Source organism: Staurois parvus, unplaced genomic scaffold, assembly GCF_062004578.1.
Source record: "Staurois parvus isolate SC_StPar_1 unplaced genomic scaffold, SC_StPar_1.0 ptg000047l, whole genome shotgun sequence".
NCBI lineage: Eukaryota > Metazoa > Chordata > Amphibia > Anura > Ranidae > Staurois > Staurois parvus.
In genome coordinates, this window is record NW_028317843.1 from 4,851,826 (window position 1) to 4,996,004 (window position 144,179).

The 144,179-nt window shown below is 41.2% G+C and overlaps 1 protein-coding gene across 4 annotated transcripts; it reads left to right on the forward strand.

Moving 5' to 3' along the window:
* The first annotated feature begins 14,883 nt into the window (after positions 1 to 14,883).
* On the forward strand, positions 14,884 to 109,280 carry TMEM74 (transmembrane protein 74). 4 transcript variants are annotated; one of them, XM_089664451.1, is made up of 3 exons: positions 14,907 to 15,003; positions 22,343 to 22,399; positions 104,136 to 109,280. In XM_089664451.1, the coding sequence occupies exon 3, from the start codon at positions 104,191 to 104,193 to the stop codon at positions 104,998 to 105,000; it is 810 nt and encodes a 269-aa protein (XP_089520577.1). In that variant the 5' UTR covers positions 14,907 to 15,003; positions 22,343 to 22,399; positions 104,136 to 104,190; the 3' UTR covers positions 105,001 to 109,280. The 4 variants fall into 4 exon arrangements, with proteins under 4 accessions (XP_089520576.1, XP_089520577.1, XP_089520579.1 ...); XM_089664450.1 differs by lacking the exon at positions 22,343 to 22,399 and having other exon boundaries at positions 14,884 to 15,003; XM_089664453.1 differs by lacking the exons at positions 14,907 to 15,003; positions 22,343 to 22,399 and adding an exon at positions 15,026 to 15,159.
* The last annotated feature ends 34,899 nt before the right edge of the window (positions 109,281 to 144,179 follow it).

The following is a 144,179-nucleotide window of genomic DNA, read 5'->3' on the forward strand; positions in this document are numbered from 1 at the left end:
TCGGTGCTACTACAGTCATCTTCTGGGCCCCGCCTATATTCTCTACCAGTGGCTTTTCCTCTGCACACTGACTGCTGGGTGTTGCTTACCTGGCACAGACAATGAATACAAGGCATTCTCTGGTGGGACAAGCTAGAAAGGAAGGGTAGTAATGTCACAATCTTCAGCTCTTTAAATCAGGGAAAACTTATTAATTAAAAAAAAAAAATACAAAGGGGTGGGCTTACTAAAGGCAAATAGACTGTGCACTTTGCAAGTGCAGTTGAGCTCATCTTCCCCACAGCTTAGTAAATGTAGTAAAGTTCTGCTGATTGCCATCATCCAATCATGTGCAAGCAAAAATTCTGTTTTTATTTTTCATGCATCTGATCAGGTATTCTTTACAAAGTGAAGCTTTACTACATTTTCTAAGGTGGGTGGGGAGGGGTCTGGGGGAGAAATGAGTGCAACTGCACTTGCAAAGTGCACATTCTGTGTTCCCCAAGGTGTTCCATGAATGGCAGCAGTGCCAAGTGAGTGACCCCTGTGGTCACTATGTAGAAGCAAAGCTACTCAGCACAGGTCCCGGAAGATTGCAGTGATCACTGTAGTAATGATTTTCATCTTCCTCAACCGTCCCTCAGGTATGACATATGCATACTTACACTGTATCAAGCTTCACTAAAGTATATGTAGTACCCCCTAGATAGGTGCTAGGATTAGATAATTAGCATTAGTTTGGATTTTGATAGGTAAATTTAGTTATCATACTGTAGTCAGTATGGTTGCAATTTGTTGTTAGGTAAAAGAGTAACTGGCACACTGCATCAGTGGTGCCTTGTTCTGCTAGTTAGGTCTGCTCAGTGTGCTCAGCTGCTGCCAGGCTGGTAGTTCCCTCTGCATCTAGAAAACTTGGGAAGTTTCTGGATAATAGGTGCGGAGCTATGCAGATGGCAGCATGAATTTTGATACAGCCCTGGCCTGTCCCAGAGAGAGAGGATTTGATGGCATGCTCGGTAACTGTATACTTTCAGTGAGCACACTGAGCTCTGAGTCTTTGCCTGTATAGGATTGCTCCAGCCTGGAGGGGGCATACGACTCTCCCAGGCTATCCTCCTGCATCTGCTCTCATAGGCCTGAATGATGAGATCCAGCTTCTGCTAAAGCTGACTGAGGGGCTACTGAAGATCTGGTCTGGTATCACAGAGGAAGGCATCCAGCTGCTCTTGGGCCTTTTGAGTACGGACAGCCCTACAGGATCTTAGGGACTGTGTGCTGTTTAACCTCCTCTGGTGCTAGGAAGTCAACTGTGGGTCTAGCAAAGGGAACAAAAAGCTTTGTCCATCTGACCTACTTCTTAAAGGGGCTCTGCAGCTCTAAAGAAGTTACTGCTACTACTACTTCTACTACAACTACTACTACTACTACGGCCTTAAGCTAAAGTCCACTGTTTGATCCAAGCAAGGACTCCAACATAGCTTATCCTGAAGATTAGATAAAGTCTTCAATGTATATAGTTCCTGTTTTAGGAGTATCCCATTCATCTCCCTCATCCCTATCCAAGCTCTCCAAAAAAATAAAAACAACAAATACACCCCTAGACTAGTTATTGGAGAAATGTGTGAATGAGCCTATATGCCTGGCTGTGGGGTGAAAGTACTTGAGGAGGACCTAGACAGTATTTCTGCAGTTCCTACAGGAGTAGCGCTACATATGCAAAGATTATACACTATATTGCCAAAAGTATTGGGACGCCTGCTTTTACACACACATGGACTTTAATGGCATCCCAGTCTTAGTCCGTAGGGTTCAATATTGAGTTGGCCCACCCTTTGCAGCTACAACAGCTTCAACTCTTCTGGAAAGGCCGTCCACAAGGTTTAGGAATGTGTCTATGGGAATGTTTGACCATTCTTCCAGATGCGCATTTGTGAGGTCAGGCACTGATGTCGGACAAGAAGGTTTGCAATCTCTTAGGCTGGCATTCTCCGCTCTAATTCTTCCCAAAGGTGTTCTATCAGGTTGAGGTCAGGACTCTGTGCAGGCCATTCAGGTTCCTCCACCCCAAACTCACTCATCTACCATATTTTTCACTCCATAAGACGCACCTGACCATAAGACACGCCTAGGTTTTAGAGGAGAAAAACAAGAAAAAAAATATTCTGAACCAATGGACTGCAGACATAGTACAGGGGATGACCAGAGACTGCGGACACAGTGCAGGAGATGACCAGAGACTGTGGACACCATACGGGGGATGACCAGAGACTGCAGACATAGTACAGGAGATGACCAGAGACTGCGGATACAGTACAGGAGATGACCAGAGACTGCGGACACAGTACAGGAGATGACCAGAGACTGCAAACACAGTACAGGAGATGACGAGAGACTGCGGACACAGTACAGGAGATGACCAGAGACTGCGGACACAGTACAGGAATGACCAGAGACTGCGGACACAGTACAGGGAATGACCAGAGACTGCGGACACAGTACAGGAGTTGACCAGAGACTGCGGACACAGTACAGGAGATGGCCAGAGACTGCGGACACAGTGCAGGGGATGACCAGAGACTGCGGACACAGTACAGGGAATGACCAGAGACTGCGGACACAGTACAGGGAATGACCAGAGACTGCGGACACAGTACAGGAGATGACCAGAGACTGCGGACACAGTACCGGAGATGACCAGAGACTGCGGACACAGTACCGGAGATGACCAGAGACTGCGGACACAGTACAGGAGATGACCAGAGACTGCGGACACAGTACAGGAGATGACCAGAGACTGCGGACACAGTACAGGAGATGACCATTGACTGCGGACACAGTACAGGAGATGACCAGAGACTGCGGACACAGTACAGGAGATGACCAGAGACTGCGGACACAGTACAGGAGATGACCAGAGACTGCGGATACAGTACAGGTGATGACCAGAGACTGTGGACACAGTACAGGAGATGACCAGAGACTGTGGACATAGTACAAATGACCAGAGACTGCAGACAGTAAAGGAGATTACCAGAGACTGCGGACCTTTGGGGAGGGAGGGGGAACGGGTACCTGAATTTGACAGGTACCCGCTCTCACTTCCACGGAGTTGTTCTTCCTTCTTCTTCCCGCGGCGTCTTCTGTGACAGCTGGGTGCCCACTGCGCTTTGTGAATGGCCCGCAGCCTTCTGGGACCTGTCATGTGTCCCAGAAGACACTGGACCATTCACAAAGCGCAGCGCTTCCCACGCATGCGCAGTGGGCACCCGGCTGTCACAGAAGCTGCCCCGGGAAGACTGCAGCGCTGGAGCGAGGAACAGGTAAGGTCCTGCAGGAGAGAAGACTTGAGCGGCCGGCCCGATATTCTGACATGGTGGCGGCAGAAATACCGGACCGGACGCTTGATTTTATACACCTGTGACCATGGAGGTGATTGGAACACCTGAATCCAATGATTTGGTGGGGTGTCTCAATACTTTTACAATATAATTTAATTGGAGGACAGTTTTAAAGGCTAACTCCACCTTTTGCACCAAGTTACATGTGTATCCAAATCTAAACATTTAGACCAAATACGTTGTTGCACATGTTTCTTAAGGCTTGGTTCACACTGCTGTGACCCAAAAGTCGCATATCAAAAAGCTGAAACCTTTTTTGTTGTCCTGCTTTCAGTTAATCACACCAATTGGACTTCAAGCACTCATCACAAAACACAGTGCACTGGCACATTGATGTAGTCACTGTCATGTTCAGCTGCTGCTGGAGCATGCAAACATCCACATGAAGTTTATACAAAGAGTCTACAGGGCATGCCAATGCATAGAAAAAAAAGTAACAGAAGTGTATTTTTTAGTTTTGTATAGAATAGGTCAGGTTTGTCCTGTTCTCTATGTACCCATTCAGGAGATTCACTAATATATCTGTACTGGTGACCATTGTAAAGAACGCTAGGGAGGAACGGAATCCTAAATTTTAGGTCACTACCAGAAGAACAGGTAAGGGGAAATCTTCCTATGGGGACGTCCAGTGCAGGGACAAGCACAAAGGAAGTATGTCAACATGCCTCTGCATCCTCATTCCCAGCTAAGATGGACAGAGCTGCCTCATTAGAACATAGAGTGATGAGGCATGTGCAGGATACAGAAATTACACTTTTTCCAGTCTGACCAGTGATATTTATAACAACTATAGCTTCAGATATAAATGTGCTAATTTTATTCTGCAAATAGTCAAAGTTATGTATACACTAAAATAATATTTCTAGTACAAAGCATGGCAAAGTTATTTCCAAGAAAATTAAAGACTATTTTTTACATGTTTCCAGGGCTGTGGATAAGGGGGCAGGGCCGCTGAAAGGGGGTACTCCTGGCCCTTCTGTTGGGGGCCTGGCCCCATCAGCTGCAGAGGGGGGCCCGGACATCAGACATGTCCATCTGCAGCTGCTAAATTCCATTGTTGGCCTCCTGTCAATCTATCACACAGAGGCTCAGTGCTCTGAATGCTAGTTGCGCTCCTGCTCTGCTCACAAGTTGGACCCTTTCAAGTTTCCTTGTTTACCTTATTTTCCTTGACCTCCACTGTAATCACTTGTTCCCTCTGCAAACCTATATATCACTCAGGGGCGGACTGACCATTCGAGCAGTCGGGCACAGCCCGAGGGCCCGGGGTCAGTAGGGGGCCCCATGAAATGCCCCTGGCACCTTTTTTATAGGCTTTGTGGGTGTGCTTTGAGTGTGCTTTGAGTGTGGGCAAGGACACAGGGGCCCCATGATCCCCTATTGCCCGGGGGCCCCATGAGTTGTCAGTCTGCCCCTGATATCACTGCTCAACTCTTTATTTAACTATTTATTTACTGATCTCGTTAATGTGTTTCATTTCCTATCACCTACAGCTCAAATCTAGCATTATTATAAGATTCCTGATTGTATCTCACCACTAGTCTGATTGAATTCACAATTCCTGGTCAGTCCCATTCCCTTACCTATAAAAACCTTTAGAGCCAGTTCACACTACATATGCTTCAGTTGCTTTTTTTCTGCATCCAAAATGCACAGAAAGTAGGTTATATGGTTGTCAATGTCATAGTTCACATCAGTGCTTACAGTTCCAGTGTGTTTTGGTTGCAGAAAAAAGTAGAATATGCTGCATTTTTTATGCAGAGAACTGTACTGGAATGTGGTAAAACGCATCAAAAACACATCGGAACGCACTAAAAATGGACTGGAACGCACATGTCGCTAATCAAATTGATGAAAAAGAGAGGGAAAAAATGAACTGGAATGCGTCAAAAACGCATCAGAAAGCGCTAAAAACACGTCAACAACGTGCATACAAAAACTCATCCGGAACACATCTAGACTGCGTTTCTATAGTGTGAACCGGCCCTTAGGACTTAAATAATAAATATGCAGAAATAAATCTTGCTCTGTGCCAATAATTAAATACCATATAAGGGGATATTCTGTGCTCAAAACTTATTGCTTTAAATACAACACAGTAACGCACACTTCCTCATATTCCTCATAATACCATGCGTTATCTGAATTCTATCCACTGTGCGTTTATCTAATAACAGTGTCCCAATATAAATCTTGGTGAACCATCCCTTTAAGACTCAGTGCTCCAAGTGCTAATGTGCAATTTCTCCTCTGCATATATTCATCCAGTGATATCATGTGACCCCCAGTGTTAGTTCCACCTCCGACACACTTATGCACTCACCTTGTGGTTTGACCCGAACCGTCAGGTCAAACTGCGCCTTTCCCTTTAACCCGGGCGGGTATACTGGTGTATCAATCTCCAACTCCTCCTGCACCTCCAAACTCCAAAATGCACCACTTGGACATTGACCCGAACTGCCAGGTCAAACCGCGCCTTTCCCTTTAACCCGGGCGGGTATACTGGTGTATCAATCTCCAACTCCTCCTGCACCTACAAACTCCAAAATGCACCACTTGGACATTGACCCGAACTGCCAGGTCAAAAGCATGCCTTTTCCCTTTAACCCAGGTGGGTTTGCTGGTATATATATCCAACTCCTCCTGCTCCTTCAAACTCCAAAACACACCACAGAAAATGGGAAAAAATGCTCCAGATGGTGAAGTATATTAAATCATTGTAAACTTTGTTAAAACTCTTAAAATCTCCCACTCACATTTATTTGTGTTCTTCTGGGACACTTCAGGATCAATATCTCTTTGTTTAGTAATTTTGTGAATGAAACTGCATTGGATCCCCTATCCAAGATGGCGGTACGTACACTTCCGGTTATGGCTTGACGTCATCGCTGTGCCCTACGCGTTACGTCACGACATGTGACTTCATCAGGTGCAATATGTTTCCCCCCTTCTGCCCTGGCCCCCCATGTGCCCCCACCCCCGCAGTGCTGCCAGCTTCTCTCCTCTCCTTCCTACCTGCAGCTGCCATCACACAATAGGATCCTTCAGGATGGAAAGTGGGGAGGGTTCCAATAAATATATCACATTTACCAGCCCCTTCCTTTCCTGAATAAATACAAAGGGGTTGACTTACTAAAGGCAAATAGACTGTGCAGTTTGCAAAGCGCAGTTGCACTCTGCAAGAGTAGTTGCTCCAGAACTTAGTAAATGAGCAGAAGTTCTGCTGACATCCATCATCCAATCAAATGCAAGCAAAAATGCAATTTTTGCTATTTTCCCCTAAACGGTAATCTTTGCAAAGAGAAGCTGTTGCAGCATTTACGAAGCTCTAGAGCAACTGCACTTGCAGAGGTTTGTTTGCCATTAGTAAATCAATAGTGATCGGTACCAATCAATAACTGGGTTCATTCATAACTGAAGCATAGTAAACTGTGCTTTTGTTTGGGAAGGGGGGGCCTGTCATGTTGGAAGTATGGGGCCCCATGGTTTTTAACAACAGCCCTGCATATTTCTGTATAGATTTTTAAACACACAAAAAACTGACAAATAAAATGTAAATGTAAAAAGTAGTAAAAGTAAAAGTTTAAGCAAAAAGCTAAAAAAAAACTAAGGAGAGCAGGAAGAAGAAATATTTAAAGTGGGAGGTAGGTCAAAACCTAACAAAGCTTAAATCTACTTCCACCCCTATTCTAAGCCTGTTGGATCTGCCCTGTAAAAGGAAATTTGTCTATATTTACCTATTCTGAATTCACTCCAGTCCGGTCAAATGATCAGGTTCCAGCATTGGTTTCAGTGTACAGGGGGGACAGCCAACAAAGGATGCCCCTTAGTAAGTCTATGGGTGATGTCATCGCTCAGGCTCTGCAGCCGTTGTTGGCAATCTCTCCTCTACTCTGAAGAAAACACTTGAAGCCGGTCATGTGACCAGTCAGAGCGACTTTAAAATAGGAAAGTACAGATATCTTTACTTTTACAGGGTAGTTAGCATAGGACTTAGAATGGGTGTGGATGTAGATTTCAAGCTTAGTTATTTTTACCGTCCACTTTAATTAGGGCCAATAATGTGTAACAAGTGGTTAATGAAGGGCTAAATAGCAAAGACTTATTGAAAGGCAAAACTAAACTGCAATTGGAAACATTAGTATCATTGTTTGTTTACTACCACTTTAAAGTAATAAAAAGTGTATCAAAGTCCTGAACAGGGGCGGACTGACAACTCATGGGGCCCCCGGGTAATAGGTGATCACAGGGTCCCTGTGTCCTTGCCCAAACTCAAAAAAGCCTATGAAAAAGGTACCAGGGGCATCTCATGGGGCCCCTTACTGACCCCAGGCCCTCGGGCAGTGCCCGAGTTTCCAAATGATCAGCCAACCTTCACCCCCTGCTTGGGATAATTTTGTGCTAATGTGCCAGTGCTGGGATCAGTATTGGAAGTGGTTTACCAGTGTGTTGAAGGTAATTTCCCCTGGAAACACAGTCTAAAGTTAGTGCTAAGAAGACAGGGGTTTATTTACTAAAGCTGGAGAGTGCTTCCAATCAACTTCCAGGTCTTATTGCCAAAGCTTAATTGAACAAGCTGAAGTTAGAAGCTGATTGGCTACCATGCACAGCTGCACCAGATTCTGAGTGAACCAGCTTTAGTAAATCTCCCCCACAGAGTAGCCACAGTGGTCCTCCAAATGTTCTACAAAATTACCCCCCAAAGCTTGCAGGGGGGATTGCAGCCAAGTGCAATATTCAGTTAGCTTTCAGAGGGATAGCATGCTGTTATCCTTCACTCTTGCTTCTCAGTTAAAGCCAGGTGCCCTGGCATTTTCTACTAAGGGGACATAGAGCTCCTGTATACAGCTGGCACTTTGTTATTTTCTACTAAGGGGGCAAAGATCTCCTAAAAGCAGAAAGGACATTTGCTACTGATCCATTAAGAACTGACAATATTACGGTGGGAGTAGTCTAGGATCTAATTTTGCTGCAAGTTGTACATGGAGACGTCGTCCTCAATATTATTGTTGAACTTAATTTGGGCATCCCATAACCCCTTATCCCTTTATCCAAGTTATATTCCCCCAATAAAACATAAAAACAAGCCCAGGGACTGGTTTTCTGACTACATGTGCCTGCTGAAAATGCATGTTGACTGGCTGTGGGCTAAAAGATCCCCCTGTCTTCATTGATATTTATCCATGGATATGCAGAGCTGCACACACCATGCATTTTTGAGCTGGGGGGGAGATCCACTCTAAAACAATTTGTCTGAAATCTCTTGTAAATGATGGATGGTAGTATTTCTATACAGATATCAGCATAAGTTTCAAGGGATTACTCAAGGAAGACATGGTAGATTTTGCTAAGTTGCTTATAAATGCTACTGTGAACAAGGGGCATATGAAATGGCCACCGAGTGGCTGAGCAGATGCACACTAATTATTACCTTTAGACCTGTTATCAGCAAGGTGCCTGCAAAAGAGAGTTAGAATAATAGTTTGATGGAAGGTTAAGAGACATTTATTGAGAATAGTGACAAGCAGGGGCGGACTGACAACTCATGGGGCCCCCGAGCAATAGGAGATCATGGGGCCCCTGTGTCCTTGCCCAAACTCAAAAAAGCCTATGAAAAAGGTACCAGGGGCATCTCATGGGGCCCCCTACTGACCCCGGGCCCTCAGGCAGTGCCCGAGTTTCCAAATGGTCAGTCCGCCCCTGGTGACAAGTACATCAAGTCATCAAGTTTCGGCTTGATGTACTTGTTGCTATTTTCAATAAATGCCTCTTAATCTTCCATCAAACTTGCATTTTTTTGGCGCTCCTTCTTTCCTATTATTTTAAGTCTACATGTGCAAACGACCTTAAGGCCGCACCAGAAAGGCAGCAGCCCAAACCCTAAGAGGATTTACTGACAGTATCCACCATTGGGTGCAACCGACTGGAGGGACATCTCCCTACCCACCCCTGCAACCACCCACCTATGACCAGTGACTGATCCAGTCAGTCCAGCATGGTCTTCAGCACAAACAAGATGCAAAAGAGAGTCAGGAAATCTTTCTCCGTTACCTGTTCTGGTGTATCTTAATGCAGACTTTTAAGCTCACACATAGAGCGCTAACTCTTTATATATTTTGTATATACTGTATGTGTGTGGTGACACATGTCTAAATCTACCCTAAAGGAAAAACTTTGTTGCTGTCTCTGCCTCCGTTAGGGAGAGTCACTCTCTAGTTGTCATGTTTACCAATATCACAAAAAGTGAAAGTAAATCCTACATTTTTGGTTGTCCCCAGAACAGTAATATAAGGGAAATCTTCCAAAGGGGACACTAGTTCTGGTGACCCTGGTGAAAACCAGAGATTCCATTTGTTTTTTCCTTTCACTTCCTGTTATGTCAATAGGACAGAAAGTGAAGGAAAGTCTACCCAATGGGATACAGATGGCACTAAAATCCTGACAGGGCTTTTGCATATGTCATCCCTGAGGGACCGTTGGGGAAGATGATAATCACTACAGTAGTTGCTGCTACTACAGTGATCACTTCAATCTTCAGGGACCTGTGCTGAGCAGCTTCTCTTCTGCATAGTGACCACTGGGGTCACCCACTCGGCACTGCCACCATTCATAGAACACCTTGGGGCACACAGACTGTACACTTATACTTACCTGAGACTGATCTTGATCCAGTGCTGTGCATGAGAGCAGAAGCTCTCTCTGCTCTCTTCCTCCTCATTGGCTCAGAGGTGGCAATGGTAGCCATTGGTTTTGGATTCAGAGGTGAGTGGGGGGAGGGAATGCTAAGACGCATCTACCCTGTGTGAGTTTGGGGATGGACCATCAGCAATGGGGGTTAGTAGAAGATCCATGTGGAGGTGGTGTCCAAGTTCATCTGTAGTGGGGGGCTTGTAGTAGTATGGACTTGTTAGAGGAGATAACCAGCATTAAGATCTTGTAGATACTCCTAATGTAGGTAGAGAAGAGAAACAGCAGCGCCACTCTAAGTGTAGATGGTTAAAACCAGGCAGATTTCATGGTAAAATTGCACTCACATAGGTAGGTAACAGGTAGGCATGTCAAGTGATGGAGGTCCAGTGGGAGCATCAGGTCCTTTGGCCGTGATCTGTGTGTTTTCCTGCCACTCCAGTGATGCCCAGGGCTCAGGGAGTAGCAGAGGGGTGCAGGGAGGCTCGCAGGGATGATGTCACTGCATGGACTGGGTTTCCAAGATGGCGCATATTTGGAGCATGCTCACTCCTTCATCGACCCTGCTCTCTCTCATCCCTGTGCCTTTGTTGTCCCTTGTGAACAGAGCATATGAGACACTTGGGTGCACGCTCCCCTACCCAGAAGTTTGGGGAAGTGGTGTTCAATTATCTGTAGTGGAGTAGTGGCGGTGATTTATTCAACAATGTAGGTTTTGTGCACAGAAATAATCAGGGGTATGTCAACTGGTGGTAAAAAAAAAAAAAAAGCATTTAATACTACTTTAAAGTGGCAATAAACTCTGGTTTAAAAAGAAAACAATTGTCTTCAAGTATATATTCTTAACTTTAAAAAGACCCTTCTATTGTTTCCAGCCTAATTCAAATCTCCAAATCCCTTTGTTTTTGCTGCTGTGATCTGACCTCCTGTTAGAGGGTGGCTTCGTTCATTCTCCATCGTCCCACTGTATGTAGGACTGTAGTTACCATCTCTTGCACATTCCTGAGATAGACTAGGGACTATGGACTATTGGATTTTTTGTGTACATGTCCAGAACTAACCTGTACTGCTTGCTCCACACAAAAAGTGAGAGGGGAAAGGAGAGGTTCAGGAGCTCATGGAGGACATTACAAGGGGGCAGGAAAACACAGTAATAAATTATTTTATAAATCTATAAAAACTCAATATAACTCCAATATGTTAAATAAATATCCCTCAAATTGTGAAACAAATTCTCATATAATGAAAACCTAAAAAATTAAATACATGTAATAAATAAACCCCAAAAATTATTTAAATATCCAAAAATAAATTAAAAATAAAATATTATGATAATAAAATTAAAAGTCACTCGTGTCCATAATTAAAGTCACTCCAATCCTTGATTCCAATAATGCAAATTTTCAGATCGTTTAATATCGAGCCCTCCTATTGGCTCCCAAAGGAAAATATGTACCTCAAAAAAAAAAAGGAAAACTCATATAGTGCATTAACTTTATAAAAAATCAATTGCATACCCATATACCATATGCACTGTGCAACTTAAAAAACGTGATATTTAAAGTGAAAAAATGAACACAGTGTAATAACCATGATGGTGCGGCGTCACTCTGTGAATCAAATAATCCAAGTGACCATTCAGTGTACACTTCTCTAGTGTAAGGCATAAATACCCTTACCAAAAAAACAACCAAAAACACCTTATCAATACTGCGGAAATAAGTATCACGCTCCCACAAATTTCTTCCAAGCTCAGAATAATACTCCTTACGATGTCATCAACCAACTTCTCCTAGATGTCATCATGGTTTTAAGGAAGTAGTCCATAGTACTTTTAGTACCCATGCTCCATGAGAGTAATATATAAACAGGATATAGTGTAATTCCATTATGGGATTAATAAACATACACTTTATTTACTGTTTACATTGTTAAAATCATAAAACGCTTATTCCCATGCCCTCAAACCGAGCAGCCTCCAAGATTGTTTTACATGTGAAATTCCAATATCCAAAATGGCCGACATGCCACTTCTGGTTCCTCTCCTGTGATTCCGACGTCACTTCCCTTAACGCGTTTCATCACATCCGGGACTTAGTCATAAGCCATGATGACATCTAGGAGAAGGTGGTTGATGACATCGTAAGGAGTATTATTCTGATCACTATGAACAGTGGTAACTGTTTTCCTTATCAATATTTTATTACAAGATAGACAATCTTAAAGTGGTTCTAAAGTCAAATAGTTTTTTTACCTTAATGCATTCTATGTAAAACCCTTTCAGTAGCTACCCCCCCCCCCACCCCCACTCCTCTAAATACTTTCCTGAGATCTGTAACTATCCAGCGTTGCGCCCTTCTGCAGGTCTTCTCCTTCCTCTCCCCTCTTTCACAGGCTTGGCTTTGAGCAGTGGGAGCCATTGGCTTCTGCTGCTGTCACTCAAATCCTGTGAGGAGGGAGCGGGGGGTGGGGACAAGCCACGCTGTGTGTGTCACTGGATGCATACAGTCTGGCTCAGTAGCGAGCCCACATGTCTGCCACCCATAAGAAGTGGCTTCCTATGGTGGAACACAAAGAGAGTGAGCTGAGATTAGTGAAGGAGCTTTGGGGTTGCTCTGTGCAATACCGTTATAGGTAATTATAACATCTTTTTTTATTTTTATTATAAAAGCAATTTTTAACTTTACAGCCACTTTAATATTGCTGCTATCATTGTGATATTACTGTAATTTGCATTAAACTCTATAATTTATAACACAAAAGCAAACTGGAAAAATTAAAGTGAATATGAATAATACATGTTATTATTCTGTTGCTAATGGCAGTTATATACTTGTATTTACATAAAGTGTTAGTTCACCTTTGAAGAAAAACATGTAAAGGTGAACACTGTACAACCTCCCCACATTCCCCTCCCCCAGTCCCTTCTGTACTTACCTCCAGTAGTGCTAAGCTAGCAGTGCCCATGTAGCTGGTCTAGTGGGCCAGGGTTTTGAATTTTCTGCTTTTTCTCCCTTTTCTTCATGCAGTGATTCTGGGACGGACCAGATGATTCACTATGATGATGAGCCTTTAAATTATATCTACATTAAATAAAAATTATATTTAAATTGCATTGCATCTAAATGTACATTTTTGAAATATTAAATAGTTAAAAATGTTTGCTTAACTGCTTTCTGTCCACCCTACAGCAGAAATACTATATACGTGATTTTGCATTTCAGGGTAGGGGGCATCCTACCTGCGCCGCCATTCGCGGCCGTGGCTGTCAATCACCAGGTTCTGGACGCTGATTACTTGCCGACGCTCAGTGATTTACGATGATCTCCGATGGGGAGGAGAACTGTTTTGTTTACTAGCAGCTCTCCTCCCTGTCAGCTCGGGCACACTGCCGTGGATGCTGTGCACAGCCATCCAAAGCAGAGTGATTACAGTGAAGCACCCACACACCGCCACAGACACTCTAGTTAAACACTCCCTGCACACAGTTAATCCTTTGATCGCCCCTCATGTTAACCCCTTCCTTCCCAGTGTCATTAGTACAGTGTCAGTGCTTTTTTTTTTTAGCACTGATCACAGTATTGGTGTCACTGGGGATGTCAGTGACACCAAGTCAGTTCCCCCCAGTATCAGAATGCCCGCCACAGTCCCGCTATAAGTAGCTGATCACTGCCATTACTAGTAAAAATAAGAAAAAAAATTCCTGTATATGTACCGCCATTTGTAAATGCTGTAACTTTCACATAAACCAATTAATTTACATGTATTGGGATTTGTTTTTAGCAAAGACATGCCGCAGAATACATTTTGGCCTAAATTTACAATGAAATTTGATTTTTTTTATTTTTTTTACTGGACATGTTTAATAGCAAAAAGTCAAAAATATTATTTATTTCTCAAAATTGTCGGGCTTTTTTTTTATAGTGCATAAAATAAAAAATTCACAGGTGATCAAAAACAACCGAAAGAAAGCTCAATTCGTGGGAAAAAAAGGGCGTAAATTTGACTTGGGTGCAGCATTGCATGACCGCGCAATTGTCAGTTAAAGTAATGCAGTGCCATAATGCAAAAAATGGCCTGGTCAGGAAGTGGGGTAAATCCTCAGAAGGGAAAGTGGTTAAATTATATTTATATTTAAATTAAATCAAAATTATATTTACATAATTTGCATGACATCTAAATAAATTTTTTTTTAAATATTACATTGTTTAAAATATTCACTTAAATTATATTTCAATTTAAATTAAATTGAAACTATATTTACTTAGTTATAGACATCTATATATATATATATATATATATATATATATTTTTTTTTTTTTTTTTTTACATTGCTTAAAATATTTATATAAATTATATTTATATTTAAACTCATATTTTTATTTAAATTGAATTGAAATTATATTCACTTAAATTGCATTGTATCTAAAAATATATTTGTATTTTTTAGATGTTACATGTTTAAAATATTTACAGAAATTATATTTCTACTTAAATTCAATCAAAATTATGTTCACCTAAATTGCATTGCATCTAAATCTATTTATTTCATTTTTGAAAACATTAAATTGTTTAACGTGTTTACTTTAGTTATATTTATATTTGAATTAAATAGAAATCATATTTACTTAAATTTGTTGCATCTAAATAAACGTGCACTTCATTTTTTGTTTACATTATACTAAATTAAAAGATGCAATTCTTCTAATTAGAACCCCTATCATCCTGGCCATTCCTGTGAACACACAGGACCAGAGCATCCTTCTTCTCAAACTACAACACCCAGCAGGCTTTGCACACAACCACTCCCCAGCTAAGAACATCCTTGCTGGAAGCTGAAGATGAGCAGAACACACTGAGCTGGGGCTACAAAGTGCTGCTGCTCTCCCAGCACCTCCTGCTGCAGACCGGACAGGGGAGCAACCACACACTCCCATCAGTAAGTACCGGGACCCCTGGAACAATAAGCCAGCCGGATTCTATTTCTGGCAACTGGCTGCATTTAGTGCATTGTGACAGTTCATGCATGCTGCTTTCTGTCTTTCTTAGGAAAAGGCAGGCATTGCCTGACATCTCCATGCATATGTCAGTCCATGTAAGATCTTCTCTTTTATCTTTAATTAAAGTCGTGCACTTTTAAGAGGTTTCGCATAAATTATTTCAGTTCTTTTATTATTTTTCTTGCTATTTGCACTTTCACTGGGTTTGCTGGAAAATATGATTCTTATTTTATTATCTCGCATGATTCTTACATATATGTTATTAATATTATTATTTAAGTACATGAAATATTAAATTTATAATGCTTTTTGATAAATAATACTTTTAAAATGTGTATACATAGATGTATTTTTATTGTGTTACTGTTTAACCACACTTTATTTATAGATTGTAAGACTGTTGAGCTCTGTTTTTTTTTTTAATTATAGACCAAGAGTAAAATTATAATGCATGATAATTAATAATACTTTTTAGTGTATAATAATATAAAATTAGAATTTGTGGATTCATTTAGAAAGTAAATCTTGTTGGATTTTTTTGGATGCAGATTTAATTAGAGACGGATCTTAAGCTCGTCTTTATTTTGCTGCTGTAGCATGGTCATGCCTCCTAGGAATATCAAATTTCCTTAGAGAATCCTCAGCATCTCTGGGTTACAATAACCTGCTCTATAGAGTCTGTTTATCGTCTGGTCACAACCTGCTTTAATCTGGGTAATGCACATCTTCCTCATTACCCTTAGGGAGTGTGGAGAGTTTGCTCTGACTCCATCGATCAGTCGCTATGGGTTTTTTATATATAATATATGGACATTTTTTCTCAGTGGTGGCTATAAACAGCTGCCATCGATGTGATTTATGAAGGTTAAATGGATCCTGACTTTGTGTTTCAGCTTTTTCCTGTCCTTATGTAGTTTCCATCTAGATTATGGATTTGGATGCCTTGTAGGATGAGTTAGTGTTCTCTGTCTCTGTCCAAGTGGAAAAAGGCACAGCTTACATTAGGGAAGGATGGCAGGCAGGCTGTTATTAAAGTAACCACTGTCCATTTACGGGCAGATGTCTCCCCGAGAATAATTGGCAATCTGCCTGTTTTATCAGGACATGCACGAGATTTCCCATGGATTTACCGACCTTTGTGGCTCATGCATCAAGGCACTTTGATCTTTTTATGTTGAAGTTGACCTATATTTAAAACACAACAATCTTCTTACTGAGCATCCTTGAATTACCTATGCTGGAGAAAATGCTTCCTTGGGTTCCTACAGTTGCTGGCCATATGGCCAAATGCTTTGGCATTTAGCCACGTGATTTCAGCTAAAGTTGAATGTAGATGGATTTTCAGGAAGCACAAGCCAATGAGTGATCCTCCCCTTTAGCTGAAATGATGTAAACAAATGACTAGTTATATGTCAAACATGACCGCTGTTCTATAGCTTTTTCCGCATATTATATTCTCACGTTGAGACACAGGTGATTAGGATACGTTAAGAGGATTCGTTTTAATCCATCTCCCTACTGTAAAAATTGAACAATTAAAGTTCAATCAGAAGGCATATTGTGCTTTCTTAGATCAGTGATCCAGGAGCAGACTGACAACTCATGGGGCCCCCGGGCAATAGGGGATCATGGGGCCCCTGTGTCCTTGCCCACACTCAAAGCACACCCAAAAAAGCCTATAAAAATGTAACAGGGGTATTTCATGGGGCCCCCTACTGACCCCGGGCACTCGGCCGTGCCCGAGTGCTCGAATGGTTAGTCCGCCCCTGCAGTGATCTAAGTCTGGGTTACCCCCGGGATCCCATGAGCACAGGACCTATTAGTCTCCACAGCACCATACCAACCAAAGACCTTTTCCAACATTAGACAAAACATCATTCTGATCTATAGCAGGAGGCATGCTGAGTTGTCCCTAGGATTCAGGAGAAGATGAAAGTCCACCTCTTCCAGAAATCCTCCACCTCCTGTACTCTGCCACACTGCTGGAGCCAAAATGTAGAGCTCTGATAAAAGGGGGGACTCTGATGTATAGGGGTGGCTCTGATGTGATGGGTGGCTTCATGTATAGGGGGGGATCTGAGCTAGTTACATAGTTAGTCTGGCTGAAAAAAGACAAGTCCATCCAGTTCAATCATTAAAAAATAAAAAGATATAATCCTACACCCACAGTTGATCCAGAGGAAGGCAAAAAAAACCAGCAAAGCATGATCAAATTTGCTCCTGCAGGGAAAACAATTCCTTCCTGATTCCCAGAGAGGCAATCGGATATTCCCTGGATCAACTTTACCTATAAATGTTAGTATCTAGTTATATTCTGTGTATCTAAGAAAGAATCCAGGCCTTTTTTAAAGCAATCCACAGAGCTGCAACAACAAAAAATAGAAAAAAGCGCCAATCTATATATGTCAAAGAAAAATATATAAAACTTGTGTATAAAGCAGCAACACCCCACCAAAATTATAAGTAATAAATTTGGCAAATTTAAACAATATATCATATAGGCATGCGCTAAAAATATACAACACCAAATAATTAAATAATTATTCAACACCAAATAATTAAGTGTCCATATTAAAACTGTGAAAGTCCAAAAAAATCTATTTGAAATTCCATTGTGAACTGTGAGTGATCCACCACCAAATGAATTAAATAAACTCACCAGAGCTAAATGCTGATCAGATTATAGACCAGCACCAGCGCTTGTGCTCTGGGAGCGATGAATGCAACGATTTCCAAATATAAGATGAAATAAGTAATCAAATCCTGATGATCAATAATGGCAGTCGGCATAAGGAACAGCATATCTCTATCAGACGCAATACTCTGCAGCCAAAGGTCTTATATTATATCTCTCCTTTCAAATCCATCTCTCCATAATGTATAAGGTGTACTCAGGGACAAAAAAAAAGAAATATAATGGTGCAATACTTTTTTATAAAAAGTATATATTTAATAAAATCTCCAATACACTCACAAGAAGGGTGTCCAGACAGACACCAGCTTAAACAGCGATACACAGCAACTGAGAAACGAGGATCCCCGCTCACCGCTTATCACCTCCGACACACAATAGGAACAGAACGTCCAGACGTCAGCATCGAGTAGGCCACGCCCAACATGTTTTGTCACCTTGATGACGTCGTGGTGACGAAACGCATTGGGCGTGTCCTACTCGATGCTGATGTCAGGACGTTCTGTTCCTATTGTGTGTCGGAGGTGATCCGCGGACACTTAATTATTTGGTGTTGAATAATTATTTAAATATTTGGTGTTGTATATTTTTAGCGCATGCCTATATGATATATTGTTTAAATCCACAGAGCTGGCCAGAACTAACTCTTGAGGGAGTCTATTCCACATTTTTACAGCTCTCACTGTGAAGAAACCTTTCCATTTTTGGAGATTAAATTTATTTTCCTCCAGACGTAAAGTGATGACCTCAGGGTCAATAGTTCTACACCGAGTTCACTATACGAACCACTGATGTATTTATACATGTTGATCATATCCCCCCTTAATCCCCTCTTCTCATGATGGAGATACTCTGACATGAATGGGGAAAACCAATATGATGGGGCGACCTTTGACATGATGGAGAACTCTTATGTGATAGGGGGGTTTCTGATGTGAAGTTCGATTCATCAAGGTGGTTGTGTGCATTGTCTCAGGCACAGGTTTCCCATTGATAAATAACATTTACATTTTACTCTGGAGTGCCTAGAGATTTTGCATACTTTTAAAGGGTACTGCAACTGAAAAAAAGGTTGAGACCCTGTCTTTGCTCACACAGGGGTTACTCACAATGCAGTATCTTTGTTGCAAGTGATACCTGAATCATTTGTAGAAGATTAGGGACCTTTTGTTTCCAGTCTGTTAGTTAACCCTAAATTGCTGCCAGCTTTGCTTGAATCTGTGCCATTACAAGTAAAAATCTGGCCTCCCTGCCAGGGCAAAACGACTGGTTTTCTTGAAAGTGACAGCCCCACCAAAAATGCCTTGAGCAAGATGCCTTGCTTTGTTTATGGGAGCATGGCTTCCATGTATGGAGGAGCATGTGGCCTTCACCATATAACAAAAGTTGAGCTTAAGTGGTCAAACAGACCCAAACACTGTCATGTGGTTCAGTAGGCAGTAACATAATCCACTTAGGTAAGCTCTCACAATGTCTAACACCAGAGCTTACTTAGGTTAAGTTCACATATATATATAAAAAATAAATATAAACCAACACTTGCGTAAACATTTTAAACAACAAAATATAAATAAGTGCAGCTTGCACATATAAAGGCAATATTATTATGTAAATGTATAAATGCAGCGCTAGTTATAAAATGATCTTATGTCACTTTAAATACAATAAAGTCCATGTGTGTTCCCAAATGTCCATTCAGGTGCATAAAGGGACAAGTTCAATCCAAAAAGCTGTCACCTTACACCCAAAGAAGATTGGCCTCTTACCAGACAATTTGACCGCACAAAGGTCGGTCAACATACGCAGTGATATAACATCAATATGGCAATCGATCCTCAATAGAGATCCCCTCCAGAATGAAAAGTAGCTTCTACACATTCAATAATCTCCTAATGGCAAAAACTCACATCTGATGGCCAGGGAATGAATAAAGAGGGAAAGCAACTCATAGTGTAGTATTTAAAATTTAATTCAATAAATTTATTAAGGTTCCACGTACATCAGTATATAAGCCAACCAGCATTTGTAAAACAAATGTTTCGAACCGACAAGATGGCCACCATCCCTCCAGAGCACAATGACGTCACACAGCAAGGCTTCAACTTATGCGTTTCATCATCAAAAAGAAATCGTCAGGGGCGTGGTTCACATATATGTAGCTGTGTGAACAGTGGTTTGTGCGGGTACGTTAGCATATTCATTTTAATGGGCTACCGTGCTTCATGAAATGTAGGGAAAAGGTCTCTGCACTAATTTGAAAATTGCAACCCGTACAGGAACCGCAAGTACAGTGTGGTTCCCAGTTCAGGTGTGATTTCTAGTGCAGGCAGAGAGTCATTAGGATTAATGGCACCCACCCAGATCTCCTTCATTTCACTGTGGGGGTGGTTGCGGTTGCGGGAATAGCCGCAACCACCCGCACAGGTGTGAGCCTAGCCTTAGGTTGGACTCCTACAGCATGGAGACAGCAAGGGAGTGAGGATGGGTGAGTATACCTTGCTGAGGGAGTGGACTATCCAGAGGCAAGAGGCAGGTGACAGTGTCTCTTTAAGTATATCCTTTCCAATTGATATCTATAGTTAAGACGTAAAGATATCTATATCATCTGGATGGAGGGGATGAAGGGGATTCTGATGTTTGGATCTCTGCTATGGAAAGTGAAGACAGAACTCCTGATCTGTATATACAGTATGTTCTATGGCAGGGAATCAGGAGGTATTGAAACCAAAGAATCAAGCAATAGTGCAAGACCTGCATTGACTCCTCAATAAAGGATGCATGACATGAAGGGTTTTTTTCAGGGACTTACATGTAGCACACTCATCCAACCAGGTGGTTACCCAACACCCAGCCAGCTGTCCAGGGTATCATTGGGCATAAAGAAAGCAGGCACAGGTAAGTCTTTCCAGGTATATCCTTCTAGCACTCCTGGTATAGGGAGGGGCATCAGTGGGCATCTGTGAATGTCCTCATTGGCATGGCTTTCTATTGATGGGCACCTTGATCTATAATGAAGTTGCCCAACTGATTTTTCTATCTTACAAATGTAACTTTCTTACCTCTGTTTTCTCATTGCCTTGTCCTTAATGTGATGCCATACTCTTAGTTTTTTTACTTTCTCTGGTTTTAAGATTGTTGATGCCCCCTGGCTACCTCCATTTTGGTTCATCTTTGACACCCTTTATGCCCAGGTGGCTTTGATCCCTACTAGTTCACTGCCTACTCTCTGTATGCCTCTGTGCCAGTTAATCTGTCCCACCCAGTCTTTGGATTTCTGGTTTCTGTTCCAACTAGTGAAGTCTCTATGATCCAATGTATAGGATCTTGGGAAAACCAATGCATGCATATGAAGCATCTTTACAGTGTGGCTGCTTTAGGTGAAGAGGGGTGCAGGAGAGGTTGTTGCCCATACATTACAGAATAATTCTATTTACGACCAGTGCATGTTTATGATCAAATCAATGTCATGCCAAGCAGATCAATGTTGGCAATATGAACAGAATTTGTTTTCCACTATAATGGTGAGCTTTTAATGGGGTATTAGGCTGGTTTGCTATGTCCTGTAGCTTTAACATGCTGCCTTATTAAAGTGTTACTAAACCCACAACAGTCAAATCAGTCTGTATATGCAGTAAAGCATGCTTGTTATACTCACTGTGGAACCTAAGGGGTTAATCCTCTGCATTTTGTAAAAATACTGTTTTATCCTGTCTTCTCTGCCCCTCCTCTTGTTCAAATGTCCAGTCGTATCTCCTAATAAGACAGACTGAACCCCTAGTCACATGCACATGCTCAGTTTAGTGTGTATTGCTAGAGGGTTTTTTTTTTCTTGGGAGAGTGCATGTGATCAGCACAGGGCCAATCAGCACTCTCCATACAGAGGTCAGGGGTCCTGCATCTTCCTAGAGCAGAAAGAAAACTCCTACCCCATATGGAAGAAAAATATATTTGAAGTATATTTTAAAAATATTCTTCCCATATATATTGACATCTATTTGAAAAAAATATATATATATTTGAAAAAATAAATAAATAAATAAATATATATATATATATATATATATATATATATATATATACACAGCATGTTGAAATGTGTTTTTTATAATCTCCTAGATTGTAAGCTCCAAGGAGCAGGGCCCTCGAACCCCTCGTGTATCGCATTGTATTGTTATTGTACTGTCGCATGTATTGTCTCCCATTGTAATGTATAGTGCTGAGCAAACTGTTGGCGCTTTATAAATACTGTATAATAATAATATATATTACAAAATATATGAAATTTTTTTTTAAAAATATATATTTTTCAGATTTTTTTTAACATATAAAAAGTAATTTTAACACATATGTTTACATATATTTGTAAATGCATTCCAAAAATGTAGATTTGTACTTTTAAAGACATACAGTATATTTGAAATGTATTATTTTTCATATATATTATATATATTTATTTATTTATTGAAATTTATTTTGAAATATATTTAATATAGTCAAAATTGTAGCATTTTAAATATATATCAATATATTTGGGAAGAATATTTTAAAAATATATTTGAAATATATTTTTCTTCCATGTGGGACAGGCTTTAACCAGTGCTCTGCTGAAGTCACAAGACTGCCCTAATTAATGATGAGAAAAGGTATTTAGCAGTTTATATTTACTAAACTAATTGCATTTCCATGTTGCGTGTACTGTGGGAGACCAGATATAGTGAATGCAGGGTCCTGGGGATAGTAACACTTTAAATACTAGTGTACAAAGTACTGTAAACCAGAGAAACCTGTAAGATTTACATTTACTACAATACTTTTGCATCATTGATAGACAAATTTGTATGAGCTGTGGAGGTTGCTGCACTTTTATTGTTTGCTTTATGTAATGTCTAGTTGCCTCTTAAATAACTGCCATTTTTTTTATTGCTTCACAAAAAAAAAGCCCTTCAGCTTTCGATGGAGCTTGCAATATAAACATCATTATGTTACCAGTATAAAAAGAAGAATTCCGATTGTTGATGAAAATCTTTTCTTTCTATCATAGCAGTAAGATAATGGTACTGCATTACTGTTCTTTCCAGTAGGATTCCACAGCAACCTCTCTCCATCCAAAACAAATATTCCCGGCAGAATGATCACTACCGCTTTGTTGATGCTCTCTCAGCTTAATGACATTGCCCTCTCTCACCCAGCCTGCCATGTCATAGCTTTGCTGTAGGTGCTCAGCCGTGGTTTCATCCTCCAGAAACTAATTAATACCACGGCACTGCATTTGGGACACCAATCTCCATGCAAAATGGCAGCACCCTAAGGTCAAATAATCGAGTCTCAGGGGATGCATTAGACAAACAATTCTGCCAAGAACCAAGACAGGTGAGCTTAGAGTAGCTGAGTCGTGTGACCTGTTCCAGCAGTTTTAATAAAGGAGCGAAAGTTTAGTATTAAATCATCACGGTTTTTTAACCACTTCCCCTCCAGAGGATTTACCCCCCTTCCTGACCAGGCCATTTTTTGCGTTACGGCGCTGCGTTATTTTAACTGACAATTGCACGGTCATGCAACGCCGCACCCAAATGAAATTTACATGCTTTTTTTCCCACAAATAGAGCTTTCTTTCGGTGGTATGTGATCGCCTGTGTGGTTTTTATTTTTTGCGCTATAAAATAAAAGACTGACAATTTTGAGAAAAAACAATATTTTGGACTTTTTGCTATTAAACATATCCAGTAAAAAAATTTAAAAATTCAAATTTCGTCATAAATTTTGCCCAAAATGTATTCTACTACATGTCTTCTAAAAAAAAAAATCCCAATACGTGTAATTTACTTGGTTTACGTGAAAGTTATAGTGTTTACAAATGGCGGTATATATACTGGAATTTTATTTTTACTAGTAATAGCGGCGATCAGTGACTTATAGCGTGACTGCGAGGGACATTCTGATACTGGTGGCAACTGACTTGGTGTCACTGACATCCCCAGTGACACCAATACAGTGATCAGTGCTAATAAAAAGCACTGACACTGTACTAATGGCACTGGGCAGGAAGGGGTTAACATGTGGGGCGATCAGCCTGTCCTGAGGTGAACTCACTACCTCACTCTCAGACTGACTCATCCCAGGCTGCTACTAAACCTCTATCTAACAAAAGAAAAACAACAAACCAATCTAGCTAACCTAGAGGACGGTAAAGCACATAAGAGTTAACAGGTTCACAGTTATTAGGTTAAATAGTGTCAGGAAAGGCTTTCTCATAGTACAAAGTTTCACGGCGCATACAAATGCTCATGCGCAGACTGGCGACTAGCAGGGCAGATGTGCACAAGAATGAGCACGCATGCAAAATGAATGGGCTCAAATCGCACTGCAAAGAATCACATGTGATTTGAACAGGAATGCAGTGCGATTCCTGTCTGAATCCCAAGCGCTTTACCTGCGGCTACGGTGTGATTGTAGCCATCCAAAAGGACCAGTTCAAATCGCACTGACAATCGCACTGCACCTGCAGGGAAAACGCATTTCTTTTCATGTAGCATACGATTCTTTGCAGTGTGCTTTGAGCCCATTCATTTTGTATGGGCTCAAATCGCACTGAAAAGGTATCAGTACTCGGTATAGGCGCCTACTTGACCGAAAGTATCAGTACTCAAACTCATCGGTAAAAAAACAGTATTGAGGCAAACCTATTATATAAAATGCACATGCATGTCCCACAAGCGTGTAATGGTATATGCATGTTAGGTAATCTCAACTTTACACCTACAATATTTAAAATGACACTAAACTCTGGTTTAAAAAATTATTTTCAAGCATGTATTCCTAACTGAAAATGTCCCTTCTATTGCTCTCAGCTCTTCAAATCTCCAAATTCATTTTTTTTTGCTGTGATCTGACATCTTGTTAGAAAGTGTTCGTTCTCCATTGCCTCACTGTACAAAGGGACATAGCCACCCTCTCTTGCTTGCTCCTGACATGGACTATGGGGTTTGTAGTGGACATAGAGTAGTGGATATGACAATGGATTGTTTTCACAGAGAATAGGTGCAGGTACTCCCCCCTACCCTGAGTCACCCCTTGTCTCCGCCCCTGACCTACCTTGGAGCACTGACCCTTGTCTCTGCTCTCTATCCACCTCCTAGTACTACTCCTTTTAGAGCATACAGACCCAAGTATCACTCTCTGGTGTTAAGTAATGTGTATGGAACTGGTTAATGATAATTGACACGCAAGCAAAAATAGATGCTTTCCAACAACAATAGACCCTCCCCCAAGGAACAAAATACACCTCCAGCAACAATAGATCTGCCCGAGCAATAATACACACCTGCTGGCAACAATAGCTCCCCCCAGCAGCCAGCATTAATAGAACCCCCCTCAACATTAGAACCATAGAGCAACAATAGATCTTTCCCAGCTACAATAGATCCCCAGCAATTATCATCAATAGACCCTCCAGCACACCCCAGTCTCCTTTGTCCGCACATACATTCTGTGCTATAGGTCCTGGAACTGCATTCCCCCATGTTCCCACTGAAAAAAAAGCGCTGAATATGACTACATCTAACATGCACTGCCCGTTCCAAACTGCAGGAAATGAGAGGGAAAAGGAGAGGTTCAGGAGATCCAGGGAGGCAGAAAAATGCAGTAAGAAGCAATTTCACGAAAAATAGATTACAGGGCCCTTAAGTAGTGGACGTGTATTGATTATTTTTAACCGCTTCCCCGTTGCCCTATAGTAGAACTATGCTACAGGGTGGCAGGGCTGCGCAATATGACGTGTATATATATATATGTGATTTGCATTTCCGGATAGGGAGCCATTGTTGGCTAGGCATGTCAATCACTGGGTCCAGGCCGGAGATTCACCGCCGACACCCAACAATCATCATGCAAAGTTGACAGGGGTCCCTCTCCTGTCAGCAAGGACATGCTGCTTTGTATTTCTCTGCACAGCATGTCTCCCTAGTAAAACATACACAGTTAACCCTTTGATCGCCCAAAAGTTAACCACTTCCTGCCCAGTGTCATTAGTACAGTATCAGTGCTTTTTTATTAGCACCGATCACTGTATTGGTGTCACTGGGGATGTCAGTGGCAGTTAGTCAGTTCCCATTCATTGTCAGAATGCCCGCTGCAGTTATTATTATTACTATTAGTAGTAGTCCCGCAGGCCCACAGTCCCACTATAAGTCGCTGATTAGTAGTATAATTTTTTTTAATTTCAGTATATATACCACCATTTGTAAACACTATAACTTTCACGTAAACCAATTAATTTACACGTATTGGGATTTTTTTTTTAGCAAAGACATGTAGCAAAATACATTTTGGACGCAATTTATAAAGACATTTGATTTTTTAAATGTTTTATTGGATATGTTTTACAGCAAAAAGTCAAAAATATTGTTGTTTATTCAAAATTATCAGTCTTTTTGGTTTATAGCGCAAAAAATAAAAAACGCACAGGTGATCAAACACCACCGAAAGAAAGCTCTATTTGTGGGAAAAAAGGACATAAATCTGTGTACAGCGTTGCATGACCGCGCAATTGTCAGTTAAAATAAAACAGTGCCATATCGCAAAAATGGCCTGGTCAGGAGGGGGACAGATCTTCTGGAGGGCAAGTGGTTAAGGAAAACAATACATTGCAGAAAATGTCTAACTGGGCACTTTTACCTCAATGGAGGTCTCCTGGGAATGTTTGCTGAGGATTCTGTACTTTATAGACATCCTGGTTAGCATCCAGATGCTGAAATCATCGCTATCAGGTCACCTACAGGGTGTCTTTACCTTACCAGTGAACCTCGAAAACATTGTAAGCAGATTCTACAAGCCTGCATGCAGCGCCGTGTCAGCATCTGTTCAAGGATATCTATACCTGCCTTAGAGACATTTGCTGGCAAAAAATAAAAGAATGGCGTATTGATATCAGCATTAGATAAATATAGTTTTGTAAATCCCCAGGAAAGAAATACTCTGAAATTTATAAGTTCCAGGTGATAGAAGATAAAACGTTTAATTCTAATGTTTCTGAGGTTTCAGGTTAAAGAACAAGGAAGATACTGTATATAATACTTGCTTTAGGTTTAGAATCTTCCTTCAATAGTGTTTCAATCGCTTTTAATCCAGTTTTAATGTATTGAAATATACTGAGATGCCAGAATAACAACATGACCTCTGGAAAGTTTTACCCCCATCATGACCAGGCCATTTTTTTGCTATTCAGCACTGTGCTACTTTAATTGGCAACTGGTCGGTCATGCAACACTGTACCCAAATAAAATTTACGTAATTTTTTCACAACTGTTTTTTTTGTTTAGTTTTTATTATATAAACGAAAAAGGTTGAAAATTGTGAAAGAAATTATCTTCTGTTATAAAACATATACAATAAAATCAAATTTAGAAAAATATTTAGGTCAAAATGTATTCTGCTAAATGTCTTTGGTAAAAAAAAAAAGAAATCCCAATAAGTGCATATTGATTGGTCTGTATGAAAGTTATAGTGTCTACAAACTATGGTATACCTGTAGATACTGGAATTTACTCAACTATAGATGCTATACTACTAATGGAGGTGATCAGCAACTTATAGTGTGACTGCCATAGTGTGGCATCCAATCTGGCACTAACAGACACTGGCTGGGAGGGACACTAACTGATTAACTGACAATGACGTCACTAGTAACACTAATACTGTGATCATTGATAATATTGCACACTGTACTAATGACACTGGCAGGATGACAGCAATGATCAGGAGAGCAATCAAGGGCTTAACTGTGTGCCTAACAAGTATAATGTGTGCTGCTTTTACTCAAAGGTCTGGCTGATTTTTTCTCCCTACTTTTCATGGAGAAGAAACAGTCAGATCGTTGTTCTGTGTACACAGAGTTCTGTGTGTTTGTATACACAGAGCTCTGTGCTGTGATTGGCCGCAACCGATCAGTGGGTATACAGCCAAAATCATTGGCTGAAAGCTGTTTACAAACTCGCGCTGTGTCCAATCACTGCACAGGTCAGCAGGGGGCGCACGCACGTGCCTGAAACCTGGAATTAAGCTGCGACTTACGGGTACGACGCTTAGCTTGGAGCTGCTGCCCTCCCACAGTAAATATACTGTGGGCGGGCGCCAATGGTTAAAATTCAACAGAAGGCTTGCATGGGCAGTGCTTGAAAAACAAAAAGTACAAAAGTGCCTCTAAGTATAGACTGTATACAATATATATTTCAGAAACGGTATACATTAGCAACTCACGTCTGAGCAGAAAGACAGGCACATAATAAATGGTGTCTGGTGAGGTTATGGGAGTCTGAAACGCTGGCTGTGTCCTCTGATGTGCAGTATGCCACTAGTCTCACTCCAAAAGCCAGCTTGAGTGTGGAGGACGATCAGGAAGGCGCGGTGACGTCACCAGACGTTACGTTACACGTGTTTCTAAGCATGCGCACTGCTATTGCATGTCAGGCGCGCTCCTTTGTCAAGCTCCAGAGACCATCTATTATGTGCCTGCCTTTCTCCTCAAACATATGAGTTGCTGCTGTATACCTTTTCTGGAATAAATATCGTATACAGTCTACACTTAGAGGCGCATTTGTACTTCTTTTTGTTTTTCATGCACTGTTTGAAGACCACTTTTACTCCAAGCAGAGGCTTGCCCTAAAAGCTGCAGACACCCCCCATGCTCCGGTGACCTTTCTCTACCTCCGGATGGACTTTATTTTTTAACGACTTGCCTACTGGGCACTTTTACCCCCTTCTTGCCCAGGCCGATTTTCAGCTTTCAGCACTGTTGCACTTTGAATGACAATTGGCGATCATGCAAGACTGTACCCAAACTAAATTTTTATCATTTTTTTGAGACAGGTAGAGCTTTCTTTAGGTGGTATTTAATTACCACTGGCGTTTTTAAATTTTTTTTGCTAAACAAGCTAAAAAAGACTGAAAATTTAAAAAAAAAAAATTTTCTTAGTTTCTGTTATAAAATTTTGTAAATAAGTAATTTTTCTCCTTCACTGATGTGCGCCAATGAGGCTACAGTGATGGGCACTGATAGGCTGCACTGACTGGCACTGATAGGCAGCACTGACTAGCGGCACTGATTGGCGACACTGATGGGCACTGATAGGCAGCACTAACTGGCACTGATAGCACTGAAAGGCAGCTCTGATGGGCACTGATATGTGGCATTGATGTGCACTGATATGTGGCATTGATGTGCCCTGATGGGCACTGGTATGTGGCATTGATGGGCACTGACAGGTGGCAATTATGGACACTGACGGGTGGCACTGATGGGGCTACACTGATCATCAAGGCACTGATGATCAGTGCCCTGATGATCAATGTGGATGTCCCTTCTGAGGATTGCCGATTACTGGCTCTCCTCTCCTGACGTGCTGTCAGCATGAGGAGAGGACTGCCGATAACCGGCATTTCCTATTTATATATGATCAGCTGTGATTGGACATGGCTGAACACATGATACAGCCTATGTCATTGGCTCTTTACTGCGATTGGTGATCAGCTGTGTCCCAGGAACACCGCGCACCACCAATGGGCGTGCATGCACAGCTAGAGTGGGAGGATGTCATATGACGTCTTCCCAGAAAGAGAGAACCACCGCCCTTCCATCATTTCCTTATATGGTGGTGGGAGGAGGTTAAATATATGGACTTTTTGATTTAAGAATCATATTTACTGCGCCTTTACTTTCATCTTTCTCATGGGCAATGCTTGACCTGTGATGGGGCAGAGCCGGGGGTTACATTGGTGAGCTTACAGTTTGGAGAACATCACCTGCATATGTTTATTAATCATCCAAAGACAGACAGAAATGGTGGTGGCATGGAACCTGCAGAAACGTGTTTGGAGGAAAAAGAAGGATGAGTTGCTTCCCAAGAACACCATCCCTACTGTGAAGCATGGGGGTGGTAACGCCATGCTTTGGGGGTGCTTTTCTGCAAAGGGGACAGGACGACTGCACTGTATTAAGGATAGTATGAATGGGGCCATTTATTGTGAGATTTTGAGCAACAACCTCCTTCCCTCAGTCAGAGCATGGAAGATGGGTCGTGGCTGGGTCTTCCAGCATGACAACAACCCGAAGAACACAGCCAGGATAACCAAGGAGTGGCTCCGTAAGAAGCATATCAAGGTTCTGGAGTGGCCTAGTCAGTCTCCAGACCTAAATCCAATAGAACATCTTTGGAGGGAGCTGAAACTCCGTGTTGCTCAGCGACAGCCCCAAAATCTGACAGATCTAGAGGAGATCTGTGCGGAGGAGTGGGCCAAAATCCCTGTTGCAGTGTGTGCAAACCTGGTCAAGGACTACAGGAAACGTTTGACCTCTGTAATTGCAAACAAAGGCTTCTGTACCAAATATTTACACTTTGCAAACTGCAGTTGCACTCTGCAAGTGCAGTTGCTCCAGAGCTTAGTAAATGAGCAGACTTCCATCATCCAATCATGTGCAAAAAAAATGCTGTTTTTTTATTTTCCTTGTACGTGATTGGGTATTCTTGGCAAAGGGAAGCATTACCTCATTTACTAAGCTCGAGAGCAACTGCACTTGCAGAGTGCAATTGCACTTTGCAAAGTGCGCAGTCTAATTTCCTTTAGTAAATCAACCCCATACAGTATACTATAGATGCAGTTACAGACATATAAACACTGCCATCTACTAGTTGAAGAATATATCTCTACTGAATACTGATGTAGTTGTTGCACAAAAAACATGAACACTGTATTCCAGCAGGTTCAGATATGCTCTAAGGTGTAAATGAGCCGTAAAATGTCAGATTCTAATGTGTCTATCAGCCATGGTCAGATATAGCTTTAGTAGTTTTATACTCACAGCGTCCAAACCAGCTATGGAGGCATATTTAGTACCATCTGCTTATGGAAGCTATTTCCAATTTTCTTTTCTTTTTGACATTATCTAGATTTGAATGCCATTTTTAGATGACTCATCCCCGCTTCTGAACCCGAACAAGTATTGGCTTTTCCATGAAGCTCAGCTTTCACTCTGAAAGGCTTTGTAGCTGAATAAAGGTAACGCTGATCCTGCGGAGTATTTTTAGTCCCTTTAACTTCTCACTCTATAGTCGTATTTATCCCAAGACCTTTCCATCACAGGGAGTGTCAGTACCGCATTTTCTTCCCCTAGTACTCCTATTAGTCACCTATGTATGGTACTTTCATCGCCTCGTCTTTCTGTTCTACACCTATAGTTTTTTTTTTAATGTTTCATTCATGAAGTTGCCATGGTTACATGACCCTGCACTTTACATAGGAAAAAAACAAAGAACTGACCGCCCAGGCACCCAGTATATCAATTAATATTACAGCACATAAACAGCAACACTGTGTACTGCCTAAAGTACAATGAAATTCATTTTTTTTTAAGAATCTACTTCCTTCAAGGAGTGAGACATTCTGTAGTATGTTATTTTTTGCCCAACACAAGGATTCATTTATTTTAAAAAAATGTTGGATGGATGGGTAGAGACATTGCCCATCCAATGCACATTTTTCTTAAATGGTTAGTTCGCTTTTACCAAAAAACTGCCTATGCAGATAAAGGGCATCTGTAGATAAAAACAAACTGTGCAGCTTTGACTAAATTTGGATAGTGAACATGCTATAGGTGTATCCCATTTATATACTTTCAAAAGCCTGGCCGAAAAACTCCCAGATATGGCATCATCCCATCCTGCCTTGTAGCTACCCACATATATTTGAAATACTACAATATATATATATATATATATATATATATATATATATATATATAAAATCTGAAGAATATATTTAAAAATATATATTTTTTAAATCTATTTTCAGATTTTTTTTACATATAAAAAAGTCATTTTAACATATATTTTTACATATATTTGTAAATGCAGTCCGAAAATGCAGATTTGTATTTTTAAAGACATACAGTATATTTGAATTGTATTTTTTTAAATATTTTTCATATATTTTGTAAGAAAAATGCATTTCAACATGCAGTATGTGCATATATATTTATTTATTGAAATATATTTTGAAATATATTGAATATAGCCAAAATTGTAGTATTTCAAATATATGACAATATATTTGGGAAGAATGTTTTAAAAATATACTTCAAATATATTTTTCTTCCATATTATTATGATTGTAAGCTCCACGAGCAGGGCCCTCCTATTCCTTCTGTACTGAAATGTATTGTAATTATACTGTCTCCCTTTTATTGTAAAGCGCTGCGCAAACTGTTGGCGCTATATAAATCCTGTATAATAATAATAATATATATATATATATATATTTTTTTTTTTTTTATTGAAATATATTTTGAAATATATTGAATATGGCCAAAATTGTAGTATTTCAAATATATGGCAATATATTTGGGAAGAATATTTTAAATATATACTTCAAATATATTTTTCTTCCATATGGGTAGGACATTGCTAAGACACTCCCAGCTGATCCAAACACCCTCACTTACGCTCTATTTCCCCTGTAGCTCTGACTAAAGTTGGATAATGCCCTAGGTATAGGTGTGGGCCATTTACCTCCACTGATGATGTTAGAGCCCACACAGCTAGTCCAATGGCCCAGGGATTTGAAATTCCCGCTTTTTCCACTTTAAAACATAGAGAGATCTAACAAGGTCTATTTTAAGTGCATTTCAATGTAATATATTGCAGCTTATTAGTCCTTGGATGTGGTGGTTGCATCAGCTTTCTTTTTTTTAGGATTCTTTTTTTTATTTTTCAATTTTAAAGCCTGCATTGAAAAAACAAAATGACCATAAGGGACAGTACTTAGATAAAAGAAGAAGTGTCCCTTGTGCTGGTGCCAGATGTCCTTGTTGAAATCCAAAGTCCTCTGCCCCAACACACACGCACACCTTGGCACAGAGGTAATCTGGTGCTGCAGAGGTTAATACGGCTGCTGGACCTGTCATAGGCATTTATCAAGAATGCTGACTATGCCCACCCTCTCTGCCCCCCTCTGCCATTTATAGAAGCTGTACTATCACTCCCATGAATGAAAAGTGGTCTATGAATGGAGGATGGTTGGAAGAATGAAAGGTCCGCTTCCTACATTCACTTTTTACTGATGGAAGCTATAGTAAAAATTCTGTGACTGGAGGAGGAGGCAGAAAGGATGTGCATAGTTGGCATTCTTGATGAATGTGTGTGGAGGGGTGGACTTCAGAGTTCAGCTAAGACAGTTGGCACCAACACGAGGGACAATTCTCATTAAATATAAGTATAATCTCTTGTGTTGATTTTCTTTCTAATTTTACCTAAACTTAGGCTTTAACAGACCAAGCTGTCCAGCAAAGGTGGCAAACATTTATTATTGGCAAAGGGGCATTACAATTATCAGCTTTTATTAATTTAATAAAACTTGTATCTCAAAGTTACAAAAAAAGCTGTTGTAAAAGTTTATTAAGTGTATAGCTTTAAAGAGTAACTCCAGTTTCGCTTGAGAAAAAAGCAAATAAAAAAATAATATAGTATATACAATTGCAACACAAGTCATATTGTAATTTAACGTAATTAAAAATGACCTTTCTTTTTCAATCTGCAGCGCTGTCATTTTTTGTAAAATGCAATGCCATATGGCTACCTGAAAGCGTTCTGTACACAGATGGTGTAGAGAACACCCCCTAGAAATTTAATTTCCTGCTTATGTGATTGGCTCACTGATTTTTCCAGAAGTCAGATTTCAGGGATCCCCTGCAACAAAAATGCCATTTTTGGTGAGATATTTCCAAATGGAAATCACGTCTAAAGGGATGCCGACCCTGCAGTTTTCCTCATTAAAGCCCTGCAGGTGCAGCAGCTGATAGATATATATGAAGTCTCCCATACAGATTTAGTCTACACATGGACACAGACAAACAAACAGCTACAGTTGTGCTCAAAAGTTTACATACCCTGGCAGAAATTGTGAAATTTTGGCATTGATATTGAAAATATGACTGATCATGCCACAAAATGCTCATATGATCATATGAAGCCATTTATTATCAAATAGTTGTTTGGCTTCTTTTTAAATCATAATGATAACATAATCACCCAAATGGTCATGATCAAAAGTTTACATACCCTGGAATGTTTGGTCTTGGTGCAGACACACAAAGTGACACACACGGGTTAAAATGCCAATTAGAGGTTAATGTCCCACATCTGTGGCTTTTTAAATTGCAAATAGTGTCAGTGTATAAATAGTCAATGAGTTTGTTAGCTCTTATCTGGAAGCATTGACTAAGCTAGATACTGAGGATCAGAAAAAAACTGCCAAAAGTCCTACGTAACAAGGTAATGGAGCTTTATAAAGATGGAAAAGGACATAAAAAAAAGTTCAAAGCCTTGACTATGCCAATCAGTACTGTTAAATCACCTATTAAGAAGTGGAAAGTTCAGGGATCTCTTGATACCAAGCCAAGGTCAGGTAGACCAAGAAAGATTGCAGCCACAACTGCCAGAAGAATTGTTTGGGATACAAAGGGAAACCCACAGGTAACCACAAGAAAAATACAGGCTGTTCTGGAAAAAGACAGTGTGGTTGTTTTGAAGGAGCACTATATGATGACACTTCAACAAAAATGAGCTGCATGGTCGAGGTACCAGAAAGAAGCCTTTACTGCATCAATGACACAATAAGGCCTGATTAGGCATGTCACGGTGTTGTCAGGCATATTATAACTGGGATTTTTTGTGGCATTGGTGCAGTAAAAGCTTCTTTCTGGCACCTCGACCAAACAGCTTGTCACCGTATTGTACTCCTTAAAAACAACCACACCATCTTTTTCCAGAGCAGCCTGTATTTCTTTTGAGGTTGCCTGTGGGGTTTTCTTTGAATCCCAGATAATTATTCTGTCAGTTATGGCTGCAATCTTTCTAGGTCTACCTGACCTTAGCTTGGTATCAAGAGATCCCCGAACTTTCCACTTCTTAATAGGTTATTTAACAGTACTGATTGGCATATTCAAAGCTTTGGACATCTTTTTATGTCCTTTTCCATCTTTATAAAGTTCCAATACTTTGTTACTCAGAACTTTTGACAGTTCTTTTCTGATCCTTATGGCTCAGTATCTAGCCTAGTCAGTGCTTCCATGTAAAAGCTAACAAACTCATTGACTATTTATACACTGACACTAATTTCAATTTAAAAAGCAACAGATGTGGGTTAGAATATTCGATTGCTACTCAACAACACAATCAATAGATATATCACACATTATCAATCAATTTGATTGATAGCTGGAAGATACATCTGATTGTAAGTTGTCCATTGTATCTTCTTTTCCACGATGCTTCCTCTTCATCCAATCAAGTGAAATACGATCAAATGTATGGCTGAATCAGATCAGTGCTACCGATTGATGCAAAAGGATTGATCATTGGTCAACTCAGTTTGATAGAATCCAAACTAAACAAGGTCTAAACGATCAAAAAGAAAGGTGTGGCTACTAGATTGGTTTCAGATTCAACCATTTTAAGGGTCCATTCATATGAGGTGCTTGACTGTGTGCCCTACGTAGGTCCTTGTTTTCCAGGCATGGGGATGCATAGGTGTTGCATTCATTCCTCTACCGGCAGTCCATAGAAGTCTGTTGGGACATGCGGCTGCACAGACAGAGCTTCTCTGTCCCCATATGACATGTGGTGCAGGTTTCCAAAGTCACTCTGGATGATGTGTCCATGCAACTGCTTGTCCTAGTAGACTTCTATGGACTGCCAGCACGGGGATGGACAGAACACCAGTGCATGCCCATTCCAGGAAAACATGGATTTGCATCGGGCACACTTTCAAGCACCCTGTGTGTGAATAGACCCTAACAGAATCAATCATATAATAAAATCCAAGCATATATGGCCACCATGACACTACCCTCTCCATAGGTTGGCTGTGCTGCATTCCAAGGGTGGCTACACTCTCATGTTTGTCTCCTCACCAGACCCCTTTGATACAGAATGTCATGGTACATTCTGTCACTTGTCAGAATAACAGCTTCACCTAAATTGTTCTCAAATCGGTTTTCTAATACTGCTCACATCCGAAGTCTCTGATGACCGAATTAATAGCCATTGGGATTAAAAAATTATGATGAAAAAAGCAAATAAACATTTAAATGGAATAAATGTTCTCATTAAAAGTCACTTCAATTCTCTATCGTGCTGGAAAATTGTGTTGGTTAATTAAATGAGAAGGGAACAACTCCATGCGTCATGCATCCATGGTTTTAGGAGTTATATTAAGCTGATAACAGTTCATGTTAAATGTACCACTGAATTCTGAAAATTTGGAAACAAAAGACATCATTTCCTTTGAATATATTTTTCGTAATTAACTTATTTTTGCAATATGGTTATTTTTTTTAATTCCAATTAAAGTTGTCACTTTAAGCATATCTATATTTTTTAATTATAGGCACTCATATAGTACCATCAATGTACACGGCGCTTCACATATAAATTGTACATTCACATCAGTCCCCGCCCTCAAAGCGCTTACATTCTAAGGTCCCTAACTCACATTCATACATACACATACTAGGGCCAATTTAGACAGGAGCCAATTAGCCTACCAGCACAGGGAGAAGATGGAAACTCCAGGCAGGTAGTTTCATGGTTGGGATTTGAACCCGTGACCCTAGTGCTGATAGGTTGAAATATTATTTCAGGTACTTATATAGCACCATCAATTTAAGCAATGCTTTACATATATATTGTATATTCACATCAGTCCCTAACCCTCAAGGAGCGTACAATCTAATGTCCTTAACTCACATTCATACATACACATACTAGGGACAATTTAGACAGGATCCAATTAACTTACCAGCATGTCTTTGGAGTGTGGGAGGAAACTGGAGTACCCAGAGGAAACCCATGCAGGCACAGAGAGAAGATGCAAACTCCAGGCAGGTGGTATCATGGTTGGGATTTGAATCCATGACCCTAGTGCTGATAGGTTGAAATGGTAACCACTTCCATCCCTATATTCTTTAGTTTTCAATCTATTTTTTAATTAAGCTTTAAGTGCAGAAAATAAAAATTCAAGAATTATAAATCTCCCTACAAGGTTATTCACACAATCATAGTCATAACAATAGCAGTTCCAAAACTAACGACACTCGAACGTCATTGAAGTATTTTACTAATGTAGAACCCTCCTAGTTAGCTAGGGGGAGCTCTAGTTCAGTTGTTAGCTAGGAGGGTTGAATAGACGCCTGTGTGTGATTGCTACCGTAGCAGGGTCAAATTTGGTTCAAAGCTGAGAGGCTCTGCAGACCAGTTCTCAAGAATTTCCCCCCTGTTCTAGAACTTTGGAGAAAGGTTTTGATTTGAGGAGTGGCTGGTCTGTACTCTTGGAGGACCCTGGCCAATCCCCTACAGGAGGCTTGGCAAGGGGCAAAGACAGCCTTTAGGAGTAACTGAGCCTGCTCAGCTAGAGGAGAGTTGGAGGAGGAGGAGAGCTACAGGAGAGTTAAGGAGCATGTGAGGCTGTTAGGCAGGAGCCTATGAGGGGGCCCAGATGGTTGAAGGGTTCACCTACAGGCAGAGGACCTTGGAATGAGGAAACCTTTGAGGCAGGGAAGGAGCAGCCCAGCTAAAAGGCCTGGTAGCAGCCACCGACCCACCAGCAACACAGGAGAAGGACTGAGTGAATAGACCTGCACCCCCTGGGCCAGATAGGAGAGGGAGCACTCTGGTGGGAAACCAGATGAGCCACCACACAAGACTGTCTTATTTCTTAAGTGACAGGCACTGGATCCCATGTTCAGGGAGTCCTCCAGGCAGCTAGATAGAGGAGCATCTAGGGTCTGGGGTGGTACTAAATTAAATGCTGGCTAGCTCTCCAAAAGAGACAGTTGCTGTAACTACTTGTACAAAATTCAGGAAGTTGTCCTCAGTTCCTCATTTCCTTTGGGCATCCCGTACACCCTTTACCCCATGCTAATAAAACATCAAAACAAGCTCAAGGACTGGTTACTGACTCCTGGATGCAAGTTTGTGGAAAATGCGTGTTGCCTGGCTGTGCAGGGCTATAGAGGGACCCAAAACTTTAGCAACTCCTAATGGGGTAAGGCTACACTAGAAATTTCCCTAAGCCCTTACCTAATTATTACGGGGCCCTGATGTGAACTTGCAGTACCTTAAGTGAATAAATCACAATAACAATCAAAAACAGTGTAAAAGAAAGAAAGGGAAAGACACAGGTTTTTTTTTACTGGGAATGTGGGAGAATGGCATCTTTAGCACTGAATGTTTGCAATGGCAAGAGTTGTTGGGGTGTGCTGGAGGATCTGTTGATGTTCACTGTGGGGGGGACCTATTGTCGCTGGAGGGGGGCTCTATTGTTGAAGAGGGTCTATTTTTGCCATTGTGGGATCTATTGTTTCAGGGGAGCGTATGTTGCTGGGGAGTCAATTGTTTCTGGGGTGGATCTACTGTTGAGTAAGGGGTCTACTGCTGGAAGATCTGTTGTTGCTTATGGACCTATTGTTGCAGGCGAGAGTCTATTGTTGCTGAGGCGGTCTATTGTTGCTGGGGGGATCTATTGTTGTTATCTGCAGGGGATCTATTTTACTGACTTTATTGTTATCATTAGTGATGTGCTGAACACCCCCGTTCGGTTCGCAGTTGAACATTCAAACCTGCCAAAAGTTTTACCGCAAACTTCGAACAAGTACAATTTACTGAGCGGTATCTTAACGCATCTGAATATGTGGTAAGATACCGCTCAGCTACTAAAATACCACATGAGTTATATTATTAAGTCATATGGTATTTTAGTGGTGAAAACATTCTTTAAGGTTTCAGCTGTCAGCGGGGTGTTGAAAGAATTGTCGGCATTGCCCAACAATTAAAATTTAAAAAAAAAATTGGTGTGGGGTCCCCCTTCCCATCCATACCAAGCACTTTGGGTCTGGTATAGATTTTGAGGGGAGTCCCCACACCAAAATGTTTTTAAAAAATGGCATGTGGGTCTCCCCCAAAATCCATACCAGACCCTTATCCGAGCATGCAGCCCGGCAGGTCAGGAAAGGGGGGGAACAAGCGAACTCCCCCCTCCCCTCGAATCATACCAGGCCACATGCCCTCAACATGGGGGGGTGTTTTGGGGGGGGTTACTCCCCAAAGCACCTTGTCCCCATGTTTATGGGGACAAGGGCCTCTTCCTCACAACCCTGGCCGGTGGTTGTGGAAGTCTGTGGGCGAGGTGCATCAGAATCTGGATCCCTGCCCCCCATGTGAATGAGTATGAGGTACATGGTACCACTACCCATTCACAAAAGAAAGTGTAGTAAAAAATGACAGGAGACAGTCTTTGAGAAGTCCTTTATTAAAAACAAAAATTTTAAAAAATGTCCCCCGAAGTAGATAACCACTTATCCACTGTGCTGCCCTATATTCTTTAGTTTTCAATCTTTTTTTCTTATTATTATATAGGATTTATATAGCATCAACAGTTTGTGCAGCGCTTTACAATATAAAGGGAGACAGTACAATTACATTACATTTCAGTACAGAAGGAATAGGAGAGCCCTGATCATGGAACCTAAAATCTAAAGCAAGGTGTAGGTGGTACAAAAGATGATAGCTGCAGGGGATGATCTCATGGAGGTGATTCAAGTACAGTTCTTAGGTGGAGGTGGAGGTGGCATAGGCTTCCCTCAATAAGTGGGTTTTCAAAGATCGCCCAAAGGCAGACAGGGTGGGGGCTGACCGGACGTACTGCAGTAGGGAGTTCCAGAGGATGAGAGAGGCTCTGGAGAAGTCCTGGAGGCGAGCATGGGAGGAGATGATGAGGGAACTAGAGAGCAAGATGTCTTGGGAGGAGCGGAGCTGGCGATTTGGACTATATCTGCAGATGAGGTTGGTCATGTATCTAGGGGCAGTATTCTGGATAGCTTTGTATGTTGTGGTTAGTATTTTGAATTTTATACGTTGAGTTAGTGGAAGCCAGTGAAGCGATTGGCAGAGAGGCAGCAGCCGCTGATCGGTTGGTAAGGTATATAAGTCTAGCAGCAGCATTCATAATAGACTGAAGGGGAATAACCTGTGTAACGGTAGACCAGTGAGGAGGGAGTTGCAGTAATCAAGGCGGAATATAACCAAGGCGTGGATAAGTTGTTTTGTGATGTCATTGGTCAGAAAGGGGCAGATTTTGGAAATGTTGCAGAGTTTGAGGTGGCAGGATTTATACAGTGATTGGATGTGGGGCCCAAAGAAGAGATCAGAGTCTAGGATTACTCCGAGAACCCTGGCATGAGGGGAAGGACCAATGGTTGTTGATCTTAATGGTAAAGTCATGAGTGGGGGATCGGGGAGGAGGAAATATTACAAGTTCGGTTTTGGAAAGAGTGAGTTTGAGGGAGCAGTGTGACATCCATGCTGATATGTCCCTTAATAGATTTGTGATATGTGATGAGATTGAGGGGGTGAGCTGGGGAATGGAGAGATAGATCTGGGTGTCATCAGCATAGAAGTGGTATTGGCAGCCATGGGAGGTTATCATTTGGTCCAGTGAGGAGGTGTAGAGAGAGAAAAGGAGGGGCCCAAGGACAGAGTCTTTAAGCTTTTAAGTGCAGAAAAAAAAATTCTACAGAGATAGATCAAATCTTAAATTCAGGGGTCCCACGTTTTGTCAAACTTAGCTTGATTGTTTTGAAGGGTACATATGAGCCATACGTACATTTTTGAATGTTAATTTGAAGTGGAAAGATTTTTCTAAAATTAATGAGTATGGTGAAGATTTATAAAATCTATCAGATGTTCCTGTGGGTAGATGTGTTATTCTTGCTGTTCCAGGAACACCAAAATTAAGTTAAACATTTACAGTTGTCACTGGAACACGTTTTCTAACTGGGAGATTTACCCACCAATTCTGATCCAGTGACAACTCTTTTTTGATTTCCCCTTATTTCCTAGCCTGGTGGCAATGTCCACCAGAACAAAAACTGGAAGACATTTTCCCCAGTGGGATCGCAGATTGCGAGCAGAACCTGAAAGGGGTTCTAACCCTTCCTCATGATCATAAAAACTAGAAAAAGTTTTTGACTGGAGTTTTCACTTTAAAAATAATGTGAATAATATGAATATGTTGAAATGTGCTGACCATTTAGTCTACACTGGAAGCTTGTCTGATAGGATGCACTATTGGGAGAGAGAAAATACGGCACTCCATAACAAGAATTTTCTTGAACAAGGACTTTCATGACATGATCATGGCCAAATTTTTGACCAAAAGTATTCATTCCGTTCCAAATATTGAGTTCAGGTGTTTGCAGTGAAGGGTACTGTTAACTATTCAAACTACAAAGACATTTTCAATTATTATGGTGGTAACAGCATAAGTGTAGCACTTTACACAAGGTCAGCTGATGTCATTTGACAAGTTTGGCGTGAAGGAATGTATGCGGCCTACTCAGAGCTGACCTTTAGAATTAATTAGAAGGCTAATTGTGAGCGAGGTCTTCTTATCCAGCATCAATACCTGACCTCACCAATGTGCTCTTTGAGTTGAATGGCCACAAAATCCCATAAATGGTTCAGAAACAATTGAGTACTCTCTATGATACTTTTATTTATGTACTAAAAATCAAAGTTTCAGGACAAACTTTCAGGATGTACCGCCTTCTTCAAGGCCCAAGCAGCACTAATATGAACAGTTGTAGGAGAATAGTAACCACTTGTTGCCCGAGGATGTACCTGTACATCATTGCTTTTGAGTGCTTATAACTGGCCAAGGTTGCAGCTGCAGTCATGACCCCTGTATCTTTTTTAAGTGGATAATGAATTACAATGTAAAAGCGATCCGAGCAGCTAATTTGCAGCTGGATTGTTTTTACTTGCAGCAGAAGGGGGTTCCCCCCTTCGGGGAAAAAAACTTCTGGTACTTCCCATTCACCCCCCCAATCCCAGCCCTTTCCTTATACTTACCCGAGCCCATTCTCATTCCAGAGCAGTGGCTCTCTCCCTCCTCACTGGGTAGATTGATAGCAGCAGAAGCCATTGGCTCCTACTGCTGTCAATCAAATCCTGTGACAAAGGAGCAGGGCTGCTGTGCTGTATGTATCTACAGATGCAGGCAGTGTGACTCAGGATCAAGCTGCTTTCTATGGAGGCACTCACAGAAAAGATGGAGCCAGAAGCACCATTGGGTGACCCCAGAAGAGGAACATCGGGGTTGCTTTGTGCAAAACGATTAGACAGAACAGGTAAGTATAACAGGTTTATTATTTTAAACTTCATTTCTAGGACAACTGCCATTTCAAAAATATTGATAATTTCTTTCAAAATTACTTTAATATATTAAAGGTTATATATGGTTTTAGTGATTGGATTTACATAATTTAGGATGTTCAGGGAGGTTTGGAAGAAGGATGATGATGGAAGGTAGACAATTGGAAATCCATGTAGTCTTTTTTTATAACATCCAGGGGTAGTGAAGACATTTTAGGAGAACTTATCAATGGTGCAGGAACCCGAGTGAGCAAAGGTGCCCACAACTGCAAAACCAAAAAATATATGAACAGTTTGTTCTATCTGACTTTGCTCTGTGACTATAACAAAAATTAGTTTACAAAAGTATAACACGGTATCTTCATTCCCATGTGTGCTAGTTTTTCAAAATGTATTTTTTCAATCCACTTAAGCATTCATTAAAGAGATTAGCTACATGTGCAATGTTTTCAGTGATTTTGGTAGTTTTTTGCAGGCAAAGCTAAATTTTAGCTTAAACTTTCACACCCTGAAGTATCTCCACCTACTGTCAGCTGTGAAGTTCTTTGAGGTACTGTGGAGCAGACCAGACAAAGAGCCATCTGGGGTGAAAATAAAAGAACAAGTCATAGGAAAGATGAGCTTGTGGAATGAATGTAAAGCCTTTTGATGAAAAAAAAAACACAACAAACTCCATACTAATGTGATGTATGTGAACTAAGGATTTTCATGAAAAAATTCTTAATTAAGAATGATTTTAAAAATGTAAAAAAAAACAAATTATTAAAGTAAAGGCAAAAGCAGCTATGCCACGCCTTTTTAGATAGCTCTACATTAAATTTGCTTGGATGGCCAACCTACACGCAACAAATGCACCAAAGAAGCTTCTGAAACTTTTTTGGGACAAGCTTTGCATATATTTTCATGCACGTTTTGCCATGATTTCCATACATTTTTGTCACATGACAATTGTGGAAAAATCGCACCAGGTTTTGGGTGCCATTAAGACTGGGCTCGACAAATCCCAGGCGCCAGGTCACCATGGCGACAATAAATTGCTTCCCTGCACCTGGGCTTTTGTCAGCCCATTGAAAAGAGACAAAAACCTTGTCTAAAATAGATAGGATTACACTCCTGTATAGTAGTGAAGTCCGTATGTGTCTTTGGCTCTTCCATTACACTGTAAGGGGCGGAGTCATTTTTTGAAGACCAATGGTATGGAACGCTGTGGCTGCTCTCTGGGAAAATGTCTACCACACTGGAGCTGTACCGTGTGTGTGTCTTCTAGTATGTAGGGCTGATGACAATGTACACAGACATCTCTATGAGTGGACTTATCCGCTAGGAGGGATTAGTGGACAGATGGCAGGGCTGTCTGCCCAGAGCCGGGGTTGGCCCTCACTCTGGAGGCTCTACCTCCGGCTTCATGTGGTCAGAACAAGCGCCGGGATGGCCTGCCAAGGTGAGTAGGTGATGGGTGGAGGGAGAGGCCAAACAAGTCTGTCATAACCCCGAGGCTGCTGGCATCATTAACTTAATTCCAGCTAATGGATCTACAAGACTGCACTTCTGATGAATAGCCAAGCCAGTTTTCTTTCTATTTAATGTTTTCTGCTTCTACCCTATAGACCACACAGGTTCTTCTCCACTCCTGTGTTCAGCTGTCCATACACATTGCACAACCTCTGTTCAATCTCCTATAGCGTTACCAAAATTATATAATTTGAAGACCTACCTAAACAATGCTTTCCAATCAGGCAGACCCTTGCAGCACATAGCTGATGGAAGATCTAAGAAGATTGTACAATCCAATTGTAAAGTGTATGGTGAGCTTTAAAGTGGGAACTTTAATAACCATATAAATGGAGGCATCAGGAGTAATAGGTATTGTTAAAAATATGAAGTATTGCCCAATAACCAAAGAAGCCTGCAAAAAAACAATGTGAACAAAGAATTCACAAGAGAAAAGTGGTTACATGAAGGACAACGCAATACTCAAAATAATAATCAAAATATGCTTTTATTAGCAAAATTGCAATGTGAGATAATTGAGTAAAGACTTCAAGTAGCCATCACCTCAATATTAGACAGTACAAAAAACAAACTAAAACCAAAAAATACAAATAAAAAAGAGAGACATCATGGCTAGGCCAAATGATGTAATATGCTGTAGAAACAACAACTCAAAGGTCTTTTGCTCATGCAGCAAAACACATCGGGGTGCACCACTGTGGTGGGGATACATGTATCATGAGAAAAATATCAAGGCTATAGACCAATCATCAAAGTGAGCAGGTGTAGCCTCTACTGACATGGAAATTGAAGCCCAACTAGGGAAAGGTCACTACCGTATATGAAAATAGACATGATGCCCATGTAAGTGGATACAATGCACATGTATATACATGTATCAAGTAGCAGTGAGTAAGGCACTAAATGCAATCGGGATGGTATATGGCTGATTCCTGGGACCAATACACACAGTCTCAGAGTGTATCATGCAGATGTAGAATTATAAGGCCCACAGTAGGACAGTAGATATTTGCAAATAAAGTCCTTAAGAATGAGCTTTAAAGTGGGACGCTCCTTTCTCAAGCTTGCCCAAGACAGATATTGTGCATGCTCAGAAACACGTTGCACATTTTTGGCTACTAACTTTTTTTAGCTGACTCCTAGATTAAAAACAAATTTGTCAAGCCCTGCATTAAGAATGAACCAGGGGCGGACTGACCATTTGGAAACTCGGGCAGTGCCCGAGGGCCTGGGGTCGGTAGGGGGCCCCATGAGATGCCCCTGGTACCCTTTTCATAGGCTTTTTTGAGTTTGGGCAAGCACACAGGGGCCCCATGATCCCCTATTGCCCGGGGGCCCCATGAGTTGTCAGTCCGACCCTAGAATGAACAGTACCCAAACCTGCGTTGCAGGTTTGCTGCAATTTTAGCTTGATTTGGAATAGTGGGCAGAATCTTGTGATTCTGCCTGCGATTCCAGATTTGTGAGGTGTGAATAGGACCTTACTGCCAACTGACAAAGCCTTTAGAGTTGTGAAAGAGCTGATGTCATTGCACACTGCAGTTGAGAGACATAGAGCAGAGAAGATAATAATGTTGCTGCAAATTCAGTAGCAATGTAGACTAGTAGTATTGTTGCCATTATAAAAGCAGCTGCAGGAGCAACAGGTAAAAACGCGGTAAGCAAGAACATTTCAAAAATGATATTTTCCTAACTTAGACAGTCAAAGACTTACCTTTTGATAAGTGAAATATAAATTTGCCTGAAGGTACACTTGAAATAAATACATATAAAATAACTCTTGCATCTTAGTGAATTGACTCCAATGAATTGTTTGAAGAAATGTCATTTGGCCGGATTTGTTCATGCATCTGAGCATTTGTTAGCTTTACAAAGTAATGAACTGCTATTCTGGAAAGAGCACATATACCTTAAAGGGTAATGTCACCCCCCTCCCAAATCAGAAACCACTGTGCTGCCAAAAAGCTAATATCATATATATTTATGTTTGAAGCCTCTCTTCCAATTTCCCAGCCTGTATGCCGCAATACTGACATCCCTGCTGCAGTGACGGGAGGCAGGCACTATACTCCGGTATGGTGGAGAGGGGTGGTTAGGTTGGCTCATAGGGAATAAAAGACGGTGTTACGAAGACCTGCCGCCTGTCCTCACTTGACTGCACAAGTACCCAAGTCACTATGGCATATCTCCAGGGGATGTCAATACTGTAATGATGCACCAGGGAGTTTGAAGGAGAGTTTTCCAAAATAATAAAGATACTGAATTGTAGTAGCTTTTTGGCAGCACCTCTGATGCTGGGGAGGGGGGGGGGTAAAATGAATAGGGAAAGTGCAGTCACCCTTTAAAGTACTGTAAAATCTGCATGAACAGATAGAATTCTAGCAAGTCCAATATAAAGCTATATTTTATTAAAGTGGTTTGGCCTTACGAAATTGCTTACGTGGATTGGACAACTATGTCCTTAGTCACAGCACTCACTAAGCAATTTATCTATTTTTCACTATAGCTCTTTAGCTGATTTATAAAAAAAGTACAAATATTTTGTAGCAAAAACAAAATTAAATCATCCTCCCTATTCCAGATCTTTGCGTCGTGGCCCATCCCAGAGCCACACAGCCTTTGAAAACCTGGGGAGGGGGAGGGTGGGGGGGTTTGGGGTTTACTAAAATGTTATGGCTGACTGGAGTTCAACGTTAATTGTCGCTTATGATAAATAAAAAACTTCATTAATTGGTGTTTTTCCTCCGCTTGGAGATTATCCCTAAAGGCTAAATTCACCTTTTAGGCAAATATAATGCTTTGCAGAGAAAAAATGTGCATTTGATTTTTTTTTCCCATAGGAGCCTGCAAAGCATTGTACCTGTGATCAGTATGTCAGGGGTGCAATGTCAGGCTCCTGCGCACAAGCCCTGCAGCTTTCAGCCTGTACCTCTTTTTGGGCTGTTAGATTGCAAGCTGATTGTGAATGAACTACCAGCATGCTTTTCAGCACCCTCACAGTTTATTAAGAACAACAAGCCTTTCTTGGTGGCAGATGAGACTTGTAGTTTCCTCATTCACAGATTCCTATGAATGAATGACACAGCTGTGTGGGTAGAGCCCCACACAGCTGCACTGTTTTCAAAATGTGACAGCGGATGCAGGGAGAGGATCCGCCGCCCACCGTCGTGATGGGGATGGGTACATGAAGAGGACATGTACTGTAGCATGTTACACATTATACCCTAAATATGGGTGTAATGTGTAGCATGCTCCAGAAGGTGAACATATTCTTTAAGAATCACACATTAATGTGTTTTAGGTTGTATTTTAAGGTTTCCTGGTCCTAAAACAGTCAGTTCCAGAGTGTCACCCAAAACTGAAAGTCACCCTCATTCTCTCACCCGATCAATCCCTGCCTCAAACTAAATTTCAACCGCTTTCATTTCCTCGTTCCGCACTTAGACGAGGATGGCGTTGCCTTGTTCCCCTGCCCACAGTTTCCTTGGATAATGTAGCACATGCCAAAGGGTTAGAAGACCTGTCTCCCTGCGCCCCTCAATCTTGAGCATCTGCAGTAGGCAGTCTGCTGTGAGTCCTGAAGCCAAGATGGCAGTGCCAAAGATCTGAAGCCCTAAGAAGGGTTGGCTGCAGGGAAGACAATGTTGGACTTCTTAGGCTGGTAAGTATCTGTTGCTTAAAAGTCAGTAGTTACAGTATTTGTATTCACAGGCAGGAGTGAAGTTCCTCTTTATGTTCAATGGTCCTGCAGTACTCTTCTTACAGGATAAGGATGATCCAAGGGCTAAACAAAGGAAAACAGAAGACAGGGAACAAGCAAACGACCTAAGTGTATTACAGTTTACATGTATATATTGCTACAGTTTGGTCGGTTGCGCTCTCTCCTCGGTTTTCCTTAGTTACACATAAATATGCAGTGTGGTTGCTGTAGATTGCTGGAGGGTGATCATGCAACGCGCTTGGTAAGGTGTTGAGCTTTTTTTTGACATGGTGTAAAAATGTATCTTCTTTGCATTCATTGCTAGTTGAAGATTCATGAGGCAGTAAATGGTGAATGCTGGCTTAATAATGCACACTTCAGGATTCTATGCAACACAGAAATTTTGAACATGATTGTAAAAACACTTTTTTTTATACAACAATCTCGTCCTGTGTAAACCTCCTTTATTCTGGCAATGGTATTCACAGCACAGTACTTTAAAGGATTAGTTATATTAGTTATTGGTGGACTGAATCAGCTCCTGGTCTCTTATATATCTTATATACTTCAACAGTAACAACTGCCTGCCCTACAGGATATATAGGATCCCATCATAATGGCCACAGAGACCTAACTGCATAGACCAGTAGTTCACTATCCAACACGCCGCCACAGATGTGCTTACTGCATATTAAACCCTTAATGATACATGGTTACTATCTGGTACCAATTGAACCCAAACTAGCATACTTCTCAAAGCCCTGAACAGGGAGATGCCTCTCCCCATAATGCGTTATCTGTTTGAAGGTGTGGTGGGGGAAAAGTGTGTGTTCCAACTACGCCATTTTGTGGAAAGGGCCCAGCATGTCCATGCACTAGGGGTACCTTTGCTAGAGACATGCTCACCAATGCCCGGGACCAGATAGGAACTGCAGTCATGTGAACGTCTACCATTAAGGTAGTTTCTTGACTCAGGGATGAGCTGACATTGAAGTATTATGAAGCTATATCTCGATCTTACAAGAGCTGTCCCATTGCTGTACTCCCACTGTGTACGTGTTGCATTCGGGAGTGGCAGTCTGGACCATGCCACTCCACCAGCCAGTGTACCTCTGCTACTTCACTCCCAATAACAGAATGAAACCCTGCCGGACACTTAGTGCCTATCTCATATGTGTCCTATGTTGACTCTTTCCATGCCATACCCACTAGTCAGGATAGGGATCCCTGTAACAACACTGGTCTGCTCCCAGTTGCTGTGGAAGATGGACTGCTGGGGAGGGAGCCTGACTGGCACAGTCTTCACTCTTCTTCTTCAGTGTAAACATGATACAGAATAAATTACAAACAGTTCCTTGCATCCATATCCAAATATAGCTTAGACCAGGTTTACCTTGTAATTAGATTAGAGTCCATGTATGGTGGCAAATCCGTTATTGATGGGATGGTCCATGGCTGGCAGCATCCCGGGATTTTCAGTATAGTTAATCATTCCTAGTAGTTGAGATCAGCAGCAAATCTTAGACTCCCCTTGACTGGTCCACCGTGGCTCTGTATGCAACTACCACTACCGCCTCAGTCTTCCCCAATTTATATCACAGACAGGCCAGCTGAAACCCAAAAAAGCCTCAAACCAGTGACCAACAGTTAGCCCTTACCCCACTCATCCTGGGCCGGTAAATAACTCACTTAAGCAGGGTTCAACCTGCCTACATGTACTAATGTTCAATTTCACAAAATAAAATGCAATGGATTCTTCATATTTGAAAGCATCTTGACTACTTTATACAGCGCTCATAACCCAGTAACACTGGAAGGTGTCGGTTGAGGCAAGGAAAGGTTGAGAATTTGAATTGTGAAAACTGTGTGTAATTGTAATTTTTCTCTTGCATTTTGTCCACTTTGCGTATTTGATGCCTTGAGTGCATCTAAATTAATTCTCTATAGTATGCATTGATATTGCGGGAAGTTTAGTGTCCTGGACGTATTTAGTGAGATATTGTGAGGACAGCCTGACCTGAATATTGTAGGTGATATAGTTTATGTTCTTAACTTACTTAAGATCTCTCTCTTTTTACTTAGAGGTTGGCTGAATAAATATTCATCTTATGTGTGCTATGGTCACATAGGATTGGGCTTGCTTGTTTTGTTGATAGAGAAATAACTCGATACACTATCAAGCGTGTTGAATAGTAATGCCAAGGTTAAATAGTATAGATTCATTTAAGGGGACCTGTACTGTGGAAGCTGTGCCCCAAAATAGGAAAGAGAAGGCACAGTTGTACTCACTGATGTTATCTGTAGGCTCCCTGCAGCTTACTTTTTCCCTGTTACTGACCTGCCATGACGTGATCAGCTCTATAGGGAGGAGGCCTCTTGGTAGGGAGTTGGAATTTTTGCTTCCTCATGAAGATGTCTAGTGGGGTAATATTCAGAAAAGAGTAGGAGATGTTGAGGAAGCACAATTCCACAGAATGAATGAAGCTACAGCAGGAAGATCCTTGTACTGTAGGTCTTCAGAGACAGCTTTCTCTCCAGCATGGAGAATAGTGAGCAGAACAATAATACATAACCAAATCTCACTCTAAATCTCATGAGACTAGAACTCAGAGAAACAGCAGAGTCCCTAGATGAACTCACACTGTAGAGAAACAACTAGGAGGCGCCTCAGTTTTATATTAAGAGATGTGGACAGTTTTCTTAATTTGCAAGCTATGAAACAAAAAGCCTTGATCCTCCTCTTCTCATGTACCCTGCTGGTGCTCCTGGCTCCTCCTCCCCACCGACTGTCCCTATAGAAAGCTGCTTGCTCGGAGGGCACTCGTGTGTGCTGCTCTGCCCCACCCCCCCTGCTCCCTCCTTACTGGCTGTGATTAAGTGTCTCAGCCAATGAGGAGGGAAAGACCCGGGAGAGCCGAGGCTCCAGTGCAAATCACTGAATCGAGATCAAGGTCAGGTATCAGGGGGGAGCTGTAAACTGAAGGTTTTTTTACCTTCATGCATAGAATACATGAAGCTAAAAAACCTTCATCCTTCAGAGCTACTTTAGGTACAGATTAAAAGTTTACTATGAAAAAAAGCCATTCCAGTACAGCCTAGGGCTAGATTCACACTAATGCGGGTGCAGAAAGATGTGTAAATCATGCACATTCTCACACCCACAGGCAACCACAACAAAAACGCACTGCTGTTTAGCAAACAGGTTCGGGATGCATAGGAAGATGTAGTGTGGTTTCCCGTGTAGTGTGGAAACAAGCAGAAACGCATGATGCTTTGGCTTTTGTTTCCCTGCAGCCATGTTTAAAAATAAAGGGTCAGGGACTTTTGAAATGAATTTGCCTGCACAAATCCAACCACAGGGAAACACATAGAAATGAACCTAGCCTTTATACTGGGGTATGTTCCCAACACTTCCTTGAACTGTGGAAGCTACTTGGATGAGCAGAGGAATATACTCAACATTACAGAACAAGAATGGGACTCGTTACTGCAAGCTTCTCTAGAGAACATAATGCTAGGTCACTAATGCAAATGTCAATGCTTCCTTGCAATGGTGAAAGCTGCTCCTGCACTTTCCTTTTGGCCCAATACTATGATGGACAGCCTTACTGGCCAATAGGAATATATGGAAATGGACTGGTCATTTCTCAGTAGTGCTAGGAAGAGTTGAAATTTTGTATGTGAAAGCACGCCTAGATTTAAGGCAATATTAAACCCCAAACCAAAAATGTAATATATTGCAGCTTACCATTCATCAAATGTGGTGGCTGCATTAGTTTGCTTTTTTTTAGGATTTTTCCATGTGTTTTCACCTGGTGATCTGGCCTGTAACACACCTCTTGTTTTAGAGTGTCCCCACTCTGGATGAAAAAGCACAGGGGCACCTTTGGATAGTAGCATTGTCAGTCTAGGGCAGCAATGGGCAAACTACGGCCCGGCGGACCTTTTAATCCGGCCCGCGGAGCGTGATACATTGGCTGTCAGGATGTGTGTAGGCGGGGCAGCGTGACGAACGTGAGGAGAGCTAGGCTCCTCTCACAGTCCGCCCTGAAGACTGGAACGGCGCGGGATACATTGGCTGTCAGGATGTGTGTAGGCGGGGCAGCGTGACGAACGTGAGGGGAGCTGAAGACCGGAACGGTGCGGGAACACGGCGAGAGGAACGCGCGGAGCAAAGGTAAGTAAATTGACACAATATGGGGAATGAATTACTATAGGGGGGATGAATTACTATATGGGGGATGAATTACTATGGGGGATGAATTAATATGGGGAATGAATTACTATAGGGGGGATGAATTACTATATGGGGGATGAATTACTATGGGGGATGAATTACTATATGGGGGATGAATTACTATATGGGGGATGAATTACTATGGGGGATGAATTACTATGGGGGATGAATTACTATATGGGGGATGAATTACTATGGGGGATGAATTACTATATGGGGGATGAATTACTATATGGGGGATGAATTACTATGGGGGATGAATTACTATTTGGGGGATTAATTACTATGGGGGAATATTACTATACTTACTATGGATGACACATACACATCATTCATCTACTCTTGGTCCGGCCCCCGGGTCCAATATATGAACCCATTGCGGCCCTCAAGTCAAAAAGTTTGCCCACCCCTGGTCTAGGGGGAGGGGAGTATTCAATATATTAGCACAGGGCTTAAAATTTCAAGTCCTGAGCTATTAGCCAGGCCTTAGAGTTACTCGCCACCAACAAACACACATAAACAGAGACACCTGTACACACACAGACATGTACATACACACACAGAAACATGTACACACATGCACAGAGACACATGTACACACACACACATACAGACACATGTATACACACACAGGCACGTACAGACACGCATACACACACAGAAACATGTACACACACACACATACAGACACATGTACATACACACACATACAGACACATGTATACACACACAGGCACGTACAGACATGCATAGACACAGATACATGTACATACACAGAAATATACATGCTTAGACACATGTACATACACAAACAGACACATGTACATACATACACAGACACATGTACACACAGACACATGCACGTACATACACACAAATACACACACACATGTACATGCACACACACAGACACATGTACACACACATACTGTACATGTACATACACGCAGACACATGTACAGATACACACATGTACATACACACAGACACATGTACAATTGTACATGCATACACAGACACACACAAACACACACACATGTACATGTACACACGCACGCACACACAAAAAGTTGCAGCACTTCGTTGTTCACTCACAGATCCGGGTACTGCACTCTAGGGGGAGGCAGAGAGCACAGCACACACTCCTTGCTTTGCTTTCACTGCGTTCAGCTATTGAGCAGTCTGACGGCTCCCAGTGCCAATGACAGATCCGGCCTGAGCTCCGAGTCTGCTCAGCAAGACGGCCCTGGGGGGACACACTCGCCCCCACCATAATTTCCACTCGCCATTGGCGAGCAGGCGAGTGGAAATTTCAAGCCCTGTATTAGCAGATTCAGATACACTAACAAACTGAAGCCAAACTCCAGCACAATATATAAACAGTTACAGCAAACATTTTTTTCCTTCTAAGATAAAGGTTTTATGTGAATAAATAAAAGCTGATGATTGTGAGCACCCCTATCAGTGCTAAATTGTTTGCCTCAGTTCTATAACTGCTATATTTGCAGGGGAGCTTGCAAAATTAGACTTACTGCCCAGAGCACTAGATGAAAGTAAAGAAAAGAAAGCCTAAAAACAAAACTAATGCAGCCATCGCATCTAAGAAATGGTCGACTGCAATATAATGTTAGGGTTTATTACCACTTTAAACAACCTAGGGCTCTGTAAAAGACTTTCAAAAGTGAGGTGTGATTCTTATGTCTGGGGTCACCTTAAATACCTGTAAACTTGTGCTATATAATGGTGATTTTCACAATTACCTATTTGAGAAAGGCAACACTAAGTAACAGAGTAAAGCGATTTCTAGGTTTTCAGTCTGCTACACAGATCCATGAGCCTGCCTCACAGATTTGTTTGAAAGAATGCCTTTCAAAATAGATATAGATAGGGTGGCTGCCATTACTGAACTTTTGTCCTGAAAATGCGAGACCCCTAGTAGACATGCTGACCCTCCTTCTTCAATACTTAGAATCACTGAATTGGAACAAATATGCCAACAAAGAGTTCGGAGACTTATTCAGCTTTTCCAAAGCACATACTTGTTCTGGGTCAGCAAGTATTAAAACCGGTCAGTCAGCATAGCAGCCCAACAAGCAGCCACTTAGCATTTTCAGAAGGAGGTCAACAATGGCAGCCCCCATAATACCCATGGCAGGTTTACTGCTAAAAAAAAAAGTAAAAATTGTGCTGTGATTTCTGCATGCTACATATGGAGCTTAGATTGGCTAGGCCCTCCATCAAATGCTCTAGATAACATTCTACAGCTCTGTCACTGCTGCAGTGATATATATATACATAGCATCCCAAGGGACCAAGCTGTCTTAACCTAGCTGCAAGTTGAGTTCCGGAGTGCAAACATATCAGGATAATCAATACCAGCAAAAAGGCAGAGATCAAGAGATGACAAGAGCAGAACCAAGGTCGAAGATCAAGACAGGTCATGATATATTCCTTAATCGAAAGGTGGAAAAATATATCCACTTTCTGTCTCTCATTCTAAGTGAATACGTATTTAAAGATAAACTACAGGAAAAACAGTAAAATCAATCAGCGACCATCTATTCTTACCTCGGAAAGGCTGCATTTGTGGTAAAAACAGTATAAAGAAAATTTTTAAAAAATGGTCCCGTTTCTCATTCCTAGCTAATCTGATTTTTTAAATAAAATGCTTCTAAACCCCATAATTACTTACCTTAAAGTACAATCTTATGATCCTACATGGTGTCTCTTCCAGTAGTGGGAACTGATGCTCACTTACTTTTTCTGCTGGTCTTTCACTTACCAGTCTTGTTACCACTCCCATGTGACATAACATCTGTCCTTTAAGACTGAAGGACCCTCTATGGATCCAGGTTACTTACATCTTTAGCAGCCAATAGGCAGTTTCCACATCACCAGGAAGAAATGCGGTCACTATAAGAAACCCTGTGACAGACTCCTGACACCCTGACTGGATATCTCCGCCACGAAGCTGCTTCCCAAGCTTTGGAATACGAGGAAAGTGACTAAAGCTGTATCTACCCCAAAGAAATAGACAACACCAGTTTTTGGAGTAAACAAGAAGAACTGCTTTATTAGAGAAACAGAAGAGCTAATCACATTAGTACAGACAATGCCCACCTCAGACAATCCGGCGCTCACATAGGCATACATATTACATAGTAAAACATATCTTACAATGAAAGTTCTTTTGGGGTGATCCTGAGCGAATGACAGCAATCCAAGATACCATTTGATAGCCCCGGACCCCCAGATGATATGATCCAAAAAGCGACATGTTCCGTGGACTGGGCTGGAGTAACAGCTGGTTAAAGGTACCTGGGAGCTGTAGGTAGAGTAACCGGGCAACAGTTTCATAGTCGTGGTTACCAAACCCCAGTAAGATGCACCCCAGTAAGATGCAATGCTGATATTCAGAGGTTCCCAAGCAAGCTCCCTTTCAGTAACCACCCCAGCCCATGTCCCACCAAAAAGAGAACATAGTCCCAAAAATGTGGCAGAACAATGGGCCTTCGAAGGGGCACCTAGTAAAGTTAGCGGGTATTCCTACCGGCCCTAGCTGCTATACAGTTCCACGCAAATGTGGCTAGGACCCAGTGTAGGCTAGATGGAAGTCTGGAGGGGCATAAACTAGTGACTAGCTCTTTCTGGATAACTTGAAAACACAATAAAACACAGTGCTCCCTGGGCAATGATTCTCCTGCAGCCCCAAGTCTGTGACAAACCCACCCACACTACAAAGCAGAAGATGGAAGATTTAGGAACTGCTTACTACGTGAACACCATTTCAGGTAAGTATTTGAGCTTCTTTAATCTTTTTCTTAATAAAATGGGTGCTAGGCTCTCTGTTCTGCTCAAGCCTAGCTTACTTTGTGTGCACCTGCTATTACGCACCCCTAACACTGTTACAATGCTCCACAATGAATGCAGGAAGGGTTCACTGTGCATTTGTTTCTGGGACACCCAAGCATGGTTTAAACTGATATTGTTTTTCCAAAAGGCTGCTATAAGCAAAAGAGATCAACCAGCCCAGGGCCCCTTCCTTATGCTTGCATGTAAGGGTTGCACCTATACATTTAGTGCCTTTGTCTGTACCTCACTGGAACCCTGGTATCAGCCTTGACAATGGCTCTTTCTAGATCCCAATTCTCACCTTACTTAGTACCACTGTGTACTTATTGAAGGGAGGATCAGGGTTCAGATGAGATGCCCCTTCTTTCCAGCAGAGTTCATTTGATCAAGTGCCCAAGCTTGCACCCAGTAAGACCATTAACCAAACTTTATGTTATCATTTAAGTATAGGTCCTTTTTAAATGAAACCTATACTGAAAGAAACATGTACCACTGCTGACTTCTTCTTTAGGCCTTCCACTGCTTTAAATACACCGGACATGAAAGAATAATGCAAGCTGCCATTACTGACCTCTCTTTTTGAGAATACTGGTTCTTTGGCTCATGCTGATGCTCTTGTTTAACTGACTGAAGATATGGAATTAGGACTTCCAACAGTTTTATGTCACTGTTTTGCTTCATGGTTATTTCAGGTCTGTGACTCAAAACCTGCAATTTTAAATGGAGGACAGCTTTAGCCGCCCCTTATTACTTTAACAACAGGTGTAATTTAACAAGCTTTCAGGACAGTACAACAAATTTAGGACTCTGTAGAGGGAAAGGTTGGTGAGGAGTTGGTCACCCTCCAGGTGTATCCCTCTCACCTAATTTGGGGAGCATACTGAGTTTATGCACTGTGCATCATTCAACCTAAGGCCAGCCATGGCTGTTTATGGTCATTAAAGCCAAACTGAACCTCAAATATGTATTACTGTAATGCAGTCAGGTCGCATAAACAGCTTAAGGATGTATCAATGGTTTTTATTTTTTCAACATATTAAAAGAGAAGTATGGCTAAAGCTTTTTTAGTCATACTTCTTTTGTTGGTCACCGAAGGGCACTTACTTGTGCTCTCCTGTGGACCAGAGTCAGCTAATAGGGGATTATTGCCTACTATCAACTGATGTGGCAGAGCTTCTCCAGGCTCTGGAAAAATCTCAACAATATTGTCGGGTTACACCTGGCTGCCTGATTGGCAGCTGGCTTGGCATCTCAGCACATGAATGAGAGCAGGAGTCAGCTGTGCCCAATCGTTCTACTGTCTGGTGCTCCAGTGAGCGCTGGAGGAACAGAGCAGAGAGTGGTGACTGATAATTGAGAGCTGACCAATTGGGGTCATGTGACAGGCTCAGTTCTTGGTCTTAGAGCCGACATGGGACAGCTACAGCATCAGACTGATCCTGCAGCATGGAGGTGAATATGCAAATTGTTTTTTTCAGACTCCATACTTGTCCTTTAACTTGCATTTGCCTTTACTAAAATTCTTTGTGATGACAGCACACTGAAGATATAGTCTAATTCTCAACATACAGTGCCTTGAAAAAGTATTCATACCCCTTGAAATTTTACACATTGTCACGTTACAACCAAAAAAGTAAATGTATTTTATTGGGATTTTAGTGCATTTATTAGACCAACACAAAGTGGTACATAACTGTGAAGTGGAAGGAAAATGAGAAACGGTTTTCAAATTTTTTTACAAATAAATATCTGAAAAGAACAGTGTGTATTTGTATTCAGCTCCCCTGGGTCAATACTTTGTAGAACCACCTTTTGCTGCAATTACAGCTGCAAGTCTATTTTGGGGATGTCCATACATGCTTTGCACATCTAGAGAGGGACATTTTTGCCCATTCTTCTTTGAAAAATAGCTCAAGCACTGTCGGATTGGATGGAGAGAGTCTGTGAACAGCAATTTGCAAGGCTTGCCACAGATTCTCAATTGGATTTAGGTCTGGACTTTGACTGGGACATTCTAACACATGAATATGCTTTGTAGCTCTGGCTGTATGTTTAGGGTCATTGTCCTGTTGGAAGGTAAACCTCTGCCCCAGTCTTTTGCAGACTCTAACAGGTTTTCTTCTACGATTGCACTGTATTTGGCTCCATCCATCTTCCCATCAACTCTGACCGGATTCTTTGTCCCTGCTGAAGAAAACCATCCCCATAACATGATGATGCCACCACCATGTTTCATGGTGGGGATGGTGTGTTCAGGGTGATGTGCAGTGTTTGTTTTCTGTCACACATAGCGTTTTGCTTTTAGGCCAAAAAGTTCAATTTCTGACCAGAGCACTTTCTTCCACATGTTTGCTGTGTTCCCCACATAGCTTCTTGAAAACTGCAAATGGGACTTTCTTTCAACACTGGATTTGTTCTTGCCACTCTTCCATAACGGCCAGATTTGTGGAGTGCACAACTAATAGTTGTACTGTGGACAGATTCTCCCACCTCAGCTGTGGATCTTTGCAGCTCCTCCCGAGTTACCATGGGCCTCTTGGCTGCATCTCTGCTTAATGCTGTCCTTGCCCTGCCTGTCAGTTTAGGTAGATGGCCATGTCTTAGTGGGTTTGCAGTTGTGCCATACTTTTTCCATTTTCGGATGATGGATTAACCAGTGCTCCGTGAGATGTTCAAAGCTTGGGTTATTTTTTTTTATAACCTAACCCTGCTTTAAACATCTCCACAACTTTATCCCTGACCTGTATGGTGTGTTCATTGGCCTTCATGATGCTGTTTGTTTACTAATGTTCTCTAACAAACCACCAAGGGTTTCACAGAACAGCTGTATTTATACTGAGATTCAATTACACACAGGTGGACTCTATATACTAATTAGGTGACTTCTGAAGGCAATTGGTTCCACTAGATATTAGTTAGATGTATCAGAGTAAAGGGGGCTCAATACAAATGCACACTACACATTTCAAATATTTATTTGTAAAATAAAATTTGGAAAGCCATTTATCATTTTTCTTCCACTTCACAGTTATGTGCCACTTTGTGTTGGTCTATCACATAAAATCCCCAATAAAATACATACATTTTTGGTTGTAACATTACAAAATGTGGAACATTTCAAGGGTTAGGAATTCTCTTTCAAGGCACTGTAGAGAGCAGCCGTCCAGATCTCCAGTGGTATGATATTTCCTTACACAATGCTCCAATCAACAACACTGACAAAGTTGTGTGTACATAATTAATTGGAGAACTCTGCAGTACATTGCGGTAATGCATATTTTTGCATGCACTACCATGATGCATTTACATTTTGAGTGCATCCCCCTCCAGCTGAATCCCTCTCATCCAAATTAGGATGCCATGCTGAGATTTGGGTGGCATTTTTCAAACCTATGTCAGTCCCAACTGTTTATGGTAATTAAAGGTGCACTACATACCAATGTCAATTCATGCCATTCATTTTAAATGGCACCCAAATAGATTATTACAATATCGAGCATTGTAGAATGTTGGTTTTGTTAAAAGATAATTCTGGTAAATTTTTTCATGTGCTGAGACTTTGTAATTGGCCTTTCAAAATCAATGGGATGTGCTCAGTCACTGGACATCAGTGTGTAGCCTATCAAATTCTGCTTTTGCTGTTTGTTTATTTTTTGTTTTTGGGGGCTTTTTTTGGCTCACCTGTTGTGTACTGCTCGGGATGTTTAGGGTGGTTGGGAGCTAAGTGCTGCATTGAGCCCATGCACGTTTTACTCTGTAGTACTTCTGCATCATTGTGCCTGGAATTGAATAGGCACTAGAGAAGCTAGAGTCCTGACCGAGCATGGATTGAAAAATGTCCCTGGTTTGGACTCCAGTCGCCATTTTCGAGTTGGCCAAGTGACCTACTTTGTAAGGCTCTGCAGGGAAAAGGGTGATGAACTCCTTATAAAGGGCTGGGCACATGTGCTATTTTCTGGCAAACTATGTTAAGGATAGGGACAGTGGAGGTTAAAACCCTGCCAAGAGAGGAGCAAAAAGAGACCTTGCTAAAGTACATGCAATGCCGCAGAGCATTGGAAGGCTCATCTCAGAAACGTATTAATGTGTGGCTGAATTTTGATAGTACAGACAGAACCACAAGTGTCATTTATCTAAAAGTGATTCAGAAGGTGTCATCCTGGAGGTCCCTGGTGTGGGCATGCAACTGAAGATGTATTCACCAAAATGCCATTACAGAAGTTGTCAAATACATTTATCTGCTTGCTGTGTCCTAAATAATGTGCCCCATGCTACATAGACTGTGATTGGATGCAAGTTTTTATGGAAGTTTCTTTTGTGATGGAAGCTGTTCCTGCATATATCACAGAAAAAAGTATTATTAAATCAGATTACTGTTTATTTGCCACATAGTGCTTGCACATGAAAATACACAATATTTTGAGCAAAATAAAAAATTAAATATATTCAATGCATTTATCCAATACATACATATTTCCCTATTTTTTTTGTCTCTATAAAAATGCTGCAAGTACAGAAAACCCCAGTGATCCTGCTAGAAATCCAATGAGCTTCTAATGCACTCTGCTGCACTGAAGTCTGAAGCACATTAGTCCTTCCCAGTTCAACTCTGTAGTTATGGAGAGGGGAGGTAACCAGGGGCAAGCAGGTTAGTTATCCATAGATAAAGTATGGTGAATAAACAGCCAGAGGCAAGAAAGCAGATGGACTGGGAGCACTGTGAGTTAGAAACCAGAGGCATGCATGGCGAACAGACAAACCATAGGTTCTTCTTAAAATGTACCAGGTGTGTTTAATGACTTACCCCCTCTATGTCTTGCCTGGGTTTCTCCACTGAATTGTTCAACTGTTAGAAGCCTGAGAAAAAAGCCCAGTGCCCAGTTGAAGACATAGGCTGACCTGGCTTGGAGCTATCATAGAGCTATGGATCCTTCTCCCACCCTCACAGGCCTGACCATTATGCCGCTCAAACACCCAACACTACATCATGAGAGAAAGGCCAGAGAACGCCATGGTCCACAAAATCTGAAAGTACTTGGTATCTCATGGCGCTCAAATAGATAAATAGGTTTGTAGGTGAATGCAGCAGTTTGCAGTATATGGCCAATGTTTGTGGCCATGTGACCATCACACTTATATGAGCTTGTTGGATATCCCATTTAAAAACCATGGGAATTAATCTGACATTGACCCAACCTTTGTCACTATGATAGCCTCTGATCTTCAGGTAGGGCTTTTCACAAGATTTTTGAGTGTGTCTCTGTGTGACCATTTAGCCAAAGGGGCATATATGGGGTTCTTCTGTTGGGTGAGGCATGTAAACAGTGTTCCAATTCATTTTACAGGGGTTCAGTATGGTTTAAGTGCAGCCCACTAAAGTTCCTCCACACCAATCTCATCAAATTATGTCTTTCTGGTCCTGGCTTTGTGCAGTCATACTGCACTAAACCAGAAAACTATTGCAAACAACATTTGTTGTAGCATCAACACTGCCCTTTAATGGAAAAACCTGAACTCAATCATTTAGAGAAGTGCCCTTATAATGTGGCTATATAGTGTTCGTATCTGCAATAGGGGAGGTGAACTATAAAGGAACATGAAAAAATAAGAAAAGTATGCGTTCGCTTTAACAAATTCATGGGGCAGTGGGTAAAATTCCTATCATTGTAGAAACAGAAAGGGGAGGAGCCTGGAAGTGGTACCTCAATTGATGGTCAAGCTTTGAATGCCTCTGACGTATTCAATGTAATTGTACTATGCACCTAGCAAACTTCAGCCCTGTTGTCAGGATCGTGTAACCTGCCTGTTCCATGGGAGCTCCTGGTCTCATTTCAGCATCCTGGTTTTGGCTAAGCTGCACTATCCATGTCTGATTGTCTACCTGCAGGGTGATTGGTATAGACACAGCCTCTGGATGGAGACCAAACCTTGTTTAAGCCTGCCAAGCCCTAAGTGTCATGTTTGTGATAGTGTTTGCAGCACATGTTTCAAGCTCCCTGTTCATTTGACTGATCCTTGCCCTGCCAGCTAGTTTGGATTTCCTTGTTATCGAACTCAGATTGTACTTTTGACTACTTTCTCAGCTCAGCCTGCCCTTTGACCATGGTTTTGACCCTTATTAGTCTCTGAACACTGCCTGCCCTGAAGCTGAACTGCCACTGGTCCACTCTGCCTATTAGCCAGCCACAAGTACTTGTTTGCTGTACATAGCTTGTGCCTGTTTCGACATGGTAGCCAGGCACTATAGCATTGTGTATAAGACCTGGGGGCAGTCAAGTACCAGTCGGCCTGCTTGCCTTATGGGAAATGAGGCTCCTATAGGTGAAGAACACAGAGCCAGCTATAGTGCCTGATCACCAATGCTAGGGGGTAAGCGTGACACCTGTGAACAGTGATCTCTTGTCCTAACTCCAGTGCTTGTAGGCCCCTTTCACATGTCACTCCACAAAACCAGGTGATTATGACACATTTTTTAACACGCCTCAGCTACCTGGATCAAAATCCAACACATTGATGTTGGATGGCCGCATACGTAGTGTCGTGGCTGCATGGCTTTGCGTCATGGCATGGCAAAAAAATTGTTCAGCAGGTAATAGTGCCTGGCAGTGCATAGAAGTGCAAGGAGATGCGCCACAACAACACTGCAATTGTCTCTAATGGACATGGTTGTGGTGCGGTGAAGAGGAATTTCAATGTAAAATCCCTCTTCAAAGAGGCGTGCTGGAGGCGGTATATCACCTCTTGATTGCCTGCTAATTGCAGGCCAGCCACTGCTGACAAAGCGATCCACCACAGATAGCAAGTCAGCAGCATTGCCCATGTGAAAGAAGCCTTAGAGTGTTTTTATCTTCTACAGAACACAAAGCCTAAAGGCTGAATGGCATAACTTAGATAACACTCACAGGCTGTCGTTCATGGCTTTACATACAGCATGAGGAATAAACAATTAGGCTAGCCACCTAGCAACCATTGAAAGCTCCTCCGCATCCAGCCAATTTTATTTACATTTCATTTAGCTCTTTTGCCTGTTGATCGGTTTATTTTCGCAAGCTTGGCATAAAGAAATTGAGGCTTAATGGAAGAGTTAATTTTCAAAGTGTACCGGTTCTTTCAGATAAATAAGAGGATTTGGACTGCATTGTAGGGTTTCTATAAATTGAGCGGATAATTCCAGATTGGAGGTGCACAGGATATATTCAGCTCATTTCAGAATAAAGTGCCGACAATAATGATTTGTACTGTTCCTGTGCCTTTTTTGGCAAAAATCCCCCTGATAACAGATTGCTTTGTATTTTCAGTGCTGTATGGAATAAAACCATTAATATCAGTCTTATCCACCACTAGACCTAGATTCTAATGTTCTTAGCATATGCACACTAACTTTGGGTTGTAGATGATTAACCTCCCTGGCGGTATTCCTGAGTGTAGCTGCACCACAAGCGGTCACCCTGAGCTACACTCAGGAATACCCTGCAACGCTGCTCCGGGATCTCTTCTTCATTTACCTTGTCCTGCGCTCCCGCGATGTCCCTCCTGCAGTGTCCCCGGCAATGTAATCCGGCCGATGCCGGCATCTGTCTTCTGGGTTCCGTTCCCTGCAACGTCAGGACGCACGGGGGACGGAACGGCGAGAAATTTAAAAATGTGAAAAAGTGACATTCACTAAATTCACTAAAATCACATAGTAAAACATTACTGTATCAAACCATTTCACATCCATTTTGTCCCGAGTGCTTTGTTCTGTGCCCTGCCTGCATTTTTACCTTTCTTTCTGCCTGGAAACTAAGAAAAGTCCATGGCGTCTAAAAAGCGTCCCTTTAGGTCAAAAGCGATTTTAGACCAGCTAGAGAACAGCGATAGTAAATCAGAACCACTTGCAGAATTGAGTGATAATGATTTGTGGGGAAATTCGTCATCAGACATTGAAAACGATTTTGCGACTTTGCTCAGTGATGTGCGAACTTGACGCTATATTTCAAATTTCAGTGTTTTTGCTTTGATTACATTATTGAATTACATTTATTATTATATTATTATTTTTTATGATTATTTATTATAATTTATGATTTCGTGTTTCAAATTTTAACATACCGGGGATGTTTACTAGACTCTTGTTCGGACAGATTTCAGTGAGTTATTCCTAAAAATTACAGGCCTACAATAACAAAAATACATATTTCCATGCAAAAAAATGTACCGCTTTGAGCACAGAAATACTGACATAATCAGACCGCTAGGGAGGCTACAGTGTATCTAAAGCCAAAACATTTTCTTTTAGCTTCGGATAGATTGGCGATCTCATTAGTTGTGTTTCAGGAGATTCACTCTTCCTATTTGTCCTGGTGACCACTGTCAGAAGTTCAAAAACTTGACTTGTCTCCAGAACAGTAATAGAAGGGAAATCTTTTAGTGGGGATACTTGTTCTTGTGACAACAGTGTAAGAGGGAATTTCTCATGACTTTGTCAGCGTGACAGCTCGAGAGGAGAGAAATGCCAATAACTGGCATTTCCCTGTTTACATGTGATCAGCTGTGATTGGACACAGTTGATCACATGACCGAGATGACATCTTCAGCTCTTTCCGTGATCGGTGATCCACTGTGATCCAGCACACCGTCGATCGCCGTGTTGCATGCTCCCTGAGCCGCGCATGCGCAGTGAGAATGGGAGGACGTCATATGATGTCCTCCCAGAACGAGAGAACCACCTTGCGTCCGTCATATTACTATATGGCGGGCGGGAGGTGGTTAACTGAATTAGCTGAAGGTAGAAACTGATTGTCTATCATGCACAGGTGTACCAGATTCTGAGTGCACCAGTTTTAGTAAATCTCCTCCTCTGTGTGCTACAGAGAATGCAACAGAATATTGTTTGCAGTGCTGGATTTAGATGAATGTGCTTTAAACAGAAGAACAGTGGGGAATCTGCCAACAATATCCAGCCATTCTACCAAATGTTTACAAATGTTGTTCAAGGCCTTCTGCACTGATAACCCCAAATCCATGGAGAATGTTAGTTCGAATATCTGATTGATTGCTATGCTTAGGGACGCCGTTTCTTTTTCCAGTGTTCTTTGGTGTAGTTGGTATAAATTAACCCCAAAGTCTGGTTGTGATATGGGCAGGGTTTTTTTTCTCAGAAAATAAGTGCAGGAACTAAACCATGACCCTCCAAAAAACCCCCGCCCCTCACACACACCATCCAAACTGCATCAAATAGTGGGTGTGGTCAAATTTTACTAACAGTGGGAGGGTCTTATAGGGTCGTCAAATATCAGGAGTGCATTGCGTACCAAATGCAGAGTTCAGGGGTGCGCTATGTACAGAGTTTGTGGGTGCGCTATGTACATAGTGCAGAGTTCAGGGGTGCTCGGCATACAGAGTGCAGAGTTCAGCCCTTTTCCACAGCTGCTTACCTTTGCATCCTCCATCCACATCTCACTTTCACCCCCCTTTAGCTCTGACCTCTGCATGCAACCCTACTTTACTTACTACCCATCTTCTCCCCCCTCTTTAGAAGCTCCATCATCTTTCTCATGTCTTACTTTTGTTGCTGTATTAAGCTGAAGCACCCAGCCAGCTCTAGTACCTCTCTGCTCACTGTAGGGGGCTCCATCTCTCTCACTTGCAGGGAGAACATCCAGTGGGGGTGTCGGTGTCAGAGATCAGATCTGTGGGAGCCATTGGGAGACAAGCTGTCACTTGTAAACACAGAAGACGGACTCCTGTATTTACAAGTGATAGTGGTGAGGAGGGAGCAGAGGGCCTGAGCCACAGCTGGTGGAACTGAGTTCCAACAAGTTCCAGCTGAAAAAAAGCCCTGGATATAGGACATCAAAAAAAGCAAAATTGCCATGTATATAAAAGTCTATACTTCTGCTCTAAAACTGGCAGTCAAAGTGTGGTAACATGTTTTAAGTGTGGAGAGCTTCCCTATAACATTTTCTTATTAACAAGGACCTGCATTCAATATGACCTATGAATCAGGCTTTCCATTGGGTCCCTTATGCAAACTAACAAAACTGAACCAAAAAAACACACTGAAGCTTCTGTCACAGAAATTTATTGCTGCAGCAGATTGTTATATTTTCATATTTTCTCTTTGAGGAGTTGAGCCAAGGACATATAGGAGTATGTAGCTCTAATTCTAGCCCCCACACTAACCCTTCCTGTAACCATAAAATTAACCCTCACCTTAATTGCCCCATTAACTCTAAGGCCCCATTCACACTAGGGCCTACAACCCTAACATATACCCACACTGTAACCCTAACATTACCCTCCCCGGAAACCCTAACATATAACCACCCTGTAACCCTAACACTACTCACCCTGTAACCCTAACATATAATCACCCTGTAACCCTAACACTATCCACCTATAACCCTAACATATACCCACCCTGTAACCCTAACACTACTCACCCCGTAACCCTAACATATAATCACCCTGTAACCCTAACACTACTCACCCCGTAACCCTAACATATAATCACCCTGTAACCCTAACACTACTCACCCCGTAACCCTAACATATAATCACCCTGTAACTCTAACACTACTCACCCCGTAACCCTAACATATAACCACCCTGTAACCCTAACACTACTCACCCCGTAACCCTAACATATAATCACCCTGTAACCCTAACACTATCCACCTATAACCCTAACATATACCCACCCTGTAACCCTAACACTACTCACCCCGTAACCCTAACATATAATCACCCTGTAACCCTAACACTACTCACCCCGTAACCCTAACATATAATCACCCTGTAACCCTAACATATAATCACCCTGTAACCCTAACATATAATCACCCTGTAACCCTAACACTACTCACCCCGTAACCCTAACATATAATCACCCTGTAACCCTAACACTACTCACCCCGTAACCCTAACATATAATCACCCGGTAACCCTAACACTACTCACCCCGTAACCCTAACATATAATCACCCTGTAACCCTAACACTACTCACCCCGTAACCCTAACATATAATCACCCTGTAACCCTAACACTATCCATCTATAACCCTAACATATACCCACCCTGTAACCCTAACTCTACCCTCCCCGTAACCCTAACATTTACCCTCCCCTGTGTATCAAGCTTTACCCTTCCCCAGTAACCCTAAAGATTAACTCCACTTTCGTGGGAAAAAACAGCAAATTAAAAAAACAACATAAATAAATATAAATATATATAATACAGTTGAGACGTATTTCATATTCTAATTGAATGTTATAAAAATTACCTTTCCTTTTCAATCTATAGTGCTGTCATTGTCATGGTAAATGCAATACAAAATGTCGACCTGGAGTTCTTTACACAGATGGTGTACAGAATGCCCCTCAAAAATGTCATGTGTGATTAGCTTTCTGATTCTCCCAGAAGTCTGCATTAAGATACAAGTCAGATTTTGGGCATGCAACAAAAATATAATTTTGGCGAGATAAACTTCTGATCAAGATGTCACAAATAATGGAAGCAAACCTTGCAATAAAAAACGCTGCAAACTGTGCAACCAAATCAATCCATCAAAAAGTGTCAGACACTCAAAAGGGATCTTCATTATCTCCGGATCATACAGCTGCACCTCCAGTAATGTTGTGTACCTTATCCAGTGCAGAAAATGTAGCAAAGGATCTTATGTTGGCAAAACAGGACAGAAGTTGCAAACAAGGATGAATTTGCACAGACATACCATCAAAGAACATAAAGAAGATGACCTCTGCACACCTGTAGGACACCATTTCGCACAATCAGACCACATTATGGAAGACCTCAATGTTTTAGTTCTTAAAGGAAATTTCAAAACTATTCAGGAAAGGAAAACTTTTGAACTAAGAATGATAATTCTATTTGATACAAGAGATAACGGCCTGAATTTGGACATGGGATTCCTCACTCATTATCCAACAGTTTTACGATCCCCTCTGTGAGTGTCCCCCCCCCAGTCTTTGCTTGTGCTCTGTCTTATCTCTAGTCTAATCCTAGTCTTATAACCATTGCTGTGTTAATTTGTTTGTGTGTGTTTCTTTCTGGGGTTTTTTTTTTCTCCCCCTTTCAACATCTCTTCTAACATTCTGCTAAAACTTTGTGAAATAGTACTGCCTGGACCTTGAAGGGGACATACCCCAAAAGCGTGTCCTCAAAATTGTTCAAATAAAAAAAGTATCACCTCAGTACTCAATTGTTTCTGGTGAGATAAACCCAAAGGGAAATCAAGTCTGAAGGGATGCAGACCCTGCCACTTTCCTTATCAGAACTTCGCAGGTGCGGCACTGATTGACAAATAATAAACCACTTCCATACAGATTCAGTTTGCACATGGACACAGGCAAACAGCTATTCCTTCAGAATAACAAAAAGTAGCAATCTGTAACAATGTTAAATCCCTTGCAATGTACTTAGATCACCCAGAGGGGAGTGGGTTTTCTTTCCAAAACAAAAGTGGAGTTACTTTTTACCATGTATCCACCCTAGGTAAACATATTTATTTATTTTAGGTACTTATATAGCTCTGTCAATTTACACAGCACTTTACATATATATTGTACATTCGTATCAGTCCCTAACACTCAAGGGGCGTACAATCTAAGGTCCCTAACTCACATTCAAGAATACACATACCAGGGCCAATGTAGACAGGATCCAATTAACCTACCAGCATGTCTTTGGGGTGTGGGAGGAAACTGGAGTACCCGGAGAAAACCCACAGAGGCACAGTGAGAACATGCAAACTCCAGACAGGGGGTGCTGTGGTTGAGATTCGAGCCAATGACCCTAATGCTGCCAGGTGGAAGTGCTAACCATTTAGCCACAATTCAGCCCCACTTAACCCTTTGTTTGTAGCTTCAATTCTCATCTACCAGCATCCTCTACACTAAACACCAACTTTCCTGCACCAACAGATACCAATGCCAAATTCAGACATTCTGGGCTTGAGTACCCCTTAAAAATAATATAATTAGGATTTTTAGATAACAGGAATGGAATGCATTGTAGAAAAAGGGGATTTAATGATCCATAATATTTCCATGGACACATCATTTGAAAGAATGACAGGTTCCAAGTGTGACAATGCTGTCATCAGAGCACCAGAGTCTGCAAACCCAAAACTAAACTTGTGTGCTCACCTGATGTCAAAAGATGAGCTGAGCTTCTGTAGATATTGTCTTTAATTAAGGAAACGGCGAAGTGTCAGCTTCATGTTTTATGTAGAGTACTGGCTCTTTCTTTAATTAAACCCGTAAAAACACTGATTAAAACTGTCTGCGCTTTCACAGTGATTAAAGTGTTAGGAGTGAAGGTTTTTCTCTCTTTTTACTATGCTTATCAGCCACCTGTAATAAAGAGACAACTTGGCCCATTTTTATATCGCTGAAGGATGATTTTTTTTTTCAAGGGCTGAATGGCTCATAAAACTCCACTGACAAGTACTGTAAATCACAGAAGCAGTGAGGACACCGTGTGCAGGAGGTGGAGAGGCGCTCAGAGCTTGTAATTCAGAACTAGGACTTACAAAGTCTATTTGATTGGTTTCCCACATTTATTTAATATGCAACGCTGAATTCTTGTCACTGTATATATCAAGAATAAGCGCCTACTAAGTTTAAAGACTTTGAAAGGCGTCTTGCTGGAAAGACTATTAATACACTTGCAATAGTTTTCTGAGAGTTAAAGGTACACTCCATACAATATTAAAAATTAAAGCAAATCTGTCAGAAACTTTACATGTATGCATGAATAAATTTCTGGCATGCCAATGACAATATACAGTAGCAGTATTCTTTTTTTAAAAAAGCTATCATCATTAAAATTATTCCTCAGGCTCCAGTCCTATATTTTGGCTTAAGCTGAGATGATGACATCAGTCTGCTGCAGGCAGAAAGTAGAATTTCCTCAGTCTCCTTTCCCCATTGATCCCACTGCAACATTGTAACTTTGCAGTAAGTCACAAGGGGAGAGGTTGCAGCAAAAGACTGATCTATGTATGTTAGACACTTGTGAACACAACCAAGAATCATATAAACCAAAAAACGGTGCCGTGCTGCTACATAATAAATTCAGTGCAAATAAATATACATAAACATTTCAATACCCATACATGTGCTTCATCAAATATTGAAAATTATAATATATGGAGTATATTAATAATAATTATTGATATATAATATTTTAATAATATAATTGATAATAATAATGTATGAAAATAATAAAGTCATATAATATTATCATATACAGAGTACATAATTATGATATCACAATATGAATCCCCCTTATAATCATCTCTATTATATGAATATACACTCACCGGCCACTTTATTAGGTACACCTTGCTAGTACTGGATTGGACTCCCTTTTGTATTCAGAACTGTCTTAACCTCCCTGACGGTATTCCCGAGTGTAGCTCAGGGTAAAATTTCAGTACCAAAAGTGGTAACCCCGAGCTACACTCAGGCTTACCATGCGGCGCTGCATAGGGATTCCCTGCAGAGCTTACCTTGTCCCTCGCTCCCGCGATGTGTCCCTTGCAGCGTCCCCGGCCATCTCCTGCCGGCATCCGGCTTCTGTGTTCCGGTCCCTGTGACGTCGGGACGTTCCGGCGGGAAATTTGAAAATTTAAAAAAATGTCATTTTTTTCTAAACGAATTTTACATAGTAAAACATTGCTGTTTCAAACCATTTCACATACATTTTGTCCCGAGTGCTTTGTCCTGTCCCCTGTCTGCATTTATACTGTTCTTTCTGCCTGGAAACTTAGAAAACTCCATGGCGTCCAAAAAGCGTCCCTTTAGGTCAAAAGCGGGTTTAGATCAGCTAGAGAACAGCAATAGTAAATTAGAACCACTTGCAGAATTGAGTGATAATGATTTGTGGGGGAAATTCGTCATCAGACGCTAAAAACGATTTTGCGACTTTGCACAGTGATGTGCGAACTTGGCGCTATATTTAAAATTTCAGTGTTTTTGGTTTGATTATATTATTTAATTAAATGTATTATTATTATTATTATATTATTATTTTTTATGATTATTTATTAAATTATAATTTATGATTTTGTGTTTCAAATGTTATCATACCCGGGATGTTTACTAGACTCTTGTTCGGACAGATTTCAGTGAGTTATTCCTAAAAATGACAGCCTACAATAAAAAAACGACATATTTCCATGCAAAATAATGGTACCGCTTTCAGCACCAAAAATCTGAAATAATCATACCGCCAGGGAGGTTAACTTTACGTGGCATAGATTCAACAAGGTGTTGTAAACATTCCTCAGAGATTTTGGTCCATATTGACATGATAGCATTACATAGTTGCTGCAGATCTGTTGGTTGCACATCCATGATGCAAATCTCCCATTCCAACACATCCCAAAAGTGCTCTATTGGATTGAGATCTGGTGACTGTGTAGGCCATTGGAGTACAGTGAACCCATTGTCATGTTCAAGAAACCAGTTTGAAATGATTTGAGCTTTGTGACATGGTGCATTATGCTGCTGGAAGTAGCCATCAGAAGATGGGGTACACTGTAGTCATAAAGGGATGGACATGGTCAGCAACAATACTCAGGTAGGACGTGGTGTTTAAACCATGCTCAGTTGGTACTAAGGGGCAAAAGTGTGCCAAGAAAATATCCTCCACACCATTATACCACCACCAGCCTGAGCCGTTGATATAAGGCAGGATGGATCCATGCTTTCATGTTGTTTACACCGAATTCTGACCCTACCATCTGAATGTTGCAGCTGAAATCGAAACTAATCAGACAAGTCCACATTTTTCCAATCTTCTATTGTCCAATTTTGGTGGGCCTGTGTGAATTGTAGCCTCCGTTTCCTGTTATTAGCTGACAGAAATGGCACCCAGTGTGGTCTTCCACTGCTGTAGCCCATCTGCTTCAGGCTCGATGTGTTGTGCGTTCAGAGATGGTATTCTGCATATGTTGATTGTAACAAGTGTTTTTTTTTTTAGTTACTATTGCCTTTCTATCATTTTGAACCGTCTGCCCATTCTCCTCTGATCTCTGACATCAACAAGGCATTTTCGTCCACACAACTGCCAATCACTGGATATGGTCTCTTTCTGACCATTCTCTGTAAACCTTAGGGATGGTTGTGCATGAAAATCCCAGTAGATCAACAGTTTTTGAAATACTCAGAGCAGCCCATCTGGCACCAACAACCATGCCACATTCAAAATCATTTTAATCCCCTTTCTTCCCCATTCTGTTGCTCGGTTTGACCTTCAGCAAGTCGTCTTCAGCACGCCTAGATGTCTAAATGCATTGAGTTGATGCCATGTGATTGGCTGATTAGCAATTTGTGTTACCAAACAATTGAACCGGTGTACCTAATAAAGTGGCAAGTGAGTGTATATCTCAGTGTAAATACAATCACATATAAAGTGCTCTATAATACACAAATTGCTGCTTCAAAAAATGTGCAGTTCATTAGTTATTTTCTTCCATTTGTGCAAATAAAAAGTGCTTCATGCAAAAACGATTGCTGCCAAGTAATTGGCTGATTAGCAATTTACGTTACCAAGCAATTGAACCGATGTACCTAATAAAGAGGCCAGAGAGTGTATGTGTAATCACACTTCCAACCAACACGTGGGTGCAAATAAAATATCCTTCCTTCTTAGTGATTAACAATCTGTGTGAACTACAGCTTCAGTGATCACTACTCCAGTGTTTGTGTTCCACTTCTGTGCAACCGTGCAACCAGTGCCCTCACCTTCCAGATATGACCCACATCACATAGGCCATAAGAGCATAGGGACTCTTCTCACAGTACCTAATACTTCAGATCTTGCTCTATCCACCCAGGTTACTTCTCAACAAAAACAAGATGTCTGCCCCTTTAAGGGGCCAGAGTTCCACTTGTCCACTCAAATATAAATAAAGGACAACTCCATAGTATAGTGTAAAAATACATTCTGCAAGATTTATTACAAATGCACTTGCATATTGTTTAACCTCCCTGGCGGTATTCCCGAGTGTAGCTCGGGGTAACATTTCAGCTACACTCGGGCTTACCATGCGGCGTTGCTCAGGGATTCCCTGCAGCGCTTACCTTGTCCTTCGCTCCCGCGATGTGTCCCCTGCAGTGTCCCCGGCCATCTCCTCCGGCCAATGCCGGCATCCGGCTTCCGTGTTCTGGTCCCTGTGACATCGGGACGTACGGGCGCCGGACCCGGCGGCAAATTTGAAATTTTTAAAAAATGTAATTTTTTTAAAAAATTATTATTATATAGTAAAACATTGCTGTTTCAATGCATTTCACATATATTTTGTCCCTACTGCTTTGTCCTGTGCCCTGCCTACATTTTGACTGTTCTTTCTGCCTGGAAACTTAGAAAAGTCCATGGCGTCCAAAAAGCGTCCCTTTATGTCAAAAGCGGTTTTAGACCAGCTAGAGAACAGCGATAGTAAATTAGAACTACTTGCAGAATTGAGTTATAATGATTTGTGGGGAAATTCGTCATCAGACACTGAAAACGATTTTGCGACTTTCAAATTTCAGTGTTGTTGGTTTGATTATATTATTGAATTAAATTTATTATTATTATATTATTATTTTTTATGATTATTAATTAAATTATAATTTATGATTTCGTGTTTCAAGTTTCATCATATCCGGAATGTTTACTAGACTCTTGTTCGGACAGATTTCAGTGAGTTATTCCTAAAAATGACAGCCTACAATAAAAAACTACATATTTCCATGCAAAAAAATGGTACCGCTTTCAGCACAAAAAATCGGAAAGAATCATACCGCCAGGGAGGTTAAAAACAATTGCATGTCACATAAATTAGCTTTGTGGTTACAGAAAAATAGCGGCACCTTACTTCCAGTCATGGTGCATGATGACATCACCTGGCTCCACCCAACATTTTCTGTCACAACCACGTGACTTCTCCAATGGATGAGGGGACAACCAAGAACTGCACCAGCACCAGAATTTTCGTAATTATGTCATTCCTGAGTTAGGCTCTCAGTCCAAGAAGCAAATGCTGACCCTGAATTTTGGTTGAATAAAGATGGCTCTGTCCTTCAGAAGAGAAAAGCAGATTAAAGAATTGTCAGGGGAATATCGTGACCTCAGTGAAAGGAAATAAATACCCATAAGGGTTACACTTACACATTACTTTGTACTCATACACTTAAAGAGAAATCTGGGATAGGCAAAAAAATCTCCCATTAGTCCACCCCCTACACAAAACACTAAACAGTTAATGAAATGTTGAAAATCCTTACCATTTAGGAGAAAAGTATGCCTGAATTCTCAGCAGGGATTACATCATATCCTCTCCTCTCTCTCTACAGTAAAAGGAAACTACAGTTCCCATCAACCACAGCGATTTGTAGTGAATGTGGGCGGTACACTAGGCCTGTACATGTTGAATGTTTCTGAGAGTCTTGGTCCACCCACCAGTGCAAGTGAGGCTGAATGGCATCACTGCTTCCTGAAAGACCTACAGAAGGGATATGCCAAAACCAGTGGCTGGGGGAATAGGAGGCGTAGCAGCCACTGGTCCTACAAGCAAGAAACCAACGAAAATTATTGGTTTGATTTGAAAATTAATAGGATATTTCAGAGCAACTACTGAGTGAACCAGAAAATCAATGACATATTCAGTGAAGGTAGGAAATCAGCAACAAGGACATGTAAAAAAAGGTTTTGCCTTAAAGTGATTTTTTTTAAAATAACAAATATGTTATATTTACTTGCTTTTGCACAGAGCAGCTGTCACGTACCTGATGGGAGACTGAATTGACGAGGTCGGCCTCACTTGTGTCACTAGTCCTGACCCCGCTGAGGTTGGAACAGAGGGAGTCTAGGGACAAGAGCGCCAGTGGTTTGCTTGTGGCTCTTGTGGATGATGGCCTTGGTAGGCAGGGTATCAGTTGCTTAGGGTAGTACAGCGATAGCCCAGGCAGATTCGGTGGATTGCCAGATGCATGGCAGAGCCAGGTATGCAGCCAGGAGACAGGACTGGAGCGGAGTTGCAGGATAGCCAGGGTCATAAAAGTCCGGCAGCGTGGTACCGAATCAGAGGGAGAAGCCAAAGTCAGGATCAGAGACAAAGTCGGGAACCAGGGACAGGAGAGTAGTCGGGTCAGCAACAAGGAACATGTTTTGAAACAGGCAGGACACAGGAGGGAACCTGAAGACCAGTCAGCACTGACTCAGCACCAAGGTGCTCTTTAAATAGCCCGCCCAGTGCCAACAGGCGCGCCTGGGTCCTAGTGCCTGCCTGGCGCCGTCATTGGTGACAGGCGTGCCTGGGTCCTAGTGCCCGGCTGACTGTATGCCTTGTCGGGATCCTGCGCATGCGCAGATTCATGCGCTGCGGCGATCTTCTTGTTCCCTGACAGCAGCCCTGAACTTCATTTTCTGGGGTCCCCTGTTGGCACTCCTGGCTACTTCTGCTGTTCGAGTGCCCCCTTGCTAGGGGTGCACTCATGTGGCCTCAATCCCGAGCTGGACTGTGTGTGTCTGTTGACACACACCGCGCAGTTCAACCCCACCCCCCACTCCCTCGTCACTGGATTTGATTGACAGCAGTAGGAGAAAATTACTGCTACCACTGAGTCCAGTGAGGAGGGAGAGAAAGAGCAGTGCCGCTGCTTTCAGGCAAAGTGCTGGAATCGAGATTCAGTTCAAGTAAGTATTTAGAGGATAGGAGGGAGCTGCACCTAAAAGCTTTTTTTCCTTAATGCAAACAATGCCTTTGCAACCACTTTAAAAAAAAATATAACCAACAATAGCTACTTTAAACAATATGTAGACCCAACTTTTTATATACGCCTGCTGTACCATGTACTTGTATGAAAAAGCATCCTCTTCTTTTTGTATTGCTTCCTTTGTGAGAAATCCCTGGTGATCCTGCCAGTCCCTCTGCTTTCCTATTAAAAACTGACCACAATAAGCAGGAGAGCACAATGTGGTCACTTTTTATACTACTCTCTTCCAATGACTGGACTTCTCCTGACCTGCCCCCTTGCACAGCCATTCACTGGGAAGATGAGTGCCCTGCTGTGTCTCCTCCTCCACCTCTCTGTACTTGAGAACAGAAGGTATGTGAACATATTTAAAAATGAGGAGAAAAGTATTTACAATATTTTTTTTTTATATCTATACACAAATGTGTTGCCTTTCATTTTCATTGTAAACTGAAAGGGTTGTTTTACAAGCTGAGGGTTTACATATACTTTAATTCCTAAAAGGTATGGTGTTTAGACTGTGGGTGTTTAGACTGATGTCAGTCCTTACAAAAGGAAAGATAGGCTTCATCAATATCCTGATTTATAACTACAAGCATTCACTGGGTGTAATAAATTCTAGGCATTCAAAATAGTGTGACAAATTATGCTAAAATGTCACTAATTTTTGTAAGGATACTCAAGATAAAAATGAATAGCCCATTGTCAAATAAAATATCAAAACCAACTTTTGCTGGAATATTCACCCTCAATCTGGGCATTTAAAACAGTGCTTTGTTTGTTGCAATAGATGCACTTATTTCGATGGACAGATTCATTCAACTCACTTCCTCTGAGCCCAGATTGTCCTGGACAATGAAAGGCGAAGCAGCCCAATGATGAGTTCAACTCATCGTTTTCGTCCTATCTGCATGCTTTTTGTCAAGACATGAATTGACTGGCTCCTTGAATTGCTTCTGCCTCCAACAGCCCAGCCCTGTTATACAGAGACTGCAAGAAGCTGATACCAGGTTTCATTCTAGTACTGAAAGTGCATGCATTTGAAAATTACATTACATTTGATTATTATGGAGCTGCATTAATTGTGCCAGATTAATGTATCCCTCCAGAGGTTGTAGTTATCAAGGAAGGGTTCCAGTCATGTGGGAGATCCTACTTTCTTTGTGTCTGCAATCATTGGATTAGTATTATTTTTGACAACAACCATGACATTCATAAATGCGCTTTTTAAGGTGTCCCGCCTCGTCTCAATCGTAGTGCAATCAATAACTGTGAATACTACAGTATGTGTCATAGTCCCTGAACCACAAGTAGCCAAGTCTAACAGACACCTACAGTATATGCAGCACAATGGCTAAATGGTTAGCACTTCTGCTTGGCAATGCTAGTGTCATTGGTTCAAGTCCCAACCACGGCACCACCTGCCTGGAGTTTGCATGTTCTCCCTGTGCCTGTGTGGGTTTCCTCCCACACTTCAAAGACATGCTGGTAGGTTGATTGGATCCTGCCAAACGAGTCCTAGTATGTGTGTACATTAAGGACCTTAGATTGTACACCCCTTGAGGACAGGGACTGATGTGAATGTACGATATATATATGTAAATTGATTCTGCTATATAAGTACCTGTAATTATAATATATGGTTTCTAAGGGTAAAGATTTGAAAATATCCAACATAGTGTAAACCTGAAAGAAATATAGTGATTGATGCTGCTGACCTTTTTCTGAAAAGGTTTTCTCAGCTGATTTTGGCTTACTTTTAACACAGACTTGAAACAAGTAGATCAAGAAAGTCAGAGAAAAGTCCTTATCTAAATGCTTGTTATGGGATAGTGACTGATATTATTGAAATCAGAGGGCCAAGAGTGAGGCAAATAACATTTTCAGAAGGATAGATCAGATATGACATCTTCCATTTTTTTTCTAATGACTGGTTTCATTATAATTATTTATGACGATCAAGGCCATATTAAAGGCAAAGTTCCAGAGAGGGCATTATTCAACTGTGGTCAAAGCTGCATTGTTTGTTTTTATCTACATACACCCCTTATCTTCATTGGCAGTTTTTATGGTAAAGGTAAACTATGCCTTTAAATCTGTAGTGTTTATGCTGGCAGTCTGAAAGACATGTTTCCCTCAGATTTCGATGTTTCCACCCCTCTTTATTTCTGGTTGTGTCATCAAGGAAAATCTCCCCCTAAAACAAGGATGTAGGCAGGTGCAGTCTGTTTTCTTCACTGTAGGTTGCTCTGGACTGGAGTGGTACTGCAGCTGGAGGGCAGATAAGAGAAGCATACTCTCACTACAGTTCCCTTGGTCCCCTGGAGCAGAGTTCTGGTTGGCTATGCTCCATTCAGGTGACCTTGGTGGCCATTTTGGGTCACACAGAGTCTTTGACCCTGCCCCCAGGTTTTGGTGCCCATTTGCAAAGTGACTAGTGTAGGGACAGCACTAAAGGTAGGGAGAGGTTCTGAAGGCCTAGGCAACGCTAAGGGCCTATGTCTGCACTTCCCCAAGCTCCCTCTTGGGTTGGACCAGCCAGACTGGATTCCACCTCCCCTGTCAGGTGCTATCTTGAGTTTGTTCCTGCTACCGCTGATTCTCTGCTACACTGACTATAAATTCCCAGTCGATTGAGCTCCCCACTGGGCTGCTGTACTGTTTAGAAGTTCTTCAATACATGGGTTACTGCACTCTTGGCCTCTATGTGATTACTTCCGCCGCACCACGCTGCACCTACCCAACAAGGACACTGACACCAACTAAACACAACAGAAGTTCTAACCTTTCTCCACTGTCTAAAACTAGAAACAATAATTTGTGATGGTTTGGGGATGAGCAAATCTGCCTGGTTTGTTTCACAAATCTTGCTTGCAGTCCATGAACTCGGGTAAAGTGTTAATAAACCTACAACAGTAAAATCAGTCTATATATGCAGTATAGCATGCTTGTTATACTCACTGTAGAGCCTAAGATATTAATCCTCCATATTGTGTAAAAATGATGTTTGATCCTCTCTTCTCTGATCTTCCCCTTCTTCCAGTGTCTCCCAAATATCTCCTGATAGAAAAGAGGCTAGGGGCAAACTGCACATGCTCAGTTTGGTGTGTACTACTAGAGAGTTTTTTTTTCTTGGGAGAGCGCATGTGATCAGCACAGGGCCAATCAGCACTCTCCAGACAGAGGTCAGAGGACCTGCATTCTGCTACAGGAGAATGAAAACTCCTCCTACAAGCTGTAACCAGTGCAATGCTGGACACTGATAGAAGTCACAAGACTGCTCAATCTGCTGATAAGAAAAGGTATTTTGCAATTTATATTTACTAAGATATATGCATTTCCATGCTCTGTGTACTGTGGAAGACCAGATAAAGTGAATGCAGTGTCCTGGGTTTAGTAACACTTTAAAGTCTATGGAAGTGTAAATCTTGATATTCAATACTGCCTTGCTTTACAACTAATAGACAAGCTATTGTAGCGCTACCCTCGTGAGGTCTGCTGTAAGATGACAGTCCCCAAAGGTTGCTCTAACCTTGCAAGCCTCCTGACACCCTGGGTTCAGACATAGTGCACAAGAAATCACGATTTCTGCGTATTTACTAATGGTTCTTTAGTTGCAGACAGTTAAAGCAAATACTTCTTAAGGTAGTCACCTGATTACTAATCTCAAAGTGAAACACAAATATACCTGCAGTAGTGAACACAATAAGTTAAACAGTACTTCAAATATACTCAAAGGGAGCCTTTGACCTCAGGTACGAAAGACTTTGCTTCAGTGTTAGCCTGCTCCCTTAGAATCCTGATGCCACAGGTACAAAAATAACAACACACTTTGGGAGAGCTAGACATATAAACTATGCTATAAACAAAATCTAAATTGGGTTCCCCTTTAATATGAGCACCAGTGTGAGGCACAAAGTCCTTGGTTGAAGAGTAGTGAAAGGGAGTCTTGATGAATAAAGTGTCCTGAATCTTTAGCTAGCTCAATAGGGCCCACAGAGATTGGTGTGCAATGGCCACCAGCAAACCCTGATAATGTAGGTCAGCCTTTCAACCTTTTCAACGCAAAGGAAGCCTTGACATAACTTCCCGGTCTCAGGGAACCCCTGCTAAAAATGACTTTATCTACAATTCATGATACATTAGTGTGATAGTCAGAGGTAAGAATGCTCCTTACACTTCATTGAGAAGAATTACCCCCTTACAGATAGCTAAAAAGATCAATGGTGTCAGTGGGAACTTATCTGAGAGGCAAAAATTGCTCATTGTTTAAGGAACCCCTGGAAAAGTCTGGAAGAACCCTAGGGTTCCACGGAATCCTGGTTGAGAAACCCTGATATAGGTAAATGGCTCCTAGTAAAGGTCACTGATTTACTATCAGACCTGTGGTCAGGGGCTTATCTACCACGAGGCAAACAAGGTGTTTGCCTAGGGCGGCAACTTTTAGGGGAGCAGCACCGCCCCCTGGAAGAAGGGATCTTTTGAGCAACAGCAAACAGCAGGAGGATCGATGAGGTGGGGCGTAGAAGAGGGCTGTTGCAGAGCGACAGTCGTGTACCTCTCCCTCCAGCAGCTGACGAGCCAGGACCAGGGACAGCCTGGAGCAGGGAGCCCTGCTTACCAATCCTGACGACGCTGCAGCTCAAGGGATTCAGGATGTTCTGGAAGGGCTCCCGCAGAATCTGAAACCATCTGAAACCATCTTTGGGGCATCAGGCAGTATTCATAAAATACTGCTCCTTTAGTCTAGTGAGATGTAATTCAGAAAAATGTGTTGCCTTATTTCTCAGCCCAGCAGGCTTCTTCACCATTGTTCCAGGATTGACAACCAATCTCACAATGCAGCTCCTCTTCTGCCAGTCATGTGGCCAACCCCCGCCAATGTCATCATGTACCAGTCCAGTCCTGTATTGTATGTGCTGATGTCGGGGGGCCCACCCACATTCAGGAGCTGGAGCAGGAGTGATGAAGACTGCTGGCAAACATGAAAATCAAGGAATGAGTTAAGCATTTTTCAGCATCACATGCCCCTAGATAAACTATTCTCAGCCAGGGTCCCATAGAACCCTAGGGTTCTTCCAGCGTTGGCTCTGGGTTCCCTAAGCTGTGGCTGTATGGCCTCCCATTTTTATGGTCAGTATCAAAACACCAGTGTTCTTTTTAGCCATCTGTAAGGGTAGCATCCTTGACCACCACTGTAAGGTGGGGGGTTTCCCACTGACCACCCATGTAAGGAACATTTTTCCTAAAGACACCAATTAATTGGTTTTAAAAGGGGTTACCAAAACGTGAAAATATTACAAGCATTCCTCTGGGGTAAAAAGGTTGGGAAAGGCTGGGCCTAGCTGTAATTCATTAATATATGGAGACATTTATTATGGCTGACCAGAATTCGGCTTTATTTACTAAATTTTTTTAACTCAAAAACAAGAACAAGCATCCTTCAGTTGCTCTAAAATGTCCTGCTACATGACTGCCTCCGTGTTTTTGCTCTGGAAAAATGAGAGTGTTTGGCAAGGATTCCAGTACTGACACACGAAACATTATCATTCATTTGCATGCGGCCAGCTCACTGTAAATTTATTGGTATTGCATAACGGTGTGTCATTGTCATCATTGAGAACAACAACGCTGGTGACTGGTGGTTACTGCAAACCATGCATTTAAAGTGGAACTCCAATAAGGATGCAGAATGTTTTTATATAGCTATATACTAGTGGAAAAAGGATAGAAAGATTGATGACAATCAATTTTATTTTCTCACAGTTCCTTCAGCTTTGAACTTAGGGTAGACAAAACAACATACATTAAAGGAAGCGTGTCATGAGAAAATCATGGAGGCTGCCATTGCTAACCAGTTCTACGTGACTGACCTCTTATGCTGATGCATTGGCTTCATTACATTGTGTCAACAATTTAGAACAAGTATAAAGTGATAAGAAATTCTCTTGCAGCGCACACCCCAGACTGGTTTTGCAGTTTTGTCCCAGGTTCTATTCCCTTTTGGGTACATGGCAGCCAGGCACACAGTGGTTTCCCAGTCTCTAACCAAGCACACTAACCAGGCAGCAAGTGTCTTTTTAGGATTGATTGCTTGAAGAACTTGGAAGGGGTATAGGGTGAGCCTTGGGATACTCCAAATTTAGTGCAAACTATAACAGAAGACAGTCTCTAGGATTACTCAATCCCTCAGGGCTCTACACACTGTGTCTCTTTGTACATAGATGCCGGCTTCCAATACCAGCCAGACCCTATACCGCAAGCCTCCAGGCCAGATCCTCAGCATACTTTCTCCAAACTGTTCTCAGTAGCTTTAGAAATAGGCCACCCAGCTCCCCCTGAGATGGGACATTGTTGAAACTCCTGGAGCCTTCAGCTAATCTGCCCAGAAGGGCAGCAGCCCTTGAGGCTGGGTCTTCTCTAAAAGGAAAAGGACTCTGCTGTTCCAGACCCCAAACTATTTATACACACATCAGCATTATGCTGGCCACCCCCTTGACCAGGGATTGGCTGTGGCTGTATGAATATTCAGCCCATGGTCTTACTCTTCCAGCCCACTATATTCCTAGAAGACAGGGGTAAGTAGCTGAGCATGCAATCAGCTAGGCCCAGAATAGCCAAAATCAATCAAACTCTGCTCCACTGGCTACAGAGGAGCTGAAAACTAAACTTCCATTCTTGGGGAAAAAAACTCCATGTATGCAGATAAATTGAAGTTCATGAACAAGGTTGTTGTAGTCGTATTTGTGCACTTGTAACAATACAGTTCACTATTGTCCGTCAGTACTGCTTGGATCAAAAAGGGGTTATGCTCGCAAGCCTAGGCATATGAGCCTATATCCAGTCCTGTGGGTTTTACTGGGGACTTTTATGTATTTTTGGTAAACAGTAGCTTTATGGTGCTGTTGGATTCAAATTAAATAAATTACATGCTTCTTATTCAAAACACCTTTCCTTGTGTCCTTTGCCAAGTGCATCTTCAAATCAATGGTGAATCTGCTCGTTGGATTTTTTCTATTTCATCATATTTGTTGTTTCATCACTAATTAATAACCACAAAGTTTCTTTTGTTCTAACTCTTTCACCCTTGTCTGCAGGGCATAATACGAGTTTTAAATAATTTTCAGGATAACTAATTAGCTGTTTTCTCTGCCCTAGTTAAAACGGGTTTATGGATTCCTCTGTCATTCACCTAGATCACTCAATATAATGGCCTTGGCACCATGCATGAGTTAAACACATAGGCAATTGTTCTGTCTGACTCTAGGAATTGTGTTTATCAGTATTCCATGGAAGTGTATGAGAATTGCTTAAAGGCAGGATTCACAAATTTAGGTAAATAAATTAAGATCTGTAAACATAAAATAAAACAAAAACAGAATTCATAAAGTGGTTGTAAATGCAAAAAAGTTTTTTAAACCTTACTGCATTATATGCAGCTAGGTAAAAAACCTTCTGCATGCAGCTTCCCCAGCAGCACCCCACCCCCCCCCCCCCCCCCCCCACACACACACCCCCAATACATACACTAATGGCCAAAACTATTGTTTTCTGTCAGATAATGCATCACTTCACCCAGAAAATTGTCGCAGTTACAAATGTTTAGGCATTCCTGTGTTTATTTCTTTTGATTGTATTGATATAACACAAAAACTGTGGAGAAACAAAAAGCCAAAATCTGACACATTTCACGCAAAACTCCAAAAATGGATTGGACAAAATTATTGTCACCTTCTCAAAATTGTAAGAAATAATTGCACTCCAAGTTTGTGATGCTCCTGTAATTTGTAATTAAACTCACCTGTATCCATTAACAGGTGCTGACAATATAGAAATCACACCGGCAACCAGTTAAAATGGTGAAAAAGTGACTCAACCTTTCTGTTGTGTGTCTCTGTGTGCCACATGGAGCATAGAGAGCATAGAGAAGAAAAAGAGCAGCAAATAATTGAGAATTTGAGAACAAAAAAATGTGGAAAAGCATGGACAATATCAAGGTTACAAGTCCATCTCCAGAGATCATGTTCCTTTGTCCACTGTGCACAACATTTTCAAGACGTTTATAGCCCTTGGCACTGTAGCTAATCTCCCTGGATGTGGACGAAAGAGAAAAATTGGTCACAGATTGCAATGAAGAATTGTTAGAATGGTGGCTAAAGAACCTCAACCAACTTGAAGACAAATTCAAGCTGACCTTCAGGCACAGGGTACAACTGTGTCAGCTCGCACTATGTCACCATCTGACTGAAAAGGGACGCTATGGTAGGAGACCCAGGAGGACCCCATTGCTGACACAGAATCATAAAAAAGCCAGATTGGAGTTTGCCAAAACGTACCCGAGGAAGCCAAAATTCTTTTGAGAGAATGGGCTGTGGCCAGATGAAACAAAATGACAGCTTTTTGATAAAGCCCATCATTCTACTGTTTTCAGAAAAGAAATGAGGCCTTTAAAGAAAATAATACAGTCACACATGGTGGAGGTTCACTGATGTTTTGGGGTTGATTTGCTGCTTCAGCCATTGGATGTCTTGACCATATGCCTGGTATTATGAAATCTAAAGATTACCAAAGAATGCTGTTGTGCAATGTAGGGCTCAGTGTTAGAAAGTTGGCTCTGTCAGAGGTCATGGGTCTTACAGCAGGACAATGACCCAAAGCACATGTCAAGGAGCACCCAGAAATGGTTTCATACAAAGTGCTGGAGAGGACTAAACTGACCAGCAATAAGTCCAGATCTCAATCCCATAGAGCACCTGTGGAGAGATCTCAAAACAGCAGTTGGGAAAAGGAACCCTTCCAATTTGAGAGACCTGGGGAAGTTGGTGAAAAAAGAGTGGTCTAAAATTCTAATAGAGAGGTGTAAGAAACTCATTAATGGTTACAGGAAGCCATTGCTTTCAGTTATTTTTTCCAAGGAGTGTACTACCAAATATTAAATTGCTGGTGCCAATAGTTTTGTCCAGTCCATTTTTGGAGTTTTTTGCGAAATGTGTCAGATTTGGCTTTTTGTTTCTCCACTTTTTTTGTGTCATACCAATACAAACAAAATAAATAAACATGAGAATGCCTAAACATTTGTAATTGCAACAATTTTCTTGGTGAAGTGGTGCATTACCTGACAGAAATGCAGTGGTGCCAATATTTTTGGCCATGACTGTAACTTAGCCTGATCTCGATCCAGCAAAGTGTACGAGATTCAAGGTTGTCTCTGCTCTCTCACTCCTCATTGGCTCAGATACAACAGCAGAAGCCTTTGGCTCCCGCTGCTGTCAATCAGAGTCAATAACAAGGGGTGGGGCAAGTCCTATTCTCTCTCTTATGAACACACAGAGCAGGGCTCAGGAGCGAGCACGCATGAGTGGCCATGGAGAAAGCCATGTGGTGGTGGGGGGGGAGCCCTGAGTGCTTGCCAGGGACCCCCGAAGAAGAGAATTGAGGCTGCTCTGTGCAAAACCATTGCACAGAGCAGATACGTATGACATGTTTGTTTTTTTTTTTAAATAAAAAGAGAGCCTTTAATATCACTTTAAATGCAGCTAATCACTATTTACTTTCTTCTAAAGTCACAACAGTATATGATGTATTCTGATTGGTTGTTGCAGGTTGCTACACATAAAGGTGAACTTCAGGCAAACAGAGAAACTACATATAAGGGAACTGTTTTACTTGCCAAAGGCTTTGTAATTCTGTTCAGTTTTCTGATCCATCCACCCAACAGATGACATAGCCAGATCATTCACCTCCACAGTGTTGAAAGCACAGCATGGTGAAGAAAAGGCACTAGACTTATGAAGCAGAAGCAGCATATGACAATAGAGAGGTCTGGGGATCCCTGAAATGTGTGGAAGTCGTACTGTGTCACCTTTATTCCTCACTTCTTTTGTTAAAGGTGACTCCTTTAATAAAATGATCGAGCTCAAGATAATATGACAGAAAACAGTTCAAGCCAGGAGCAAAGCAGAAGGATTGTAAAAGCAGAGATGCCTTTAAAAGGCTCCTAATGTAACTCTGCCATAAATAGCCAGGTGGTCTTGAGACTGGTCTGAGCAATATACCGTACATTTTTTAACCACTTGCTACCCACCCTATAGTAGAAATACTGCTACAGGGCAGCTGGGCTGCGCAAAGTCACGTGTATATATACATGATTTCCATTTCCAGGTAGGGGGCGCGCCTGCCACCCTACCTGTGCCGCCATTGGCAGCTACAGATGTCAATCACCAGGTCCCACCTGCAGATTCTCCGCCGGCACCCGGTGATCGCCGAGTAACACCGACAGGGGAGAGACCTGTGTGTAAACAACACAGGTCTCTCTCCTGTCAGCAATAACATGCTGCTGTGTACTTCTCTGCACAGTAGCATGTTTCCCTAGTAAAACACACAGAGCATCTTATGTAAAACAGCACACAGTTAACCCTTTGATCGTCCCAGATGTTAACCCATTCCTGCCCAGTGTCATTAGCACTGATCACTGTATTAGTGTCATTGGGATGTCAGTGGAAGTTAGTCAGTTCCCTCCCCCCAATGTTAGGATGTCCGCTGCAGTCCTGCTATAAGTCGCTGATCACCGCCATTACTAGTATAACAAAAATTAAAATTACAGTATACTGTATATACTGCCATTTGTTGACACTATAGCTTTGACATAAACCAATTAATTTACATGTATTGTGATTTGTTTTAGCAAAGACATGTAGCAGACTACATTTTGGCCTAAGTTTATGAAGAAATTCGATTTTTTAAATTTTTTCACTGGATATGTTTTATAGCAGAGTCAAAAATATTGTTTTTTTTCTTTTTCAAAATTGTCAGTCAGAGGTGACCGAATACCACCAAAAAATAGCTCTGTTTGTGGAAACAAAAGCACATAAATCTAATATGGGTGCAGCATTGCATGACCGTGCAATTGTCAGTTAAAGTAACGCAGCACCTTATCGCAAAAAATGGCCTGGTCAGGAGGGGGGGGGGGGGGGAGAGTCCTCTGAAGGACAAGTGGTTAACTACCAGAGCCAAACTCTATTCATGTTCCATAAATCATACTGGGATGAAGTTACCTTGATATAAAAGGTGGTTACACTGATATATGAGAAGTTTACAAACAGACAATAAACACACCTATATTACAAGGTCCATGAGGCTAATAAAACTGAGCAAGATGTACTTTATATATTATATTCATTCAAATATGCATTATGTTGTATATTTACTTAAAATAGTTGAGATTAAAGTTAAAGTCCTGCAGTGTACAGCCCAAATTTGTTTAATGCCTAAGAGTCTGATGGAGTCGGAAGCACTGGAATACCAATGCCATTTTTAGTGCTTTTTGCAGAAACACACTACAGTCCATTTAACATAGCTTCCTATGGAACATGTTCACATCTATGCTTTCTTGAGCTGCTGCTTTTTTGGAAAGGGTCAGGGACTTTTTTAAAAGCAAAAAGCAGTGTTTTTGCTACAATAGAGTTCAATGGAGAATATGCTGAAATGCATGGTAGTGCGTTATTGCCACGTTTTGCATTTTTGTTCTGCCCAGCAAAAAAGAAAATTCCACTTAAAAAAAAAAGCTCCACAAAACATGGTAAAAAGCGTAAAAAACGCATTAACATGCGTAGAGAAACGCAAAACGAAATGCAAAATGGACAAAAAGCTAACTGCCTAGGTGTGAACGGAGCCTGAAGGCAGGTAGGAGGTTCAGAGTGGTGCCCTTCTATAGCAGGAACCTTTATACTGTATCTTTTTATAGCCCAGCAGGGTCACTTTAAGAATTAGCTCTCTATATTGAAAAATCCTGTAAGTGTCTCTGGTCAGAAAGCAGGAAGACTGAATCCTCTCTGGACTAATATCTATATGCTGTTTGGATCTACAGGAACTACTCAAGGTCTGGTTACTCTAACAATGAGCCCCAGTGACTGAAAGCACCAAGATGTCTCTGATAAGGGCTGTGTCCAAGGTGCTCATGCATGTCTAATGACTGACGCAGCTGGATGCTATATTTAAAAGTGCTGTTCTGGTTATTTTTGTGTGAATTAATATTTAGACATTTAACACTTTCTTTACTTATCATTGGAGCGCTTTGAATCTGACTTCTATGAAGTAATATTTTTTGATTTTCTAATAGTGATTCATACTGTATACAGCACCATTGTAATTTACTTTATTATTTCTATCCTTAAAATAGACATCTTTTTGCTAGCATAGCAATGTATTGTGTATTGAACCTAAGGAGGCATATTTATAAACCAATAACTGTGGCAGTCACCTACCATTCACAGGTGGTTAATCATTCCTTACAATTTATAACATGCACACAACGAAGATTCAACTGCAGTGAATATTTGGGGAATGTCATATTCACTGCTTTACAAAAAAAAATGCCCCAAGAGGTGCTTTCACACCTTGTCAGGACAATGTCCTGTTCATTGACATAACAGAGGGCCTTGTAGTAATACTGATGTCACAGGGAACATTATGAATAATGAAGCCTAGTCTTTATGTTGACCATTACTTTGGACCTCAATAATAGGCAGACTATATTATCAATTTGCTTGATGCCCTAAATGCTTTTTAAAATACCCATGTGTAGTTCGTTCCGTTCCGAATCGAAATTTGGACGCATTTTCCGTAATTCTGAGATTCTGATGTATCCGAATTCCGAATTACAAAAGTAAGGAGTTTAAACGAATCTGAATAACAAAACAAAATTTGGCCGAAATGCAAAGCGATTCGAATTCAAAAGCAAATTCAAATTTGAAAACCAATTTGAATTTGAAAACAAGAACAGAGTAAAATAGAACAGAAAATCAAGAAATAGAAAAGAATAAAATAGAATAGAAAATAAAGAATAGCATAGCAAAGAATAGAGGAAAAAAGAACAGAATAGATAATAAAAGAATAGAACAGAACACAGTAGAAAATAATAGAGTAAAACAGAACAAAATAGAACATAAAATAAAGGAACAGACAAAAATCAATTAGAATAGAATAAAAAAGATTAGAAAAGAATAGAAAAATGAAAGAACAGAAAAGGAAATAGAAAAGATTAGAATAGAGAATCAAAGAATAAAATAGAATAGTATAGAAAAACAATAAAATAGAAAGAATATAACTGCCTTCTGAAATTCAAAAAATATTAGAAAAGAAAATCAAAGAATAGAATAGAAAAGAATAGAGTAAATCAGAGCAAAATAGAACAGAAAATAAAGGAATATAATAGAATCAATTAGAATAGAATAAAAAAAAATAAAAAAGAATAGAAAAATGAAAGAATAGAAAAGATTAGAATAAAGAATCAAAGAAAAAAATAGAATAGTATAGTAAAACAATAAAATAGCATCAAATAGAAAGAATATAACTGCCTTCAGAAATTCAAATTTTGAATACAATGAATTTGAATTCGAAAATAATACATTAGAATAGAATAGAAAATAATAGAAAAGAATTAAAAACAATAGAATAGATTAGAAAATACTACAATACTTTACAAAAAATTGTGAGCTGCGCTATGGTGACATGAGTAGTGCAAAATTTTGCTGAAATAGAGATTTCCAATATGGTCACGCAATCTTCATATAGCACATATACCTTCAAAAACACATATGGATTGTGGATTATGGATTGTAACCTTAGAATTATTATTGGATCTGTTAGAATTATTTTTGAATCCGTTAGAATTGTTTTCCACCCTATCAGAATTATTGTTGAATCTGTTAAAAATATTTTCAAATCCATTCGAAATTTCAAATTCGGTTGAATTCAAATAAACGAAACAAATTCCAAAAAACAAAATAAATGAATTTAACTAATCGAACGAAATAAAATGAATCAAGTAACGCATCAAAACAAAACAAATGTTTAATTTTGCACATGTTTAAACAGGAAAGCTTCTAAATTCTTTTTTTGCCAACCTTTCCAATTCAACAACCCACAAAAGAACCTCTGTTAGTACCACAGTAGGTTAATTGGACTCTATTCTATGAAGGAGCATCCACAGGAAAATACGTGCCATGCTTTGTCAAAAATTGTTACCAGCACCGTGACCATGGACTGTGGGCTCTTCTGTAGTCCATTGTGGTGTGGCCTTATGCAGTGAAATGTACCTGTTTGACTCTTTTAAGAATTGTCTCTAACCTCTTCCCATACCGCATGGCTTTGCAAAAAGTAAAGGCCTCCTTGAATGCTTGCAGCGCATAGGATGTACCAGGGAGTAGGAGCTGCACCTACAGAGAGCTTGGTAATGTAGTTTCAAAGGGAATGTATAGTGGTTTTGAATGTATTTTCTTTAGTTATTATAGTCTTTGCTTTGATATGAAATGTTGCAAATTTTTATTTTGTATTGTAGTTCGGTCCATATATATTTGAACACAGGCACAATTTTCATTTTTTTTTCAGGTATTTACCAAAACATATTCAAGCTATAGTTATATAATGGATATGGGCTGAAAGTGCACACTCTCAGGTTTAATTTGAGGGTATGTACATCCAAATTGAATTCTGCAGTGTTTAGAGATATACTGTCAGCCCAGATTTTACAATATTATTTTTTTATTTTTTGCAATTTTTTTTAGGACCCTGTTGGGAGCTTTGTGGAAATATCAGGGGTCTAAACAGACTTCTGATGCTCCACCTTTGGGACAGAGAAAGGAGATTGAGGGCACAGCCCTCAATCTCCTTCTCTGCAGCCTCAGCAGTACAGAATGAATGACAGAAATAACTTTGGATGGAGCTTCCTGTCCATTCATAAACTGAAGTATAGTAAACACAGTTTACACAGCTTGTTACACATCACTGACTGTTTATTCAGAAAAAAGAAAGGGTGTGTAACTTACACATTTACCAGCCCCTTCTCCACTCTGCATCCTGACAGATCCCGCAGAGTGGAGAAGGGGCTGGCGGGAGAGGGGAGGGGGGAACCTGGCAGAGCTGTGGTTGAGAGGACGTAGGAAAGAGCATGAGAAACTAAGAACATGTGGGGCCAAGAAACACGGGGAGGGAGATGTAGAGAGCACAGGGGCCAGAGAGAACTGGAGAGCACGTGGGCCAAGGAGTATGGGGGGGGAGATGTAGAGAGCACAGGGGCCAGAGAGAACTGGAGAGCATGTGGGCCAAGGAGTATGGGGGCCAGCAGAAAGAAGCTGGATAGGGGATGCGGTGCTGGTGGCTGAATACAGAGGAATCAATTTCTCCATGTTCCTCCTGCAGCTGCTGAATGCTTGCGGGAGAGAGAGGAGAAGAAGCTTGCATTCAGTGATTACAGGAGGAACATGGAGAGATTGATAGCCCTGTATGCAGCCGTCCCTGCCTCCTATCCAGACATACAGAGGGGTTGCACAGGTCCCCTGCAGCATGGGGCCGGGTCACAATTGCGACCCCTGCAACCCCTGTAGGTTCACCCCTTGGCAGGGGACAGCTGCAGCTGGGATCCGTGGTGCACCCATCTAGTTCAGTATGATGTTTGTTTTTTTATATTATTATACAGTATTTATAAAGCGCCAATGGTACGCTCAGCGCTGTACATTCCCAAACTTCTCTTTTAATTATTGTTTTATATCTGCCTGTAGTTCAGCTTCAATTGACTACATACAGGTAAGGCAAGCATAATGTAAAAAGATAATGGCCACCGAAGGGGAGTCTCTGTAGTTTGTTCCCTACTGCATTTGCTTTCCTAGTGCTGATACAGTATCGGGAAATGTTGCTTTTGTTGAGCGTTCCCATCAAAGGCATTATGAAGCCCTTCTAAGTTTTTGTGTCTTTATATTTAAAAATAGATGGTAAATGCTTACCTCTCCTGCTGCTCTCCCTACTCTGATGAAAAGAAATCATCATCTATAAAACGTTGGGGTCAGCAATAGGAACAACACGCTCAGTGAAGAAACTTCGGAGGACAATTTCTCTTTATCAGAGCGGCTTTCAGCAGAGGTAAGTATTCACCTTCTTTTTGACAGAGACAGCTTTTCTTCACACTTCCTTTTAGCAGGGGGGCAAGGAAAAGATCACTGTAAAATGCAGCAGCCATAACAGTCTATTAGGTTTAATTCTGCTGTAGTCAAATTCATGGAAGATTATCCTTGACTTAATGCTCTATGCACAATGCTCCTCCCTTATTAAAAACAAAGCTCCCATCAAGCCACTAAAAGCAAATTTGAACTACATATTGTATATAGCAACAGTTTTACCTGCCAAAAGGTTTGTAATTCTGCATGGTCACTTATTTGATCCAGGCGCCAATGCCAGAAATCAGAACCAGATCTGTGGCCTCCCTGTAGACTAATTGCAGTCTAGCAGGGAAGCCTAGATACCAACATGCCCCAATCTCTGTGTGGACAATGAAGCAACAACAGAACATGGCTGAGGTCATTGGTCTGCTGCTATCAATAAGCTCCCAGAGATACTGTACATTGGCACTGTTCTATGTAGTTGAATTTGAGTCACTTACAGCGACACCCTTCCCTCTTCCAGTCTGACTTCTGCGAGGCTGGGGACCACTGGAGGATAATTTTTGGACAGATTTAGGTACTTAGGCTAGCTATATTCAATAATGCATTATTTTTATTTAGATTTGTTAACAAGCTCATTAATTTCAATATATGTTTATGAACGTTTTAAGGGTGGGGGCAGATACAAGGTCACAACGAATAAGATGTTATCTACAAGTGGGAACACATAATTACATATACAGCACAATCTTAGGTAGACATTATTAAATAGGCAAAAGAGGCACAATAATGTAGTAGTCATTCTGTACACATAGATGTTTGGGTAGGTGCAAATAACAAGACTTGTATTGAAGAAATGGCCCAAATATACAAACAGCCAAGAGGAAGCCATCAAGCTGGGAAACACTCTTTGCATGTTCTGATGCACCAACAGTGTCTGTCTTTGAGGGTGCAATGCAGCCTGGCCAGTCTGAGCCCAATGGGGAGCTTTCCAATAGAAGATCCCTAGCCTGTCCCTACTTGTCCATAACCTTTACCTACCACTATTCACTTTCCCTGGCAGACAAGTGCTCTATCCCTACACTTTCCACTTGCAAATTTCCAGCAAGTGCAGTGAGCCAGAGCTTTTTCTAAGCTCTGCCCTCACTAAAGATTGCTAGAGTCAAATGGGACAGAGACATCCAACCGGATCCAACTCAGGAAACCATAGAGTAATAAGTAGGGAAAAAGATGAAAAAAAAGAAGGATTTTGAATTATTAAACAACAATGGTTGAATAATAAGGTATGTAGATTCTTCTTTTCAGGAAGCCCAAAGCTGGCCATAGATGGATCTTGGACAAGATTTGATCCATATATAGGCAGGCTGGTTGCACTGAAGTCGGTCAATCAATCAACTTCAGTACCACCAGCCTGGTGGATTTTTTTCATGCGATCATTGTGGGCGGCTATACCTGCCAGCAGTGATTACTGTGTTCTGCCAACAGGGAAGTCTCCATACCAACAGAATACAATAGCACTGCTGAAAGGAATCCCCCATCAACCTTGACTGTGTTGATGGGGGAATCAAGCAATTATCTTTCCTTCCATCTGTGGTGGAAGAAAAGAAAATTGCATATATTGACAGCTTTACAGAGGCTCAAACTGTAAATATCAGAGCTGAAAGGGGAACGTGAAGAAAGGAAAAATGCCACTTCAATCTGTACAATAAAAGCTTTCTCATTGGTCTACTTCACAACCAATTATGGCACTCTTCTCCATATTTAAACCCCTTCCTGCTTGTTAAAGTCCTTAATACAGTCTTCTTCCTGCTGATTTGTCTTCTGTACCACTTTTGGCCTGTGACCTTGATCCTGAACCTTCTCTGCCTGCCTGCTGAACACCAACTACAAATCTGCTCCTCCACTCAAACAGTAGGGTGCTGCTTCACCTTCAGTCTCTGTTTGTGGTCTTCTTCCTGGTTTTAAGGTTTTGCTCAAATGTATGTGGCAGCCTAGTTTAGGTTAGGGACCAGAAGCATGAAGCGGTTTAAGCAGAAAGGGGAGTGCTGTGATTATTTGTGAAGGAGACCAAAGAGAAGGCTGGGATTGTACAACAAGCAAGAGAAAATGCCAAACAATAAAAATGCTTCTGTGCTGTCTTCCTAGTACAGAGGCAATACAAAATGTCACAAAATGCTGGGTCCTGGGTTGGCCAAGCTTGACTGTCACATCCAGCGTAGCAAAACCTTAAAAGCAGGAAACAAACCCACAAACAGATTATGAAGCTGAATGCTGTTGGGAGTCAAAGGGTAAACTCGTAGTTGGTGTTCAGGAAGAGTTTGGCGCAGGCAGTGAAGGTTCAGGATCGAGGTCCCAGGCCAAGGTCAGTACAAAAACAATACAGCAAAACCCTCTCAAGCACATTGTACTAGTAGTTTTCTTCGGAGACCAAATCTGTGTCAAAGACCTAAACTGTACAAAACTAAACTGTACAATGAAATCTTAAATATTTCTGTATTCCCAGACAACCAAGCATGGTGACCTACAACCTCTGTCCATCAGAAAGTTAAAGTTGTTGCCTCTTTAGTCTCCAAGAAAAAAACTCAGACCCTGAGAGACTATAGATCATTGTACTGCAGTTTGTTCATCAGATGCTATGTAACTTACATTTAGACATTTAGTACGTTGGCACACAGCTAACTGGCAAAACATCTAACAGTGACAGACTAGCTTCTCTAGTGCCTGCGTCTTTGTACAGTCCAGCTGAGGACTATAGATGAATAGGCTATGACAGATTTACTCTGCTTTCACAAAGCAGCAACAGTCTTGTAGTTCTCTGCCTATAACTCATGCTGACAGTTTGTTTTACTGTACTGAACTAAGTTATGACAGTTCACTGCTGCTCTTCGTGGTGGGGGTTGTGGCATAAACAGAAAGAAAGCTCCTGCCTATAGCCTGACATCTCTGGAACACTCTTAAAATGTTATACAAAAAATGCTTAAAGTGTGTTTCTACTTTTGCTGTCAAATTTTAAAAATGTTTGTTATGTGTTTGCATTCACTTAACATCTCTTAAGAAACAAAAATCTTGCCTTTTCAGTTTTCCTTAGCAGGATGCCTCATGGCTGACTGCAGGTGCAGCAAGTAGATAAACCTCTCAGTAATGCTATTACTAGGCTGCATCTAGAGGGAGTGCTAATGATTTGTATTGTAACTTTAGGAGACTAATACCAACAAGCTCACATTAAACTTGGAATGAGCAAATGAGCAACATGTGTTTGGTCCAAAAGTGTGGTAAAAATACACACTCACCAGATGCGTATTATAAATACACATGTATTATGTATAATCAGAGGTCCCCTTTAAGGATGGATGAGGTAAGCCGGGTATGGATATCTCCTGGATACTCAATGAACTATTCCTGCCAGAGGTCCCCTTTAAGGATGGATGGATGTTTGCAGCCTGAGATGGAAACTCCCTCCTCTGGGTCCTGTGTGATACTGCAGCAAACTTCCAGGGTGGGCTCTGCAAATTAATTAGCTCAACAGGGAGCCAAACAGAAGATTGCCCATAGTGCAGTATTGTAAAGGTAAGGTTTATCTCTTCACGCCGTCCGCACACAAAGGGGCAACCTCCTGGCGTCTGGGCCTAGACGCCGAGCGGCCGCACATTTGTGTGCAATTTAATAAAACATACGTGCTCAGAGTGCGCGCCCTGGACGCTCCCAGCACGCATGTCCGGTACTCACGGAAAGGTCCCAATCTCTTCTTTCGATCGGGACATTTCCGGATCATGTGACCGCCGTGACGCCGAATCACGGTGGTCACATGACCCTAAAATCACGGCTTCTGAAACCCTTAAAGGGCCGGGAGGTGCCGGAGCCAAGGGGTTAATATCCACGTTTGTAAAAGGTAATAAAATTGTAAAACAACAAGTGCTGGTGAGCAGTGCTGTATGAAGGGCCTGACCGTCCACTGAGCAAGAAGGTCCGGCGGCCATCTTGCTCAGTGGACGGTGAGCCCCTTCATACAGCACTGCTCACCAGCACTTGTTGTTTTACCATTTTGTTAGCTTTTACATCGTCGATACTAATAAACCTTACCTTTAGAATACTGCACCATGGGCAATCTTCTGTTTGGCTCCCTGTTGAGCTAATTAATTTGCAGAGCCCACCCTGGAAGTTTGCTGCAGTATCACACAAGACCCAGAGGAGGGAGTTTCCATCTCACGCTGCAAACACCCATCCATGCTTAAAGTGGACCTCTGGCAGGAATAGTTTCTTGAGTATTCAGGAGATATCCATTGGGCTGTACACCATCTAGAGGGAGGAGATTCCGTACCCGGCTTACCTCATCCATCCTTAAAGGGGACCTCTGATTATACATAATACATGCATATTTATAATACGCATCTGGTGAGTGCGTATTTTTACCACACTTTTGAGCACATCACTGAATATTGATATAATCTACAGCTGTGATTGGCACCCTAGCATGAACTGTCACTTTATGAACATTTTATCTTTATTTTATGACATATTCATTTATACCTATTTCAACGGACATAATTAGATTTTTTAGCGCTGCACTTTTTAGTTCATATGTTTATTGAGGTTTTATTTGGTTACCTTAGTGTGCAATAGCAGCTATTTTTGAGCGCTCACTGATCCCTACCTTTTAACATGTGTTTGGTGCTCTCCTCTTTGATACAGGTTAGTCACACTTTGTTTATGCTATCTTTGTTCAGTTTTGTGTTTGTTCTGACATTCACTTTTGCTGTTTAGTATCCTGTAAGTTAGTAGTGGTAATTCTCTAGTACAAATTGAGGCGCTTTTGCAAGTGGCCTGTGCTGCCGCTATCAGAAAGTAATTATCTGTATAATGTGATCCATTTCTGTTTAAAACATTAAACTCTGAATGAGCAAGTGAGCAACATGTGTTTTGTGTTCTCTTCTTTGATACAGACACTTCAGGCTGCACCTTTGTCATTCCTCGCACTCAGATCACTGATAATCCTGTAACACAGGCATTTCTGAATAATGTCTGAGTCAGTCTGTGCCAACAGAATGGCTTAAACAGGCCTAGTCTCTTCTCAATAAAATAATATGTAAGAAGCCCAGCCTTGAAATCTTTAACCTCCTTTTAGAAGAAACACATTTCAAACCTTGTTTTTACAATTTATAATAAGATCTGCCAGCACACTGTAGATAGGATTTTTCATGGCTGGAGTTATCAGAAAAGAGCATTTAAAAAGGGTAAGCAGCAATTCTCTCTTCTTCTTTTTTTTTTTGTTATGCTATGGGAATGAGAAAATGTAAAAAATATAAAGCAGGTGTTATCCCAATTTGGCTGCAAAAGTAGCAATCTACTTTAAGAATGGAAACACATTTCTATACCACTTGGACCAATATTCTCTAAATATTCCTTTCTAACACTAGTTAATAAATGTATAAAGCATTAAGTTCACAGATGCAAACAATTGTAAACAATAGAGACAGTGGCAGTCTACGTCAAGCTGATAATTACAACAAATAAAAGTCTACAATATCATAATATAATGTTTAAAAGCAGATGATGATTAAAGTTCATATTAAAAAGTTACAATGATTGGGATAGAGATCTCAGAAGCTCGATAAGTCCAACCATTATATTTGATTCTGCGCTTTCATCAAACAATGCTCCTTATGCCCACATGGCTCCGTACACCTCTAGAGATCACACCGCTCAATCAGGCACTTACCAGGAGCTCTTAAACCTCACAATACAAGTCTAGGAAGCACATTATACCACTGGTCATCTGGGAAATACTCACTTGCACTCTTTAATCTTGTTGTTGCGAAAACAATTTTTTTACAAATTAATTTCTCTATCCAAATAGTTGGAACTTTTTGTTATGAATGTTTATCATCATCTGTTGAATCATAGTAACTTTTTTTTTAATTTTTATTATTTGCAGATTAAACATTGCAGCTTCACAAACAGATCATTGCTGTTCTCACGGTCTGCCAGGGAGGGATCCATCTCAGGGCCCAAACTCATAAACTAGCACGTGATATTCTGGTCTGCTCAGCATGAAACAACACAGGTGCGCTACATTTGCCCCGGCCACTGGAGCCTTTAGGACTTTTGATGCCTGACCTGTGGTTTGAGGACTGCTTCTGGCTTGAAGGCAGGTGTAGTTCAGCCTCCCTTCACAGCTGATGCTTTTACAGCAGCTGCCATGCAGAGAGGATTGAGGGTAAGGAATTCTTGTTCCTCTGAGGCCTCTGTAGGCATCTTCAGGAGAGCAGCCGTCCAGTTGGATGCTGCTACCATATGCCCTCTGCGGCCATCTTTAGTGAGGGCAGTGCTAATAAATAGCACTGCCCCACTACAATTGGCATGCATTTGCGAAGTGACTAGGTCAGGGCAGGAACCCGCTGGTGAGGAACAGTGTGTCCAGCATAGGGAAAGGTTCCAGTGGAGAAGGGATAAAGTAGGGACCTCACACCTGAGCCCTCCATCTAGGAGTTCCTTCTGTGTATCGGCTGCCCTTGCCACCAAAATGCCTACCAGTCACCTCTTTCATCAGATACTGTTGGTGCTGTAAACTTTCCACTGTGTCCCTTAATGTATTGAGATTGTGTCCTTAAAGCCCCTCTGTAAGGAACTGTGGAACACTTTAGTTGCGAGTTTCAGGTTCTGTTACTACCTTGCTGGAACTTTGCTCTTTGGTACCTAATATGCGCCCTTGGACCCCAGCTATCGGAAGTGTGAGCATTGATTTATACTGTAGGGACTACAGTATCAATGATCATTAGCAATTTCATGTAGCATGTCTACAGTCACTGTATTTCCCCTGAAGCATGTCACTAGTCTCCAGCCAAATCTGAAACATCCAAAATCTCGGACCATTTTATCTAATAGGTCTACAGTATCTGACAGTCTTCTGTAACATTAGATATGCTGCATACCATGTGTGGCTACCTTGGTTACCTCAGGACCTGCAGTTGAGACCCCTTGTACCTTGTAAGTTGACAGCCACTGCTGCAAGCACAAAACCTCACCCATACTCACACCCCTCTGTTAGGATTACCTGTTACACAAAATAGTTTCTTGTTTTACTGCTTCTTAAAATTAACATTTGCTTTTTCATACAGGAAAAAACAACTTCACTAGACTGCCTTCACTTCCCTTCCCAGCTACCCACATTCACCATGAATGATGCCTGCAGGAGATACCTGGGAATTGTAGGTATAGGGGAGTGCTCCTTGTAACAGCACTGGTGGATATTTGCTGCTGGTGGGGCAGCCATTAAAGTCAATCAGGTGCATGGGAATGTACAGGTTCCCTTTAAATACAAGCACCATCCAGTGAGGTAACCTAAACATCAACAGGATTGCTATCTACTAAATGATTATGGACAGGGAATATTATTGCCTAGTCTTTGATTGGCCCATTTAACCAGTCTAAATACAGCCTTCATAGACATAGCATACTTTCAGCATGTGTGGCGATTTGTCCACCTATTCTTTTTACAACAATTACCCTTGTAAGCCTCTTGTTTTTTTAATTGTTAATCTAATTACAGCTCAAGACTGTCCTAAATCTGCCAAGGAACATCTAGCTTGAGGTAAACATAGCACTTTTATGATTCTTGAGGATGAGCCAAGACTCGTTAAAATAGATTTGTGCAGAAAATTAATTGGCAAGGCAGGATCCAATGAAAGATTTAAATGGAGACGTATAGCTCAGTATTCATATGGATGTGATATTGCCTGACATCTCTGAGAGCTGATAAAAATAGAACGAGACGTTACACAATAGCACTGATACTGAGCTCAATGCACTCAGTGAGATGGTAGGAAGAACCATTAATATCACACATACAAATCAGATAGGATGGAAAGGACAGTGCACTTACTATAGAATGATGTAATCTTTAACATGATCTCATTGCTGCTTGATGTTCTTATTGTTATTCAAGTCAAAACTATTTTGGCATTTTGGCTTACTATCAGGGATAATCAGTGACGATCTCATAAATTGAGACATAAATTAGAAGTTGTTTTTTTAAATGAGGTTTAAAAAGGCAACTATAGGCCATATCAGTTGGTGCACTCCTAGTGTCCTCCAGGAAAGGTTTTGATATGCACCAAGGTCATTCATGTCTAATGATTCCTGGATATAATTGGAGAATGAGCTCAGGCAGTCCATGTAAAGCATAGGGTAGCTGTAGGACTTGGTGAAGGTGGTGAAAGTTAAGCACTCCCATACCAAATTAAAGGGCCACACTGCTAGCAGAATTTACATTTACTATTCCACTAGCCAGTGGTTAACTAGGGCCAAATATTTTATAGAGAGGCCACATTGTTATTGGCATTCTCTTATAATTCAGCACCATTCACCTCTGGGACAGTGAATACTATTATTGGTAGAGTCGTGTCTCTCTCATTCACCTCCTAGAGCATTCTGGAAGTGCCCTTTATAGTTTATTAAAGAATTGGAAAAATACTACCAATTTCATTGTGTTACTATATTATACTACTGTAACATACTATTGCTTTTACTGATGTTCACTCTGTGTAAACAATACTTCTCTGCAGGGCTTAATTTAATTTTTTCTAATGAAGTTCATTCTTTAGTTATTGGTGTGTCTGTGTACTGTGCATCCAATTACAGGGCAGATCATCAATGAAAAAGCTAGGAAAACCCAACATTTACCTGCATCTCCTGCAGGTGTAGTGCTACAGCTACCAGGAAGGTTGGTGGTGACAATGAGACCTGCTTGACTAACTGGTAGGCTGTAGCCTAAAGGATTGGACTTTGCAGAATACAAGAGAAGCTGTTGTCTCATGTTGTGTCAGTACAATTGAGGTTGATAGAAAAAAATAGAACATACAATGTCTGGAATGAATGATGTGTAAACTAAGATTCTATAGCTTGCATGTGAAAGAAACCAATTGTTCTTCATGATGGGCCAAAAGTGATTGGTGTCCACCTGTGGGTCCAGATGAAAAAAACTGGAGGTAAGAGGAAACAGATGTGCATCCTGATTGGTGTGATGTCTTCCAAAGAGCAGAGGTCTTGATCAATGATTCTTGATCAATGATTTGGGTCACAGTGGTTGGGACAAAAAGTAACAGACAGACAAGATTGGGAGACCTTGTGTTGAGGAGGTGCAGCTTAGTGCAGCGTCAAAAAGCACACAAATCTTGGATAGCCAAAAACAATGTATTGCAGAACATGTAAACCAGTACAAACAAGCCCAGCAGGAAGGCTCATAAGACTGGGGCACTTACAACAGTTAAGAGCAGAGTCAGGGGTATTTTGGTCTAAACTGCCAACAGCATCTGTCAAGGGGAGCAGAGTGTGGCCTGGCCTGTCCATCCCAAATGGGAGTTTCCTGAAGAGGCAGACATAGGCCCTACTGTTTCCCTACTTCACAGAAACCTCTCCCTACCACTAGTGTTGTCCCAAACAGATGGATATCCTGTCCCTACACTAGCCACATGCATAAAGTGTGCCAAAACCTGGGAGTAGGAACTTAAAAAGATTCTGCAAGACTGAAGATGGCTGCCAGGGTCACCTGGATTAAGCACATCCAACCCGATCACTGCTCCAGGAGGCTAAGGAAACCATATAGAAACTCAGTTTCTCTCAACTTCCTCCTCCAGTTGTAATGCTGTTACAGATGAGTGCCACCTGCAGTGGAGACTATAGACTGCACCTGCCTACACCTCTCTGTAGCATACATGTATATTGCATGCTCATGGCCACTCATTTTCAGCAGAGGATGAAATTGGTGACCATGTTCCAGTGACCTTTCAGTACACTCATAAATTCAGCAGTGGTATATTTTTTTTAATTCTTTTACTTTGCCTAGGCTAAAGGGATGACATCAGCCTGCTGCAGGCAGGAGGAAGCATTTCCTCAGTCTGTTCCCTTCAGTGATGAGACTGCACCATTGTTGGTTTCTTTGTCAGACAAGAAAGAGAAACCCAAACAAGGGTTCTTTGTCAGACATTTGTGAAAAACGTCTTGTTGATGAGTTAAAACATTTTTTGAAACAGCAAGGATTGCATACCAATTTGGTATGTGCTGAAAGATAGCATAATAGTTATTTTGTCTTGGTGTTACTATACTGCTTTTATTTAAATAAAATGTTATGCAGGGTAATGGTAATTATTTTCTTCTGTGTGGCCTGGAGTCAAGTCATTAGGCTGGGGCAGTTTGGTGACCAAGCTGTATTTCTTAGCTCGAGAGAAAAAAAAAATTATATCACCAACCTTGGCAGATATGCTTGGATCACAAGACTGAATGAACAGAATTTCAAATGTTTTAGTGGATTGTTTGTTCTTTGCTAGCATTGGAAAAAGAAAGTAGTGTGGGCAAATGTGGATTGTCAAATGGAACCCTGTCTATGTATCCAGAATAAATTACAGATAACATTTCACACCAAAACCAAATATTACCACAATCTCCCATCCTCAGACATGAACTAAGCATATCCCTCTATAGTGTGTACTTGTCTCAATTAAGGGCAGTAAGTCTAATTTCTGCCTGCTGATTTGTTGCTCTACTATCAGCATGAATCACTTCTGACAAATTTTCCTGACACCAAGAGTAATAAAGGTGACAGAGGAGGGACCGCCAACACACAGCCTGATTGACAGCCTCAGGTCTGTTCCTGTGAGCTGTGTGGAGGGGGTGTGCCCCTTCCCTCCACTCAGCTCTCAGAGCTCCCTTCACTGAGCTCTGCAGTGTGTAATTGCAGCTCTCCGCCCCCTGTTTTCTGAATGCTCAGACAAGCATTATACATTTTGGACTTTGAATGGCTGTAGAGAAGTGAAGACTGCAGATAAACAGGTGCAGCTTATGCAGGAAGAATAATTTCATTTCTGGGTATCACCTGAGGCCAGTCACTGCACTGAGTATATGCAAAAGTTTATAACCATTTTAATTAGTTTAGTATAGTATAGCCTGTCCTGCTACTCCTATACACTGCTGAAAGCTATGGAAGCAGCCAAGTAAATGGATTTGGTGCAAGGTTTGATATTTTATAAAAAGAAAGTAGCATAGAAAGGCTTAATTTCTGACAAAATAACATTTGCAAAGAATCAGCACTTACCATTAAAACCATTTGCTACTTAACATTTACTATAAAGTAGTGTTGCACAAAAAATAAAAAGTGGCATGTATGTCTGTGGTGACTTGCGAAGGCAAATTTTTCTTTATACTTAGTGTGAAACCATTGCTCTTACCTTTCGGCATGGAAAACAATGCTAAAATAAAATTTCCCTGACCTCTAATCTAATCTGAATCATGAATTAAGACCTAACATTTAGCTCTGACATTCATTCCAACCCAAGCATTTAACCCCTTCGCACCAGCTCCTCCTGGCCCAGGGGAGGACTTACCATTTGGAAACTTCGGGCACTGCCCGAGGGCCCGGGGTCAATAGGGGGCCCCATGAGATGCCCCTGGTACCTTTTTCATAGGCTTTTTTGAGTTTGGGCAAGGACACAGGGGCCCCATGATCCCCCATTGCCAGGGGGGCCCATGAGTTGTCAGTCCGCCCCTGTCCCGGCCCTTTAAGGTGTTTGTGATGCCGGGAGGGTGGGCGGGGTTTAGGGTCATATGACTGCTGTGATTGACTGTCACAGCAGTCACATGATCGGAAAGCTCCCGATGACAAGTAGTGACCGGGACCTTTCCATGAGTCTCTAGTAAATGTACCAGGAGCTCGCAGGGCGTGCGCTCTCGGCACATGTTTGTTTACATTGGGTATGCAAATATGTGTCCTCTCGGCTTCAAGGTCCAGTCGCTAAGAGGCCACATATTTGCGTACTGTCGGTGCCAAGGAGTTAAGCTAACCCTTACAATTAAAATGTAAAAATAAAAGTTTGACCTAAACCCTAAACTTTAAACTTCACTTGTGTGTCAAGGCAAAAAAAAACCCAATATATTTATTACATCTCTGGAATGTATGCACATTTGCCCATATTTTATCCCTATTAAACACATTGCAAGTACAAAATAATAACTGTGGTTGTGCTAGAAATATAGTACGTTTCTATATTCCTCTTTCTCCTGACAACAGAGCACTTAATTTCCAAGTATGAGGTGTCAACCCTGCCTAATTCATTTCTGATGAATTATAAAAAACACAGACCTTTCCAACTCAATAACCCCTCCTCGTGCACAGGCAGAGAGCATGGGAAGTTTATCACAATATTTCTGGCAAAATCAACAGGTATTTTTGCACTGAAATGCAGAAAATAAAGGAAAGTTCAATATTAGGGGTTTACACGCATTTAAAAAAATCCCCTAAAGTTGTCCTTGAAATTATCTGAACCTAAAATGGTGCAGTTATCAAATGTATCCCTTAATAAAGTAATATACATTTTATATATATATATATATATATATATATATATATATATATATATATATATATATATATATATGGAACCAAGTCAATGATAAATGTCCAGTCATTAAAAAAAAAAAAAGAAACACAGGAAAGGAAAGTTTGACTACTCTAACCCAGGGGTCCTCAAACTACGGCCTGCCAAAGACATTTACCCTGCCCGCCGGGCCAGCTGGAAAAGAAAAAAAATTGCACCGACCGGCAAATGGCTAGGCCGCTCGTTGGGTCCTCGGCCAAAAGGACCCAGAAAGTTGCAGCCTGGAAGCCCCTAATTTCACCTGCTGCAGCCAGAGGAGCAACAGAAGAGGAGGAGGAGAGCACACCAGGTAGCAGATACAGTGCATTGTGGTGTCCAGTGTATTAGTGTACAGTGCATTGCGGTATCAAAGTGCATTAGAGAGTACAGTGCATTTGAAATATTGTATTTTTTTTTTCCTGTTTTTTTTTTGCAATACAAATAAGATATGTTCGGTCTGCTTAGGAATTTGTTCACATTTTTTTCAAACTATAGTCCGACTCCCCAAAAGTGTGAAGGTCAGTGAACTGGCTCCCTGTTTAATAGTTTGGGGAACCCTGCTCTAACTAGTCAAGCCTTCGCTTTTTATTTGTTTTCATTTCCTCACCTGTAATAAAAGAAATCTATGTTGTTCTGTTTGGTATGGGTAACACTTGTTTTCCTATCTTTTTTTTTTATGAAAGAGTCATTGTTGTATGAAAGCAGGGAATAACATATTGTCATTTTCTTTCTCTAGATTTCAGTATGAATGGACTGCTTCCTATGAAATAAAGTGGAACCATTTAGCATGCATGGAGCTTTATCATATTAATAGGCAGCCACAAAGACTAGATGAATGCAACAATGTGGACTGGGGCTATAATGTCAAAGACCCAAAAGCCTTTTGTTATGAGAACCATTGTGTTACCTCTGCTTTGTCGCCCGATCAATATGAGTCGATATCACTGAGTACTTCTGATGAAGGTCATGGTCTTAAATTATCTCAAGATGACTACAGCAAAGAGAGGAGGAAAGTTTGCTGCTTGGAAGAACTGGAAACCTCTTTTACATACGTTGATGAAAATGTCAACATAGAACTTGTCGCCCATCCAACTCTTAGGGACGACCATGGCCACCAGCACCAGGTCTCAGATAGGGAAATCCAACAAGATGGCATTAATGAAGCTTCCATTATGTCTGATGATGAAGCAACTTCAGAAGCTTCAGGAAAATCTGTAGATTATGGCTTCATTAGTGCTGTGACGTTCCTAATAACTGGGATTCTTCTTGTTATCATCTCATACCTGGTCCCCAGAGATAACAGATCTGATCCAAATTCCATCCCAGCAAGGGAAATGGAAAAAATTGAAAAGAAAAATGCTATAATTGGAGCTCATTTGGATAGGTGTGTAATTGCTGGACTTTGTCTGTTAACTCTAGGTGGAGTTGTGTTGTCGATTTTATTGATGATATCAATGTGGAAAGGTGAACTCTACAGGAGGAAAGCATTTGCTGCTAAAGACTCTGCAAAACTGTATGGATCCATTAATTTTAACCATTCCAAGTCTGGTGGAACTGAGAATACCTTGGTCCAGGAGGAAACAATTGACATAGTTGCCTAAGTACCAATATGTTTATGTGATAAAAGTAAAATGCATTGTATGATCAGTGAAATACCACAGATGGAGAAAGTGGACTGTGGGATGACCACAAGGTAACTGAGATTTTGCCACCATCCATCAGTGTTTATATGAGCAGAATGAGCATTTAATAGGAACCAGCTTTACCTCTCTGAGATGGCTTGATTTGGTATTATTTCCATGTATACCTCCAAGCTTAATACATCAGTTGTCAGCCCTGAGCGCAAGCAGCATCCAGGTCAGCTTCCATGGGGACCTTACAGTTTGACACTGAGCTGACTTTTCTGCTGTTACTGAAAGATAATATAACTAAATACTAGGATACACATACAGTTATCTCTGAGTGGTACAGTTTTGCTGCTATAACCACCTAACAATGGAGAGACAGCTGTCTATTCTTGGCCTGTTCATTTTAAAGGAGGAGACTAAATTCAATAATAGGCTGCCCTCCCCAGCAAAAAATAGACATTTACATGAAACATGCAAAGACACATTAACTGTCCAAGTTTTTCCTGTGCAATGCAAATGTTCAATGTGAGCCCCGTTGGTGACATGACAGATGATTGATGTTTACTATTGTTGTCACTCTTGTTAAAAGTTTTTACTTTTGCTCCATGACAACAATAGTAAATGGGCAAATGTTGAAAACAGAATGGCTTAAGCCACAGATGGAGGAAGATCTGCCCAACCTAGTCTTTCAGCAGGATGGCGCTCATCCCCATTTTAAACTGGATGTTTGTCAATACATAACTAATACCCCACCAGAACTTGGATCAGCTATGGAGGAAAGAACGATTTACTAATGTCGCTCCGGCCTCCATGATTGCCAGGCCTAAAATCCTGTGACTTCTTTCTGTAGGGGTACACCAAGGACTTGGTGTATGCCCCCCCATGCCACAGGACCTAAATGACCTGAGACGATGGGAGCTCACGTAGAACATTTGTAGTGCAGGGGCAAAACTTGGACAGTTAATGTGTCTTTTCATGTTACTACAGTTGTGTTAGGTTCATTACATTATGATGAAATCAGCTTTACTTTTCAACCATCATTTTTGAATCACTGAACAACCCCAATTCCAAAAAGTTTGCTTTTTTATTTTAATGGGGAAATTGCGTTTTCAATTGAACTTCACGGATATGCATGAAAATGTGTCTGCAGCAGGGGCGGACTGACCATTTGGAAACTCGGGCACTGCCCGAGGGCCCAGGGTCAGTAGGGGGCCCCATGAGATGCCCCTGGTACCTTTTTCATAGGATTTTTTGAGTTTGGGCAAGGACACAGGGGCCCCATGATCCCCTATTTCCCGGGGGCCCCATGAGTTGTCAGTCCACCCCTGGTGTGCAGTTTTTAACATGTATTGCACAGTGCTAGGTTTGCACTTTGATAGCTTTTCATGCATTTCTAATAATTTTAGTTAAAACACATATACATGAAAAGTATAAATGTAGCTGGGAAGGAATCATCAGTAAAATTCTGGCTGAATTTCTGAGAAAGAAAGTTATACAAAATATTAGTGCCTTCACAAGAACAATCTGCAGAAATGATAAAAAGGTTAAAGCGGAATTAAACTCTCCTAATCAACATGACCTATTTTTAATCCTTATGCTGCTAGCCTTAGTAAATAGATAGAAAGGTATATTACATTTACTTACTTTACCTTTTTTCATTTCTTTAGTTACTTCCTGGTTTCTTGCCTAGGCAAAAGTGATATCATACATCCCAGAAGTCTTCATGGGCATTTTTTTTCTTTTTTCTGGAGGAAGGGAGGAGGAGCTTTCTCAACTAAGCACACATCTTCCTGCCTGCATGTCTGGATTCCAGGAAGTGACCATAGCTAGAAATGCTAGGGTGGTGTTTTTTAAAGCGATTTTTCAACAAATTAAAGCAAGTAGACATGGATGGATGGGTGAGTTTGCTGTGAATATTCAAAATGATTTAATAGCACTTTCAGTTTGTGGCGCTCAGATACAGTTTAGTTCCGCTTTAAAGTGTATGAAATCTTTCAGCACTCAATGGGCCTCCACCTATGTGATGGTTATGTATCCAAATGTTCTCTCTTAAAAAGTACTTTGTGTATGTAAGACAATATAAAACATCTTTGTTTTCTTTATATAGTGTAATCATCTTCATCAACCTATACAGTGTACTTTAGACACAACACTGTTTTCTGACATATTGCAGGTCCATGGTATTAATTCAGAGAGTGTATGTTAAATATTCTGTCAAGAACTTGATGAGAATGTTGTGAAGATCATCCAAGTGGGCAGCTGTACTCCATCATTATGAAAAGGTTATATTTGGCCATACCTGGGAAATTGCTTTTAGAAATTTCAACACACATTCAGCTTCTTTGCATTATCCGAATGGCCATCTGTGAACTACATCTGTTGTTTGAATTGCCATGCATTATTTTCTAATATTTACCATCAAAGCGAGTCTTTCTAGTCGTTTTTTTCTTTCAAAAAGAGATCAACCGATTTTTCCAAGATAATTAACACGTTTTAATTTTGATTGTAAAATTCAGTTCACAAAGATTATTGCATAGGATATGATTCCATAAATCCCAGTCAAAGCCTCAGTAATTATTACTGTAGTGCAGTCAGAATTAATAAATAGACTTTCATATACTTTCTGTATTTTTCTACAATCACTCCAGCAATGAAGTGTATGTGAGTGCTTTTAATATGAGCACTGTGCAGGGGCGCCGGAGATCCATGCAGCTGCATTATTTGTAGGAGCAGTGGTCCGGCTCCCCATCGTGATGCTGGCACCAAGTATTTTCACTTTTGCCGCAGCACCTAGTATTTAAAAAAAAAATCAGATGTAAGAGAATATTATTACTGTATATGCAGTCTAACTACATTACAATAGAGTCAGAGGCTTCAAATGTACTCTGTTATTAGCAAAAAAAAACTACTGTGTGTATAAAGTGCAGGGACCTCAGGTCCCCAAATTGAAGAAAGTGGGTTGGGGGGGGAGGAGTGGGGGGAGGTTGGATGGGCTGTGTCGTAATTCAAAGGGGATTTCCAGTAGAACTCTAACTAAGCCTAAATCTACCCCCCCCCCCCATTCTAAGACTATTCTAACTACCCTGTGAAAGAAAGAATGCCTATAATTACCTATTCTGAAGCTGCTCTGGTCTCATTATCGGGTCCCAGTGCCGGCTTCTGTATAGAGGAGAGGCAGTGACAATGGCTCCAGGGGCTGGGCAATGACATCACCCATAGATTTACTATGGGGCATCCGTTGTCGGTTGTCCCTCCTCTACACTGAAGCCAGCGCTGGGACCTGATCATGTGACTGGACCAGAGCAGCTTCAGAATAGGTTATTATAGGCATCTTTCCTTTCACAGGGTACCCGCTGGGATCCAATCATGTGACAGGACAGGAGCGATTTCAGGATAGGTAAGTATAGACTTCTTTCACAGGGTAGTTACAATAGTCTTAGCATGGAGGTGGGAGTAGACTTAGGCTTAGGCTAGGTTCACACTGTGGTGGGTGTTTGCGGGTAGTTGCGGATGTGGGAATCGCAGCTGTTCCTGTACCTGCAACCACCTGCAGCCAAAATGCGCTGCTCTGTAGAGAGATGCGGGGTTGCCATTTATTCTTAAAGGCACCCCCATGCATCCAAAAACGCAGCGCCTTTTTTCTGCTTGAAACTAAGGCACAGCAGCCCATTCAAATGAATGGGCTGCCATGCCCACGCAAACACAGGCTGCAAACCCGCAACAGTGTGAACCTAATCTTAGTTAGAATTTGACTGGTATTCCACCACTATATTTTGCTGGTCTTCCAGGTTGATTAATGAGTCTTTCACACCACTTCCTGTGAACCCAAGCTGTCATGGATCCTCCACCCATGACATTGAAGAAGAAGAAGTACCTGTGACATCATACCAGTCTAAAGAAGGCTGGAAAAAAATTATGTAGAGGGTCTTATAAAGCGCAACTCTGGAATTTACAAACCCTTGTATTGGGCTTCCCATACTGCAGTCAAATGCTATTTACCTCTAGGTAATGAGGAATTAGGTGTATTCCTCCTCTATGGACTATTACTCCAAAATGGGGGAGTCTATAATGTACTCTAGGCCAGAGTCACATGCTGATGTCATCAAGTACAATGCAGGCGCTGGAGTTCCACTTTATCAAATCTGAAATTCTGGAAACTGATTTTAATGCACTTGATCTTGTTTACAACCGATGTATATATGTGAGAACTGATTTTCTTTTTCTTTCAAAATAAAGTGTTTTTTGTGCAGAAACACTGACACTTTCATTTGGCTCTGGCAGTGTGAGCAATTTTTCTGTTCGCATACAGTATGTCATACATTCATTGCTTTTATGTGTTTCACATTTTAAATCATGACCCTATTAAAAAGTGAAATTAACTGCTGAAATGCTAATGCAACCAAGAAATATTCAGCTCTGCTAGATGTTTTATCCTTCTGTTATGTGAATAAAACAAGTAACTGAGGACAGAGACAATAAACCCTGACATCATGTTTATTATACACGTTATAAATGTCCATACAGTTGCTGATGAGTCACATAGTATGCAAGTTAGCAAATTTTTAAATTTACTTACAAAAGCATAGCAAATCCAAACACAAATCATAAGAATGATAAGCTTTTATCATGAAAGTTGAAAAAGCACACAAGGCATACTTAAAATGGCAAAAATCAAAAAAAGAAATATTTTTCTTAAACGGCAATTTAATTTGAGAAAAAGGAAGGACGTGCAGGGAGCTATAGAAGATTTGGGGGTAAAAGTCTGCTTTAATCTAACTTATAGTGGTTTATTTATTGTATTTACTCTCTGGCGCTTCAGGAAATGGACAGCCAAAGGGAAACCAAGGGAACCAGGACAGAGATAACCAAAAGAAGATGCTTCAGGGGTGCAGCCCTCCTCAGACAGGGAGATCAGCCACTAGATAAAGAGTAAACAGGTGGCACACACACCTAGTGCATTATCCAGGGTTTATTCAAAGGTATAAAAGATAAAACATACTCACAGATGAAGCATGTACAGTTGTGTTCAAAATAATAGCAGTCAGACATCACTAACCTGATCAATCACTGTTTTTGGTAGAAATGATATTTCTACATGGCAAATAATTTACTAGCAGTTTTTGAAAAATGCAGTTTTTGAGGCAAAATCAAGAAATAGAGAAGAACTGTGGAATGTAGTCCAATCATCCTGGGCTGGAATACCTGTTCACAGGTGCCAGAAGTTGGTTGACTCCATGCAACACAGATGTACAGCAGTTCTCAGAAACAGTGCTTATACAACGAAATATTAATTAAATGATTCAAAGGAAAGCAAAATCTTCAAACATTTTTCAGTTTATATAGTGAATGTTTGAGTTTGTAAAGAAGAATACAAACACTGCTATTTTTTTGAACAGTCTAATATTCACTTTTCTTCAATTTTTTTTAGAGGAACAACACCAATTTGATATATTTTTCTTCATGTTTTGATTTGGAATAGAATGTGTAGTGTTCCAATCACGTGGGGGGGGGCGGGGCCTGAACATGGCGGCAGGAGAGAGCTCAATGTAGGAGCTCGTGGACGGAGCTCCGCTGTCTGACCTCCCCAAGCCTCCAAGCCTAGCCCCTGAGACATGTTAGAGCCCAGCGGTGTGGGACTTACCCGGCCTGGCGCCTCCCGTTGGAGGGGGGTTTGGCGCGGGCGAGGGGAGTGGGGGGAGCGTCTGGAGACTGACAGAGAGAGAGTCCCTGGACGCTGGGAGACGAAGGGGGCCGGTGCGATCACGTGACCGGCCGCAAAGCATTACTGGGAGATCGGGAACCGGCCGGCCGGCGTTTTGCAGTGAGAGAGCAACGCCGACCTCTTTGCCGCTGACAGATTCATTCTCCCCCTATCCCACTAGTACCCCTTGAGCCCAAAAGAAATTATAAGAAGATCTACAGAGAACTGGACAAGCAGGCCGAAGAGACCCTGGGGAGTCCCCCCCCCATGAATGGACCCTCAGAGGAACTGAGCGAGAAGGCACTCACTGGAAGAGGATACAGGAGGAGGGTGAGTGATTATGAATGAACTGTGATTTGCTTTGGAGGAACTAGTGTGTTGATCTCCAAGAAACAGAGTGTAAGTGAAAGGGGGGACCCCTGGAGAATGTCCAAAAGGTGGAAGACGCCCCCAGAGAGAAGAAGAGAGGCTTAAGGGGAAGGAGGGGGTGAGGGGAGAAGGAAGAAGAGGAAAAAAAAGGAGAAAAAGGAAAACCAGCAAGGGGACAGGGCAGAAACTTGAAAAGTTTAAAGAACTATTTCCCCTCCTCACCCACGAATTTATACAGGACTATAAGAAGGAAAAGTGCCATAGAGAAAAATGAAAAATAAAAACGTAAAAGGAAGTGGGCTTAAAGGGTCCCAGGCTGCTACAATTAAAAAATATACATTCCAAGGAAACGTAACCCCAGAAAGACCCCAGAGCAGGACTGAAAGAGGAGAAGCAGACCTCAGTTCGGAAAGCAGTCCTAGAGTATCATTAGGCCTTGATACTAGTAATCAGCAAGTACCAGGCAATACAGCGATGGAAAAAGATCTACAAATACCTAATAAAAAAGAAATGGCAGAAATGTTTAAAGAACTGGAGAAAACAATAAAACAAGAAATGGTAAATATTCGTAGTGATCTGGGACACCTGTTGGAGAGAGTTGAGGAAACGGAGGAGAAAGTTAAAGGTCAGGCCCAGGCTATCTCTGAACTGGAAAAAAAACTAACCAATATAGGGAGAGCCCAAGAGAAACTGCTGTATAAGGTTGAGTTACAAGAAAATAAAGATAGGAAGAGGAACATCTTGATACGTGGGGTCCCAGAAAACTCAAAGGGAGAAAATCTGCAAGAGGTGGTTTGTAAAATATTTAACACTATAACAGACAGCTCAGAAATGGAAGGGTCTAAAATAGAAGGAACCTTTAGAAAAGGAAAATCTCTGAGAAACCTGGGGGAAGAAAGGCCGAGAGATATAATAGCTAAATTCTATGAACTTCGGGATAAAGAAAAAATCTGGAAGAAGTCCAAGGGAAAATCAGTAATTAAGTATGAAGGAGGAGATATACAGATATATGCGGATCTGGCTCCAGAGACTCTGTGGAGAAGGAGAATTTTGAGACCCCTATTGGAAAGGTTGAAAGAACAAAATGTGCAATATAGATGGGGGACTCCCGAGTGCCTAATAGGATGGAAAAATGGGACTACAGCATACCTCAGGTTTCCAGAAGATTTGAAAAATTTCTGTGATAGTTTAAAAATCCAAAGAATGGAAATCCCTGGTTGGGAAGAAGAACAATGGGAAAATAGAATGAAGAGAAAAGAGGACTGGCAATATGTGGGTGGGAGGAGATGGAGGGCAGGGGATAGGGGGAGAGGGATGGAGGAAGAGAAATAGGTTTCCATTATCTTTTTCTGTTCCCCCCCTATCACCCTCGTTATTCTTTTCGGTGCCTATGATAAATATGGGAGGGGCTTGGGGGGTAATGGGGAGGTTAGATAAGGGGAAAGTCGTCCATGGACGGAGTCTTAGCCCAAGGAATAAATCAAAAGTGGACTTTGTAATCCATAAATGATTAGTAGGCAAATGTTAGGCCTAAAAAGAGGGGGGGGGAGGGGGTTGGAGGGGGGGAGGGAGGGGGGTGGGTTGGGAGAAAAGGAGGGTGGGAGGAGGGGATGGGAGTTGGCTGGGGGAGGGAGGGGAGGAGGTATTGGGTTAACACTCTGCATGACAGATGGGATAAAGAGGAAGAGGCAATCTGGAAGAGAGATGGCGTTAATTGGGAAAGATGGAAGATATACAGTTTATAACCTATAATGTGAATGGGCTGAGTTGTCCAGGGAAGAGATTTAGGTTGTTTAATGAGTTACATCATAGGGCTGCGTCAGTGGTGTTTTTGCAGGAGACGCATTTTGAGATAGAGGCAAATGTGAAATTGAAATCCAAATATTTTCCAACATGGTATTATGCAGATTCTCCAATTAAAAGAGCAAAAGGGGTTGCAATAGGCTTAGCAAAGAATATGAGATTTGAGCTGGAGGATAGAAGAACCGACCCGGAGGGGAGGTTTTTATTCTTAAAAGGTAGACTTCAGGGGATTGAGTGTACTTTAGCCAATATATACTGCCCTAATAAAAACCCGGAGACGTATATGAAGGGTCTGTTGAGAAAATTAATGGAGTTTAAAAAGGGGCGCTTGATAGTAGCAGGAGATCTAAATTTCTGTATGGACCCACAAAAGGATAATACCTCTTCCGTGCAAAGAGAGGGGAGTAGGTCTCTGAGAGCCTTGAAAAAAGTGATGCATGAATATCAACTGGTGGACATCTGGAGAATAATGCATATGAAAGACAGAGACTATACCTTCTTCTCTAATGCACATGAGATATACTCGAGATTGGATTACATCTTAATAGACCATCAACTTATAGACCACCTGGTTAAAATTGACATAGAGACGAGGACGTTCTCGGATCATGCCCCGGTCGTAATGAAAATGGGATGGGGAAGCAGGTGGACTGGAGGATTGGGATGGAGGTTGAATGAGGCTCTTCTTCTGGATGAGGATTTAGCTCAGAAAATCGAGAAAGAGATTAAGGTATACTTTAGGGAGAACGAGACAGAGGAAGTGTCGATCGCTACAATCTGGGAAAGCCACAAGGTATTTATAAGAGGAATCTTGATTGCGGCAGGAGCAAGGAAAAAAAAGGAAAGAAGAGAGAGGGTCAGTGGGCTTTTAAAAGAAATATTGGACTTGGAGCAGGTCCATAAGAAGAAAATAACAAAAGATACGAGACAGAAGTTATTGGACAAGAAAGATGAGCTTGAGAGGTTGATGGATGAGGAGAAGAGAAGAGTATACAACAGGGTTTTGAACGAGAGATATAGATGGGGAGACAGGCCAGGAAGATATCTAATGAGAGCTTTGAATAAAAAGAAAAATAGGAACTATATAGAAAAGATAAAAAGTTCAAAGGGGGAGTTGGTCCACTCAACTAAAGAGATTATTAAAGTGTTTACGGAGTATTACAAAAAGTTATATAATATTAGTCCCCATGCTCCGATAAAAGAAGCTCAAGAGGGAAGTAATGAAAAAAAGATGATATACTTAAAAAATGCGGGATTACCAAAACTAAGTGAAGTACAGTTGAACTCCTTAGACGCAGAAATTTCCCAGGAAGAAATTAAAACAGCGTTAAGAAGCACAGGGGGGGGGAAAAAGCCCAGGCCCGGATGGCTATACAGTTAGGTACTATAAGAAATTTAGTGAAGTACTGCTACCCAAGTTGGAGAAATATATGAATGCTCTGGGAGGTGGGATGGAGGTGAGGAGAGAATCCCTACAGGCCCATGTGGTACTTATTCACAAGGAGGGAAAAGATCCATCTCAGTGCTCCAGCTATAGACCTATCTCATTATTGAACACAGATACTAAACTGTATGCAAAGGTGTTAGCAAACAGGTTGAAAGATCTAATGCCTGAATGGATCCATGGAGACCAGGTGGGCTTTGTTCCAGGGAGAGAAGGTAGAGATAACGGCTTGAGAACCCTGATGCTTATTCAGAAAAGTAGAAAAGGGAAAGCCCCGGTGGTGCTCTTGTCAATTGATGCAGAGAAGGCATTTGATAGAGTGGACTGGGGCTTTATGATGGACAACTTAAAAGTACTGGGGATAGGTGATAGAATGCGTGAATGGATAAGTAAACTTTATAGAGAGCCCACTGCAATTATCACGGTAAATGGGGAGAGATCAGAACCCATTGGAATGACTAATGGTACAAGACAGGGCTGCCCACTGTCCCCTTTACTATATGTGTTGTCACTCGAACCTCTGTTGTCAACAATAAGGAACAGTGGATCAGTGAAGGGAATTCAGATAGAAACCATAGAACATAGAGTAGCGGCCTTTGCGGACGACTTATTGTTCTATGTGGGGAATCCCCGAATAACTCTCCCAAATATAATGAAGATCCTGAAGGAGTACGGTGAACTATCAAATCTAAAAATTAATCCAACGAAAACAGAGATCCTGAATATTAATATATCAAAGAATGAAAAAGAAAAATTACAAAAAGAATTCCCCTTTATATGGAGAGAAAAGGAGATAAAATACCTAGGAATAAAACTCACTGCCTCATATAAGCATCTGTATAGATTAAACTATATCTCTTTGATAAACGAGATCAGGGAAGATTTAAAAAGACTAGAAGGAGGAAACCCATCCTGGATAGGACGTATAAACCTAGTTAAAATGGTAATTATGCCTAAAATACTGTATAGATTTCAAATGGTACCAATTAAAATTCCAGAGGCCTTCTTTAAGATAATGAAAAAAATGTTAACAAGATACATATGGAAGAATAAAAAACCTAGAATTGCATATGAAACATTGAGTAGGACTAAAGAGAAAGGGGGATTGGCTCTACCAGATGTCAAGAGATACTACAAGGCAGTGGTTTTAGCAAGAATATATGACTGGACATTTAACCATAAGGGGAAAAGTTGGGCAACAATAGAAAATGATCTTAGTGGCATCAGATTGAGTCAGGTGATATGGGTTCCACCACAGTTTAGAGGAATTAAAGAAAGCACAAGTATTTACACTTTAAATGTTTTAAGGATATGGGACAATTTACACAAAAATATGAAATGGGAATTTAACTCTATATTAATGCCTCTCACAAACACTGAGTTCTTTCCCCCGGGAAAGAATAAGATATCAGGGAGATGGTTTAGAAAGGAGGATACCCAACTGAGAGACGTTTTGGTGGAGGGGGAATTGAGATCACTTAAAGATTTAATAGAGAAGAAGGGAGACATTTTTATTAGAATAGATGAGTGGAAATATCATCAATTGAAATGTTTTATTGGAAATCTACCGAAACCCCTGAGATTAAAACAGGAGTGGAACATGTTTGAAAGGTTGTTGGAGACACGAAGGGATGGGAAGCACGGTATATCAAAAGTGTACAGAATACTCACAGAATTAGACACAAACACAAAGTTAATTTTTATAACTAAATGGGAAAGGGATATGGGAGTTGGGTTTGATGAGGATAAACAGAGAAAAATGTTTAGATTGATACACGATAATGTTAGTATGAGAGAGGTTGAGATTAATTATAAGTGTGTGACACGATGGCACATTACTCCGAGTGTAGAGCACAAGATGAATGGGGAAAACTCAAATGTGTGTTGGAGAGGATGTGGAGAGATAGGCACGGTGTTTCACATATGGTGGGAATGTCCAAGAATTCAGATTTTTTGGAAGAGAATAGTCAAATTGATTGAAGAAATAACTGAAATCGACATAGGGCTAGACCCAACGACGTGCCTCCTACACAATGTGGAGACATCGGTAAATAAATATAAAGACTCAGGTATATGGTATTTCTTGAATGCGGCGAAAGGGCTGATACCCAAGTTTTGGCGGAAATCTGAGGTTCCGAGGGAGGAGGACTGGATAAAAAGAGTGAACCAGATAGGTAGAATGGAAAGATCATACCATATGCAGGAAGATAGGATGAGAGTCTATTACAGGAGATGGGAAAAGTGGGAAAGAGCAGGATTGAAAGAGAAATATAGGGAAATATAAACTAGGATGTTAGCAAAAAATCATTAAGCCTCGAGAGACTAGAATGGGCCAGAGTCTGCAGAGGGGGGGGAGGGGGACGGGGGGTGGGATGGGGGGGTGGTGGGATGGGAAAGAAAAGAGTTTTTAGCGGGGGGAAAGGGAGAAATGTTATAAATGTTTATCTGTATGAGAAGTATTTCCCCTTTTTGGGTATTTGTATTGCTATGAAAAATTTAATAAATATTTAAATTAAAAAAAAAAGAATGTGTAGTGTTCCCAATGCATTTGTGTGTATGGAAATAAAAGCTATTAGAAGGATTTTGAGCTTTATTCACTTTTTTGAACACACTGCTATTATTTTGAACACAACTGTATATAAAAAGCTTTCGCATTAAGAAGATGGCCCCAATGGCAAGCTAGGAGTTCCAAGTGTCAGTGTGGTCAAATGGCTGACACGTTTCGGGGATGAGTCCCTTTCCTCAGAGCTGATGACCAGCCTTAATATTAGACCTAAAAGAAATAGGTTACACAGAACTTAGGCGAGTATCCCCTGCAGCCACATCCACATGTGCTCCCTTTAAGGGACCTCCACTTGCTGGTTCCTGTGTTAATCGAGCTTAGGCTTTCCAGCCTTCTCCTGGTATTGGCTATGGGCCCATACAGTTGACAGTAAGAACACCTCGCTTGTCATTGTGGCCATCTTCTTAATGCAAAAGCTTTTTATATACATGCTTCATCTGTGAGTGTGTTTTTATCTTTTATACCTTTGAATAAACCTTGGATAATGCACTAGGTGTGTGTGCCACCTCTTTATTCTTTATCTAGTGGTTTGTTTATTTATTGCACTAAGGCTAGGTTCACACTAGTGTGGGTCGGAAACTGGTGCTAATTGTGGGAGTTCTCAACCCACACAAAAACATGCTGCTTTTTAGCAGATATGGGGGATGCCATTATTTTTTAATGGCACCGCCATGCAACAGCACCCATGGCGTGATTTCACGTGCACCAAATTGCATGGTGCCACAGCACCATGTAGTTTGCCGCTGAGTGATTTGAAAAAGGGTAAGGGGCTTCTTCTCCTGCATTTCTTGTGGGTCCAGCAGCCAATTCAAATGAACGGGCTGCTATACTCACACGTGTGCATGCAAACAAGCTGCACTAGTGTGAACCAAGCCTCAGTCATTCTCCAAGACCACTATAATGGTTTTAAAAGGATAAAGATGTCTCTGAATACTAATTGGTATCATCTAAAGAAATGTAAACCTCTTTGTAAGCAATTTCACGAAACATTGATTTACTTTTATCAAAGCATCAGTGCTTTCCAATATAAATAGATCAAGCTATACATTCATTAAGACAACTAAGCCTTGGAACTTTAGATGAAGCTCGTATAATCATTTTAGATTAAACACATTTAATAGACTTTAATTAATTAGGATGTTCAAGTCTGGGAGCTTCAGATGAAATCAAATAATATAAACATTATTTTCCAAGGATCGAAAAGAACCGGAATAGTTATTAAAGCTAAACTATAGGCACAAAAAATGTGTATTTAAATATATTCCTCAACAGCCACAAAACATAAATATCCACCTTGTGAATGCAGCAGTGACATCATCACTGTACTGTGCATAGACTGTGCAGAGAGCAGAGCTGTGGGAGGGACCCAGCAGACCCCATCTTCTACAGGCTGCCTGCAGAAAACTATAGAGGGGGTGGAAACAAGACCAGTCACTCTGCACAAGAAGACAGAATATCAGTGGCTGGTCCTTATTACAGTAAACTCCTTCACAAAGGCAAAGGGTCACACTGGATTACTGCACAGATCTGTAAGAAATACACAAAGAACACCAAGAATAAAGGAAGAATACACATGCCTCTTGTGTAGGGTGACTGGTTTGTTTCCAACCCTTCTGTAGTTTTCTACAGGCAGCCTGTAGTAGGTGGAGTCTGCTGGGTGCCTCCTACTGGGAGCTCAGGTGGGTCCCTCCCACAGGGAGCTCAGGCGCTCAGGAGCAAAAAAGAATAATAGCAAAGTGATGATGCAAACTCTAAACATTAAACATAAATGTAAGTGCACAACTTAAAGTAAACAAGTAATGACTAATATACAACTGTTCAATCTCATACACAAACCAATGTAATGTGAACGAAAACGTCCATAAAAAAAGTCCACCATAAAAAGTGTAAAACTAATGCTGTCCTAACAAAGACAAGAAAAGGAATCTTTCAAATTGATGTGAAACAAAAATCAGCAAACTAGACTCTTCCACCAATCTACCAACGTGCATAAGATTGGACCCTTACCAAATGGTGCAACCACCAGTTAAGGTATGGTCAAAAAGGCTTCAAATCAATCCACGCTTGGGGTACGCATATCCTGCATGGCTTGGCTCCTCCCGACATAGCATCTCAAAAGTATTGATAGAAATAGATAGTCCCTGGTGTTTCTATCGTAAGGTAGTATGTTTAAAAAAACTTGAAATTTATTAAAAGCAAAAGCTACTCACAAAAATGATAAATAGCCAGGCAGTATTTGTACACTCTTCACAATGTATTTCCTCCTTTGCTCATGTCGTGCACAACTCCACTTCCGGGTCGCAATCAGCATAACGACATCACATCCCATGGCCCCGCCAAAATATTATTATTATTACACAGGATCAATATAGCGTCAAAGGTTGCAACATAAAGCAGACAGTACAATTACAATACAATTTATTATAGTAGGAATTTGAGGACCCTGCTCATTAGAGCTTACAATCTAAAAGGGAGGGTCAATTGATACAAAAGGTAATAACTGTGTGTGGGTGGCTGGGGGTTGGGGCTTAAGCACAAGGTTTTATTTCTTTCTCAAGATTGTTGATTCTGAAGATGTGTTAGCTCATAGAATTGACCCCAGAGACATGTCAAATATTATAGCTACCTGTAACCTTTATACATTTGAAAAGTTCACATAATCTACCTTTAATATGAGTTTTCTTGTCATCTTTTGAAGCCTAATTCAGCAAGTTATCATGTGTTACTGCAGTCTCTCATCATAATATTCTGTGTTTGGCCATGTCGCAGTATTCAAAAAGATTCTACAAGGTTTGGATGAGAGAACTTTGCATTGTGCATCTTCTTATGCTCAGGAATTCATGTTCATCAAATTAACACCAAGTATATATTAGAAATTGGGTGCCCTTGTGCACTACAGCCATTTTAAGGGGACAACAGAACAAGAGGTAAGTTATGTCCATTGTATACAAACAAAAATGACCCCCTATGGGACTTTAATGCAGCACACATATCATCACACATGTACTCATAAGGAACTCTTTTTGGTCATGCACTTTATTGTACAAAAATATTAATAAAAGATACATTACAATTAAAAACACACTGACTCTGATAACTATTCCAGGGATGTATTCCATTTAAGTTGCAACAATACAACATTCCCAAAATAACTCAGACGCATGTTGATCATTTAACTTTTAGATCTTCAGGGGGCATAAGCACAAAAGGGATCTCTGAATAAACATACTTGAGATTAATAATAATTTATATATAGAATCATCAATAACAGTTATATAATCTCTATTTTCATACTTACAAAAGAATTAAACGTTTAATGTTGATCAGAGCGATCATAAAAATACTGTCATCCAAGATGGGACTGCATAGTCCCATCAGAGGGGAAGAGTGGTCAAATATTCATCTTGTGATACTGGCGGCAGAGAAGGAAAGCCAAAAGCTGTTTCAGAATTTATTTGCATTCTTTTTCTTTTCTTATGGGAGAATACCTTAAGCTCAGCTCCAGACAAAACGTTTCTTAAGCCTTTGTAAAGAGAGTGGCAGGCTTGGCACTTGCATAACATTTGACAAAATCAATAATAAAATAAAAATCAAGTCAATAATGAAATTAAAAGATTTGGAAAGTGTGTTAATTTCCCATTGTGGAGTTTTTCTTTAATTCCTGTCCTAGTGACAACTTTAGTGTCAGGGTTTGACATGGTGTCACCAAAACAGGAAGTGAGATTGAACCCACCCTTGTTTACAAAAAAAATGATACTGGTTCAAACTTTTACCTTCCCTATCCAGAACTAAACAAATAATTTGTTTTTTTAAAAACAGAAAAACACATAATTATGCATCATGATGTTGATACAATGGGAGGCTGTACTTGAAAGAGAACTTGATATCCTGTATTTTAGCTTTCTATACAGTACAACACTTCTAGAAAATTTTCCTATGCCAGGGCTTCACGACTGAACTGGAACATGGAACAAGAGATTTCAAGGTAACCTTGGTAATGATATGGCATCATTTTGCATTTATTCATGATTAGGATACAACATAACACTCATACCACTAACATTACTGAAGGACTTCTAATAGAGCTGCAACCTTTTAACCGTACCAAATAAAGATACCACCAGCCAAAGGTGGTATCGCTCCAGTTCACTCTTCTTCCCTTCATTTTCACCTTATTTTGTTTCTTTTTCCTTTTTTACCCTTCCCCTTGCTGAGGAATGATATTTACAGGAACTACCACTTGTTTGAGTATTTTATGTTGCTCTTATATTTTTTTCTTTTACTTTAGATCTACTTATGAAAGCGAGTTGGATTTAATGGGGTGTTTTTTTTAGAGCCGTGGTCTCCAAACTGCAGCCCAAGGACAAGATGTAGCCTTTTGCTTGCCTTGATCTGGCCCTTAGGGCACTGTTCTTCCCACTGATAGCAACAATGGGTCATAATTCCTGTCACTGATACCAACAATAGGGCACAATTCCCACAGCTGACCCCAACAATGGGGAACTATTTTTTCTACTGACACTAATGATGGGGCATTAATTCTCCCACTGACACCAACAGCAGGACACTATTCTTCCCACTGCCACAAGGGATGGTGTTCTGTTTCTTCCCCTGACACCAATGATGGTCCACTATTCCTTCCCCTAATACCAACAATGGGGCACTCTACTCACACTGTTCCGCAATCTAGCCCCCTTAAACTTCATACCTTTAATACCAGGAATTATAGTAATGTAATATGTATAAATGTTTCACTCCCAACAACTTCTGTATGTTATGGTCTGGGGTCAGGCTATGAGGTCAGTGGCTGTAGCAGTAGAGAGGTTCACGCAGTAATCAGCTAAATAAATACACAAGCAGAACCCCTAGTGGATGATGAAGGCTAGCCCAAGGTGTGGGGTCTAAGCACTAGTTAGTCTTCTCTGGAGCTCCTGATGGTGAACATGTTTTTTCCTGTGTGCTAATGCCAGTCCAGGACCCTATGGATTGCTCCAGCAGAGAGAGTGCAATTAGGGTTCCAGTAGTGGTTAAAGCCAATAGGGAACAAGCAGAAGCATTGTTGAAGAACAAGCCAAATGATCGATAATGAGTAGTACCTAGCTGGGATCAGGAAGGAGTGTAGTCAATAAAAAAGACAAAGGTCAGTAATGAGTGGTAGCAAAGATAAGGACAGCAGAAGAAATGCAAGGAGCAAGATATCGGTTGGAGAGAGTGCAATAATCTGGCAAACAAGAACTGCAAGGACATGACTTAATAGGAAATTAATTGGAGGAGCAAAGAGTTCAAGGTTCGACTGAAACAAGGATTAAAGCAGTAATGTTCATTGAACAAGAAGGAGAGCATTCCAGCATTTCAGGTGGCACAACCAGGTACCACAGAGGTCCTGGGTTCAGATTTGGATCCAGACAGTACTTCCCTCCTTCCAAGATCATCCCTGGACCTCTTAGGGCCAGGTTTGTGAGGAAACTTCTGGTGGAATTCTCTTGTCAATCTCGGGGCATAAACACTCTCCTCAGATTCCCAAGAATTGTTCCGTAGTCCATATCCTTCTCATTGAACCAGATATTGTCATTTGTTCCTAAAGATCCTGGAATCAAGACTTCTTTTAGCCAAAAATTCTTCTTCACCCTGAACCTTGACAGGTGGAGGGGGTGTGAGAATTCTCAGAGAAAAATTATTTTCATGAAATGGTTTGAGTAGTGTAATGTGAAACATAGGGTGAATCTTCTTACTTTCAGGAAGTTTTAACCAAAAGGTGACCTGATTGATTTGAGCAGACATCTGAAAAGCTTTTGGCCCAATTTAGCGGATGGAACGTGAACCTTCAAATTTTTGGTACCCATAAGAAAAATAGGGAGTGATCTAACATGTCTGTCAGCAGCCTTTTTGCAATATTCCTGAGCTTCCTTCAAAGTTTCAATCAATGTATCCTGAATTTCCTGCAATGAAGTTAATCTGTTGTTACCAGCAGGAAATTAAGTTAATCTGCTGGCAACAGAAGGAATTGGAGTTGATGCAGGCAGATCATGAATAAAAACTTGTAGATAAACAGCATTTTAAAGGGCTTTGTGACGTTGAACTATGCTTAGAATTGTTATGAGCAAACAATAAGCATGAAAGCTACTGTTCCAGAGCTTGATTGGTCCTCTCAGTCTGGCCATTAGATTGAGGATAAGCAACACCTGTAACACCTTGTAACACCTAAAGCTGCATATAAGCTTTTCCAAAATTTTGATGAAAGTTGTACTTCTCTGCCAGACACTACTTCATCAGGAATTCCATGTAGTCTAAAGAATTCTCAGACCATCAACTGTGAAGTTTGTTCCATCATGGATACCCCCTTAGTTTGTATAAAGTGAACCTTCTTAGTGAGTAGGGATGGGCTTGATGTTCGAATTGAAAGTCAGTAAGCTGCAGGGAGATGGGGGCTAAAGAATTCTCAGACCATCAACTGTGAAGTTTGTTCCATCATGGATACCCCCTTAGCTTGTATAAAGTGAACCTTCTTAGTGAGTAGGGATGGGCTTGATGTTCGAATTGAAATCAGTAAGCTGCAGGGAGATGGGGGCTAAAGAATTCTCAGACCATCAACTGTGAGGTTTGTTCCATCATGGATACCCCCTTAGTGTGTATAAAGTGAACCTTCTTAGTGAGTAGGGATGGGCTTGATGTTCGAATTGAAAGTCAGTAAGCTGCAGGGAGATGGGGGCGCCCTGGTAAGCCTCAGGAAGATGGGGGCACTCATTTTTCCCCCACCCTTTCCTGGCCTGTGCACCAATAAAGAGTCTTGTAGGAATTTAGGGGGCACACCACATTTTTTCCCCCCATTTTTTGGGGGGTGGGGTTCCTCTTAAACGTCCTACCAGGTCTAAAGGGCTCGGTATGTCTTTTAGGGGGAACCTCATGCACCCCCCCATTTTTGGGAGGTGGGATTCCCCTTAAAAGTCCTACCAGACCTAAAGGGCCTGCTGTGGCCTTTAGGGGGAACCTGCTTTTTAAAAAAAAAAAAAAAAAAAAAAAACATTTTTACTGTGGGGACCCTCCTAACCTTTCTACCAGATTCTATGGATTCGAGGGAGGCCCCCAGGCTGTTTTATTTTTTTTTTGTCAAAAAATGTCAGTCATGCTGCAGCAGGTTCTATACATTGTACAGATGTGCAACTTTTTCAAGTACTTTAAGGGGACCCCCAAGGCATCATATTTAAAGGAATTTTTCTATATATATTTTTTAACTTTAAGCAATGAAAAATGACTGCACCTTTAAAAAGAGCACTTTTAAACAAAAAAAAAAATTCACTGATTCATGTCCCTCAGGGCAGTACCTGAGTCCCCATACCCTTTTTATGGCCAATAACTTGCGTAGAAACCTTCAAAATGGGCACTTTTTTATTTACGAGTTTTAGTTACGAGTCACATAGACTTGCATTTAGTTAAAAGTTTGCAGTCCAGCATTCATTAGGTTCAAATGTTTGGCCGCGAACCAAACACGGGGATGTTCGGTCCATCACTAATAGTGAGACGGTTGACGACCACTAAAGTAAAGGTAATTTCTTTTGAGAGGGGTAGATCGACCACAAAATCAATAGAAATTGACTCCCGTGGTTTTGATGGGATAGGGAGTGATTGCAGTAATTTTGGAGGAGAAGATTAAGGTGTCTTATTGCGTGCAGAAGTCAGACACAAGGCCACATACATTTTGGCGTTCTTCTGAATACACTCACCAAACAAATCTCAGGCTTTGTAGAAAAAAATTTAAAACCGTTAGTCAAGAATACTGCTAGTTTCCTGCAAGACACAACTGACTTTCTGAACAAGATCAACAACATACAGCAATTACCATCTAATACATTTCTAGTGACTATGGATGTAGTATCCCTGTATAGTAATATCCCTCACAAGGATGGATTAGCTGCATGTCACAGATCCTTATCATCCTCACCAAACCATAAATACACTGCTGAGGATGTTACACACCTCATTAAATTCATACTTACACACAACTACTTTGCCTTCAATAAAGACATCTATCTTCAATGTATGGGCACTGTGATGGGAAGTAAAATAGCACCCCAATATGCCAATTTATTTATGGCTGACCGGGCGGAAAAATTCCTGAACAGCATGGAACAAAAACCATACAGATACTATCGCTATATTGATGATATTTTCATCATATGGACAGAAGGTGAAGAAAACCTAAAACAATTTTACTCATTGATCAACACTTTTCATCCATCAATCAAACTTAAAATGGAATACTCAAACACACACGTCAACTTCCTAGACACCACAGTATACATCAGGGATGATACCCTTCACACCTCAATATACAGGAAACCCACCGACAGATGCAACTACCTCCACAGTTTTAGCTTCCACCCCAACACACGAAATGTGCCATCATACACAGTCAGGCCATTAGATACCACCGAATATGTTCTGACCCAAGAGACAGAGATACACATCTTGGGACACTAGCAGACTCCTTCCATAAGAAAGGTTACAAGGACAAAACTATCAACACCAGCATAAACACAGCCTTGAGAACCCAAAGGGAAAATCTACTTCAGTACAAAGAGAAAAAAACAAACAACCGTGTACCTCTAGTAACCACATACAACCCAGCACTAGAAGGAAGAAAAATAATCAAAGATTTACAACCCATCATAACAGAGGATGGAACTCTGAAAGAAATATTCCAGCAACCCTCAATACTGGCCTTCAGACAACCCCCCAACCTCAGAAATAAACTAATCAGTAGGAAACTTCCTTCTGATTATGAGGTCACAAATAATGGAAGCAAACCCTGCAATAAAAAACGCTGCAAACGGTCCAAATATATCAGTCCATCAAAAAGTGTCAGACACTCAAAAGGGATCTTCAATATTTCCGGATCATACAACTGCACCTCTAGTAATATTGTGTACCTTATCCAGTGCAGAAAGTGTAGCAGAGGATCTTATGTTGGCGAAACAGGACAGAAGTTGCAAACAAGGATGAATTTGCACAGACATACCATCAAGGAACATAAAGAAGATGACTTTTGCACACCTGTAGGACACCATTTCGCATAACCAGGCCACATTATGGAAGACCTCAATGTTTTAGTTCTTAAAGGAAATTTCAAATCCATTCAGGAAAGAAAAACTTTTGAACTAAGAATGATAATTCTATTTGACACAAGAGATAACGGCCTTAATTTGGACATGGGATTCCTCAATCATTATCCAAAATTTTTAAGACTCTCTTTGTGAGTGTTGTTCCCCCCCCCAGTCTTTGCTTTTGCTTTGCTGTGTCTTATCTCTAGGCTAACCCTAGGCTTGTGTTTCTTTCTGCTTTTTTTTTTTTTTCTCAGCCCCCACATCTCTAACATTCTGCCAAAACTTTGTAATAATAGTACTGCTTGGACCTTGAAGAAGGGGACATATCCCGAAAGCTTGTCCTCAAAATTGTATGTTAGTGCAAATAAAAAAAGTATCACGTCAGTACTCAATTGTTTCTGGTGTTCTTCTTGTAACCTGGCCACCAAAGGAACACAATAAAAGTTCCTCTGTCTTAAAGGCTCCAAAATGTCATGGAAGTTTAGAATCATGAACTAACCTGAGGGCTTCTGGCAGCACAGCTTCAGGTACATAGATGTGACGCAATTGACTTCAAAAGTCATTCTAGTAACTGAGGTTAATGTCCTTAGCACAATGATTAAGAAGTAGAACATTATTATAACCCTCTTTGAGCATTATCAGAAAAGCCTTAGAAGTTTTGGCCCGTAGGAAGGTTTTTTGAGGCATGATAGTACATTCAGAGATGCTTTTCTGAAAAGATCCAGGCAACATCCGTAATAAGGCATTTACTTTGTGATTCCTGGACCCAGGGTTATATGAAGTAACAAAACTGAATCTAGAAAAGAATAGAATCCAATGAAGACCATCTCTTGGCTGAATGGATGAATTCTAAATATTTATGGTCAGTGGGAACAAATACAGTATGCTTGGATCCTTCCAGATGCCGTCTTTAGTTGCCAGCAACTCCTTATTCCCAATGTCATAATTCTTTTCAGCTGAAGATATTAAGCAAGAAAAATACACACAAGGATGAAGCTGCATCTTTTCTCCTCTTCGCTGAGAAAAGATAACTCCCACAGCAGAATCTGAAGTATCCACTTCCACAGTGAAAGGTAGTTTAGGTTTAGGCTGTGCCAGTGAGTCCATCTTTTAACAGTTTAGAGAGCCCCTGGAGGAACTATCATTTTTGTGCAGCTGGGTTAAAAGTGGTATTTGAAATCCACAGTCAGCAGTAGCCCAGCAGTTGGGATCACTGAAAACTTGAAAACAAAAGATTTTACATTATTCATAATGGTGGTTGATATCAAACAATACTTTCTTTTTCTCAGAAGTAAATGCAGCAGCTTGCATCTAGGAACATATGCAACATTGATTAAGGAAACCTCTGTGCAATGATGGGGGTCTCCATTGAACTTGAGTGGTAGGGGCATATCTGTATTAGCATCATCTTGGGAATGTAAGTTCTGCTATTGTATTTGCAGGGCATGAATTAACTCTTATTGTCCTTTTACCACACTATCCAGTTCAGAAATGTTCTCCATGTTTGGGAAAAATTAATCTGCAATGGTTTGGGGGTCAGTCTTGGAGGCCAGTAGCTGTAGCAGTAGAGAGGTCCATGCAGTAATCAACAGGATAAATACATAAGCAGATTCCCCTAGCAGATGATATGGGCTCGCCCATGGCGTGGAGTCTAAGCACTAACTAGCCTTCACCACAGCTCCTAATGGTGGAGATGGGTTTCTATGCATGTTAATGCAAGGTCAAGGCTCTCAGGATTGCCCAAGCAGGAAGAAAAAAGGCGGGGTCTGGTAGTGGAAGAAGCAGATAGGGAACAAGCAGAAACGTATTTGAAGAACAAGCCAAACGGTCGGTAATAAGTAGTAGCTGGCTGGGATCAGGGTGAAGCATAGTCGATAAAGAAGCCAAGAGCCGGTAATTAGTGGTAGTGAAGATAAGGACAGCAGTAGGAATGCAAGCATCAAGATATCAGCTGGAGAGAGCACAATAATTTAGCAAACAGGAAGTGCAAGAACATGGCTTAAATAAGAAGTTCATGGGAAGAGTAAAGAGTTCAAGATTCAACTGAGACAGAGTAAAAAGCAGGAATGTCCATGGAACCAAACAGAGAGCTGCCCAACATTTGACTGTACTGTGGATTTATTTCACACCAATGTGGTTTGTTGTATGCTATAAAATAGGACATGTAGTGTTTTTACTTAACACAGCAAAAGTAAAAAAATGCAGCACATGTGCATTACGGTGTGAATGATCCCTGAAAGTCATCTTCATCTGGAGACCAATCAATATTTCCAAGATGATGTGAACAGATCTCTTGCTGCTGATTGGTTGGTTGTGAGTCCTCCAAAATAAAATATTGTAAACGTTTTGGTGTTCAAAACTGAATTTCTTTTGAATCATGGATTCAAATCTTAGCACAGGCCTACTGTCAGTGAAAGCTTCAAAAGAATAGGAATGAGCAAAATTGGAGGTTTTCGTTTTGCCTACATTTTGTAAAAAATTGGGAGATTTTAACAAGATGTCACAATTTTGACAAAATGGAACAAAGTCAATAGGGAAGGTGGACTTAAAGTGTATGTCTAGCCAAAACTTTTTTTTTAAAGTGGTGCCAAAAATGCTGCTGAACCAGACAAACTTCTGGCTATCTTTCACCAGCTACAGGTACAGGTCTGTCCACTGCTCCAAGAAACACTAACAATACAAAAGAGATCAAGATCCACCTGAATACTGTTTTTTAATTCAATTGTCTTTACTGGGTTTTATGATACAACTACCATATCTCTTTATCGCCATTGATAGTGTGAGGTCGCCCTAAAGGCTAAGTCGACCTTTAGAAACATGTTACATGTTAAACCTATATTTATTGTGTAACGTGTAATATGCTCCTATGTGCCCACCTCCCGCCGCCGCTTCCTGCTCTGTGGCTGCCGGCGGGGAGTCCTCTCCCCACTCCTGTTGTCACAATTTGAAAACAGTGTGGCCATGTGGAGCTCCGCCCACACAGCTACACCTTTCATTCACAATTTCCTGTGAATGAATAGACTACAAGTACCATCAGCCATTGCCGCTGTCGAATTGTAGTTCTCAATGAACTGCAAGGGTGCTGGTGAGTGCTCTCTTAGTTAATTCATCTTCCTGCTCTCAATTAAATGCCTGCCTTTACAGAAGGTATGGACAGACAGCTTACTGAGAGTTTGCAGAAGCCTGACATTGCACCCGCAATCTACTGATTGTGGGTGCAATGCTCTGCATTTATTTAAGGTGAACTTATCCTTCAAGCAAAGCTGGTCATTAGCATTATTTGTTCCATAACAGTCTGCAGAAATTAACCACATCGGCTGACCAAGGTCTAACTGGCATTTCAAATAGTTTTTCATCATTTATTTTTTTAGCTTGCAAAATCACCGAGACATCATTAAAATCCAAAAAGATTTGATATGCATTGATTTGTCAGATGTTTTTTGCAGTAAACACTGAACTGTATTATAAAAGTCTCAAATACTGTAATCAGCAATGTTTTGCTATTTTTTTTTACAGAAATGTAATGAATAGGGGAATAATGTTTGTCCTTTTGGATGTAGTGCTAAAGAATATAAACATGGGATGTAGAATACAAGGTTATTGGAAATATTTTTTTATTTAAAAAAAAATCAAAACCTAAAACTACGAAATACTAAATGATTAATGAATCAATCAACTGGCAAATAGTTGCATTTTTAGTTATAAAATTATTTAATAATGTAATAGGAGACTGCATATTTCTAATTGCTTAATAGATGGTGCTTCTTATTAATCAAATATCAATGATAGATAGATAGATAGATAGATAGATAGATAGATAGATAGATAGATAGATAGATTTTCAATTGTGAAATGTTTTGCCTTTTATATTTTATATTGTACAGAAAGGTACTGTATATTAAAATTGTAATAATTTTATTTAGCAAATGTTCTCTTAGATTCCTATAAAATATTTGGAAATCCGTCACATACAGAGAGTAGAACAAATCCACAAATGCTTCAGTGGAAAGATAAGTTTCCTTCTGTATAAATGTAATTAATCTTAGGAGTCACCACACATTAGCTGGTGTATTTTTCACTGCATTTATACAGTGGATATGCCACAAATGCATAAAATAGTGTATATGGTGAGTGTCATATACAGTAGTTGCCCAGTGTCCCTCTTTTTGCCAGATTGCGCCCCCAACATTGAAAATTGCCCTATGCATTCCAGGTCCTGAGGAATATCATACCATAAATAGGGGGGTGGGCAATACAAGTTGCCATGGCAGATACTATAGTGCACAATCATTTTTTTCCTATCGCAGGAAAGTGTCCTTCTCATTCCCTACACAATTAATGAAATTCTTTCCTTTTTATATTAGGAAGCAGCACATCAGTGCTGCTTACTAGTAATGAGTTAGCCAAACAAAGTTCCTTTCAAAGAAATATTGCTGAACAACTGAAAAATCCTGCAAACCCAAACATGAAGTCTGAATCCCATTAAAGTCTATTGGTGCCAAATCTTGGCTTTTTTTAAGGCCAATTTGCATTTTTTGGGGGTAAAAATTGCATGAAAAGTTAGGCACTGACATACCAATGCAAAAATAAATAAATAAATAAAAACATTAACAAAAATATAGTTCAGCGTGCAACAGGTCTTACAGATAGTGGGTATTTGTTGGATGGACTGCAAAAATGACATTTAGAAAAAAAATTGCCTCTACATGAGATTTCTTAGGCAGCTTCCTTTTGTTTGGAAAAAATGTCAAGTAATCCAACAAAATCCATACCTGGGCCTTATCCAGGCATGCTGCATGGCTAGCCAGTAAACGAGGGGCAGTGAGTATATGCTCCCTTCCTGAACTCTACAAGCCACATTAAACCAAAGATCTATAATGTCTATATACTCCACACTATAAACCCAAGTGCTAAACTCAAAACTATAAATCCCAAAAACAAACAGTCCAATGACCAAAATAAAGAATTAATTGTGTAAAGTCACTCAAAAATAAGAATAGGAATAAAGGCACTGCAACAAAATCCAGCTTGTCACATTCTTTGGTGCTGAGCCCCTCCACTGGCTCTTAGAGGACAGAAAATACCTCAAAAGAAAGAAAACACTACATAGTGTATTACCTTAATCAATAAATCACAAAAAGTATCATTCCTTCCTCAAAAACGTGCACAAATTCAAAGTAGTGCAAAAATAGTGAACACTGTGCAACGTGAATAGTAGTGCATCACTCTGTGAGTACAGCAAAAGAACAAGTGACCACAACACTGTATACTTCTATAGTGAAAAAGCATATATACTCCTACCAGAACAAAAAAGTAAAAACACTTTATTCATATACAGTGGGGCAAAAAAGTATTTAGTCAGCCACCAATTGTGCGAGTTCTCCAACTTAAAAAGATGAGAGAGACCTGTAATTGGCATCATAGGTAGACCTCAACTATGAGAGACAAAATGAGAAAAAAAATCCAGACAATCACATTGGCTGATTTGGAAAGAATTTATTTGCAAATTATGGTGGAAAATAAGTATTTGGTCAATATCAAACATTCATCTCAATACTTTGTTATATATCCTTTGTTGGCAATGACAGAGGTCAAATGTTTCCTGTAAGTCTTCACAAGGTTGGCACACACTGTTGCTGGTATGTTGGCCCATTCCTCCATGCAGATCTCCTCTAGAGCAGTGATGTTTTGGGGCTGTCGCTGGGCAACACGGGCTTTCAACTCCCTCCAAAGGTTTTCTATGGGGTTGAGATCTGGAGACTGGCTAGGCCACTCCAGGACCTTGAAATGCTTCTTACGAAGCCACTCCTTCGTTGCCCGGGCGGTATGTTTGGGATCATTGTCATGTTGGAAGACCCAGCCATGTTTCATCATCAATGCCCTTGCTGATGGAAGAAGGTTTTCACTCAAAATCTCACGATACATGGCCCCATTCATTCTGTCCTGTACATGGATCAGTCGTCCTGGTCCCTTTGCGGAGAAACAGCCCCAAAGCATGATGTTGCCACCCCCATGCTTCACAGTAGGTATGGTCTTCTTTGGATGCAACTCAGCATTCTCTCTTCTCCAAACAGGACGAGTTGTGTTTCTACCAAACAGTTCTATTTTGGTTTCCTCTGACCATATGACATTCTCCCAATCCTCTTCTGGATCATCCAAATGCTCTCTAGCAAACTTCAGACGGGCCCGGACATGTACTGGCTTAAGCAGGGGGACACGTCTGGCACTGCAGGATCTGAGTCCCTGGCGGCGTAGTGTGTTACTGATGGTAGCCTTTGTTACGTTGGTCCCAGCTCTCTGCAGGTCATTCACTAGGTCCACCGGGTGGTCCTGGGATTTTTGCTCACCATTCTTGTGATCATTTTGACCCCACGGGGTGAGATCTTGAGTGGAGCCCCAGATCGAGGGAGATTATCAGTGGTCTTGTATGTCTTCCATTTTCTAAATATTGTCTGGATTTTTTTTCTCATTTTGTCTCTCATAGTTGAGGTCTACCTATCATGCCAATTACAGGCCTCTCTCATTTTTTTAAGTGGGAGAACCTGCACAATTGGTGGCTGACTAAATACTTTTTTGCCCCACTGTAGTAGGAATCATCAGCATACTTTCACTCCTTTCCGCCACTCCTGAAGTATACCTCTTAGGATGTCATCCACCATATCCTCCTGTGCATCCTCATGGTTTAAACGGGCATTCCCAAGAATCCAGGGTGCTCATGTAACAGATGTATGGATATAATATATAGTGTAATTCTGTTTTTTATAAGATTATAATTTTATTATAACTGCTTACATTAAAGGTTAAAAAAAGTTTATTCCCATGCCCAAAACCACTCAGGGTTGCTGAGCAGCTTCCTCCCAACTTGCCATGCGGTTTTGCCAACTTCCAAAATGGCCAACACGCCACTGCCAGTTCCTTTCCTGTGCGTCCCAAGTATGTGAAAGTATATTTGGGTTAGTCTAGTGGTAGGTGATACCGTACTTATATTTATATACAAGCCACATGCCAACATTAAAAGGGTATCTTTCCAGGAGAATCCCCCAGAGTCGTTATCCAAATATGGTCCTGACTTAGCCAAAGACATCACCTAGGATACCTGGCCAATTTGTTGATATTCAGCTGTCATATGCAATGGGAGGGATGGCATTAGTACTGGTGGGCTGTTGTGGCATCATTCATTGTGATTGATGTTGGGTCTACATCGCTTTTGAGAAAGTAATTGATGTTGGATTTATTTTGGGGGACAATATTTTTTTTATTTTTAAGCCTATGAAAAAGGTACCAGGGGCATCTCATGGGGCCCCCTACTGACCCCGGGCCCTTGGGCAGTGCCTGAGTTTCCAAATAGTCAGTCCGCCCCTGCTTTTGTAAAATATGAACTGTCGGTATTTAATTTTGAACTTGGTGCATTCATTGCTCCACAATGTAAAAGTGGTGCATTTTAGAACTACCCAAATTTGGTGCATGAGCTTGATTCAAAAGTGTTGCATACGCTTCATGAATTTGGTGCAATACACCAACAAGAGGGATTAATGCTAGAAAAGCAGAGCAGCAGATTTATCGAATTCCACCCGTCCATCCTAACAAAGGGTTAAAAATGTAGAAACTGACTGTCCAGGAAATACTATGTCCAGGACAATCAGCTATGATACCTTCTCATTAGAAACATCTGAAAGGTAAGAAATATATGTATATATATTTATTTTTTTTTGCTCTGGTATGTTGTGTGAATGGGAACATATAAACATATAGTGGTTTTCTTAAATTTGACTGCAAAAGTGAAAATGCCCTTTAAATTGAATTGGTTGGAATAAGATAATGCACATTCAATATCATGATTGTTCTTTGAATGTCTAAATTGAACAAGCCCGGCAGAACAGAGGATATTCTCTTGTGTCTCTCTCTCTAAGCCTGTGACAATGGCTTCCCACCCCCTCCACATCTCTACCCATAGAGCCACAGATTAACAGTACGTTACAGCTGTCTAAACCTTCAGAACACTGTGGAAATGCTGTAATAGGAATGGATGGATCTTCACTTCCGTTATCATTCTGTGGACGCCTGAGGAACAAAACGACAGATTCTTTATTGTGGATGTGTGAGTGAGAAACATCAGTTATTGCGGCACATAATGAGAGAAGATGTCCTTTAAACCTTAGAATGAGGCTTTGTTCTACATGCACATTCATTGTGACATCTGTATGGTACAGCCTGCCAAGCCTCCTGCGCATAACATGCTCTGAAGTTATTTGTGAGACTCCTGTGGAAATGGAAGCTGATGGAGGCTGACTGGCGATGCCCAACAGCAGCTCGATGAGCAGGACTAGCATGTGGCACTGAATGAAAATCCACATGTTGCTCACTGACAGTCATGCATCGAAGGATATTTTGCAATATATGTCCACATTAATGGTGGCCAAACATGCTTATTATCCGATGGATGTGTGATTTAATCAAAATGACCAAAGCTGCAAACAATCAAAAAGCCATAACTGCCCTTCCAATTAAATTAAACTCATTTTAGATTGGATTCAATCAAACTGAGTTGATCAACCAGCGTGGAAAATTACTTATAATTATGCATCTTTGGTCATGAATTCAATCGATCAGTTTGCATGGCAGAAAAGAGATACAATCAATAGCTTGTAATCGTATCTTCTAACTATTGATCAAAATCCACATCCCCGTGTTTGGCGTATCAGTCAATTGGGTTGTTAAATATAGATCATAAATTGATCATTTATTGAAGCATGTATGGCCACCATAAGAGAACATGAACTCTTATTTAAGAGTATAGTTTTTTTGTGCTTTTTTTTTATAAAGATTAACACAAGGATAATGTATTTATGTATTATAGGTACTTATATAGCGCTGTCAATTTACACAGTGCTTTACATACATATATTGCACATTCACATCACCCCCTAACCCTTAACCTCCCTAGCGGTATGATTATATTCATATTTCTTTGCTGAAAGCGGTACATTTTTTGCATGGAAATATGTTGTTTTTTTATTGTAGGCCTGTAATTTTTAGGAATAACTCACTGAAATCTGTCTTAACAAGAGTCTAGTAAACATCCCGAGTATGATAAAATTTGAAACACAAAATCATAAATTATAATTTAATAAATAATCATAAAAAATAATAATATAATAATAATAAATTTAATTGAATAATATAATCAAACCAAAAACACTGAAATTTGAAATATAGCGCCAAGTTCGCACATCACTGAGCAAAGTCGCAAAATCGTTTTCAGTGTCTGATGACAAATTTCCCCACGAATCATTATCACTCAATTCTGCAAGTGGTTCTGGTTTACTATCGCTGTTCTCTAGCTGGTCTAAAACCACTTTTGACCTAAAAGGGACGCTTTTTGGACGCCATGGACTTTTCTCAGTTTCCAGGCAGAAAGAACAGTAAAAATGCAGGCAGGACACAGGACAAAGCACTCGGGACAAAATGTATGTGAAATGGTTTGATACAGGAATGTTTTACTATGTAATATTCGTTTATATAAAAATGACAGTTTTTAAATTTGCCGCCGATTCCGGCACCCGTACGTCCCGACGCTCGCAGGGACCGGAACAAGGAAGCTGGATGCTGGCATCGGCCGGAGGAGATGGCCGGGGACGCTGCAGGGGACACATCGCGGGAGTGAAGGACAAGGACGTTCATTGGTGTGCTGGCTCTTCAATGTGGTGGTGGCCCTAGAACTATGCAGGCACCAACCATAAAATAGGAGGTCAATTAGCAACTGTGGGAGAGAGAGGGGGAGGGAGAGAGTGGGAGGGAGAGAGAGAGGGGGGAGAGATAGAGTGAGAGGGGGAAGGGAGAGAGAGTGGGGAGGAGAAAGAAAGGGGAGGGAGAGGGGGAGAGAGAGAGCTTAGGGAGGGAGAGAGGGGGGAAGTGGGGGAGAGAAAGAGAGGGAGAGAGAGAGGGGGGAGAGGGGGGGGGGGAGAGAAACATTTCCCTGTACAAAACATTGGTAAAATTTCATCTTAAAGCGCAGTTCAGTTTTTGGCTCAAAAAGTGATGTTGAGGAACTGGAGAGAGTGCAAAGGCAAATAATGAATAAGGGGCATAGATGAGTCCACAGGGAGTCGCTTACTTGTATTCATTTTTTCAATGAATACAAAGCGTTCTCTGATTGGGCTGGGTGGAGATGAGGGGTGGATGGTGCCATGGTTTAAAAAATACAAGGCGATCTCCGAATGGTGGCGAGCCAAACTGGACCAATGTAGCGCTGTGCAAACTGTTGGCGCTATATACAAAAATAAATAAATGATCATAATAAAATGTAAATTCACAAAAAAGATCGTTCCTGGAATTTAGCTTTAAAGTGAAATTCCAGCCTGAATGGGCTGAATTTGCAACTGCACAGAACTGCATGTGAATTGTACAGGAACCTCACAGCATTCCTGTGCGATTGGCATGCAGTTCCTAGTGTGAACCGACCTTTAGTCCAGCAGTCCATTTTTGTAGCACCACCCCCTTAGGAGTGGCTGAGTTTTGAGTCCCCCTTAAGCTCTACGCGGCCAGACAACACGCATTTTCCACAGTTTACACACTGGAGTCAAAGAACAGTCCTTAAACTTGTTTTTGTGATTTTTATTAAGGGGTTAAAAACTTGGACGGGATCTAGGGGTTTATGGGATGCCAGAGGAACTGCAGAAACTGAGGACAAACTCCTTAGCAACTATGTGCAAAAAATGTGGATAGCAGCAGTTTCTCTTTCAGGGGTGCTAAAGCCCGTTCAGTGTACTTCCTAAGACCCTGGATGATTCCTCCTATTCACTCAGCTGCCTTGAGGGTATCCCTGGGCAAGGGGGGCCCAGAAGCTGCCAATTTAAAGCAGCAGTCCCGGATAAGAAGCTAGTTGGATTTTCCGCCTGACTGGCCTCTATATTGCAGAGTACCAATCATTAGATATGGTGGCTGTATTAGTTTTAATTTTTTAGTCTTTTTTCTCCTTTTTTTCACCTGGAAGGCTAGGAAGTGACTTAATGGCAGGATTGCCAATTTAAAGTAAAGGGAAAAAAAGTGAAAAAAGAAAAGGAAAACGAATTGGGCCACCACATTTAAGGACCAGTTGATTGCTCATTTTTGCCTAGGAGAACAATAAATAAGATTTTCTTACCTGGTCCTTTGCCTCTCCCCGCAGCTTCTGCTCCCCTACACTCTAGTGGTCTAGGTTTCTGACATCATCAAGACCAAAGCAGGGTCCATAGCCCTGCACTGGACCTGACAACACCAAGGGACAGTCCACTGTCCAAGTATGGGGGGGCGCAACCTGTCGGGGGAGAGGAGGACCAGGTAAGTAAAACTGTTTCTCCTCTCCTCTAGACAAAATGAGCTATCAACCTTTGCAGTAGCAGTGGAGGTGCAGCCCCCCCCCCTTCAAGGGATAATTTTACATTTTCACAAGGTTGGGCTTTAAGGGTCTGAAAATGGTCAGACATGTGACATTTTATAACCTAACTTTGGTAAGGATTTTCTGGTTGGGGAAAGGAAAACCCTTTTAAAGTAGGAATTGCGGGTTTTTTGTACCATGAGCTTAGACTTCTGTTTGAGTGTCAACAGGGTACACTTGTCCACAGTTACCTTTTATTTTATTTATTACAGGTACTTATATAGCACCATCAATTTACATATATATTGTACATTCACATCAATCCCTAACCCTCAATCTAAGTTCCCTAACTCAGATTCATACACATACTAGGGCCACTGTAGACAGGATCCAATTGAACCTACCAGTATGTCTTTGGATTGTGGGAGGAAACCCACACAGGCACAGGGAGAACATGCAAATTCCAGGCAGGTGGTGTCATGGTTGGGATTCAAACCAATGACCCTAGTACTGCCAGGCTACCATTTAGCCACTGTCCTTTGGGATGTAGTTGTCCAGAGCATAACAAAACAAACATTTCCTTTCAACAGGTAAATGTTCAACCTAATTTCTATTTGGAACTCCACGGTGTGTAAAATGAAATCACACTTTTTAAATCACACTATCCCCTGCTGCTGCATGAAAAGATGCCTTGCAGGGGCGGACTGACACCTCATGGGGCCCCCGGGCAATAGGGGATCATGGGGCCCTTGTGTCCTTGCCCAAACTCAAAAAAACCTATGAAAAAGGTACCAGGGGCATCTCATGGGGCCCCCTACTGACCCCGGGCCCTTGGGCAGTGCCCGAGTTTCCAAATGGTCAGTCCACCCCTGATGCCTTGTACATAACAGAACAATACATTGTAACACATGCAGTGGTTTTTCTATACTCTACACCATCTTGAAAGGAAGAAGGTAAGAAGCTTTTTCAGAAGAGATGCAGTGGGGTTCATTTACTAACGGCAAATAGCCTGTTCACTTTTCAGGGGAAGTTACACTTTGCATGGGAATTTTCCTTAGAGCTTACAGTATAACTAAAGGCAAAACTTTTTTTTTATAAAGTGCAGAGAGATTAGAACCCCTGTCAGTTTTTGTTGCTGTCTGTGCCCCCGTTAGGGAGATTCAGCCTCTCTGTTTGTCCTGTTTGCCATTATTATTGAAAGTGAAAGCAAAAAAAAATCAAACATTTTGGGTTGTCTCCAGAAAAGTAATAGAGGAGATATCTTCCAATGGGAACACTAGATCTGGGGACCTGGTGGTTCCCAAGGAATTCCCTTAATTTGCAAGGATTTCCTCTCATTTCCTCTTTGGCTTTGGGTCAGGAAGTGAAGGGAAATCTCTGTAATGGGACACAGATGGTGAAAAAAAATCTGACAGGGGTTATAACCCTCCTTTACCCCTGGTTCACACAAATGCATTTTTTAGTGCTTTTTGCAGAAACGCACTACAGTCCAATTAACATGGCTTCCTATAGGATATGTTCACATCTATGCTTTTTGAGCTGCTGCATTTTTGGAAAAGGTCAGGGACTTTTTTAAATGCAAAAAGCAGCATTTTTGCTACAATAGAGTTCAATGGAGAAGCTACTGAAATGCATATAGCAGGTGTTTTTCCGCGTTTTTACAGCAGTTTGCGTTTTGTATTTTTTTTTCTGCTCAGCAACAAAAAAAATTCCACTTTAACAAAAAAAAAAGAAGCTGGCAAAAAGCGGCAATAATGCAGATGTAAAGATGCAAAGCACAATGCAAAAAGCATTATAGAACAGATCAAAAACAAACTGCATAGGTGAGAACCAAACCTTACTCTATCGAAATTAAAAAAAAAAAAGTTTTGACTATAGTTCTACTTTAATGAATGAAGTGAACCTCAACTGACTTCCATTATTTAATCACTTTCTAGCAAAAATGCTGATTTTTATTTTCTTTGCACACGATTAGGTATTCATTGCAAAGTGAAATTTCACCACATTCACTAAGTTGTGGGAAAAAATTTCATACAAAGTACAAGTTCCCTTGCAAAGTGAACAGCATATTTGCCTTTAATAGATCAACTCCAGTAAGTCAATGTGATAAAAACCCTTCCTGCTGGTGGGTTTTCCAATCCAAGGCTACACTTTCGGTTAGCCATTAAAAGGTAGCACCTAAACTTCCAACGTTATGCATCCATTGGTATCTAAGACAGTATTTGATTCTTTAAAAAGTCAATTTGACAAATAAATAGTCAATTTTATTAATTGTAAATGACAGAAAAATCCATGTTCAGCTGATGAATTCCTGTTTTTATTTTGTATCCTTTTCTTAATATATGTCTCCATATTCACATGCAGATCAAGCTGTCCAGAAAACATGACAGTGATAGAGATTGGGGCAAACCAACTATCAACTGTCACTGCAACTGCTACAGGCCTTGACACTGTTAAAGTTTGTCCCAATCCTTGTCTCTCTCACTTTTGGTCTGCCTGTAAATGTGGAGAAAAATATAAAGGTAAAGTGTATACAAAAAAACAAGTAATTCAAGGTTTCTATCATAGTGGCTTGGCTGGCATGTAAAAATGGCCATTGAATCCTGCCCTGGTAAGAGGGGGCAAGACTGTGCACCCTTGGAGCACAGGCATCACACTGGGCTGGGGGACTCTTTCCATTCTTTATAGGGAACTGGTAGCCTTTTGGACCACTTTTTGGTGGTGGGAATAATGGAGTCTACCAAATTACTGGAGAGGATTTCCTTTATTCACCAACCCCTAAGACTGTGCTGAATATGAGATTCAAGCCAGAGGCCCACAATATATTTAAACAAGATTAAATATAATAGCCATGAAGCTGGCATCTCAGAAAAGAGCAGCACTGAGAACTCTCATTATTCTGCACTAAAAGGCTCACTGACTATTCTGATGGTACTTTTGATACTCTACTGCATTCTATATTTCACCCACTAGAGGGCAGTATTTGCTTACAGTTTCAGGTTGATCCACTAAGTATTTTCAGTTCTAAAGCATGAAGTGTAGTAAGAGGAGAATATATTCACTTTACTGAAGTTATATTCTGCTTGGGAACATCTCTTTGCATTGAGTGTTTTCATACTCCTTGAACTATTTTGTTTAAGAATGGAAATTTTTACAGAATCGCTTGTTTGTAGTACATAATGGGGGGGATTTACTAAAATTGGTGCACTCAGAATCTGGTGAAGCTGTGCATGGCAGCCAATCAGTTTCAGCTTTTTTATTTAGCTTTGACAATAAAACCTGGAAGCTGGTTTCTATGCAGAGCTGCACCAGATTTTGCACCATTCAGTTATAGTAAATCAACCCCATACAGTCCATAGTGAAGATTGTGCTCAAGATGCATAAATGCACGCAAACGGTAGCCATGCAGGTATGCTCAGACATGCGCATTTGCACGTGTGCACATGCATGGCTAGCCACGTGCACATCCATCACTGACGCAAGCACCAAATGGCTATTTCAGTGGAGTTGCTGCACTATCCCATTGCTGTCTGACCTACAACATTTCTGTGTAACCTGCAATCTGTTCCTGTGCTTGACCCAGCTGGCCTCTGACTATGCTTGAACTCTACCTGCATTGGCCTCGGCTTGTCTCTGGAATCTGCCTCTGCCTCCTGCCATACCTGTATCCACTGACCGTTGCTGACCTTGGCCTGCACCTTGACTATTCCTCCATCTCCTGCTTATGCTCGTTCTGACCGTCGGTTACCAACCTGGCATGCCTGACCCTGCTTCCTGCCATCTCTTTCCAGCCAAGTGCCTGCAGACTAGTCTTCTACTTACCTAATCTTCACCTGCCAGTCTAGTACCTGCAACCTGTCGTCTGCCAGCCAAGTACCTGCCAGCCTGCTGCCTTCTAGTCCGGTGTCTGCTGATGTCTGTCCACCACCAGTTAGTGGCTCCTCATCATCTGTTGGCCATTCGATCAGTCATGTCGGAACTCAGCCACTGTCAGCTGTCTCTACCATCCAGCTCATCTCAATAGACACATCAGCTACCTGCCAGCATGGACTACTAAAAGAGTTACTGGTACTTGTCCCTCTCCTTGCTCTTGTGACTTCTGTCACTCTACCAGGGGCCCTTGAGCAGGAGCTGTAAGAGAGGTCTTCCTCTTCACGCCAGGTTCTACCACCATATACAGGACACCTGTATCTGTACAGAGACTTAATGTGCACTAAGCTTCTACAGAACAGTTTCTCTCTCTTACACTCAAGGACAGCAACAGAATCATCATGCTCTGCCTGAAAACTGAAAGACACAGAAAAAGATATCAGTACATCTGCCCTCGACATTCACGGGACCCCCAAGGGGTATATATAAACTGCTTTATTTACTGAATAGTAAAATGGTATTACAGAGTTAAAATGTTAGCATCTCTTCCACAATCCTGCACTGATGTACATTTCCTCCAGTAATCTGAGTCTGTATCTTTAGCATGGGTTACATTTTTACAAATATTCTCCTGAATGACGACAGAATGACTGGATAAGGCCCAAGTTGGGACCCGCTTAGGGGAAAACATGTAGCCTGCTTACCACCAACTGCTGGAGCTCTCCATGTTTCTGCTATTCCCATACACCACATTAGTAGTTTCACCACCACTATATACATCCGGCAGCGGGAATGGAATGCCAGCTAAGACTGGCAGGAGACATGGCAGGGCCCCACTCTAAATGGGAAATTAACCCCTCTTACAAATGAGAAAGTCTAACTAAGCAGGTTATGTTGAGGTGGGCCAAAATAAAGCAAGAAAGCCCTCCAAAGAGTGCATAGCACAGTACAGCCTGCATAGAACAGAAGGTATAGGGTTTGTTGGTTCCTTTTGGCCCACCTGAATATGACTTGTCAGGTATTCTGTCACTGTTTTATTTGAAAAGCCAACTTATGTATGCTAATGTGCTATATATAGTGCAGATAAGTTTACAGTGCTTTACATTAAAGCATACCTTCGGTCAGTTGATAAAAATCTCCTTTTTTACTCCCCAGTATAGTAAATGATGTATAGGATATGATGGGTCCTCTGTTCTTTGCCTCAACTTTCTCAAGAACCTCAGCCCCTCTGACGTATCAGGTTGGGTGTACAAACATACCATATCCAAGGAGTTCACTGAAAGTAATACTTGGTACCCAATGGTAGTGTTATATCAAAGAAAACAGGCACCATACCAGGTAGTAAAGGCAAACCTAATATATTGTCACCAACTATAGATGGTAACTAGGCAAGCATAAAATTGGTTAACAATGGTAATATCACAGTCTAGCATACAAAGTGATTAACATTAAGACTAGGCATAAGATGACATTTGCCGTCCAGATCAGCATAAACAATAAAAAGGCCATCTCAAGTGCAGCAGTGAGCTGTATTAAAGTTGAATCCACCGAGTGCTGGAACTATACTGCCAGAGTGCATTTATGGCAGCGATGCTAGTCCTAGACCGACTGGGCATGCAGTGTGCAAAAGAAGCTGATGATGGTAGTGGCAGGGGAACAAAGGGCACTTGCAGAATAGTTATTATGGGAGGGGCAGTTTTCTGAGATGTTCTTCTGCCGGCTATTGCTGGGGCCCTTTAAGAGCGTCAGTGCACCTAATGACAGCCCCAGTTAACCTGCATGCATTATAGGTACAGTATGGGTACGTATAGTCTCAGCACAGGTGTAAGGTAGATGTGGTTCAGATGCGGTAATGGTTCAGTATAATGCAGTATAGGGATGATATAGGTGCAGTCTAGGTTTGGAATAAGTGCAGTATAAAGTGCAGTTTGGGTGCGATATGGATTGAGTACGCTTGGTGTCCTGCACTCAGCAGCTCAGTCCCTGCTTGCAGTACTAGCAATAGACGAATAGCCCTCTCCGCAATCCCCAGGATGCTGCAGTGACCTCTTGCTGTAGAAGGGACAGACAGTTACAGGCTCCCCAGGATGGGAAGGGGCTAACTGTGTCTAGACTCTTTTTCCTGGCTTTTTTAATCCTGCCCCACAAAAATACAGGAGGATGTCTCAGAGCTCTAGTTCTCTTCTACATGGTATTTACAGAGGATGAACTACTGCAACATGTAAGCCTTGCTGTAGCACATAGCCCCTTCTGAGTCACCCTGCTAAGATTCTGCCTGGACTAGGAACCTATCATCACTAGATTTTGGGTGAATGGACTTGGCTTCCCTGGAAGGTATAAATCTGGCAGCTTGCATTAGTTAGGCCTGGTTTGAAGTTACTCTAAAGAGGTGCATGATGGTTTCTGGCGTATGAAATAAGAGGGCCTGTAAAGTACATATGGAGCAGAAGCGGACTGACCATTTGGAAACTCGGGCACTGCTCAGGGCCCGGGGTCAGTAGGGGGCCCCATGAGATGCCCCTAGTACCTTTTTCATAGGCTTTTTTGAGTTTGGGCAAGGACACAGGGGCCCCATGATCCCCTATTGCCCGGGGGCCCCATGAGTTGTCAGTCTGCCCCTGATATGGAGTATTAAACAAGTCTACTACAAACTTAACTCAGCAGGAGGAGTGGAAGGGTAGTTGCCACGGGTAACCAAGGACTGGTGTAAAGTGTTTCAGCAGCTTGTCATGAACTGTGGTACCTGGCACCTCCGGTAGCGAGAAGGTCGACTCCTTTCCCAGCGGTCGGTTCCCCAGAGTTCGGAACTGAACCCGTGTTATGGAGACCCACAGCCTGAACACATGATATGTGAGAGCAGAAAGACGTGCAGCTAAGTGCACACATGAGGTCCATGCTAGGTGTATGGTGGAACCCAGTCTGTCACTTGGAGTGAGGTAACAGGA

Bases quoted from the DNA above. Each gene is read 5' to 3' on its own strand.
- TMEM74 (XM_089664450.1), top strand. From the start codon at position 104,191: ATGGAGCTTTATCATATTAATAGGCAGCCACAAAGACTAGATGAATGC.